The sequence below is a fragment of the Nyctereutes procyonoides genome, unplaced genomic scaffold, assembly GCF_905146905.1.
Source record: "Nyctereutes procyonoides isolate TBG_1078 unplaced genomic scaffold, NYPRO_anot_genome, whole genome shotgun sequence".
Lineage (NCBI taxonomy): Eukaryota > Metazoa > Chordata > Mammalia > Carnivora > Canidae > Nyctereutes > Nyctereutes procyonoides.
The window spans coordinates 40,081,940-40,183,332 of NW_026575133.1; the positions used below are offsets into that span (position 1 = coordinate 40,081,940).

Consider the following 101,393-nt stretch of genomic DNA (forward strand, 5'->3'; position numbering starts at 1 on the left):
AATAAAATCTGAAAAAAAAAGGCCACAGATTTTTATGGATTGACTAAAAAGATGTTCATTATTTATAAGTAAGTGAAAAAAGCAAGGTAAAGAACATTAAGCACAATCAATTACTAGATTTTATTTTAATAAAACATGTGAGAGAATATACATTAGATGTATGCATATAGAAAAAATAATTTCAGAAAAATGGGAGAACTACCATACGAAACTTCTAAGGGCCTTTTCCTAAAAGGATGGCATTAGTTTTTTTAAAAGGTGAAATTTCAGTTTTAGTGTGTTTTTCAGTAATTTCCAAAGGATAGTACTACAAAACCAGCCTAGAAATTATATACGATTATATCAATTGTGTACATATACGTATCAAACAGAGCAGCTTTATAATTTGCTACAGCATGAATCAATGAATTGGCACAAAAGAATTCTTTCTACCAGGAAAAATTTCCAAATGTGAGAAATGTAAAAGTCAAATCTGGAGTTTAGTAGGAATGTTTTTTTTTTCATTTCCTCTGTGTGTGTGTGTGTCCAAAGCCAGGTTATTTCTACTAGGCAAAAAAGAGGTAACTTACCTTTGGCAATGGCTTTCCCTCCTGGCAGTTGATGCCTCCAATGAAGACCATGTTGGGCATCACAGGTTTGGGATAGTCAAAAACAAAGTCAGTTCTTAACAGACAAATCGACATATGGCTGTAGAGATCATAAGGTGTGACAGCCTTTTGGAGAATCTCAGATGCAACTTCCAAAGCAGTTTTTAAAAAATAGTGGCAATATAAATGTTCCTCCAGGTGGAAGATATGATTCCTCACTCTCTCTCTGAAACTCATGACATCTGACAATATGGAGAAAGGTCTAGGAACATAAGAAGGAGAACTGGGGCACTGTGTGGCTTCTTCAAGATAATGGCAATACAATCTCCTTGTGAAGCCCACAGATGGGAGTGAAAAATACTTGGCTACAATTAAGCCACACACATCAAAAGGATCCAGAAACACTGCATCAAAAGAACTCTCCTTTATGTATTCTACTAATTTTGGATCACTAAACAAATTCTTACAATGTAAAAAAAGGTGTTGAAGACTGTCTTTTAATGAACTTAAGACGAAAAAAAGTGAGCTTCGCTGCGGAGTTTTCCACTGAGAATAAGAGAAAGTCTTGAACATCTGATTCAACTCCTCCAGATTGTAAGTTGTGGAATAAATCTTCACCGTAAAATTGGAGGATTTTCCCAGTTGCCAACTCACCTCTGGTATGATTAAAACCACCTCATGCCCTCTTTGGATGAGTTGCTCCACAACCAAACGCATGGTAAACCAGTGGCTCCCATCCATGGGTACTACCAGCAGCTTGCCTGCCTCAGCAAAGCCAGATGTCAGCAGGAGACACACACACAACAGAGGAAAGCCGGTCAAAATTGTGGCAGCCATTGGAAAACTGCAGCCCAGGGCAATCCAGCTGCTTGGGTTCTGAGCTGGTGTAATAGAGTCAGTCCGTGGAAGATGTACAGGCACAAAGCCCGCCCCAGCAGAGGGCGTGTATTTACACAGTCATGAAAAAACAAAACAAAACAAAACTACACTCATTGCCAGTGATGCACTCCTAAGAACAATCATGAATGAGTAGCATTTGCTGACAAACATGTAAACTTTCCAGACAGCAATACCATTTGATCTTTGCCTTGGACAAAGATCATGCACTGTATGGCATGACAATGCTCTTTTGGAAACAGAATTATTAGGCAATGTTTTGAGAACTCAGAGTGATAAAAAGGAAAATAAATATCAATTAAAGTGATTTTTTCCAATTTGTTCCAAGGAAAGCTTGGGTTATCCTCAGGATACATAAGACAATTTTGCCAGCAAGAGATTGGCATCCCAGTTTCCAAGGAGGACATGAAGTCACTTACCACTAGCTTCCTCATGGACAATGGAACTGTATTCACAAGAGCCTCTAAAGAGCCTGGCATTGCCACCGGTTTTTCCACTTCCAAATCCTTTGTGGGCTACAAAAGGTTAAGAGTGCCAAATCCTGCCTCAATGGACCATACTAGGGATTGACAGATGGAATAGGACTGTCCTCTATATTCAGTCACTTTCCCTACACACATCACAGGCAGTGGATGGTCACTTGTCTGAAGCTTGCCAGAAGCACTCTGCTAGGCATCCTCTCTCTTTCCTCTGGGCTTCTGCATTCCTCTGTCTAGACCTCTCTGCTGTGGGCTCACCTCAGTGGGCCTGCTACCCACCTTCAGAAATCTCTTTATCTGTCTCCCAAACTCTACCACGCACTTGTTGAGGCCAGAAGATATATTTTCTCCATAGTTTCACTTTCCTTCTACAGGATCCATGCTATGCCTCACACAGAGAAAGCACACAAGGACCCTTTGATGCATTGGACTGAATTGCACTACACAAGTTTTATTGACGCCTTTATGGGTGAGCTCAGTTGTGCAGTCAGATAACACCTAAGAAACATTTAGTGAGGGATTCTATAGCCACCTTGGGGCATAATCTTTGTTAGGAACCTACATGGCTCCTTCTGAGACATCTGAACTATTACTAGACATTTGCATCATCATCATTTACCTCAGTGACTGAGAGATATTCAGATGAATGTGTAAAAAATAAAATGGTGGCAAATGATCTACCTTTCCAGGAGGATCCTTCAGAATAGATATCAATAAAATAGAAAGTAAAAGAACAATAGAGAAAATCAATGAACCCAAAAGCTGGTTCCTTGAAAAGATTAATTAACCTTATAAACTCTAACCAATCTGATCAGAAAAAAAAAAAAAAAACAGAGAGAGAGAGAAAGAGAAGAGGGGACCTGGGTGGCTCAATGGTTGAGCATCTGCCTTTGGCTCAGGTCATAATCCCAGGGTCCTGGGATCAAGTGCCACATCAGGCTCCCTGTGGGAAGCTGGCTTCTCCCTATGCCTACGTCTCTGCCTCTCTCTCTGGGTCTATTATGAATAAATAAATAAAATATTTTTAAAAAAGAGAGAGAGACAAGAAAAAAATACCAATGTCAGGAATAAGAAAGGTGGCATCACTACAGACTCCACAGATGATAAAGGGATAATAAAGAATATCAAGAACGAATGTATGCCAATATATTCTACAACTTAGATGAAATGGACAAATTCCTCAAAAGATGCAGACTACTAGAGTGTAACAGTAAAGAAATATACATTGAATAAAAATACCTTGTATGTTTTAAGTTGAATGAAGTTTGAATTCAGCTTTCTCACAAACAAAACTTTAAACCCAGATGACGTCACTGATACAAGCTACCAAACATTGGAGGAAATAAAACCAATTATTATTCCAGTATATATCCTGAAACGAGGAAATGTCATTTCCAGAGAACAGAATAACAGAGAAATTCCTAATCTTCCAATGAGACCACTGAATTTGTCTATGAGACCAGCATTGCCACATACCGAAACTAGATAAAGACATCATAAGAGAGAAAGAAAAATTTATAGACCAATACCCCCCATAAATATAATGCAAAAATTCTATATAGAATTTTAGCAAATCAAATTCAGTAATATAAATGTATGTAAAAATATAAAAGGTATATAATAATAATAATAATCATAATAATCAAAAAGATAGTGGAACTTATCCCACAAATACAAGGATGATTTAATATTAGAAAATCAATCAAGGGATCCCTGGGTGGCGCAGTGGTTTAGCGCCTGCCTTTGGCCCGGGGCGCGATCCTGAAGACCCGGGATCGAATCCCACGTCGGGCTCACGGTGCATGGAGCCTGCTTCTCCCCCTGCCTGTGTCTCTGCTTCTCTCTCTCTCTCTGTGACTATCATAAATAAATAAATAAAAATTTTAAAAAAACATTAAAAAAAAGAAAAGAAAATAAAATCAATCAAGGGCATTCACCATAAAAATAAACTGAAAAAGTACAACCCTATAATCATCTCCATAGGCAAAAAAAGTATTTCACAAAATCCAACATCCATTCCTGATCAAAATTGTCAGAAAACAAGGTAAGAAGGGAACACTCTCTACCTAATAAAAGTATCTATGAAAACCCATAACTAACAACATACTTAACGAGGAATGACTGAATGCCTTACTCCTAATCACATACAAGTCAAGGATGACCATCCTACCACTTCTATTCATAGAAGTTCTGGAAATTCTAACCAATGCAGTCAGTCAGAAAAAATAAAAGGCATCCAGTTTGGAAAGAAAACTCTAACTGCCTTATTCATAAATAACGTGATCATCTCTGTAGAAACCCCAATGAAAGAAAGAAAGAAAGAAAGAAAGAAAGAAAGAAAGAAAGAGAAAGAAGAATGTACAGACTGGGAGGAAATATTTCTGCAGCATATACCTGATAAAGAACTTATGCACAGAATATTTAAAGAACTCTTGAATCTCAATAATAAGGGAAAAAAATTCTTAAGTACTAAAGACTTGAACAGACATTTCACCTCAAGATAAGAGAGATGGGAAACAGGCACATGGAAAGGTGCAAGGTGCTCCACATCATTGCTCCATAGAGATGTCAAGTTAAAACCACAATTTAATTAGCACACATCTTAGAATGGCTGATTGTGAAAGACAGACCACACCCATTGTGGGTGACTCTCTGGAAGGGCTGGGCACTCATTTGCTGCTGGTGAGACCCTACAGTCGTTTGGCAGTTCCTTACAAACATAAACCTACACCTGCCATACAGCCCAAGGCTTCCCATTCCTAGGTATTCACCCAGGAGAAAAGAAACTGTACTTCCTCACTTTCTGGTGAGGTTTTTACTGCTTACATCTATTACTGCATCTGTGAAGTCTCTGGCTCATGTCGCCCCCTGAGTGTGGGGTCATCAACAGGTGTCATTCTGCATGACAGGAGGCCCTCCTGAAGAGTCCCTGTGGGCAGCACCCAAAAGGAAGAGAAACATCCACCCAAACACAGAATCAGGAATCTTGGGGTTGGACAGTAAATCAATCAAACTATTTCACAGTTCCCCGATCTGTGAAATAAAAATTAGAAATGGGCCCCTGCCTGTCCCTTCCCTAACAACACCAGTTAAGGATCAGAACTATCACCATATAAGTAGGTTCTATGCAAAAGCCCTGGGTACGACCATCTATCCAGCATTGTCTTCTAGATATACAACAGGAGTTACATACATAGTTTAAAATTTTTTAGCAGCCACATGTAAAAAACAAAAGAAACAGGTATAATTAACTTAATAGTATATTTTATTTAACCCAATCTATGCAATACGTGATCATTTCAACATGAGATCAAATAGAAATGGGATGTTTCACGTTCCTTTTTTCATACTAAGTCTTCCAAACGCGGTCTGAATTTTACACTACAGTGCATCTCAGGACGAGCCACATTTCAAGTGCCCATAACCACAAGCACCTACCCAGTGGCTGCTGCCCTGGAGAAAGCACAGGCCCAGCGCATGGCAACTCAGAGGGCTCCTGAGACTGGCAGTGTAGGCATAACCTGAGGTTTTGTCAGGAATGCAAAATGTAGAGTCCCAGACCAAACCCCCTGATTCAGAGTCTGCATGAGAATAAGCTCCCCAGGTGATGCATTGATGTGTGAGAGGTCTGTGCCCCTCTCCCCCAGACTGAGCCTCTGGGAGCAGCAGCAAGGAGTGATCAGTCCTAAGTGGATGGATTTTCATTTCCCAATCTCCCGTTTGCTCTCTTCTAGAACCCATGGCCTGAGAAAGCATTTGAGGGGAAGTGTCCCCTTGCCCAATCCAATTGCCCTTCCTCCCACTTTACCAAAGACAAGCATCTCTCTCTCTTTTTTATTCTAGGGCATGCATGGAAACATAAAACCCTTTCAATGAATCACAATCTGAGTCAAGGTACCCACTATTCACCTTACTCATTAAAAGTTGCAGTTGCAATAAAAATGTTTAATAATTATATATCAAAATTTGAGATGTATTAACATATATTTATTTTTTCAATGCTTGCATATGTATGTACACACAGAGCAGAGTGAACTGAAATTTAGTATATCTGAAACGCAACTCTTGATTTGCCTCCAGGGTTCTTCTTTCTCTTCCAGGCTCTCCATCTCAGTAATGATATTTCCATCCACCTAGCATTTCAAATCAAGGAGTGTACAAGGCATCACTCTCCCACAGCCCCACCACTCACCATTCAGGGTTCAATCAGAGACGTGAAGCCACCAAAGGTTCATATAGTCAAGGAGTTGTTACTGGGATTTGATCCAACACTATGTGGGAACCAATTGCAGGATTTCTGTATCACTCTGATGCTGGAGCTTAAGGACAGCAAGGTGTGTCTCCAGAAAGCATGGGTGGGTGTGAAGTGGGGGAGAGCAAGGACAAGCTGGGACCCACAAGGATGAGCTAAAACCCATGAGAAGGGACTAGAACCCTGCAGTGTGCTCAGTGCCTCCAACCTTGATGATGTGAGTGTCCTGCAGGAGAAGCTGGTGCTCTTCCTCTCAGAGCTAAACACACCTGTCGCAGGTGTGGAAAAAGCAAAAGGAGGAGCCAGGGAAGGGCAGAGCAGTTGAAGGTCCAGATGTTCCTTCAGCAAATGAAGTGAGCCCGCAGATAGATGGCAAGCTGTGAGAGCCACTAAAGCATTTGTCCTGAGCATCTGCATGTAGGAAAACGCTAAAGGCTTGTGCTTCACTTCTACGCTGTATATACGTATATATATAAGTCTGTACATCCTACAGGCCAACAGATTCCTTGGTTCTCATTTGCTTGCAGTCATGCTAAATAAACCCATCATTATCATCTTAAATTTCATATTTAGGTGTGTGTATGTACTTAACCTGAGCACAATTTCCTCAGCTATGTGAAGATCCTGGTGCCTGTAGTAGGTGAGACAGGTCAGCAGAGATCCCTTACAAAATGCTGTCCTCGCTACACATGGTTCAGGCTGTGAGTAGCCTGAGTTATATAAGCAGCATGTCCACAACACAGACTTCTCGAGGGAGTGATCCATTCCTAGCCACTCCTTAGTTCAAAGGGGAAAATCGGGAGTCCCACGATATGATAAGACTTAACAAAATGTACTGAGCCTTGTAAGCAGCCAGATCAGTAGATAAAATATATAATTTATCCCTAATAAAATAATATTTAACTGAAACATGCCACCAGGTGCGTCACCCGGATTTAGATGCAAGGTATTCACCAGAAATTTACTCTTGAATTTTTCAAGACCTCATCAATTGCAGTGACTGAACCTCAAATCAAACGGGCCGGACGAACTATTTAACATTATTCAGAACTATTGAATAATTGTTTTGAACTAATTGTTCAACAACGCTTTGAAGGTACATGCTCCAATAACTCAAAATAAGAAGCGAGGATTCAGGGAAGGATTACTACCGGCAGATGATATTCTATACCAAAGAGTCTTACAAATTAATAAGAGAAATTTGGAATATGGCCAAATAGAATATAAATGTGCAAAAACCACAGGTATATATTAATTACTAAAAATCACTTCAGAATACCAATGAAAAATACTCTGTTCACAATAGTTTCAAAAGTAATGATATGCGTAGGAATAAATTTTAATAAGAAAAGTGAAAGATATATGAAGCAAAATGCAAATGTTAATCAAAGGACATAAAGTAAAATTTGAATAAAGAAAGAGAAATATTACACCCTAAATGGGAAAACTTCAAAGCAATCTTTCTCAAATTAATAAAAGTATTTTATGTCATATAACAGAACCCTAATATTTTATTTTTACTTTTGGAAATAGACAAAACATTTTTCAATTTTGTGAAGGAGGGTAAATTACAAAAGTCACCAAGAAAACTTAGAAAAATAGTGAGTAAGACGCTTACCTTACTACATATTAAAACTTGCACTAAAGCTACTACAACCAAAATATGATACTGGCACATGAGTAAATAAATAAATTGATGGAACAAAACTGAGAGTTCAAAGTAGGTGCAAACATATGAAAATTTAAAATACAATAAAGACGCATTTCAATTCCACACATAAAGAATGGATATTTTTATTACATGATATTGGGACAATGACTAACCATTTAGAAAAGTAACAAAGTTAGATCATTACACCATGTAAATTCTTCACTGTAAAAAAGTATAACTCTTAACAATGGAGGAATTAAAAATACTAAGAAATAGCATGGAAAAAATATTTGTATATTTCTGGCTTGGAAAGACCTGAACAAGTTGAAACCCAGAAACCACCAGGAAAAACATTAACAAGTTTGACTAACCAAAAATGAAAACCATATATGACAAAATATGAAAAAGAGCCAATGAGAAAATATTTACACTTCATAAAGAGTGTAATATTAATAGCCCTACTACTCAAGAGACTTAAAATCATCAGCTGTAAAAAAGACAAATGGCCCTGGAAAAACAATTAAGGATGTGAATACATAATTCCCAAAAGTTGAAATTAAGTGGACAATCTTTGAAAATTGAAGCAGCTATATAGAATTCTTTTTGCCAAAGAATTTTAAAAATCTGACACCATCTGAAGCTGGAGAGGGTATGGAAAAACTAGAGCCTCAGTTATAGTTGACCAAAGTGTCAGATTGTTCAATCTTTTGAAAGCAATTTGTCGAAGTAATTAAAAGGTAATATGCGTGTACCATTTGGCCCAGCAACCCCTACGCCTAAGGACATTCAGCCTACAGAGAGAAGAGCAAGAATGCGGAAATGTGAGAATGCAAACAAATTATTTAAGAATGTTTAGTGCAGTCTTGCTCATAAAGGACACAGTGGGGAAAAAGCTTCAATGTCAGTATGGCTTGGTTGAGTGAATTGTGTTGCATCCCAAGTAAAGAATTTATGCGCTATTAGAAAGAATGCGAAAGGGTCGCCTGGATGTCTCAGTCAGTTAAGTGTCTGTCTTGGGCTCAGGTCATGATCCCAGGGTCCTGGGATCTAGCCCTGCATTGAGCTCCCTGCTGAGTGAAGAGTCTTCTCACTCTCCCTCTGCTGTGCCCCCTGCTTGTGCTTCCACGCGCTCTCTCTCTCTCGAATGAATGAATGAAAAATGAATGAAAATAAATAAATAAATAAATAAATAAATAAATAAATAAATAAATAAATAAAATCTTCAATAAAAGGAATGCGACAGATTTCTATGGATTGACTTTAAAGATGTTCATAATTTTTTAGTAAGTGGAAAACCCAAGATAAAGAACAATAGGTCCAATCCATTATTAGATTTTATTTTAATAAAACAGGCATGAGACTTTGCATTAGATATATGCTTATATATAAAATAATTTCAGAAAAATGGGACAAGTACCCTACTAAACTTCTAAGGGCATTTTCCTACAAAGGATGGCATTAGATTAACAAAGAGGGAAATTTCATTTCTTACTGTGTTCTTTGGTAGTTTCACAAGGATAGTACTACAAAACGTAGGCTGGAAATTATGCGCAATTATACAATTGTTTACATGTGCATATCAAAGAGCACAGCTTTATAAGATTTGTTGACACATGATGCTATTAATTGGCAAAAATAATTCATTTACCTAGAGAAAGATTTCCAAATGTGATGATTGTAAATGACAAAAGACAGTTCAATAAGGAATCTTTTTTTTTAATGTCCAAAGCCAGATTATTCTTACTACACAAGAGAGGAGGTAGCTTACCTTTGGCAATGGCTTTCCCTCCTGGCAGTTGATGCCTCCAATGAAGACCATGTTGGGCATCACAGGTTTGGGATAGTCCAAAACAAAGTCAGTTCTTAACAACCAAATTGACGTATGGCTGTAGAGATCATAAGGTGTGACAGCCGTTTGGAGAATCTCAGATGCAACTTCCAAAGGAGTTTTTAAAAAATAGTGGCAAAATAAATGTTCCTCCAAGTGGGAGATGTGATTCCACACTCTCTCTCTGAAATTCATGGCATCTGGAAACCCTAAAAAAATTCTGGGAACATAAGAAGGAGGACTGGGGCACTGTGTGCTTTCTTCAAGAAAATGGCAAAATAATCCCCTGGTGAAGACCACAGATGGGAGTGAAAAATACTTGGCTACAATTAAGCCACACACATCAAAAGGATCCAGAAACACTGCATCAAAAGAACTCTCCTTTATGTATTCTACTAATTTTGGATCACTAAACAAATTCTTACAATGTAAAAACAGGTGTTCAAAAATATCACTGGATGAATCTAAGAGCATAGAAAGTATACTTTGTGGTCGAACATTCCACTGAGAATCGGAGAAAGTCTTGAACTTCTGATTCAACTCCTCCAGATTGTAAGTTGTGGAATAAGTCTTCACCGTAAAATTGGAGGATTTTCCCAGTTGCCAACTCACCTCTGGTATGATTAAAACCACCTCATGCCCTCTTTGGATGAGTTGCTCCACAACCAAACGCATGGTAAACCAGTGGCTCCCATCCATGGGTACTACCAGCAGCTTGCCTGCCTCGCCAAAGCCAGATGTCAGCAGGAGACACACACACAACAGAGGAAAGCCGGTCAAAATTGTGGCAGCCATTGGAAAACTGCAGCCCAGGGCAATCCAGCTGCTTGGGTTCTGAGCTGGTGTAATAGAGTCAGTCCGTGGAAGAAGTACAGGCACAAAGCCCGCCCCAGCAGAGGGCGTGTATTTACACAGTCAAGGAAAAAAAAAACTACACTTATTGCCAGTGATGCACTCCTAAGAACAATCATGAATGAATAGCATTTGCTGACACACGTGCTTATACATTTTCCAGATAGCAATACCATTTGACCTTTGCCTTGGACAAAGATCATACACTGTGTGGCACGCAATGTTCATTTGGAAGCGGAATTGGTAAGCAATGTTTTTGAGTACTCAGAGTAATAAAAAGGAAAGTAATCATCAATAAAAGTGATATTTTTGCAATTTATTCCTAGGTATCCTTTCTCTTTCCTCTGGGCTTCTGCATTCCTCTGTCTAGACCTCTCTGCTGTGGGCTTACCCCAGTCAGCCTCCTACCCACCTTCAGGAATCTTTGTATCTGCTTCCCACCCTTTACCTAGCACTTGTTGAGGCCAAGGGATATATCTTCTTCATATTTGCACCCTCTTCTCACAGGATCCATGCAACGCCTGACACAAAGAAAGCCCACAAAGACCCTTTGTTGCCTTGGACTGAATTGCAGTATGTGAGTTTTCTAGACACCTTTATGGGTGACTTAGGTGGTGTATGTCAGATAAGACCCTGAGAAACATTTACTGAGGGATTCTAGAGCTAACCTGGGGGCATAATCTTTGTTCAGAACCAACATGGCTCCTTCTGAGATGCCCGAACTATTACTAAACACTTGCTTAGTCTTCATTTACCTTGGTTACTGAAGGACTCTCAGGTGAACGTCTGAAAAATAAAAATTGTGTCAAATGATCTACCTTCCCAGGAGGCTTACTTCAGAGTTGATATCAATAAATTAGAAAATAGAACAATAGAGAAAATCAATGAACCCAAAAGCTGGTTCTTTGAGAAGATGAATTAACCTGATGAAGCTCTAGCCAAACTGATCAGAAAAAAAGAGAGAAGAAAAAATTACCAGTATCAGGAATAAGAAAGGTGGCATCACTACAGATTCCCCAGATATTACAAGGATAATAAGAAAGAATATCAAGAACAAATTTATGCCAATATATTCTACAATTTAGATTAAATGGACAAATTCCTCCAAAGATACAAACAACTAGAGTTTAACAGAGAAATAATACATAAGTTGAGTAAAAATAACTTGCATGTTTTAAGTGGAATTAAGTTTGAATTCACGGAGAGGAGGGGCAAGATGGGGGAAGAGCAGGGTCCCCAAATCACCTGTCCCCACCAAATTACCTAGATAACCTTCAAACCATCCTGAAAGTCTACGAATTCGGCCTGAGATGTAAAGAGAGACCAGCTGGAACGCTACAGTGAGAAGAGTTCGCGCTTCTATCAAGGTAGGAAGACGGGGAAAAAGAAATAAAGGAACAAAAGGCCTCCGAGGGGGAGGGGCCCCGCGAGGAGCCGGGCTGAGGCCGGGGCGAGCGTCCCCAGGACAGGAGAGCCCCGTCCCGGAGGAGCAGGAGCTGCACCAACCTTCCCGGGCGGAAAGGGGCCCGCAGGGAGTTAGAGCAGGACCCAGGAGGGTGAGGATGCCCTCGGGCTCCCGGGGACACTAACAGACACCTGCGCCCCGGGGGTGCGCCCCGGGGGAGCGCCCCGAGCTCCCTAAGGGCTGCAGCGCACACGGCGGGGCCCGGAGCAGCTCGGAGGGGCTCGGGCGGCGGCTCCGCGGAGGGGGCTGCGGGGCGGGAGCGCGAATCCACCAGCGCAGGCCCCGGAGCACAGGGCGCTGGGACACAGCCCAGGATCCAGCCTCACCCGGGGACAGGCAGAGGCCGGGAGGGCCCAGGACAGCAAGGACGCTCCTGCCCCGAGCTGAGCAGATCAGCGGCCCCGCCCCGGAGCCTCCAGGCCCTGCGGACGGAGAGCTCCGGAGTTACTGCGGGGCTGACTCCAGGGCTCCAGAGCTGCCGCTGCCACTGGGGCTGTTCCTCCTGGGGCCTCACGGGGTAAACAACCCCCACTGAGCCCTGCAGCAGGCAGGGGCAGAGCAGCTCCCCCAAGTGCTAACACCTGAAAATCAGCACAGCAGGCCCCTCCCCCAGAAGACCAGCTGGACGGACCAGTTCCAGGGGAAGTCAAGGGACTTAAAGTACACAGAATCAGAAGATGCTCCCCCGGGTTTTTGTTTTTTTTCTTTGTTTGTTTATTTCTTTTTGATTTCTGATTGCTTCCCCCACCCCCTTTTTTTTGACCTTTCTTTCTTTTTCTTTCTCTTTTTCTTCTCTTTTTTTCTTCCTTTTTTCTTTTTCTCTTTTCTTTCCTTCTCTCTCTCTCTTTTTCTCCTTTTCCCAATACAACTTGTTTTTGGCCACTCTGCACTGAGCAAAATGACTAGAAGGAAAACCTCACCTCAAAAGAAAGAATCAGAAACAGCCCTCTCTCCCACAGAGTTACAAAATCTGGATTACAATTCAATGTCAGAAAGCCAATTCAGAAGCACTATTATACAGCTACTGGTGGCTCTAGAAAAAAGCATAAAGGACTCACGAGACTTCATGACTGCAGAATTTAGATCTAATCAGGCAGAAATTAAAAATCAATTGAATGAGATGCAATCCAAACTAGAAGTCCTAACGACGAGGGTTAACGAGGTGGAAGAACGAGTGAGTGACATAGAAAACAAATTGATGGCAAAGAGGGAAACTGAGGAAAAAAGAGACAGACAATTAAAAGACCATGAAGACAGATTAAGGGAAATAAAAGACAGCCTGAGGAAGAAAAACCTACGTTTAATTGGGGTTCCCGAGGGCGCCGAAAGGGACAGAGGGCCAGAATATGTATTTGAACAAATCCTAGCTGAAAACTTTCCTAATCTGGGAAGGGACACAGGCATTCAGATCCAGGAAATAGAGAGATCCCCCCTAAAATCAATAAAAACCGTTCAACACCTCGACATTTAATAGTGAAGCTTGCAAATTCCAAAGATAAAGAGAAGATCCTTAAAGCAGCAAGAGACAAGAAGTCCCTGACTTTTATGGGGAGGAATATTAGGGTAACAGCAGACCTCTCCACAGAGACCTGGCAGGCCAGAAAGGGCTGGCAGGATATATTCAGGGTCCTAGATGAGAAGAACATGCAACCAAGAATACTTTATCCAGCAAGGCTCTCATTCAAAATGGAAGGAGAGATAAAGAGCTTCCAAGACAGTCAGGAACTGAAAGAATATGTGACCTCCAAACCAGCTCTGCAAGAAATTTTAAGGGGGACTCTTAAAATTCCCCTTTAAGAAGAATTTCAGTGGAACAATCCACAAAAACAAGGACTGAATAGATATCATGATGACACTAAACTCATATCTGTCAATAGTAACTCTGAACGTGAACGGGCTTAATGACCCCATCAAAAGGCGCAGGGTTTCAGACTGGATAAAAAAGCAGGACCCATCTATTTGCTGTCTACAAGAGACTCATTTTAGACAGAAGGACACCTACAACCTGAAAATAAATGGTTGGAGAACCATTTACCTTTCAAATGGTTCTCAAAAGAAAGCAGGGGTAGCCATCCTTATATCAGATAAACTAAAATTTACCCTGAAGACAGTAGTGAGAGACGAAGAGGGACACTATATCATACTTAAAGGATCTATCCAACAAGAGGACTTAACAATCCTCAATATATATGCCCCGAATGTGGGAGCTGCCAAATATTTAAACCAATTAATAACCAAAGTGAAGAAATACTTAGATAATAATACACTTATACTTGGTGACTTCAATCTAGCTCTTTCTACCCTCGATAGGTCTTCTAAGCACAACATCTCCAAAGAAACGAGAGCTTTAAATGATACACTGGACCAGATGGATTTCACAGATATCTACAGAACTTTACATCCAAACTCAACTGAATACACATTCTTCTCAAGTGCACATGGAACTTTCTCCAGAATAGACCACATACTGGGTCACAAATCGGGTCTGAACCGATACCAAAAGATTGGGATCATCCCCTGCATATTCTCAGACCATAATGCCTTGAAATTAGAACTAAATCACAACAGAAGTTTGGAAGGACCTCAAACACGTGGAGGTTAAGGACCATCCTGCTAAAAGATGAAAAGGGTCAACCAGGAAATTAAGGAAGAATTAAAAAGATTCATGGAAACTAATGAGAATGAAGATACAACCGTTCAAAATCTTTGGGATGCAGCAAAAGCAGTCCTGAGGGGGATATACATCGCAATACAAGCATCCATTCAAAAACTGGAAAGAATTCAAATACAAAAGCTAACCTTACACATAAAGGAGCTAGAGAAAAAGCAGCAGATGGACCCTACGCCCAGCAGAAGAAGAGAGTTAATTAAAATTCGAGCAGAACTCAACGAAATCGAGACCAGAAGAACTGTGGAACAGATCAACAGAACCAGGAGTTGGTTCTTTGAAAGAATTAATAAGATAGATAAACCATTAGCCAACCTTATTAAAAAGAAGAGAGAGAAGACTCAAATTAATAAAATCATGAATGAGAAAGGAGAGATCACTACCAACACCAAGGAAATACAAACGATTTTAAAAACATATTATGAACAGCTCTACGCCAATAAATTAGGCAATCTAGAAGAAATGGACGCATTCCTGGAAAGCCACAAACTACCAAAACTGGAACAGGAAGAAATAGAAAACCTGAACAGGCCAATAACCAGGGAGGAAATTGAAGCAGTCATCAAAAACCTCCCAAGACACAAGAGTCCAGGGCCAGATGGCTTCCCAGGGGAATTCTATCAAACGTTTAAAGAAGAAATCATACCTATTCTACTAAAGCTGTTTGGAAAGATAGAAAGAGATGGAGTACTTCCAAATTCATTCTATGAGGCCAGCATCACCTTAATTCCAAAACCAGACAAAGACCCCACCAAAAAGGAGAATTACAGACCAATATCCCTGATGAACATGGATGCAAAAATTCTCAACAAGATACTAGCCAATAGGATCCAACAACACATTAAGAAAATTATTCACCATGACCAAGTAGGATTTATCCCCGGGACACAAGGCTGGTTCAACACTCGTAAAACAATCAATGTGATTCATCATATCAGCAAGAGAAAAACCAAGAACCATATGATCCTCTCATTAGATGCAGAGAAAGCATTTGACAAAATACAGCATCCATTCCTGATCAAAACTCTTCAGAGTGTAGGGATAGAGGGAACTTTCCTCGACATCTTAAAAGCCATCTACGAAAAGCCCACAGCAAATATCATTCTCAATGGGGAAGCACTGGGAGCCTTTCCCCTAAGATCAGGAACAAGACAGGGATGTCCACTCTCACCACTGCTATTCAACATAGTATTGGAAGTCCTAGCCTCAGCAATCAGACAACAAAAAGACATTAAAGGCATTCAAATTGGCAAAGAAGAAGTCAAACTCTCCCTCTTCGCCGATGACATGATACTCTACATAGAAAACCCAAAAGCCTCCACCCCAAGATTGCTAGAACTCATACAGCAATTTGGTAGCGTGGCAGGATACAAAATCAATGCCCAGAAGTCAGTGGCATTTCTATACACTAACAATGAGACTGAAGAAAGAGAAATTAAGGAGTCAATCCCATTTACAATTGCACCCAAAAGCATAAGATACCTAGGAATAAACCTAACCAAAGAGGTAAAGGATCTATACCCTAAAAACTATAGAACACTTCTGAAAGAAATTGAGGAAGACACAAAGAGATGGAAAAATATTCCATGCTCATGGATTGGCAGAATTAATATTGTGAAAATGTCAATGTTACCCAGGGCAATTTACACGTTTAATGCAATCCCTATCAAAATACCATGGACTTTCTTCAGAGAGTTAGAACAAATTATTTTAAGATTTGTGTGGAATCAGAAAAGACCCCGAATAGCCAGGGGAATTTTAAAAAAGAAAACCATATCTGGGGGCATCACAATGCCAGATTTCAGGTTGTACTACAAAGCTGTGGTCATCAAGACAGTGTGGTACTGGCACAAAAACAGACACATAGATCAATGGAACAGAATAGAGAACCCAGAAGTGGACCCTGAACTTTATGGTCAACTAATATTCGATAAAGGAGGAAAGACTATCCACTGGAAGAAAGACAGTCTCTTCAATAAATGGTGCTGGGAAAATTGGACATCCACATGCAGAAGAATGAAACTAGACCACTCTCTTGCACCATACACAAAGATAAACTCAAAATGGATGAAAGATCTAAATGTGAGACAAGATTCCATCAAAATCCTAGAGGAGAACACAGGCAACACCCTTTTTGAACTTGGCCACAGTAACTTCTTGCAAGATACATCCACGAAGGCAAAAGAAACAAAAGCAAAAATGAACTATTGGGACTTCATCAAGATAAGAAGCTTTTGCACAGCAAAGGATACAGTCAACAAAACTCAAAGACAACCTACAGAATGGGAGAAGATATTTGCAAATGACGTATCAGATAAAGGGCTAGTTTCCAAGATCTATAAAGAACTTATTAAACTCAACACCAAAGAAACAAACAATCCAATCATGAAATGGGCAAAAGACATGAACAGAAATCTCACAGAGGAAGACATAGACATGGCCAACATGCACATGAGAAAATGCTCTGCATCACTTGCCATCAGGGAAATACAAATCAAAACCACAATGAGATACCACCTCACACCAGTGAGAATGGGGAAAATTAACAAGGCAGGAAACCACAAATGTTGGAGAGGATGCGGAGAAAAGGGAACCCTCTTGCACTGTTGGTGGGAATGTGAACTGGTGCAGCCACTCTGGAAAACTGTGTGGAGGTTCCTCAAAGAGTTAAAAATAGACCTGCCCTACGACCCAGCAATTGCACTGTTAGGGATTTACCCCGAAGATTCAGATGCAATGAAACGCCGGGACACCTGCACCCCGATGTTTCTAGCAGCCATGTCCACAATAGCCAAACTGTGGAAGGAGCCTCGGTGCCCATCGAAAGATGAATGGATAAAGAAGATGTGGTTTATGTATACAATGGAATATTCCTCAGCCATTAGAAACGACAAATACCCACCATTTGCTTCAACGTGGATGGAACTGGAGGGTATTATGCTGAGTGAAGTAAGTCAATCGGAGAAGGACAAACTGTGTATGTCCTCATTCATTTGGGGAATATGAATAATAGTGAAAGGGAATATAAGGGAAGGGAGAAGAAATGTGTGGGAAATATCAGAAAGGGACACAGAACATAAAGACTTCTAACTCTGGGAAATGAACTAGGGGTGGTGGAAGGGGAGGAGGGCGGGGGGTGGGGGTGAATGGGTGACGGGCACTGAGGGGGACACTTGACGGGATGAGCACTGGGTGTTATTCTGTATGTTGGTAAATTGAACACCAATAAAAATTATTTATTAAATAATAATAAATAATAAATAAATAATAAAAATAAATAAAAATAAAAAATAAAAATAAAATAAAATAAAATAAAATAAATAAAATAAAATAAAATAAAATAAAATAAAAATAAATAAAATAAAAATAAAATAAATAAATAATATGTAAAATAAAATGAATAAATAAAATAAATAAATAAAATAAAATAAAATAATAAATAAAATATGAATGCGTGTGTCGCCGGCTGTCCGGGGGACCCGCACCGAGCCCTCCCTTCCCTGGACTCCTGAACTCTGCGGGCGAAAGAACTACATTTCCCATAAGGCCCCGCGCGGCGGGCCGGCGCTCCCGCCGGGCATCCTGGGAAACGTAGTGCGCGCCTTCCATAAATGGCCCCCGCCGGCATGGCTGCGCCCAGTTGGGGCGCGTTTGTTTGTTTCGAACGTGGGGTTGGGCCGGCTCGTGGGGCTGGGCTGGAGGCAGTAAGTGGGGCTCGGCAGTCGGGGCTCTCGGGGTGGGGCCGCGGGAGGCGCGGGGGCGCGGGGGGCGGCACGCCTGAGGACGGCGGGGCGAGGGGCTGCCTCGGGGGGTCGGGTCAGCTGTCCCCGGCCCGCGGACCCTGCGCCTCCTCGCGCCCCTGGGCCCCGTGGCGGCCTGCAGGGCTGCGGGGCTGGAGGGCCTGGGACGGGGGGAAACCGCAATCCAGACCACGAACTCGAGGCCGGACTTCCAACCAACTTCCATTTTTTGTGCCTCCCCCCCTCCCCCGAGGAACGGGTTGCAAAGGAATATATTGCATTTCAGCATTCCTGTCCCTTAGGACCTGTGCAGGGCGCTTTGCATTTGCCATCTCCCCGTGGCCCTCCTGCACACGGGAGGGGGGCGTGAGCGGGCGCCGTTGGCATCACCCCAGGCGTCACCCCAGGCCAGGCGGAGGCCCTTGAGGCTCCTGGGTTGTCACGGCATCCCCCCACCACCCCCACCACCACCCCGGGAACTTCTCCTTAGGGCTCTCCAGCTTCGGGATGCCGTACTCAGCTGCTGTAAAGATGAGTTTGTTCCATTTCATCCCTTTGAGTGCCATAATCTGGTGCAAGAAGTGAGAAGCTGAGATTTCAGGATCTGATTGATGGTCCCCAAGCCCTTGTCAGCAACCCTCAAGAGTCTAGGGTTTGGCTTTGCCACCCCGGCGGGACAGGACAGGAGGTGTAAAGAGGGGTTTTTCTTTCTTTTTTTTTTTCACCAGGGATATATATCAATAAGCCTTTTTTTTTTTTTTTTGTTGTAAAAGCAGCTGTTTATTATTATTATTATTGTGAGCCAAACCCTGCGCGCCAAGTGCCTTTCTTAAAAAAAAAAAAAAAAAAGTCTCTTGTTGGGTTTAAATGACCCTGCATGGTAGGTCATTTAAACCCATTTGACCTATAAGAACAAAGGTTTAAGTGACTTGCCTGAGGTCACGCAGGGAGTGTGGAGCACAGATGAGAAAAATCGAGGTCTTGCGGTGTCCAAAGCCCAGACCTGATGAACTTTCTAACGGATGCTCCCAAATATAAGATCAGGAGATGTGTGGAATGTTTGTAGGATGAGTGGATAGAGAAGATGTGGTCTATGTACACAGTGGAACCTGACGCAGCCATTAGAAACGACAAATACCCACCATTTGCTTCGACGTGGGTGGAACTTGAGAGTATGATGCTGAGTGAGATAAGTCAGTCAGAGAAGGATAAATGTTATATGGTCTCATTTGGGGAATATAAAATAGTGAAAGGGGGGCAGGCTGGGTGGCTCAGCGGTTTAGCGCCACCTTCAACCCAGGGCGTGATCCTGGAGACTTGGGATTGAGTCCCACGTCGGCCTCCCTGCATGGATCCTGCCTCTCCCTCTGCCTCTGTCTTTGCCTCTCTCTCTGTGTGTCTCTCATGAATAAATAAATAAATAAAAATGTTTTAAAAAAATAGTGAAAGGGAATAAAGGGAAAGGAGAGAAAATGAGTGAAAATATCAGAAAGGGAGACAGAACATGAGAGACACCTAACTCTGGGAAACGAACAAGGGGTGATGGAAGGGGAGGTGGGCGGGGGGGTGGAGTGACTGGGTGACCGGCACTGAGGGGGCACTTGATGGGATGAGCATTGGGTGTTATGCTAAATGTTGGCAAATTGAACTCCAATAAAAAAAATTTTTTTAAGCATTTAAATAACATGCCCTATTTTTTTTTTAAGGGCACTGCTTAGTGTCACAATGTTTGGGGATCTGTTTGAAGAAGATTATTCCACTGTGTCAGATTATCAGTATGGAAGGGAGAAGAAATTAAAGACCAAAGGGCTGGAGCCACCGGCTCCTAGAGAATTCACCAATTTAAGCGGAATTAGGAATCAGGGTGGAACCTGTTACCTTAATTCCCTTCTTCAGACTCTTCATTTCACACCTGAATTCAGAGGTATGCTGTGTTACATGCTTTTGATTAGTAATATGTACCCTTCTCTCTCCAAGTAATCAATTATGCAAAGTTATAAATTATGTTAAAGGTGTGTCCCACGGTATGTGTTCATTGTTGATAATGTAAGAAATAAATTGGTAATTCTCTCTGTAAGGGAATGTGAAGCTTACATTACCTTAAATATATTTTGTGCAATCACAGTAATTTGTAGTAACAAATAAGGCAATGGATTTCTAATGCCTATAATTTCACAAACAGCATAAAGAGTTTTGCCTGCCTTCGTTATCGTTACGCTATTTGTATTTCTGAGTTTTAAAATTTCTCTAAAGTAGTAAACGCTCCAGCCGGAGTTACCCAAAAGAATTCTATCCCGCCTTTTGGAGTGGGGATGGGGTGTCATCATTGATCTGCAATTCTGAAATCCAGGCATTGCAACATCCTGATCTGAACTTGTTTGGTGTTGGAACCTGACCTGATGTGAGGTTGTTTATCTCACTTAGGTGGATATTCATATGTTTATAATAGGGATATTAACTCTTTGATTAATGGATACTGTTTATCCCAGTCTCTGCTAGGATGTAATGTTAACCTGTATGACCCCTTCTTCATATTACCTTTCTAAAATCTTGAAATTCCAGGGACCAAGATGTTAGATGAGGGACTGTGCATAAGGAACAGAAACACACTCATATTAGCTCAATTGAAAGGGGGATTTACTGTAAGAATATAGGGCAATCTCCTTGAAATCACCTATAGGAAGCCAGCCTGACCTCATGGGACCCTTGATTTCTTGCCCCTGTTTTTCTCTATATGTTTGTCTAATGCCCATCTCTGCAGACTAGCTTCCTCCACAAGGATCTTAGTCTCCGTGAGCCCTTGATTTCACTGTGAACATTATCTGCATATGGCCCTGACTGGGGCCTTCAGCCACTAAGCTGCATGACTGGCTCAGCTCTCCACAGCGTCTCCATATACTAAGGACAGACAATCTGGCTCATCCTGCATCAGTATCTCATCCCTCTTCCCATCACTACCAAATTCAGCAAGTTTTTTGACATTTTCTTTTGCTTCTAAGGTTAGAAAGACTTCTTGCCTCCAGAGATTTAGTAAATATTTACCATTGTCTCCTTCCCAGGGCCAATCTAATGGATTAAACTGCATGTGGGATTTCATAATGGTGCTATTTGTCTAGGACCTCATCCTCTCTGTAAAAATACTCAGTTATTCCACCATTAGAAATTTTCAACATAAATTTCAAAAGATTCCTAGGGAGTGTAAAAGTTGTCCAAGTTTTCATATAGTAGAAAAGTAGCCTTAAAAAGAGACTGAGAGGGGTACCTGGGTGGGTCAGTCGGTTAAGCATCTGCCTTTCGGCTCAGGTCATGATCCCCATGTCCTGGGATTAAGCCCCAAGTCGGGCTCTCTGCTCCGTGGGAAGCCTGCTTCTCCCTCTCCCTCTCCCTGCCGCTTTGTCTACTTGTGCTCTCTCTCCTGCTTTTTGTCTCTCTGTCAAATAAGTAAATAAAATTTTTAAAAAGAGTAAAGAGAGACTGAGAAAGGTGTTTGGTGGACAAGCAGTTCAGGTCACAGAGAGGGCCACTGAGTGAGGATAGGGCTGAGTAGAGAGGTCACTGAGCAAGAGCCCAGGCCGTCTTACTCTCAGCAAAGGAGATCGTTGGCCAGACATACGGGCTTGTATCTTAGTGTGGCCTGTGCATTCCATGTGAGGCTACACATGAATCCTGATGCTTACTAAAGTGGAGATATAATTTAGAAAGGGTAAAAATTAGCAGATACTGGTGGGAAGAATCCTGGAACTTTTTTGGAAGGTATCTTGAGTTGGTAGGGCTGGATTGGGTTCCCCTGTACTGGTTCAGGATGGGTAAGAGTAGTGGGAAATGATTATAAAAGTCCTTGTATGGTTTTATGCTTTAACCTTTATGTTTGTAGCTCATTTCTTCCCGGTTCCTGCCAGGAGCTCTAGGAGGAATATAACATTTACAGCAGTAATCATCAGGGTAGCAGTGGTTTTCAAAGGGAGACAGTACCCATCCCATCCCTTCTCTCCCTGGAGTAGGTCAAAGTTTCCTAGTAGGAGTTCCCATCTAGTTTGAGTACAAACTTCCCATAAGATTCACATATGTCCCAGTGGGCAGCATGCTCAGATTTGGAAGTATAAAACAATTGTGGAGACTGGCCCTGGGTTACCAACTTATTTTTCCAGGTAAGGTCACTACCATCTGTTATTACCTTAACACAGAAATTCTTTTACCAAAAAAAAGGAAGGACGTGGGCTCAGGTTAAAGATGACCTTTTCTCTTGAAAGGAGGGTTGGAAACCTCACATGTGGCTTATAAATGATCACATGTAATACTGTTATATATTGTGTATTTCCTCGTGTGGCTTTTGGGACCCACTGCCATAGACAATGGGAAGCCATCAAAGATTTCTGATGTTTTTATTTTTATAAGCATAGTTTTCCATTTATAGATCTTTGCTGAAAACTTAGCGTGCTACATTATGGATTCAGTGGTTAAAAGTAATGTTATCAGGAAGTAAAATGTGTAGAGTAACTGTTTACTGCCACAATCATACTTCTGAATATTTAACAGATTTTATTTACTGGAGGCTTTGGCTTTCTAGAACAGTTTTTAAAAATGAAATAACGTTATTTATATCTCTGATTCTATGTTTTGTTTAGAAGCTTTATTTTCCCTTGGCCCAGAAGAGCTTGGTTCATTCGAGGATAAGGATAAACCTGATGCAAAGGTATTAAATCTATGATTCACAAGGTCTTTTTTGGGGGGTATTAAAGAAATGTGTTTTTTTTTAAGGAAGGAATTAAGTTCCTTAATCATAGAAATTCATAATTTTATCATAATTTTAGTAATTACCAAATATTAATCTTTATTTTCAAAAAGTCACGTGGCCTGTATACCTGACTAGTAATGGAATCTTCCTTCCAAAAAAGAATTACTTCAAGTATAGTGCTGCTGCTGCTTTATGGACCTACGTTGGTCAAGAAGATATTTGCAACTGACCCAACACTAGCCTACCAGAAAATCTTCATGCACGTATTTGTAACCAGAAAAAGTAGAAACTAGTGTTTGGTATTCTGGAAATAAGCTGAGTGAGCAATTCATATTATAAGAACATCTCTAATCTTGTTCCTCCTGGCTTTGAATACCGTTAAGTTTATTGCTTTCAGGCTAAAATCTGCACTTCTTAATAGAAGTCTTCTGTAGTCCGGCCCAGCTCTTCTCAAACCACGTGTGTTGCAAAGAGCCAGTTTTTGAGTATTTCCTTTTGTTCCCAATCTCTTGCAGATCATACTCTGCAAGATACGATAAAGAATGTGGTGGCAATGTCAAATTGCCGTAAAAGTATCTAAAGTCTTATTCTCACTTTAGCTACAAAAGTCCAGTCTGCCCACCAGGCTCTGAGCATCCTTCTCTGCCTGCCCTAACCCTGCCCCTCCCCACATCAAGTAAGGCAGGAAGATGGTGAGGCAGGTGCAGCCAGCCCCGTCGCCCTGTGAGGTATCCAGACTCCACAGTGAGTGGAAGTCGTGACCAGGAGATTCCTCACGGGGGTGTGTCTCTGAGAAGTTTCAGAGGAGAAGTGAACTGGGAGAGACTGAAATGACTGGCAGTAATGGATCATGGAGTCTCTTAGGGCCTGTGTGGGTGCTCATATTGATCTGTACTGTGTCAAGGCAGAAAAATCCAGATCACTAAAGCTTTTTTAGATTGAATTAGAATTTTTAAAAGAAAAGTGAGTCTTACTTCACCCTGTGTAATAGTTACAAACCGTTTCCTGATTGAACTGAATGAAGAGAAGAGAAAACTCTCTTGCAGTTCTTTTGAAACATCCCAGGCAACACCAACATTTCATATAGAAATGCATTTACCTTTTGTTCAGGTTCGGATCATACCTTTACAGTTACAACGGTTGTTTGCCCAGCTTCTGCTCTTAGACCAGGATGCAGCATCCACAGCCGACCTCACAGACAGCTTCGGGTGGACCAGCAATGAGGTATGAAGGTCGGCTTCTCCAAGGAGCAAAGTTCTCAGCAATAGAGAGTAAACACTGGCTTAATAACATTATCTAACCTCCTTTAATTTTTGTCTTAGGATCTCAAGAAATAGTTGAAATAGTTACTTCCCATGTTAAGTAACTACAAGCCAGAACTTGCTCTGTGCAGGATTTTATGGACGGGTATGATTTGGCATGGGAGAGAGGGTTGTGGGTGCAGGGAGAAGTAACAAGAGCTGACTTTTACAGCTTCAGCCCTTGATAAAGCCTAGTTGGGATACAACATCTGCTACAGAGAAACTGGAATGTATATAACAAACTGCTAATCAGCTCAAAAAGCTGACCGGCAATAATTCTGTCTGCCTTTATGACGTGCTTTTGTGTTTGTGTCTGGGTATCCTCACTGGAACACTCGCTTCAAGCGAAAGGTGCAAACGTTCTTGGCAGGTCTTTTCATTTTCCCTGTCCTGCTCCTCTCTGGACTCTCTTCACTTTCTTCCTGTATCCTCCTGTGTATGGATGCTCTCTCATTTTCCATTGGATGTTTATAAAGGGTGCTTCACTCTATGCAAACACTGAACATGTCAGCAGTGAGTAAAGGTGCTTGTCAATACTGATAGGCTGCGATTTTTTTCATGGAACCGATGTGTTCTTGCAAAAGAGAGGTGTGGGAGACTGTCACAGATTTTAAAGAGGCAATGGCAAGAATAAATGTTATATTGCCTTCAAAAATAAAGTTTACACTCCGGTCTCCCTGCAGGGAAGACTCCTAAACCAGATGATGCTGTGGGCTTTGAAGAAAATGGGGTATCACACAGTTAAGTTTCTGGTGTGGAGGTGCTAAGGGTTAATTCTTCCCTTTAAAACAAGAAAGTGTTAAAAATGGCCACTCTGTTGAGATATGATTCACATACAAGAAGATTCACCCTTCAGGTTATAAGTCAGCAGTTTGGTATATTCACAGAGTTGTTACAACCACCACAGAAATCGATTTTAGAACATTTCACACACCCCTCGAAAGAAGCCCCATACTCTTGGTAGTCACCGACCCCCAGACTCTGGCAACCACTCACCCCCTTTCTACCTTGACGGGTTTGCCTGTTCTGGACATTTCGCAGAAATGGAATCATGGGATATGAGATCTTTTGAAACTGACTTCTTTCACTTGAAATCCTGTTTTCACGATTCAAGCCCCTTATATAGTATATGTCAGACTCCATTTTATTGTCAAGTAGTATCTTACTGGAGTGATGGCCACATTGTTTTTTTTAATCTTGTCATCAGCAGAAGGATTTGCCTTTTTGATCCTGAGCTTCCTTTGAGTCACTCATTTCATACTCTTAGAGCAGTGAAAACCTTACTTATTTATTAATTCCTAAATAAAATCTCTCCAGAAACCTGCTAGGACTGGTAGAGAGGGACTCAGAAGCACCTTTTCCAAACTTAGAATTGTTCAGAAACAGCTTGAAAACTTGCACAAGTTCCCTCCAGAGCCAGTTATATTGGAGAAATTCACATCTTCCAGTGACTTGTATGTTAACAAACAAGATCCTGAGGCCCACTTTTGCTCCAGATGTCATCCACTTCATCAGCTATTTTTTCTGTGAAAGTTTTCATTAAAATTGTCCTCCCTCGTGGTCTGTACTTCACCTTTCATTGCTACTCTACCTCTTTTCTACCTTTCCTGTCAGAGTTACTCATGACCACATTCCGGGTTCCTAGAGACACCTCTCTGCTCACCATGGGCTCTCAGGAGCACTCATCCCCCACTCAAAGCAGCAGCTCCCACCAGTTCCCATGACCTCGTCTCCTGGTTCCCCCCCTCTCCCTCCCACTGCTCTCCTAGCTCAGCTCTGCTTCTGAGTGTTGGTGGCCTCCCCCGGCTCCCATTTATCTGTCGTTCTGAAGGCGATCAGTCTCTTCTTCACACATAGTTGTGTGACTCATGATGGAGTGAAGCAGGTGCCATCAGAATTTTTCTCAGCTTTCTGTTAGTGGGTCTTTAATGTGCAAGCAAAATTCTGGTTCTTCTCAAATGCTGCTCATTCAGATCCCCTGATGTGAGACTTCACCTACGCTGCCAGCTCTTAGAGACTACTCTGTGCCCATCCCCCGTCCCCTGTGGCATGGCCACGTGCGTGGTGTCCCACATGCATAAAAGCACTTTCCTGTTTTCAGGCGAGTTCAGTTATATGTACACCCTGAATGCCACCTATTCATATTTTCATTTTGGAGTGAAAATCAGAGTGGCAGTGATCTCTTAACATGGTCTCAGTTCATGTAGCTTAGTCATCCTTATTATTTGATCGAAGCTTGACCTTTGGATTTCTAGATAAGTCTTGTGTTGTTTTGTTTTTTGTTTTTTTTTAACTAATACCACTTTAAAAATCTGTTTTTAAAAATCTGAAGCACCAAATTACATTTAAAAGTTACCTGTTTTATAGGAAATGAGGCAACATGATGTGCAGGAACTGAATCGAATTCTCTTTAGTGCTTTGGAAACCTCTTTAGTCGGGACCTCCGGCCATGACCTCATCAATCGTCTGTATCATGGAACCGTTGTTAACCAGGTTGTTTGTAAAGAGTGTAAGAATGTCAGTGAAAAGCAGGTGAATATGCAAGCGTGTTGTAGTAATAAGTTTTATTGTAAGTTGTAACACACGTACTTAAACCTTTGATCTGTAATACCACATAAGGAGCGAAGTGTTTGTTACTAGAAATAACCTTTTTAAGTTTTTTTATTTTACTGTAATTACACCTCAATCTTCACCTTACAGTCCAGCTTTCTTCATATAAACTGAAAGAAGCAAAGTACTCTGATATTAGAAAATATATTTGGGGCACGTTTATAGGTAGAGATCTATGCCCACATGAGAAAAGCCAAGATCATAGTTGGTGGGGTATTATAACAAAAGTTAATTAAGGAAGTAATAGAGAATACTAAGGGATGTAAACGTCTATAATTAAATATTGGGTTTCATTAATTAACATCCCTCAGAAAGTTTATCTGTACGTATGAGTTTATGTTGTCCATTTAATCTCATCGGAAATTAGATATTGGAAATTTGCTCATGACCTAAAATAATCTCTGCTTGCTCTATAAATCTTGTACAGCGTCTGTTTGCATCACTTAACAGTTGTCCCTCAATAAAAATCTCTGTTTGTTATGGCAAGAGTTAGAGAAAATTGCTGTGTTTGACTGAGTAAAAACTTATATGCCATTTTCTAAATTTTGCATTAATTGCTTTTTTGAGTATGTATACTTTTTCTATTTTCTATGAAAGATTTGGGGATAAAAAATGCTTTCTGGTCCTTTTTGGTCCTTTTTGCCTATTCTACTAGAAGGTTTGGTCAGCCTAGTTTGGAAATATTAAGATGTGTGTTTTTGGGTTACCACATGATTGACTTAACTATAATAATTAACAAAGAAACTTCAAGAAATCATGTATATGAAGACACATATTTTCAACATTAATTTTTCATACATGCATATTATACATTACATATAAGTGTTGCTTGTATTACTTTAGATTTTCACCATGAACTAGATAGAGTTTTATTATTTTACAATCCCTGTAATAACCCCTTAGGAGGAATGCTAAGCACACACATAAAACTGTGAATGATTTAAGCTTGTCAGATTTTAAGTGTGTATTACTATAAGTAAGCTGTAATTCAAATGTAGTTATAGTAGTGTCGCTAGACTCCTGTTTACAAAATACTCTCCTCTTAATTTTCATAAAAATACCTTTTTATCCTGGCTCAGAATAATTTTTTTCTTAGAACTTCCTTGGTATATCTTAAACCAGCTCTAGCAGAAGAGGAGGAAGTGGGGTTTACATTAATCCGCCCTGCCCATGCTGCTCTAGTCTAGAGACAACTAATAAGCACTGCACACTTGGGTCAGATGTGTGCCCAGTGGTTTGTTTTATTTCCCACTAAAATAGCTTTTATTATAGCTACAGTGAACTTAGGAACTAGTTCCTGACCTATTTTAAGCCAAATTGTAATTAGATTTAAGGTAATTTTGTGTGATGAATTTCGCAGTATCTTTATCTTTAAACATACAGTGTTTTATGGAAAAGTTATCCGTTATTCCCAATATATGTAGGAGTTGGTGATATGTTTGTGAACTGCTATGAGATTGCTTTTCCAATATTATATTCATTTGTATTTCAGGAAGACTTCCTAGATCTAACCGTAGCAGTCAAAAATGTGTCAAGTTTGGAAGATGCCCTCTGGAACATGTATGTAGAAGAGGAAGTTTTTGACTGTGACAACTTATACCACTGTGGGACTTGTGACAAGCTGGTTAAAGCTGCAAAGGTAAGGATAGATACCTGCCGCCTTTCAGGGGGCGCACACAGTCCTTGGTAGCATGAAGTGTTGTCTCGTGAAGTCAGCTTGTATGAAAAAGTCTGGAAGATACACATGAAGCTCTTAATTGCAACTAAGGATTGAAAAGACATTTACATAGTACATATCTGTATTTTAATTTTGTACTATCAAGAATTCTTTTAAGCTTTCAATCTAATAATTCTCTCAACTTATTTTTCTCCAGGAAAAATTTATTTGTACCTCAGTGTTTCTTAAATATAGCTTTTTAAAATAAACTCCCCGTATCCTTGCTTTTGGCAAAGTACCATTAGGAAGAAGGCGATACGTTTTTATTTCTCCCAAGAAACTCGTTGAGCTTTCCTTTCTTTGCTTACTACTGCAAAAAAAATGGCTTCATTTTCTGCACATGAGATTATTTTACAATATTGATAGATACACCCTCCCTGACTTGCAAATCTAATATGCCCCAATCCCTTCCCCTAGTGGGAAATGCTCATCTTGCCAGTTAAAGGGCTAGACAGGGTACCTCTGGGTTTCTTACCATAAGGATGAAAGGAGGACAAGCCTTACTATTTCACTGCTGCCAGATGATGTGATGGGCTTTCTAGTCAGTGGTTATTGGGCACTGGCATATAGAGCTATCACAAAAGATGGGTTTTTGCACTTACCTGCATGGCAGAGAGCACCATTCCTAGAGCTGACACTTACTGAATTTTCCGTGAAACAAAATGAGGACTGATTCAGATAACACACAATATTGATTTAGATCCTGGAGGTTGTGAGAATGTTTAAAAAAAAAAAAAAAAAAAAAAAAAAAATCCCTCCATGCCGGTAGCTTTCCCAATAGGATTTGAAACCACAGGGTAAATTTTACATTGTTTAATATGTATTTCCATTCAGCCTTTGCCTATTTGTGACACACAAATAAAGAAGTTTATTTTTTGCTTATTTATTTTGTATTTCACCTTTGGTGTTACAATTGTGATCTAACAAATCTAAAACTCAGCAGATGAAAATTCTTGGAAGGATACTTAAACACGTTCTTAGTTTTATTGAACTTAATTTGCACATTAGTAAAACAACCTTTAGCTCAACAAAAGCAGTTCTTGCATGTACTTTTTATGTTTTGGTTTAATTTAATTCTTTTTCAGTGGAAATTTTTTCATCTCAGTACTTTTAAAATTGCACTCTAAATTTACATATGGTTGTGCTACCTAAATTAACATAGATTTTCTTATTCTGAGCAGTCTTTTCTCAGCCATAGTATAGATGAGATACTCAGAATTTTTAGATGTATTTTTTTTTAACTTGTTGGAAAATCTGCCTTGTTATAATAGCTGTTTTTTCACTTAACTTTTTTTAACCCCCAATTTGTGGAATCATTTTAAATACATTTTTATGAACATTAGATATATATATGTAAAGATAATATAATTCAGGACAACTTTACAGATGGAAAGGATTTTTTTGGCCACCCCTCCTACCCAGCATACCATTAGTGCTAAGAAGTTGGGGAAAGCTGATGACTTTTGAATAAAAAGCAGCTTAATTTAGTGTTTTATTTTAAAGGAAGGAAATAAAAAATAACTTTTACTTGCTTTTAAGGACAGTCATTGTAAAACCCCAATCAATGGATCTTAACGTTTGGGGAGTGAGAGCCCTTTGAAAGTCTAATGAAAGCTGTGGATCTTCTCCCCACAAAAACACATTTGTACAGACCATATAATATCAAAGGTTCAGATCAGCTGAAACCAGTCCATAGGTCCCAGGTGAAGAGCTGCAGTCCTTTGTGAATAAAGGGCATGCTGGGCAAAGTGGAGGCACCATGGAGGTAGGTGAAAGGCCAGAACTCACAGGGAAGGAGCTGTGTTAGCAGAGCGAGCACCGGTGACACATGCTCATCGGACACCTTTGATTTTAGGGTATTAACACTACAAACATAAATTTGGGTTGTAAGTTTTTAGTTGTTAACATAAATGAGCAGTATCACCCTTAGTCCCATGAAATAGATGAATTCATATTAAGAGCTGACTTCAGTCCAAGGAGATGAATTTATATGATTGAAGGACACATTTCTCTTAAAACTGCATCACAGGTTGCTTTTTCATATCTTAAGAGCATTATGTATTCTTTTCTCTAACTCTGCTTTTAAAAAAAAAACTTTAAAATTTTTTCTTTCAACAGTCGGCCAAATTACGTAAGCTGCCTCCCTTTCTTACTGTTTCATTATTAAGATTTAATTTTGATTTTGTGAAGCGTGAACGATACAAGGAAACTAGCTGTTACACATTCCCTCTCCGGATCAATTTCAAGCCTTTCTGTGAACAGGTTTGAACAATTTTATTGTGAAATTCTTTCTTTTCTCCTCTCAAGATTGAATCTTTAATTGACCTGGTTTCTGGTTGACTTATTGCAGAATATTTCCACCTGGCACTGTTAATATTTTGAGTTGGGTAATTCTTTGCTGTGGGGGCTGTATTCCATACATTGTAGGATTTTAAGCTACATTCCTGGCCTCTGCCCACTGAATGACAGTAGCATCCCACCCTGCCACACCACCCTCAGTAGTAACAAAAATATCCAGACCATGCCAAATGTCCATGTCTCCTGGGGGAGGATATGGGTAAAAATCAGTGTCGGCTGAGAACTACTGGTTTATTACAGTCCTTTTGAATTTCCAAAGTATGAATTTTTTTCAGTTCTTTTTATTAAGCTCCCCTTGAAAAAAATCTTTGAAAGGAAAAATTAAGAACAAAATAAGAAATAACCCTACATTAAGGAAAAATTACCATTAATTACTTTGCTATTTGGATTTAGATTACATGAGATGCAATAATGAATTACACATCTAGAAAGTGAATAGATCATTGGAATTTCACTAGAATTTATAATCCTTGAATCACAGGAAAGTTTTGAAAACAAATTAATGATACAATCAACATATGATTTTAAAATATTTAAAATGCCATTTTAAAGTATTTTCTATATAATTGCAATAAATGCCAAGATCAGAGCCATGAGACTGTTGTATTTATTATAAATCATTATTTATGTTTATCAAGACCAGAAAGAATATTTATTAACTAGCTATTGAGTTTCTGTGTATAAAAGTTATATTTCCTTTATTCTTAAATGGATGGGCCTTCCTCTTCTTCAAGCCTGATATCTGAGCTTTTTGGAGTTTTATTGGCACATACAGAATGAACAGTTTTTCCAGAGCAAGTTATTATACTTGCCTCACCTACTTTTACTGCCTGAATAAAACAGTTTTGGGGGGCACCTGGGTGGCTCGGTTGGTTAAACATCTGACTCTTGATCTCAGCTCAGCCTTAATCTCAGGGTCATGAGTTTAAGCCCCATGTTGGGCTCCATGCTGGGCATGAAGCCTACTTAAAAGTAATAATAATAATTTTTCAGGATAATTGAATTAATTCTTTTATAATTTTCCAATTTTATTATGAAATAATTGACATCACTGAGTACATTTAAGGTAGACGGGATGATGGTTTGACTTACATGTATTACAAAATGACCACACTATATTTAGTTAACATTGCATCATCTCATATAGAAAAAATTTAGCCCTTTTAAAACAGTTTGTCACATTATTTTAACAAACTTGGAGATTACAAAATTGAAATAGGTAAAACATTGAGTACTAGCTAAGAAATTGACCATAATTTTACATTTTGATTTCTGTATCAATGAAAAAAATTGCCACTTTACATCGTTGTTTATATCTCTCATCTTTTGCCTGAACCAGACATTGAAAAAATTAGTTTGCTTTACAATGTTTCAAGCAAATAAGTTTCTCAGATAACTGGCACCCCTTCAAGTAGCATATTCACATGCAAAGGATCTTTTAACCTAAAGTAGATTTTTTTTTTTAATGTCAGTGTAAGTGTTCACTGATCAAGTCAGTCATAATTATAGAGCACATTAATTATAAAAAAGATGGATCATAAAAGAAAGAACCCTTTCCTCCTACTAAACTGCCTCTGAACAAACAGCTAGTATTGATAATTGCTTAATTTCCTGTGGTGCAGAGGGTGATCATAGGTATGGCTCTGATTCGGAGGTGCATGACCATCTAGTTGGGTTACAGTACCAATTCCACAGCTGCAGAACACATTTCTAAAGCAACATACTGTAGATATGACACAAAAATAGTGTTCTCTTGCTAAAACTATCACAGACACATAGGGGAGCATTTTTTTTTTAAAGATTTATTTATTTATTATTTATTTATTTATTTATTTATTTATTTTATTTGATAGACATAGAGAGAGGCAGAGACACAGGAGGAGGGAGAAGCAGACTCCATGCTGGGAACCCGATGTGGGACTCGATCCCGGGACTCCAGGATCGCGCCCTGGGCCAAAGGCAGGCACCAAACCGCTGAGCCACCCAGGGATCCCCCGGGAGCATGTTTTAATAGCATCTTGGTGCATGTGATCTTAGGCAAAGAACATAAAAATAATATTTTCTGTGTTTTTGTGCTTAAGAGACAGAATTTGCTTAGTTGTCATGTGAAGTGTTAGATGAATGATTGTTTTCAGTCTAAGAATTAAAAATTTTTAAATTTAAAGCCAATTGTTCAAATTAATACTAATTTACCCTTAAATAATAATAAACAAGTTTTTTATTTTAAGAGTGAATTCTTTCTTCTTTCTGGTAATGTATCTTCCCATTTTACTTAAACCATCACCGTTTATGCTCTTTTTTTCTCATAGAGTGACACGGATGACTTGGAGTATGTATATGAGCTCTTCTCAGTCATAATACACAAAGGTGGCTGCTACGGAGGACATTACCACGTGTATATTAAAGATGTCGATCATCTGGGAAACTGGCAATTTCAAGTAAGCAAAGGGATTAGTTCTAGTCTTACTATTTTGGTGAGGATTATCTTTTGTCATTTGTTATAGATATTTACCCTAGAAAATCTTCATAGGCATAGAAAGTAAATACAGCTAGAAGTTTTAGATTATTTCTGAATAGTTTCATATTTAAAACAACCAGCGTAGTAGAAACACCTTCTGTATATACTCTTCACCTGTGTCCTTCAGTTGTTAACAATTTGTGTAAACAGATACACACAGTTCACATTATCTTATGAGGGCTGAGCCATCTTAAGGCAAGCTGAAGACCCCAGGCTCCTTTCCTCCTAAATCCTTCAGCGTTTATCTCCTGAGAGCAAGGGTGTTCCCTTCCATAAGCATAGATCAAAATCAGAAACTTTAACGTTGAAATGATACTACTCTCTAATAGAGAGTTTATCTTCAGATTCTAACTGTTGACTCATCCAGATCCCTTACAGCATTTACATCCAGATCCTTTACAGCATTTTCTTCCCCGCTCTAGTGTCAAGTGCAGGGCCCTGCATTATATTGAGTTAGCATCTCTCTTAGGGCTCCTGTAATTAGTAACTGTTCCTCAGCCTCTCTTTGTCTTTCATGGCACCAGCCAAAGATGGTAACAATTTTCCTCCTATATGGTCTTCTAAAAGTTTTATAGTTTTGCCTTTTACATTAAAACTTCTCAGTCTTTCTGGAATGGTTTCCTATGAATGGTGTGTAATTTTTTTTTTAACTCGGTTGCCCATTACCATTTATTGAATAGTTCTTTCTTTCCCCACCAATCCACAGTGCCAGTTCTATCAGATGTTTATGTATGACTCTTTTTTCTATTCCTAGGCCAATACCACATTGTTAATCTCTTGAGGCATCGTAATAAGTCATGATACCTGTTAGGGCAAGTCTCCCTATATGGTGTTATTCTTCAGGAATGTCTTGGCCTTTTATTCTTCTGTGAACATTTCTAGAATTAGCTTGTCACACACACGCAACACCCATTCTCAGAAGTAGGAGAGTTTTGAACCTGCATATGTAAGCCAGATATATCTTTTCATATTTTAGAGCTTACTATAAAAAAAATTTTTGATATTTTTCTTAAGAATTTGCCGATGTTCTGAGGGAGAGTGTTACCTGGAAGTCTAGTTCCAGTTATTTGCAATGGGAAGAATCAAAGTGTGTCACTCAACAAATCCGAGCTCTCAGTCAGTTTTCTAACATGTAACTAAAACTCAGTGAAATGTCCCAGTGAAATGTACGTTATAAACCATTGTGGTAGGATGTAGAATTTACAACATCTTCCTGATTGTCAGACAGTTGGTATTGTTAATGAATAGTTGCACCACATGTAGTAATACAGCCTCTCTTGGTGCCAGCAGTGTTCTAGATGCACTTTCTCTTTGTTGGCATCATCTGCTTTTCAGAACATCTGTCTGCATTTCTGATGCTCCATCCATTGTACTTTGATATTAAAAAGCATTTGGATAATAAAGAAGTCAGACTTGGTTTGTATATGTGCTGCCGAAGCGAGCACAAAGTCAGACTTGGTTTGATATTTATCAGGGAGATGTTGACCAGGGAGATGTTCTGTGGGGTTGTGTCTGAACTTTGTATTTTTTGGGCTATTTGTGGCTAGTCTATGAAATGTAGTTACCACTAGTTTATTGATTTTTATCAACCAACCATCTTGCTAAACCCTCTTATGTTGCAGACATCTTTGGAGAAAGACTTGTTTCACTCTTTCCAACCCTTTACCTTCCATTTCGTTCAGCTGAGAATGCCATACAAGCAACACTTTCAGATGCTTGTGCCACGTTTGCCAAGACAGTAGTTTGTGGGACACATTCTCAGTCAGATAAAGGGAAGATCTGCCCGCAGGGTTTCTGTGCCTAGTTGGAGCTGATTCCTATCGTGCTGCCTTTCTTCGCTGCTTGCTTAGTTGCCAGGATCCTGTAGTAGAGAGCTCAGGTTCTCTAGAGCAGCCTCCTCGCCCCTCCTGCCCACCCTTAAACAATTATATTACTTTAATTTCATTCTTTATATGAGATGATGTTGAAGGCTTTTTTTAGATTCTGATATAAGCTTGTGAACAGGTCTAATAAATATTTATTATGTGGTCCATTCCTTTTCTTTACCTGGCCCACTATAGTCCTGGCTTCTTTTTTCCAGGTGTGCCTTCATCTGTGTAACCTTTCTTCCCAATGTTGCCCTGTCTCTTTAGTCTGGGAAAGTGCTCCCACTTTCTGCCCTGGTTTGCTTCCAGCTCGAGGAGTGTGCCTCTGCTCTCCTAAGCACTTGCTGCTTTTGTTCAGCCACTGTACGATTTCCAGCACTTTTATAGTTAGATTTATCGTCAGTCTTTGATGCATAAAATAGTTATTTGCAGTTTCATTTTCCAGGTTATCCAGGTTATCATGCACAGAGGAAGCCTTATACAGCAGTGAGGTCGTGTGTCTCAAGCGATGATCCTCCCTTCCGTGTCTTTGTTCTGGCTGGTGTTTCCTTGGACGTCTTTGCCCTTTCGTGTCCATTTCCTCAGAATCGATTCACTCTTTTCTGGCATCATCAGGCTCTTTTGGTTCTGGTATGTGACTCAGGAGGGCAAACAGGCACTCTTTCATTGGTTTTACTCTCCACACTGCTCTACTCTCGAAGCTCTGTTATATCAGCAAGGTCCTCCTCAGGGCTTAAATAATGATCAAAGGATAGCTTTCCATTGGTGTTTAGTATATTTTAATATTTTGCCTTCATGCCTTCTATGAAGCATCCTGTTTGTTACATTTTTTTTTCTGTTTGTTACATTTTTTTTTCCTTATTCTTCCACAATCACTACTTTTTCATCCAGAGTTCTATGGTGTTCAAATAATGAGTAGTGCTTTACAGATTTCAGCTTTAGTATGTATACCTGCTGGACCCTGCTTGTCTTTTTATTACCATTATCCTGAGAGATTTCTTGTGTCTAGAGACCTGGGATTCCAAATATTCTAAGCATAGCCAGATAGTGTTCTTTCTGCTTATAGTTTGGCAATTTCTTCTTCCCTTTCAAGGAGCTGTTCCCTGCATTCATGAAGTTCTTTAGTAGATACCATCTGCAAAGAAACAATTTTCGTGACCAATCAGGGATCATTTTCCCTGGTTTAAAGGCAGCGTTCCAGGGCACCTGGCTGGCTTAGTTGGTAGAACATGCAACTCTTGATCTCAGGGTCTAAGTTTGAGCCCCATGTTAGGGGTAGAGTTTACTTAATAAAGGCAACATTTCAGTCTCTCTTTGTCTAGAAGAAGATGCCTTTCTTCTAGTATGGTGGCCTTTAACTATTCAAAATGTGACTCTAAATCTGGCTGTGAAAAGGAGACTGATCTTTGCTTTCTGCTCCTGAGAACCCTTTTACTTCATTGATGGTTGGTATCACTTTGAACATTATCTTGCACATTTGAAGAAGTGGGTGAGAGAAGGCTCCACAGCAACTCACAATAGGCAGCCCGGAACTAGTTCCTACTCACCCAATAAAGCCAAGGTTGGGCACTGGCAGAGTGGAGGAGGACTGGGTCTAGCCTGTTTGTCTTCTGTACCAGCCTGTCAGATAAGGGGCAGTACTGGCATGCCTCTGCCCTTGTACCATTTTTTAAATCTCTTATTCCTTAGTCGTGTCTTTAAACATATTAAACATGCTATTTTATTAATCTTATAATCACAGTATCTGAAGACTTTATAGGTCTTATTTGGATATCTGTTGATTTTATTTCCTTGTGATTTTGTTATTTTAGACTATAGCCTTGGTTGGTTGGTTTTTGTTTTTTAAGATTCTGTTTAGGGGCACCTGGGTAGCTCAGTGGTTGAGCATCTGCCTTTGGCTCAGGTCATGATCCCGTGATCCTGGGATCAAGTTCCACATTGGGCTCCCCACAAGAAGCCTGCTTCTCTCTCTGCCTATGTCTCTGCCTCTCTCTGTGTGTCTCTCATGAATAAATTAAAGTCTTTTTTAAGAAAAATATTTTATTTATTTGACAGCACAAGCAAGGGGAGTTGCAGGCAGAAGGAGAGGGGGAAGCAGTCACCCTGCTGAGCAAGGATTCCAATGTGGGGCTTTATTCCAAGATCCTGAGTTCGAGACTTAAGCCGAAGGCAGATGCTTAACCAACTGAGCCACCCAGGCACCCCAGCTGGTTGGTTTTTTAAGAACATGATTTACTAGAGTAATTTGAGGGCTGAGTTGAAAGTGCCTTCCTCCAAGAAAGGCAAGTGTTTGTCTCTACCACATGCCTGGAGTCACTTCAGACCCTTAACTTGAAAATCAGATCTTAGGACTTAGTGGTTTTAGAGCCATGCATCTAGTATGAATTTGGACCACAAACACACATGGGCACACGAGGACCTACTTGTGAGTACAAATTATTAGAGATGGGTTTTTTTGGTTGTTTTTTTTTTTTCAATTATTGATTTATTCATGAGAGACACAGAGAGAGAGAGAGAGGCAGAGACACAGGCAGAGGGAGAAGCAGGCTCCATGCAGGGAGCCCGATGTGGGACTCGATCCTGGGTCTCCAGGATCATGCCCTGGGCTGAAGGCAGCGCTAAACCGCTGACCACGCGGGCTGCCCCAAGAGATGTTTTTCTACCTTCATCCAGTATCAAGGTCAAAGCAAGCCAGTTCCTCATTGTTCTTTATTGTGGCATAGATTTTTTTCTGTGTCGAGTTTATACAGATAGTATAGCTCATTCTTTCTAGTTGTCTGCTGAAGTCTATTTTTGTGGTATAATTAAAAAGTATATACTTAGCACCTGGATGGCTCAGTCAGTTAAGTGTCCAACTCATTATTTCAGCTCAAGCCATGATGTCATGAGTCATAATAGTGAGCCAGTCATTGGCCTCCACGCTCAGCAGGGAGTCTGCTTGAGATTCTCCCCCCCCCCCCTGCCACTCCTGACCCCACTCTCTCTCTCTCTCTCTAAAATAAATACATCTTAAAAAAAAAAAAAAGTAAATACTTGGTCTTTGTCCCAAGTTCCTGGAATAGAGGTCCTTGAGGTTTCGTAAGTGATAAGCATGTCTTTTGTTGTTCATAATGAACCCCTTTCAAGCATATTGAATTCATGCTAATGGATGACTTGATGGTGACCTAGATATCTTCAGAATGAGGGCTGGTCACCAAAGGAAACAACCATGTACAGAGGGTTGGTGATGTTAGCCCCAGCTCCTGACCTGAGGAAGGAAGAGGGGCTGATGATCGAATTTAGTTAATCAGTCATGCCTGCATGTTGAAACTTTGATTAAAACTCTGAAACGAAAAAAATAAAAATAAAAAAAAATAAAACTCTGAAACGAGGAGATTAAGGGAGTTTCTGGGCTGGCGAACACATCCACCTGCAGGGATGGTGGTCACCCTGGCTCCACAGGGACAGAGGCTCCTCTTGGGGCCTTTCTTGACCTCGGCCTATGTACGTCTTCATCTGGGTATTCATTTATATCCTTTGTGCTAAACTATAGACATGTATATAAATTCCTGAGTTCTCTAAGCATTACAGGAAATTACCAAACCTGAAATAGAGGTTGTAGGAACCATAAAATTTGTAACCACCCAGGCAGAAGTATAGATGGCTTGGGACCCCATTTGTGGCTGTTGTCTGAAGTGGGAGCAGTTTTGCAGGACTGTGTGAAGTTAGTATCAGAACTGAACCAAATTGTGACACCCAGATGGGTCAGAGGACTGGAGAACTGGTTGTTAGGAAAACCGATCATTTAACTCTATACTTTGGGATGTCCTTGGGTTTTTGTCTCCCAAAACTCATCCTGTATGACCATCAAAGTGGAAACTGTCAGCAGGTTTCGGTGTCAGCTGTGATAGCTGGTGGACTTAACTCTGGATTTTCTCCTTGAATTCCCATTTCCCTTGTTCTCTGAGGATTTCCCTGATACTCTCTTGCTAATTTAATGTGTATTTTAAAAAGATGCCTTTTTGTTTTGTTGTGTTTACTTTACCCAGCATTTTTGGTAATTGTTCAGTAGAATGGTTATATTTAGTCTACCATTTTCTTTTGCTATTTATTATTTTTGTCTTGTGTTATTAGGTCTATTGTATTTATGGCTGTAAGCCAAATTAAAACACGTTTGCAAGATGAGATGTAAAAAAAAAAATCAATAAAAATACCTTATTTTGACATGTTCCCAAGTAACTTCATACAGTAGGGTGCAGAGTTGGATGATAGGAAATAGAATCAAGCACTAAGCTGCACCTGCCAGGGACATATGTCAGAATTCGTAGGGTGCAGCGCAAGTAACACTTACCAGCAACCTGTCAGGACCTACTGTGTGTGTGTTGCCCTGGATGTTTATCTTACAGTCCCATTCACAGATAATGCCAAAGAAGTTAAATATTTTGTCCAGGATTAGTCGCAGAGCTGGAATTCAAACCTGGTCTGCTGGACTGCAAAGTATACATAACTTAATTACAATGTTTTCATCATTTCTCTATCTTGAAACTTCCATGGCACAAACATTTCTATTTTATTGATTACCTTTTAAGGAGTTAATGATAAAAACCTTTTATTGTTTTCCTTTCTAGGAGGAAAAAAGCAAACCAGGTATGAATTTAAAAGATCTCCAGAATGAAGAAGAGATTGATGATGATCCCTTGATAATTCTAAAAGCAATCTTACTACAGGTAAAGAAAGAGTTTATATTTATGTATGTTTGTTTCAGACATGCATGTAAAGTGTGAAAGTTCATTGATAGAACTGGGACTATTCATAGTCTTTTTTCTTTGGGACATTCTCTGTGTCTGTTTTTACATTTTGTTTATTGGAGACCTTCTGGTTATAAAAAGAATTCATATTTGTAGTAGGAAATTTTGAGAAAAAATTAGGAAATATATAAAAAATATAAAAGAATAAAAATATAAGTAAACCAAGTACCCAGTCACTGTTAACACTTTGATGTATATATAGTCTTTGCATTCTGTCTTTTGTTTATGTGCATATATTGGGATTGAGATATGGGGTTTTGGTATTACTATCCTTTTAAATAGAATTGGGATTTACCATACGTATTGTTTTGACATTTGCTATTTCCCCATGTTTTCCTTCTACTGTCTGCTGTTCCTGAAGTTATGTCCCCTTTTTCATTCCTTATATTCATGTACTGATAATGCCTCAAGTGTATGACTTTCAATGTTTGCTTAGTGCTGTGTTGTAAAGGTGGTAGGTCTCCTTTCATGTGTTTATCCATTCTTTTTTTTTTAATTTTTATTTATTTATGATATTCACACAGAGAGGGAGAGAGAGAGAGAGAGAGAGAGAGAGGCAGAGACACAGGCAGAGGGAGAAGCAGGCTCCATGCACCAGGAGCCCAACGTGGGATTCGATCCGGGGTCTCCAGGATCGCGCCCTGGGCCAAAGGCAGGCGCTAAATCGCTGCGCCACCCAGGGATCCCTGTTTATCCATTCTTACAAAGAATTTTTCTTAACTCTTTCTGATGAACCTAGCCTGGTCTGTGGCCACTGTATCTGTGTGCTGGGGCTGTTGTCACTAAGGACCAAAGACTGGGGGGCTTAAGCTACAGAAATTTATTTTCTCATAGTTGTGGAGGCTGGAAGTCGAAAATGAAGGTGCCAGCAGGTTTGTTCTCTCCTGAGGCCTCTCCTGGGCTGGCAGATGGCTACCTTCTCGCTTTGTGCTCATGTGGCCTTTCCTCTGTGCCTCTGCACCCCTTGCATCTGTGTGTCTATATTCCTAGTCTGTATAAGGACACCAGTCAAAATGGACTGGGACCCACCCTGATGACCTCATTTTTAATGTAATCAATTCTTTAAAGGCCCAATCCAAAATAGATTCAAAGTTGAAACCTTGAGGGTCAAAGAGTCAACATATAAATTTGGGGAGAGGGGGACAGACACATTTCAGCCCAAAACAGTCACTTCTTACTCCCTTTTAGAACTTGTTTACATTTAGAATCATTCAGAAGAGATATTGATAATCCTTTTTTTGTACTTAAATGTTTCTTGTAAAAATCCCACAAAATATTAGGAATTTACCAAACCTCAGAATACTCTTTGGGTATTGCTCTTTAAATGTTTAAACTTGAGGCGTTTAAGTGGCTCAGTAGTTGAATGTCCAACTTTTGATTTTGGCTCAGGTCATGAGATCAAGCCCTGCCTTAGGCGCACTCAGCGGGAGTCTGCTTGAGATTCTTTCTCTCCTTTTCCCTCTGCCCCTCCTGTTCATGCATGCACTCTCTAAAATAAATAAATAAATGTTTTAACTTTGGTACAGGAAAGCACAATTCAAGTTTAAATCTACCTTTTTAAAAAAAAAAAGATTTTATATTTATTTATCTATTTACTTAACACAGGGAAAGAGAGGGGAGGGGAGAACACAAGCAGTGGGGGCGGCAGGCAGGAGAGGGAGAAGCAGACTCCCCCTGAGCAGGGAGCCCGATGTGGGGCTTGATCCCAGGACCCTAAGATCATGACCTGTGCCGAAGGCAGATGCTCAACCCACTGAGCCACCTCTGCTCCCCTTAATCTACTTTTTTGAAATTTATCTTGAAACAATTATGGTTAATCCACTTGCATGAATGCTGTCTTAGGCACATTTAATTAGATGTAATTCTGTTGGTCCCTTGAACTCATAAATGTTATGGTTTCATCTCCTCTCATTTTCTTAAATGACTGTTTTGTTTTGTTTTTTTTTTTCACAAGGAGGAGAGTAATCTAATTCCTGTTGATCAGCTGGGCCAGAAACTCTTGAAAAAAATAGGAATGTCTTGGAACAAGAAGTACAGAAAACAGTATGGACCACTGAGAAAGGTAACGCATGACATCTGTATGGGAGCTCCTGTCCAGGAAATTTTATTATGTGATCCCTTTGCAACGAAAATTAAGGTGAAAATAAAATCAGTATTTTTATTTAATGGTTGAAGTTAAGTTACTTATTAAGTGTTATTAAATAACTTATCGTAGAATCAAGAAGTAAGCCTGAAAAGGAAAAAGACTTGTAATATAAAGCAAAAAATGTCAAGATGTTCATACTCTGAAGCTCATCATTTTACTTCAGAAATGCCTTAGGGTGTTCCCACAATTTTCCCATGGTCTTTCTTTTACACATAATCCTGTTAAACTTGGTGTTTCGGAGGCTGTGAAATTAGATGCAAAAACTGAACACAAGTCAATAACTTGACTGAAAAACACAGTAACACTTAGTAAATATTTTGGAGCTATTTCTTAGAGGAGCAAAGAGCTCACACACTTCATTAAGTGTTTAAGTGCATCTTTTAATTAGACCACACTTCAGAAATGAATGTTTGGCTTAATGATTCTGAGACCATAGGTTTTAAGGTTTCATTTAAAGTGATTGGGTCACTCTCTCTATATTGTACTCTTAAATGTGATATTAGTTATGCAGGTTTTTAAAAAATATATATATGCCTTTTATTATAAGTTTGAAGGAGTTAGCTTTTATTCATAGTTGATGGCTAGTTATCTTGAGTAGAGGTTGGGTTTTATCAAATGCTGACTGGTTTTTATTGTATACCTTTTATTATGTTAATGCAGTGAATTCCATTGACCTTTTCAATCTTGAGCAAATCTTAGACTTCTGAGACAAACTCCACTTGGTCAAGAAATTTTATGTATTGCTATATTCATTTGGCTCATATTTAGAATTTTTGTTTCTACATTTTTGAGAGGTCTTAGTCTGGCTCTTTTTTTGTGGTTGTCAGATTTTAGCATCCGGGTTTTATAGGACTCATAGGAGAAGTTGGGAAACACTCCCTTTTTTTATATCCTTGGGAAGAATTTAAGATTTTTTTTTCTTAAATGTTTGGTGAAGCTGTTGAGACTTGAAATTTTTTTTATTTTTAATTCCAGTGTAGTTAACATGCAGTGTTATTAGTTTCAGTTGTAAAATGTAGAGACTCAGCAGTTCTGTATATTACTCAGTGCTAAGTGTCCTCTTAATCCCCTTCACCTACCTTCCCCATTTCCGCCCCCCACCCCCAACCCCGTAACCATCAGTTTGTTCTCTCTTGTTAAGAGTATGTTACTTGGTCTGTCTCTTTTTTCCCCTTTGTTCATTTGTTTCTTTTTTAAATTCCACATATGAGTGAAATCACATGGTATTTGTGTTTCTCTGACTGGCTTATCCTAGCATAATACACTCCATCTCCATCCATGTTGTTGCAAATGGCAAGAGATCATTTTTGTTTTGTTTTGTTTTTTTATGGCTGAGTAATATCCATTATATATAAATACCATATCTTCTTTATTCATCTATCGAGGGACACTAGGGCTGCTTCCATGGTTGGGCTGTTATAAATAATGCTGCAATAAACACAGGGTTGCATGTATCCCTTCAAATTAGTGTTTTTGTATTCTTTGGATAAATTCGGTAGTGTGATTACTGGATCATAGGGTAGTTCTATTTTTAACTTTTTGAGGACCCTCCATACTGTTTTCCACAGTGGCTGAACTGCACCAACAGTACGAGGTTTCCTTTTTCTCCATCTTTGCCAACACTTGTTTCTTCTGTTTTTATTTTAGCCATTCTGACAGATTTGAGGTGATATTTTTTGAGGTTTTGATTTGCATTTCCCTGGTGCTGAGTGATGTTGAGCATCTTTTCATGAATCTCTTGGCCATCTGGGTGTCTTTTTGGGGGAAAATGTCTGTTCATGTCTTCTGTCCATTTTATAATTGGATTATTTTATTTTAGTGTTGCATTGTAGAGTTCTTTATATATTTTGGATACTAACCTTTTATTGGGTATATCATTTGCAAATATCTTCTCCCATTCAGTAGGTTGTCTTTTAGTTTTGTTGTTTCCTTCACTGGCCAGAAGTTTTTTATTTTTAGGTTCCCTTCCCTCAGGAGACATATCGAGAAGGATGTTGCTACAACTAGTGTCAGAGAAATTTCTGCCTGTGGTCTCTCTTCTAGGGTTTTTAAGATTTCAGGTCTCACATTTAGGTCTTTAATCCATTTTGAATTTATTTTTGTGGTATGGTGTAAGAAAGTGGCCCAGTTTACCTCCTTTTCATGTAGCTGTCCAGTTTTCTCAGTACCATTTATTGAAGAGACCCTCTTTATCCCATGGCATGTTCTTGCCTCCTTTGTCAAAGATTAGTTGATCGTGTAATTGTGGGTTTATTTCTGGGCTTTCTGTTCTATTGAGACCTGAAATTTTTTTGGAGTAAGGTTTTTTTAATTATAGTTTAAATTTCTTTGATTGTAGTATTATTTAGATTTTCTCTTCTTGGGTTATTTTGGAAAATTGTGGGTTTTTTAAAGGAATTTGTTATTTTCTCTGTGATGTCAAATTTATTGGCATAAAGTTATTCACAATACTCCATATTCTCTGGTGTCTATAGTACCTGAAGTTATTTCCTGTTTCATTCTTAGTAATTCGTATTTTCTCACTTTTTTTTTTTCATCAGTCTTTCTTGGTATTTATCAAGTTTATTAAGCTTTTAAAAAACAAACTTTTGCCTCTGTTGATTTTCTGTATTGCTCATCTATTTTCTTTTATTTTTATTTTTATTTTTATTTTACTTATTTATTTATTTATTTTTTTAATGATAGTCACACAGAGAGAGAGAGAGGCAGAGACACAGGCAGAGGGAGAAGCAGGCTCCATGCACCGGGAGCCCGACGTGGGATTCGATCCCGGGTCTCCAGGATCGTGCCCTGGGCCAAAGGCAGGCGCCAAACTGCTGCACCACCCAGGGATCCCTGTTTTCTATCTCACTGATTTTTGCTCTTGTTTTTAATTATTTCCTTCCTTTTTCTTTCAGGGATTTAATTTGATCAACTTTTTTCTAGCTTCCTGAGTTGATGTTTCAATTGTTTTTGAATCTTTTTTTTTTTTTTAAGATTTTATTTATTCATGAGAGACACAGAGAGAGACAGAGACACACGCAGAGGGAGAAGCAGGCCCCGTGCAGGGAGCCTGATGTGGGACTCAGTCCCAAGTCTCCAGGATCACGCGCTGGGCTGAAGGTGGCGCCAAACCGCTGAGCCACCTTGGCTGCCCTTGAACATTTTTACTTTTATTTTTATTTATTTTTTAAAGATTTTACTTATTTATTCATAGAGACAGAGAGAGAGGAAGAGACACAGGCAGAAGGAGAAGCAGGCATCATACAGAGAGCCTGACGTGGGACTCGATCCAAGGTCTCCAGGATCACGCTGAGCCACCTGGGCTGCCCTTGAACCTTTTTTTTTTTTTTTTTAAAGGAAATTGGGATTTCTTTCTTTCTTTCTTTTTTTTTTTTTTTTTTATGATAGTCACACAGGGAGAGAGAGAGAGAGGCAGAGACATAGGCAGAGGGAGAAGCAGGCTCCATGCACCGGGAGCCCGACGTGGAATTCGATCCCGGGTCTCCAGGATCGCGCCCTGGGCCAAAGGCAGGCGCCAAACCGCTGCGCCACCCAGGGATCCTGCCCTTGAACCTTTTTAATACGAGCTTTTAAAGCTATAAATTTCCTTCTAAGTACTAACTTAGCTGCAGCCCAATTTGGCATGTTTTCATTATCATTCCACTCAAAATATTTTGTAATTTCCTTTGTGATTTTTTTTTGGAATTGTGTTGCTTAATTTCCAAATATTTTAGGATTTCTTTTTCTCCTTTTTCTTATGTCTGTAAGTCGATCTCTAGTTAATTTCATTGTACTCTGAGAACATACTGTCTGTGATTTTAGTTCTTTTGAATTTATTGAGACTTATTTCACACTTCAGAATATGATCTGTGTGGCTGTGTATTGTGTATTCACTGGAAAACTTATTTTCTGCAGTTGTTGGGTATATTGCTTTGTAAATGTCAACTATGTCTAGTTGGTTAATGGTGTTTGTATTTCTTCTCTGTCCTTACTAATTTTTCTTTTTTTTTTTTGGCTTTATCAATTACTAGGAGAGTGGTTTAAATCTCCAACTATAATTGTGGATTTGTCCCTCCCTTTACTTTGGATAATTTTGCTTCATGTGCAAAAAAGTTATATTATTAGAAGTTATATTATTAGAATCATACACATTTTTTTATTTTTATGGCCTCCTGACATACAGTGCCCTCCTTTATCTCTGCTAGTATTCCTTGCCTTAAAAATTTACCTTGTCTGCTACTAATGTAACCCTGCAAGCTTTTGTATACAATTGTGTCTCTTGCAAACAGTATAGAGTTGGTTCTTAATTATTTTAGAAAATTGTGATTTTTAAGTAAATTGTTCTTTTATTTAAAGTAAAATTTGGGGCATCCCCGGTGGCTCAGTGGTTTAGTGCCGCCTTCAGCCCAGGGCCTGATCCTGGAGACCCAGGATTGAGTCCCACGTTGGGCTCCCTGCATGGAGCCTGCTTCTCCCTCTGCCTGTGTCTCTGCCTCTCTCTCTCTCTCTCTCTCTCTCTGTCATGAATAAATGAATAAAATCTCCAAAAAAAAAATAAAGTAAAATTTGTTAGCAGGGCAGCCCTGGTGGCGCAGCGGTTTAGCGCCGCCTGCAGCCTGGGGTGTGATCCTGGAGACCCGGGATCGAGTCCCACGTCGGGCTTCCTGCCTGGAGCCTGCTTCTCCCTCTGCCTGTGTCTCTGCCTCTCTTTCTGTGTCTCTATGAATAAACAAAATTAAAAAAAAAATTGTTAGCATATAGTTGTTTGAAATATCACCATATTACCATTATAAAGTCCATAGGAACAGATGTTATGTTCCTTCTTTCATTTTTGATATTGATCATTTATGTGTTTTAGCTTTCTTTTTCATCAGTCTTGCTAGAGGTTTATCACATCTATTAAACTCTTCAAAAAAGCAGCTTTGTATTTGTTGATTCTTCTCTACTGTTCATCTGTTTTCTGTGAGATAATAGTTTGATAGCTTCTTTAGGTTAAGATGTGTAGCCCACTTTTTTTTTTAAAGATTTTATTTATTAATGAGAGACCGAGAGAGAAAGAGGCAGAGACATAGGCAGAGAAAGAAGCAGGCTCCATGCAGGGAGCCCGATGTGGGACTCAATCCCAGGACACCAGGATCACGCTCTGGGCTGAAGGCAGGCTCTCAACCTCTGAGCCACCCAGGTGTCCCAGTCCATTTGTTTTTTTTTTTTTTTTTTAAAGATTTTATTTATTTATTCATGAGAAACACAGAGAGAGAGAGACAGACAGACAGACAGACACAGGCAGAGGGAGAAGCAGGCTCCGTGCAGGGAGCCCGACGTGGGACTTGATCCCGGGTCTCCAGGATCACACCCTGGGCCAAAGGCAGGCGCTTAACTGCTGAGCCACCCAGGGATTCCCTCCATTTGGTTTTAATGCAATAATTAATATGGTTGATTTTGTTTTTTTGTTTTTTTTTTTGTTTTTTTTTAATATTTTTAATTTTTTTTCAACTTATTTATTTATGGTAGTCACAGAGAGAGAGAGAGAGGCAGAGACACAGGCAGAGGGAGAAGCAGGCTCCATGCACCGGAAGCCCGATGTGGGATTCGATCCCAGGTCTCCAGGATCGCGCCCTGGGCCAATGGCAGGCGCCAAACCGCTGCGCCACCCAGGGATCCCAATATGGTTGATTTTGAATTTACTATTGAGGTATTTATTTTTTATTTGCCACCTGTTTTTTGCTCCTTCATTCTTCCTTGCCATTTTGACTAACCAAGTGAGTTTTAGTCTTTCATCTTAATCTCCTCTGTTGGCTAATATATTGCTATATTTCTTTAATATTTTTATTCCGGAAGTTATACTGTACATAAATCAATCTTACCACCTACAAATTAATAGTATACCACTTCCTGAATAGTGTAAGATGCTCACAGTGGTAGGACTACATTTTCCTACTCTCATCCTATCTGCTGTTGCCTTATATTGTTCCATTACATGTAAATTCCACTCTGTGTTATTTTTATTATTATTTTTTTTACTTTAAGCACTTCAGCAACTTTTAAAGAAATTAATGAAAAAATAATGTTTTCTATTTATATATTCTGGTATTCATTGCTGCTTCTCACACATTCACCTGTGCATCTAGTTGCATTTCCCTGCAGCCTAACAGAGCTTCAAGTCTTTACAGAATGACCATCTTAGAGTCTTGGTGAAAATATTCTCAGCTCTTGCTAGTTTGATTGAGATCTTTATTTTGGGGACTCCTGGGTGGCTCAGCGGTTGAGTGTCTGCCTTTGGCTCAGGTCATGATCCTGGGATCCTGGATCGAGTCCTACATCGGACTCCCTGCATGGAACATGCTTCTCCCTCTGCCTGTGTCTCTGCCTGTTTCTCATGAATAAATAAATTTAAAAATCTTTAAAATAAATAAATAAAAGTTTTTTTTAATAAATTAATTTTTATTGGTGTTCAATTTACCAACATACAGAATACATACAGAATAACACTTGCTCATCCCGTCAAGTGTCCCCCTCAGTGCCCGTCACCCATTCACCCCCACCCCCCGCCTTCCTCCCCCTCCACCACCCCCAGTTCATTTCCCAGGGTTAGGAGTCTTTATGTTCTGTCTCCCTTTCTGATATTTCCCACACATTTCTTCTCCCTTCCCTTGTATTCCCTTTCACTATTATAAATAAAAGTTTTTATTGTTTCCCTTTCAGCACCTTAAAGGTGTGTCCTTCCATTATGTTTTGTCTTACATTATTTTGTCTCAGAAGTGTAGTTTCACTTGTACATAATGTGTCTTTTTCTCTGCCTGCTTTTAAGATTTTTTCTTTTTCTTTGTTTTTTAACAGTTTTACAATAATACGTCTCAGTATGTGTTTATTTGCTTTGTATTTGCTAAGTTTTATATATTTATAGCTTGAAGTCTCTCTTCAGTTTTGACTATCATATTTTCAGTTTGGTTGTCTGACCCATTTTCTCTTTTCTTCTCTTTCTAGGACTACAGTTACATATAAATTAGACCATTCAGGATTTCCTCACAGATTATAAGTAACTGGGTTTTTTGTTTTGTTTTGTTTTTTGTTTTTGTTTTTTTCTGATTTTTCCCTCTCCTTCAACTTGGATAGTTTACTTTTTTTTTTTTTTTTTTTTTTTTAGTTTACATTCTTTATCTTCAAGTTCATTGGTTCTTTCTTTGGATATAGCCAATCTTCCATTAAGTCCTGCTATAACTTCTTGTTTAGATGCTGTAGTTTTTGGCTATAGATTTCCATTTAGCTCTAATTGAGAGTATCCATTTCTCTGCTGAAATTTCCTGTGTGAACCCACTGTGTTCATGAACTTTCCTGTAAATTAATTTTTGAAGATTAATTGCCTTTATTAAGTTATATAAATTAAATATTTTTAATAGCTGTTGACTATCATTTAGATTATTTCTGGGTCTCTTATTAACTCTTATTTCCTTTATGAATTGACTATATCCTTTTTTTATTATAAATCACACTGACCTGTTTGTGTGTCATTTAATTTTATATTGCCTACCAGACATTGTGGATTATATCATTGTTCTTTAAGGAGTTTTGCATTTTACTCTAACAGGATGTTGAATCTCCTTGATCCCACGGAAGCTTCATTTTGGGCTTTGTAGAGTGGGTCTGTTGTAGTAGCAAATGGTGGCCTGTGGGCAGAATATGGCCTGCTGCCTGTTTTTTTTTTTTTGTTTGTTTTGTTTTGTTTTGTTTTGTTTTACAGCCCTGAGCTCTAAGAACTGTCTTTACATTTTTAAATGGTTATCTTTTTAAAAGTTACATAGGCACCTACATAATATCCTCAAGTTTGCCTCTTAAACACACAAAGCCTAAAATAGTTACTGTCTGGCCCTTTATAAACTTGCCAGTGATGGCCCTTCTAGGATTTCAGTAGAAAGCCTGAAATGTTTATCTATGCCTCTGTCTTGTCAGGACTTCAATTCCAAGTTCTTTCTACCCAGAAATCTCTGCTCAAATCATGAATCTACCAGCTGTTTCTCTCCCTGGAGTTTCTTGGGTTTCGGGCTGTCCATGTACCCATCAGGAGTTAGCCAAGGATTTGAGGGTGATTTGATATAGATTCAGGGTTCCTTAATGTGGCTCTTTCAATTTCTAGTCTCGCTGGAATTTTCAAATTGTTTCCTCAGCTCAGTAAGACTACTGCCCTTTGGGGCGCCTGGGTGGTTCAGTTAAGCATCTACCTTCAGCTCAGGTCACGATCTCGGGGTCCTGGGATCAAGCCTCACATTGGGCTCTCTGCTCAGCGAGGAGTCTGTTTTCTCCCTCTCCCTCCGCAGCTCCTTCTGCACCTGCTGCCTCTAGCTTTCTCTCAAATAAATAAATAAAATCTTTAAAAAAAAATTTTTAAAAAGACTGCTGCCCTTTGCTTGAACTCTTCCACCATGCACCACTATAAAGTGGGAAGCAGTTTTAATGTAAAACTCACCTAGTTCACTTCCCTCTTGAAGGATTATATCCCCTCTGCCTTATGCCTGTTTTTGGTTATTCTCCAAACATTTGTTTTCATTATTTTGTCTAGAGTTTGTCATTTTTTATTAGAAAAGTTAGTACAATAAAAGTTCTCTGCCATTACTGGGACCAGGCTATGGTAAATTTTGAGACTGAAAATTAATACTCATTTCTCAAAGAACAGAAAAAAGGGCTAGTAGAGAGTTCATTAAAGTTTTCAAATCATTATTTGTACCTAAACAAATTAGCTATGAAACTGTTTTACCACCTTTTACACACAGTATTGTCTTTGAGGCATATACCTGTTTCCTGATACAGGTATAGGTGATAAAATAATAACTTTGATTAGAGAGTTGGTACTTTCCAAGTGAAAAATAAGAAAGTCACCTTTCCATATTGATTGATGGGCTAAGCAGATGTTGCATATGCCTCCCAAGTGATTTTCCAAATAAACTAAGTTTGTGCTGAGAGAAAAGTTGTTGCAGGGCCACTTAGCAATCAGAGAGTGAGAGGAACGTAGGGATGGAAAGGGAGGGTAGGCAGTGAGGAAGAATGCTTTTTTCTTCCCAATCCTTTAGCTAGAACTTAAGAAATCGTTTTTGGGATTAAGACATTAGCTTTCTGTGCTTTGATTTCCTGAGCTAACCTGCCAGCTTCCTGGACAGACAACATACGGTTTAGTTAATGTTACATGACATTGGAGGCTTATAATTATTACTTTATTCCAACAGAGTTTGTCTGAGTCACTAGTTTTAAAATTCTCTTATGTAGTGCTTCACTCTGTGACTGCTTTTGTTTTGTGCTCTGTATGTTTAGGTTGCTTAAACATCTTGGAAGTGTTTGTTCTAATCTGTTTTAGTAAAGTACTTTTTAAAAATGGTGTTAGTAGAGTATAATTAAAATATTCTTTAGACTGTGGCATGGCAGCTTTCTCCCTTGATCTGACTGTTACACTGTTAAACAGAAAGCACTGTTTTCATTAAATGTTTTATCATGACTCAAATGGATTTTTTTCCCCTCTTAGCTTGCTAGGCCAAAAATAAAGGTAAAGTACAAATATCTAGTCACAGAGAGGAAGGTCTAGTTTTTTTATTGTGTCCAATTAAAAAAAAAAGTTATTAACGTCGTATTTGTTCTTTGTTTCTGTATAGTTCTTACAGCTTCATTCCCAAATATTTCTACTCAGTCCAGATGAAAGTACAGTTAGTCTATTGAAGAACGGTTCTCTCCAGGCTGAGTCTCATTTCCCAAGGAGTGATCAACACATTTTCAAGACACTAACTTCAGAATCCCCAGGACTAAATGATGGAACCTCCTGTCCCCACTGGTTTGATATAAATGATTCCAAAGTCCAACCAATCAAGGAAAAGGATATTGAACGGCAGTTTCAGGGTAAAGAAAGTGCCTACATGTTGTTTTATCGGAAATCTCAGTTGCAGAGACCCGCTGAAGGTATGGAAAGAGAAATGTGCCTATTCATGATGTTAGAAGATAAATATTGAATACTATTTGAATTTTTGCCCTTTTAAAAGAAAGTTTACTCTTGGAACATTTTTAAGTATTTTCAGGCTAACAGTAAGAAATACATTATGCCAAAAGAAATCCAACAACCTGTTGTTTTATAATTATATATTTATTTTTTCCCTCTCTGATGATACGAGGCCATAGTTGGTGTTTCAGAATTGGTTTTTCTTGGATTGCATAATGGTTTCTTGTTGTGTGGACCAACTTGCATACAATTGCCCTGTGCTTGACTTGGCTCTACCATTTGGGCATGTACTTGTTGCCTTTGAATTGTAAGTGGCCTTGGTCTTGTTTTTGTATGTTTTCTTTTATTGCCCTCCTTTTTCCTTTCCCTCAAGATAATTAGTGTGTTTTATGAGCAATTGAAATATCTTCTTTGCTAAATCTTCTAAGATGGCTTATACTAAACACTGAGACAATGATTATTTTTTTTAATGAAACCACTAATATGAATCAGTATGTAAGACTTTGGCCACTCCCCAAAGTCCACTCAAATAAAAAAATCCTCGGAGACATATCTGTAGTTATAAACAAGGGTGCTGTTCTTAGGGAATGAGAATAGTAATCATTTTTATAAAGGATAAGAAGAGGAATACCTGGGTGGCTCAGTTACTAAGCATCTGCCTTGGGCTCAAGTCATGATCCTGGGATCCTGGGATTGAGTCCTGCATCAAGCTCCCCATAGGGAGCCTGCTTCTCCCTCTGCCTGTGTCTCTGCCTCTCCCTCTCTGTCTCTCATAAATAAATAAAATCTTTAAAAAAATAAAACCATAAGAAGAAAGCAGTTACTAATTTGCATGTGAGTCAAAGGAAATTAACTTTCTGGTTTTAAGACAGTTACATAATTACTCAGTTTAACCAGGAATTCTAGGCTTTATTTTTCTGAGGGGGAAGAAACATATAGTCATACAAATATTCTGAAGCAGAATGCACAGTTATAGAAATACATATCAACAAAAAAAGAATATGTTCAGATGGAGTCTTGCCTTTTTGTCTGAATTGGGATTTTAGTATGTGTATGACTTGACTATGTACTGAATGATAGTTTTCCGCTTAGTTTAGGATTGAATAAAAGTTGGCGGATAAAGAGATGGAACTGGCAAAATGATTCTAAAATTCATCTAGAGAGGTAAACATTAATGAAAAGTAGAAAAAGACTCACCGAACGGGATTCACTCCATCATTAAAAACCTATTTGTAGAATTCCAGCAGTTCAGACAGTGCAGTGTTTGTGCGGAGAGGTGGACAGGTCACTGGAGGAGAGCCAGCCCAGAAATCTGTCCAAGTATTTTTAAGATTTTAATCCATTGTAAGGTGACTTTTCAGATAAATGGGAGGAGAGTGACTTATTCAAATAGAGCTGGGAAGTTGGTTAGCTGCCAATCACTTGAATTAGCAGTGTAACTAAGTGACTATAATCATCACTTAAATGAAATTCTAGTTTCTTTAATATTTATGTTAAAAGAGAACCTTAAAATGTATAAAATATATTTTCTGATACTAAAGTAGAGTAGACTTCTTTAAGCTTAAATGCAAAGAAAGAAAAATTAAGGAAAAATGTTATAAACCTTAATATAAAAAGCAAATGACAAGTCTAATGGGAAACAGCAAAGTAGATGACAAATTTATTTCCCATCTACAGCGTGCTTTTACATATATTCCATTGTTCTTAGTAGAAAACTGGGAAAAGAACATAAATAGGCAATGTACAAAAGAAGAAATAGGAACAACCAGCAAACTAGGAAAAAAAAAAAATCAAGCGCACCTGTGTGGCTCAGTCAGTAAAGTATCTGCCTTCAACTCAAGTCATAATCCCGGGGGTCTTGGGATTGAGCCCTGTGTGGGGCTCCCTGCTGTCAGTGGGGGAGTCTGCTTGTTCTTCTTCCTCTGCTAGTTGCCCTGCTCATGCTCTTGTCTCAAAAAAAAAAAAAAAAAAAAACTTTATAAAAACAAAAAATTCAACCTAATTCATAATAAAAAAAAAATAGGAATTGAAACAGCAATGAGATGCCACTTTTTTTCCTACCAAGTTAAACGTCTCTGTTAATCTTGCTCTCAACAGTTGGCACCTCCTCTACAGTTGGTAGGTAAATGAAATCTTATAACCAGTTTGATTATATGTATTTAAAAACCCTAAACCAGTAATTCTACTTTTACAAATTTGTTTTGAAATAATCAGAGCTGTGTATAAATATTCATGTTCAAAGATGTTTTATATTATTTTTAATTAATTTTTATAATGACTAGAAATCACCTAAATACCTAACAGACACAGATTGGTTAGATTAATTATGCTGTTTATAAGAATGGGCTACTATGCAATCATTTAAAACTTTCACAAATATGAAATGAAAATCATGTTATGGATTTATTAAATAGAATCCCAGTTGCTTTAAATAAGTGTGCGTGTGTGTGTGTGCATGCATGTGCATGTGTGTGGGCACATGTGCATATACACATTGTGTAGGTATAGAGGAAAGACCAGAAGTACATATAACAGATTTGAGCTTGGGAATGGGATTACAGATAATAGCTATAAAAATATCTTCTATATTGTAAAAATAATTTCCAGAATTTTTATAGTGGCAATTACTGTATTTGTTACCAGGAAGAAAATAGTGGGTGTTCTTTTTAAAAAGTATATTTAAAGAAAATTAAAGAGATGGAATCCTTCTAGCTTGGCATAAAGAACTGTTTATCTTTCATTTGTTCTAATGTTCTCATTTTTCAAATGGGAAAATTGAGATGCTACAGGAAGTTAGCATACACAGATAGTAAAGGCTTCCTAGCTCCCAGCGCGTCCTTGCCAGATTCCCAGCAGCCAGATTCCATTTAGTCAGCCCAACTTAATGAAATGTTTTGTTCACAGCTCGAGCTAATCCAAGATACAGGGTTCCGTGTCATTTGCTGAATGAAATGGACGCAGCCAACATTGAACTGCAAACAAAAAGGTAATTTTAACTTACTTCTAGAGTTGGAATGGTTTTTTTCCGGAGAACAAGGATCTCATTTAGGTCTTAAGTATTCAGTCAGGAAAATTAAAAAGGAAAAAAGCCAATTAATCTATGCCAGTGTCTGTGTAGCTGCTGAATTTTTGTAGGGAGAGTATCTTACTTTGAAACCTGTGAGAGTGAATGAAACAGTGTCACATACTTGGCCATTGCTAAGTAGAGATGAAGCCTACAAAGCCTCTCGAAATCGGTGAACATGTAGAGTGTTAAGTGAATTGCATCCTGGCCCGTCAGGTGATTCCCTAGGTGCAGGGAGAGCCTGCGTGAAAGTCACCCCTTAGTAGTTAGGTAGTTGTGTAGAACCAGAACGCAGTGACTGAAGGCTCGAGGTACGTATAAGGAAGGAAGGAAAGGGTTCTGCAAATTCCCGGCCTTACTGCCAGTCCCAGCAGAAACCTCTCTCAGGTAATCACAGGCATAGTTTGTGAGAACTCGATGATCTCACGTACTCCTTTGAGGTCTCACCGTGGACCCTGAAGAACTGTATCTTTATTTGCTCTCTGACAGGGTCAGTGGGACACTGGGTTAGGGTAGTGGATGTTCTCGTGGCCTCCTTGTGGACCACCATGGCTGATTGATTATGTAGCCAGGATGTATTCAACATTTGTATCATTGGCTTCAAAGTGGGGGAAGAAAGAACAGGTACACTGAATGGCAAACCAAGAAAGGACATCAGGACACTAGAAATAGAAGAACTAGGGTAAAATATCTTAAACAGGAAAAATAACCTGCCTGAGTGGGTGCAGACCAGCAGTGGGTGTTCACAACGACAGCAGCAGCAGCCGAGGGGCTTTTGCCAGCCAACAGTAAACTTTTTTATGTGGCCATCAGAAAAGCTAGTACTGTCTTCGATCGCATTAACAGAATTGGGTCTGGAGTATCGGGGCAGGGGCAGGGCCCTCGTCCAGCCCTCCACGGGCCGGACTGCCCGCAGTGGAGTGTTGGCCACTGGCTGCAAGGTGGCCCAGCGGATGCAGAGGAGAGCCGCCAGCTCTGGGCCACTGCTGAGGATGTTCCACCTCGTAGAGTTGACTGGAGGACCACGAGATTCATTTTAAATATTTACAGAGTGTCCAGAGGGTCTAGTGGAAGTGAGAATGAAAAAGAAGTTTGTAAATCTGGCAGTTAACACAATTACAGGAAGAGGTTTCCCCCTTATTTGTAACTGTAATCTCAGGGTTGTAAGATTAATCAGAGTAGCCCTGCACGGTGTGGATTAAAATTCGTTTTCCTTGGAATTTGTGCTGGCAGAGCTGAGATTTTGCTGTTCGTTGAAAAACTAAAAAGAGTAAATTTTGGAGCATGGAAGAGAAGGACATTAATAATAATGTAGTTACTTAGGATAGAGAACTTATTTATATTGTAAATCAAGTATTTTTGGTTTGGGATGAAACTGTTATAAAAGCATAGCATTTACATATTTTTTTATGACTCTTTAAAGGGCAGAATGTGATTCTATAGACAATAATTTTGACTTGCATCTCCACCTGGGCCCTCATTATCATTTCCTCAATGGGGCTCTGCACCCAGTCGTCTCTCAAGCAGAAAGCACATGGGATTTAACCTTTGATAAAAGAAAAACTTTAGGAGATCTTCGACAATCAATATTTCAGGTAATTTAGCCTTGCTTCCTCTTAATTTAGACGTTAAGGTCCATCTCAAGCCGGAGTCTCCCTTTCAGAAATCCTATTTAGGATACAACTATTTATTTTCAAAGCACTTAAAATCCTGCATCTGCCTCTTGTCCTAAGAGTTGACCCAGATGTTCTCTTCTTACTTACACATCTTTTAGAGAGGCTTTTCTGCACAGGTGAGACCCCCACTGTCCTGCCAGCAGGCTTTCAGGGGAGACTCAAGCCTGGCATATCTTATTTTGGAGAGTATAAAAAGAGTGTAAGACTGTCTCTTTTTTGGAGAATAAAGAATAAAAGAAAATTATTTTTTGAAAGGAGTAAAAAGATAAAGATAAGCATGTTGCTGTGGCACCTAGGCGGCTAAGTAAGTGTCTGCCTTTGGCTCAGGTCATGATCTCAGGGTCCTGGGATCGAGCCCCAGTCAGGCTCCCTGCTCAGCGTGTGTACACGAGTGTGTACACGTGTGTACTGCGTGTGTACACGGGTGCTCACTCACAAATAAAATCATTTATTAAAAAAGCATGTTGCCTAAATCCAAGAGCTAAATGAACAAAAGCAACTAATATTTCTCCCTTTCCTAAGTATAGAATAGCATGTATTACTAAGATATTTCAGGGAAGGAAAATACTTTCTGTTGTGCAGCAAAAACAAGCATTATTATAAATCCTTGCCTCAGAGTAATTGATCCGAGTGTGTTTTAATGGCAGCAATGGTACTGTTCTTTTACTTCTAGTGCCTTCATATAAATTTTGTCCTTTGGTTCTTTAATCTCAGGGCAACCTAAAGGCAAGCTAGCTAATTTTAAAGGTGAAAAACTTGTGATTTAGAGAGATCTAGTGGCTTACCCACAGTCAGACTTCTGGTTGTGGTAGGACTAGGCCTCAGCCCTGTCTCCTTACTCTTTCCTTCCTTTTGATCACACTTCTTCACCTGTCACTACTTCTTCCTCTTCAAGGAAAAGGAAAAATAGAAGATGCAGGCTTTGGAGCCCTGGGTGGCTCAGTTAAGCATCCAACTCTTGATTTCAGCTCAGGTCATGATCTCAGGATCATGAGATCAAGCCCTGAGTCAGACTCCAAGCTCAACGGGGAGTCTGGTTGAGATTCTCTTTCTCTCTTTGCACGTACCCCTAGTGCATGCATGCTTGCTCATGCTCGCTCATACTCTTTCTCTCTTTTTCTCTATCTCTCTCTCTCTCAAATAAATAAATCTTAGAAAATGTAAGCTTTTGTTTTTTCAGAAATAAATTAATTTTCTGGAAAATTCATATCAAGCCCCGAAATTAATAGCTTTATTTTTCTCTTGTACAAAGAAAAGCAAGCCAGTTTCTTTTTTTTAATTTATTTTTATTTATTTATTTATTTTTTTTAGCAAGCCAGTTTCTTTTTTGACTTGAATATTTCAGTGTTTATATTAGTATCAGGATTTCTAAAATTTCCTAATGTTTCTGAATTTTTGCACTTTTAAAGTTCATTGCTGAGCAGGTCCCGCAGTGTTGGGATAGGTGGGCTTGGGGAACTGACCCTGTCTAGAGAACCTTTCAAATGGAAGAGACCTATTCATCTTTGTAAGTTTTAGATTTGCTGCAGTCTGCTTTCTGGGGTTTGAAGTGCATATCTCTATTATCTTAGAAGTGAGCCGCTAGTGGGAGGCTATAAGATTGGTGTTGCTAACAAACCACTTATAAATAGGAAATTTCTTATTAAGAGAACTATCTTGTGCTGTTACGGAGAGAAATGTAATAGGACTGACTTTATGGGGGATGTTATTCTGGTGTGATAACCAGTCCCCAGAGTCTTGGATCTAGAAATTTAAAAAACAAATCCATGGTCACATACAAACTGGTAATGCCACTTTTTGAATTTATGGCATGAAACATTCAAGTTCATGAGAATTTTGATGTGTGCTAGAGTCAATGCTGCTTTTCCCTGAAAAGTGCTAATTAAACAAATAATTTTTGCTCTTTTGGAAAAGATTTCTGGGCTGCCACGTGGATCAGTTCACCTTCTGATAAAAGTGTGATCTTTCCATAAATTAAGTACAATTGTTCTGGTGGTCATCATGTTTGTTGTGTATGCCAGCATTCTCCAGTCACTAACGGATGACATTAACCATTTTAGGATTTGGCTAATTTAGCAACAAGTGAAGTCTTCTTGCCATAGTTTGGTGTTGGGTGAGATGGGCGTACTCATTTGCCAGCTCCCTGTATCATCTAAACATATGGAAAATAGTACAGTGTTTTTCTTTCACCTGGAAATGTGACATTCATGTTACTTCTAATTGTTCTCTTTTCTTCCATTAATAATCTGTAGCTGTTAGAATTTTGGGAAGGAGATATGGTTCTTAGTGTGGCAAAACTTGTACCAGCAGGACTTCACGTTTACCAGATGCTTGATGGTAAGATAAATATTAAAACACTGCAACTCATTTCCTATATTTATATTTTATGGGGCTCATCAGTGATTTTCTGCTCTTAGCCAGTCTTTTCCCCTAACTACTACCTTTTTAACTAGGCTATCATCACATGGTCTATTTTCAAATAATTTATCTGATTTCTGTAATATGTAGACTTTGCTAACAAATATTTTATATTTTTTGAAATTAAGGCTACCTCTCCACGAAAACAATTTTTTTAAAGGCTGTAGGGGTGCTTGAGTGGCACAGTCCATTAAGCATCCTACTCTTAGTTTCAGCTCCGGTCATAATCTCAGGATTGTGAAATCAAGCCCCATGTCAGGCTTTGAGCTCAGGGAGGAATCTGCTTAAGACTCTCTCTCTCTCTCTCTCTCCCTCTCTCCTGCCCTCCTGCTCACACACACACACTCTCTCTCTCTCTCTCAAGTAAATAAATCTTTTTTGAAAATAATAAAAGTGAAGATCCCTGGGTGGCACAGCAGTTTAGCACCTGCCTTTGGCCCAGTGTGTGATCCTGGAGTCCCGGGATCGAGTCCCGCATCAGGCTCCCTGTGTGGAGCCTGCTTCTCCCTCTGCCTGTGTCTCTGCCTCTCTCTCTCTGTCTCTTTCTCTTTTTCTTTCTCTCTCTCTCTGTCTCTCATGAATACATAAAATCTTTAAAAATAATAATAATAAAAGCCTGTGGAATTTTGTTTATTTATTTATTTGTTTGTTTAACCCAACTCTCAGCTTCAGGTTTTGTAGCAAAATGAAAGTACTTGGAGAGCTTAAAAGTATTTACTACCCGTGAATAACAGCAAAACAATAATAATAGTAGCAGCTCCCATAACATTTATTTTGCACTTCACTGCACCAAGTACAGAGATAAGTTTTATATAATTATCTCATTTGATCTTCACAAAATTCTTTTACCTGATTTCCTAAACAAGAAAACTGAAGCTTGGTGATGAAGTACACAGGACAGACAGCTCATTCGTGCTGGGTCTGGGGCCACGTGCTGCCTGAGCCTGGCTCCTGCCTGCAGTGTCCAGGACAGTCAGTGCCTCCCCTGCTCTCATGCTCGTGGAGCTTATGTAACAAACACGGGGAGATGCTTACATAAGGTGGAAAAGGAAAAAAACCTAAAGAGTGTGATGAGAACAATAAAGATAAAAATAATCTTAATACCAACATAATAAATATAATTACGCCTTTTTCTTTGCCTTTTTCTTAATTTTCCTTGATGAAAATGCTTTTTCAAACAAATATTTAAGTGTCTTGGCTCTGTCTTTAGTTCAGTTGTTTTTGGTGACCATGACACCTGGTCTCACTGATGGCCTCATCTTCTAGGAGATGACCTGACGCTGTGTGAACTGGAGATTGCAGACGGGGAAGACCTCTTTGTGTGGAATGGGGTGGAGGTAAGAACGGATTGAAGAAATATTCACGATGGTTTTTGAGTTTTTTTAAGTGTCATTGTAAGAAAACTTAATTCAGCATATGGAAAGGCAGCTAGATGCTAGAAAACATCTGAAACATCTGACAAATTTTAAGTACAATCAGTGTTAGTCGTATGCAAAGGAGATGTTTATCAAGTGCATTGGCCGGGCCAGAGGCTCCATACGAAGGAACATGCAGTCCGCCCTTCAGGTGATCCAGGTGTAAGTAATCACACTAACACAGGTGCTGCAGGTAGGGTTCTGCACATGTTCCCTGAGGGAGTTCAGAAGGGGGCAGGTGGCTGCCCTGAGTCAGGGGTGTGACCTACAGGAGCAGATACAGGGTTCTCCAAGTAAGGCAAGGAGCATCTCACCCACTCTGTGGTCTGTCCTTGGTCTGTCTCATATATTCCCAAGGCTTTTTTTCTTTCTTCCTTTCCTTCCTCTCTCCGCCCTGCAAGGCTTTAATACCACTGCTCAGGACTTGTACATATCTGTCTCCATTCCACATTGCTCTCCTAGAAAATAAAAGATGGATAAAATAAGGTTTCAAAGGAAAAAGTCTCAAGTTTTGATGCATACAAGACATTTGTGAAAACTTTATTTCGCTTGAAAAGGAAAAAAATAAGAATTCTGTAAGAGTAATCTCCTACATGAATATGTTGACTTAATTTTGCCAAATAGAAACTATACTAATGGTTGTCTTACTATTATCATAGGTTGGTGGCATCCAGATTCCAACTGGTAGTGACTGTGAACCTCTGCTCTTAAATGTTCTTCATCTAGCAACAAGCAGCGAGGGGGAAAAGTGTCAGCAGTTGGTAGAATCACCACATGTCTTTCCGTCCAATGCGGAAGTGGGCGCTGTGCTCGCAGCTCTGGCGGTCCCCGTGGGTGTCCTCTTCATCAACACCACTGACCCTGCCGGGGAAGAGAACTGGGTTGCCATTCCCAAGGAGGACCTGAAGAAGACGTTCAGAGAGCAGGGCCTCAGAAACCGGAGCTCGGTTCTCGTGCAGGATTCTAGTGATGATAACAGGTACCCTGCTGAAACATAAGAGAATTCCTAGTTTAAGTTACTTTAATGATAGTTCTGTCCCTTAGAACTCTAAAGTTTTATTTTTAATAATGATAGGAGTTCAGTATTTTTCTTTGTTCCCAAACTTTGTATCCTGTATATCGTAAAGAAGAGTGTTCTGTGTTTGGCAGCTTGGAGGAAGGTGATATTATAACGTGATTTTTTTTAAATTTTTATTTATTGGTAAATGTGGTAACTAAATAATATAGGGATAGATGAGTTACAGTCTAGATTAGTTGTTTATAAAGCAGAATCCTGTCAGATGAATTCTGATTAGCACTCAATACAAAACTGTAGGTACATTCTCACAAAGAAAGTTCCTGAATCTTTTCAGGAGGAGGAGATTAGGATGTAGCTAAATATATGTTTTGTCATAAGACTCCCAAAAGGGAATTCAGGTTTTCACTGTAAGTAATCCTTTTCCGGACTCTTGGGACTCTCCTAGCTGCCCACATAGGGCAGTTACGTAGGGAATCATTCTCTTGGTTCCCGCGAGTCCCACTGGAAGCTCAGAAGTGCTGCCCATCCGCATTCGGTCATCCGCGTCTGTTATGATACATTTCTGTCGTCAGTCTCTCCTACCCTGTAACCCCTCGGTTTCCATATATTGAGGACTTGAGGTTGCAAGCCACAGACCCGTTCCCTGCTTGATCGGTGCTGTGAATATACTTAGGTTACAGAGTCTCCACGTTATCACTAATAGGGGCTGTGACACGGAGGCAGAGCACTTGAAACAGTCTTTATTTGGTATTTATCACTGTTGCTCTTCAGGACAAGTGTTTTCCAGGCACTTATTTCTGCACTTTGTTTAATTTAAAAGTTTATTATATGTCCCTTTATAAAAAGTAATACACGTGAGGCGCCTGGGTGGCTCAGTCAGTTGAGCATCCAACTCTTCCGGGTCAGGTCGTGATCTCGGGGTTGCGGGATTGAGCTCCATATCGGCTCCACGCTCGCAGTGTAGCCTACTTAAGATTCTCTCCCTCTGCCTCTGCTCCTCCCTGTCAAAACTTAAATATAAAAACAAAGTAGTATAACACGTATTAGGACTTGGGAAATACAGAAATGAAGACAGGAGGCCCAAAACAGTGTCCCTGTCATACCTGGGCAGTGGCAGTCACTGTTAGCTTTCCTGTTGCCCTGAGCTCAAATAATGGGCTTTTTGTTTTGAAGGTTTTTTTTCCTTTTTCAATTTAATAATGATTATTTCATGGACAGTTATATCCTGCTCCCCACCACGCCCCCGTCTCTGTAGACATTTCATAAACCTCGTGGTGTGGCTCTGTCGCAATCTCTGTTGCTGTAGTTTACCTAAACCGTGTTCCCGGGCTAGGCAGTCTGTGCAGGGGTGAGGACGAGGACCCGACCCAGCCCCCCGTGCTTGTTTACAGCTTTATCACTTCCTGACAAAGTGACTGTGTGCAGGTCACCTCATCATCCTCCACTCAGTTTCTTCAGCAAAATGAGGATAAAAATTAGCAGCAGCTTCCTAGAACCGTAGGGTTCAGGAGTTCAGTGCTTATAGCATGTCTGAACGTGGTAAAAGGTAGTGGTGTCATCACTGTCCTCATCCAGTCGTTCACCATTTCAGGATAGTCTTCAGGGAACATCTTTGTGCTTAAAATTTTGCTATGTTTAGGATTGCTGACTTAAGGGGTACTCCCAGGGTGGAAGAGCTGAAATAAAGAGTAGAATTGTGTTTGGGGCTCTGAGACACAGGCCCGAGAGGACTTCTGCCCCCCTTACAGGGTCTCTGTGTGAATTAGGAAGTCTCTCCTTCTTCAAGACCCTTTGCTACTATGTGTAGGAAAATTTTGTTAGAACAAGACACCCTACTTGTTCTCTTAGGCCATCTGCTGTCGTAAAATAACACTGTAATAAAAATACACAACATGTTTGATGGAAATGATACCCCTTATATGTGGCACTTTTAAGCAGTGTCTGTCTACACAACTGTGCATGGCTGTCCTGTTATTAAACTGAATTTAAATCCTGTGGTTGGACTTCTGGCATCAATACTCTAAAAGCTCGCCCAGTAATTCCAGTGTGCAGGCGAAAAGTCCAATACAACACTTCTCTTTGAAAAGTGTGGCAACACAAAAAACAAAAAAAGTAAAAAAAAAAAAAAAAAAAAGTGACAACAAATTATTTGTATAAGTCAAAGAATACTTGGAGTCCTAAATATAGACTCCATGCACAACGGCCTAAAACTGCCCTAAAAAGATAGCTTTCTTAAAACCAACTCAGGAGACCTTGGTCACCTTTCATTAGTCACATCAAAGGACACGTACAGGATTTTGGAAGTGGTGCCTAAGGAAAAGTGTTAATTTTCTGATCCCTTCTGAAAATCCATAGAAGCACTGTGTAAAGACATGTTTTTAAAATGTCTTTATTCCTACAGTCTGTTGCTCAAACAAGGGAAATGGTTCACTGGTATGAAGGAGGTCAACTGGCTCCAAGTTCAAAATTTATGCAAATTAGGATCCGATGAGAAGCAAGTTAAAATATCAGCAACTGTGAACACAGTGAGTAGATCATAGTTTTAAGTGTGGTGGACAGTTTTCCAGTTTACCAGAGTTTGATTTAGAAAGCAGTTCCTGAAATCTTCCAGAACGCTTGTCTCAGTGGGCTTCTAGATCTTAAGAAATCCACTTCTTGGGTCGCCTGGACTGGCTCAATCCATAGAGCATGTGATCTCAAGGTCATGGGTTCAAGCCCCACATGGGGTGTAGAGCTTATTTTTTATGGGGGAGGGAATCATTTTATTGTTAATATTTGGTTACTGCTTGTTTACCTGGATTAGCCCTCAGTGTATTTTAAGAAAATATATGCCTTTTTTCTACCCAAAGCCTACAATTAGAATGTAGGGTTTGCCTATTGAATTAGTTAATGGGATCCGCTAGCTTTGATAAATATAAAATACTATTTTCCCACAATATTTTCTCTTTTTTTTTTAATTTTTTTTTATTTAATTTATTTATTTATGATAGTCCTACAGAGAGAGAGAGAGAGGCAGAGACACAGGCAGAGGGAGAAGCAGGCTCCATGCACCGGGAGCCCGATATGGGATTCGATCCCGGGTCTCCAGGATCGCGCCCTGGGCCAAAGGCAGGCGCCAAACCGCTGCGCCACCCAGGGATCCCTATTTTCTCTATTTTTTTAAACCAGGCATATATGTTTTGTTTTTGTGTTGTTTTTTGGTGGTGGGTTTTTTTTTTTTTTAAAGCTTATCTTAAATTGCTCTACATGGTACTCTGTTCTATATAAAGCCAACTGCTCTTAAAGGGAGTCCTTCAGTTCTCCACTTGAAGACTATGACCCTGGTCTCCTTAAACATCATTCTGGGAAACATCTTTTCATATTTATGTAGTCTCAATTCATTAAGGTTTTTTTTTTTCTATAACATCAAAAGAAACCTGTTAAAATGTTTTCTATCAATATTATAATCTCCTAAGGTGCATGAGTATTTGTTTGTACAATAGAGGGCACAGTATTAAGCCAGTGCTCTGGAGCTCAGGCAACTTGCCACCCTGACCCTAAGTGGGAGGCTCTGGTGAAGTCCTGGTTACTTCAGTCCTGTGTAGGACACTGCTGGGAGGGTCCAATCTGTGGTCGCTGACATTACCTTTACCCCCAAATTTCCACAGTTTTACAGCCTAGAGGCAGTCTAAACTAAAAAGAAAGAAAACAGTCTAAAAAGTGATTTAAACAAAAATTTTAAATAGTGCCCTTGGATTAGTGTTGTACATTTTTGTATTTTTTTAAATCCTCATTGGCCCTAAATTCATCATTCTTAACATAAAGAAATAGGATTAACTGCATCTTCTCTTGTTTGCTCTCATTAGAAATGTTAGTGTGGGTTTTCAGCTTTTTGCCTCTGTAGCTAGAACTGTTTCTTCAGCTTTGTGTCTTTCTGTCCTAGTTACCATCAGTTTGGTAAAGCCTTAGCTATTAAGATCCCAGTTTTTGTTGTTAACTGAGTAGAAGGTAGAAAATGAATGTCAGAGGTGGAAAAAAAATATTTTTTTCAAGTAGGCAGAAACTCTATCCAGTAGTTGGTAAGTCAGCTGAGCTGTGGATGCGCCCACTGATGACCCTCGTGTTCCTCCTCTCCCATTGTTCTCGCACACACAGAGTCACAAATTTATTTCTCTGTTTTAGGTGGTGTTTGATATTCGAATTAAAGCCATAAAGGAATTAAAATTAATGAAGGAACTAGGTAATCATTTATGTTTGCTCTCGTTTTTTTTTGTTTGTTTTGTTTTTTTGTTTTTTTGTTTAATTCAGTTGTGTTTTGATTTTTGGTTAAAAAATATATATATGGGAGTACAAAAAATATTCGGGAAAATTCATGCACTCTGCCACCCAAAATGGACAAATGTTAACATTTTGTCATGTTTTTATTGTTTAAAGCATTGCGAATGAAGTTAAATTTCTCTACATTCTCCTCCTCAGACCTAGTCTCCCTCCCCAGATGCAACCAGTAGATCTGATTTGGGTGTGTATCTACTGTATGTGTTCATGTTGTTCCATTCACATTATGCTTCCATATATAGGTGTATGTCTCTATTGTATTTTCACATTTAAATCTGTCATACTGAGTATAACGTTCTGAAACTCGCTTTTCACTCAGCACTAGGTTTTCTTTAACAGCTCTATTGAGATATAATTTACCCACTCTCCATCCACACAGTCCAGTTTTAGAATATTCCGTTGCTCCAAAAAGATTCCTCATGCCCCTGTTGCATTCCCAGCCCCACCAGCCACTCATCTACTTTCTCTGTCTCTAGACTGACTTTTCTGGACATTTTAAGTAAATGGAACCTTATAGTATATACTCCCTTGCATCTAACTTCTTTCACTTAACATACTGTTTTTGAGGTTCATCCATGATTTAGGGTGTGTCAGGAATGTGTTCCTTCTTATTGCTGACTAGTATTCCATTGTATGGATGAATCACATTTTATTTCCCCACGACTTGATAGACATTTGGATTGTTTCTGCTTTGGGGATTTTATGAATAACGCTGCTATACACATTTGCATGTTAGTCTGTGTGTGGACATGTTTTCAGTTCTCTCAGATAGTTATGCAGGATTGTAATTGCTGGCTTGTATGGCAGGTTTGCATTTAACTTTATAAGAAACTGCCGTTCTACTTTCCAAAGTGGTTTGGCTGAATCATTTACGTCCCCACTGGCAGTGTGCGGGCAGTGTGCTTTCTCCACTGCCAGTATTTGTATCTGTCTTCTTGACTATAGCCAAGGTAGTGGGTATGAGTGACTATCATTGGGTGTTTGATTGGCTTTCAAAAGCAGTGGTAGTGACCACTGTTGATGTGCCTACTGTCTATATATCTAAAGGATTCTATTAAAAAGCTACCAGAACTAGTGAGTTTAATAAGTCAAAATCAATACACAAAAATCCATTGTATGTTTACTAACAATAAAAAAAAATGGGAAATGAAATTAGAACATTTATAATAGCATAAGATACGAAATACTTGGGGATAAATTTAATGAAGTATGTGCAAGATTTATGCACTGACAACAAGAAAATAACCCTGTGAAAAGACAGAGAACATGTATGAATTTTTTTTTTTAAGATTTTATTTATTTATTCATGACAGACACAGAAAGAGAGAGAGATTGAGAGAGGCAGAGACACAGGCAGAGGGAGAAGCAAGCTCCATGCAGGGAGCCTGACCTGGGACTCGATCCCGGGACTCCAAGATCACACCCTGGGCTGAAGGCGGCGGTAAACCTCTGGGCCACCGGGGCTGCCCGAGAACATGTAAATAAGGGGAATAATGCACCATGTTCTTGGATTGGAAAACATGACATTGGTAAAGAGTGGATTCCCCCAAAATCAATTTGTAACTCAGTGCATCATCCTCACTCAGAATCCTAGCACTGTGTGTGCGTGTGTCTGTGTGAAAGAGAGAAATTGATGAGGTGATTCACTCTACACAGAAATGCAAAGAACCTACAGTATCCCACCAGTCTGAGGGGAGAGGGAACAAAGTTGGAAGAGTTACACTACCTGATTTCAAGACTTACTCTAAAGTTTTAGGCGTCAAGACGCTAGGTCCTGGGACAGGAGCTGATGTAAAGCAGGGGTCAGCAAGCTGTCTGGGCCTATGGGGAGGACACTTTACAAAAAGAACACCTACCTTCAGCATTTACCTGTGGAAGACCAACAAGTTCAGGGAAAGATGCTTAGTGTCATTAACTATCAAACTGAATCCATGATGATATACCACTACACACCAGTGGAATGGTTAAAATTGAAGGACCAGCGAAACCAGTGTTAGTGAAGATGTGGAGCAGTTCCACATGTTGGTAGTAGGAGTGCAAAATGGTAGTCACTTTGGTAAAGGGTTAGCTTATTTCTTATGAATTTAAACATTCACTTAGCAATCCGAGGTGCTTACCCAAGAAAAACTAAACTATATTCTTACAAATACTGTATGTAAATGTTCATAATGAAAAAGTGGATACAATCCAAAAGTCCATGAGTCCACAAATGGGTGAACAGATTGTGTTGTATCCTTACAACAGGATGCTGTTCATCAACACAAGCTGCGAACTTCCACCACTTGCAAAACCCAGATGACTCTCAAGTGTGTGCAAAGCAGAAGAAGCTGGACACAAACGAGTACATACTCTTATGACTCCACTGGCATGAGATTTTCAAAACAGAACACCTGTGCTTTAGTTACAGGGGCAGAAAATTGGACTGGGGGGAGGTTGACTCCAGAGTGACATGAAGGAGTTTTTGGGGGTGATGCGAATCCTATCTCGGTTTGCTGGCTTTTGCTCAGTGTTTAGATCAGACTCCATATACTTAAGCGGGATGGGTTTTATTGTAACTTACACCTCAAATTGATTGAAAGCGTATAGATTATCAGAATGAACAGTTCATCATCTTCCTGTGAAACAGCCTCCCTTTCACTCTTGCCATCCTCCAAACCATTCTTAAGGCAAGTGATCTTCTTCCAGCTTAAATGGATGCGAATCAGATCAGTGTCCTCGCACGCTGGCTCCTTCCTCACCCCAGCCTTCAAGGTCTGGCCTCATCTGACCACAGCCTTGCCACCTCCATGTGGTCCCCTCTCCTGCTTATTCACAACACACTTCCCACACTGGCTTTCAGAGGTTCTAGTGCACCAGCTCTCCCACCACACCCCTCCATGCCCAACTTCTCAGGGCTGTCATCTCCCTAAACTCTGTCCCCTTCCCTCCTCTCTGCTAACTTCAGTCACTCAGTTGTCTGAGCTAAAATGTTACTTGCCATCATCCCTAAGCACTCAATCTCAGCTAACATCTGTTTTATTCTCCCAAAAACCTGTACTTTTCCTTCATCGTGCTTGCACCTAACTCCCCATGCTTCACGTGGGGAAGAAACACTTCCTCCATCAAACAAGGCTGTTTCAGGGCAGAGTCTGTGGCTGTTCTGCTTACTGCTGTGCTGTCCGCTTCTAGTGCAGTGCCTGGCACATAGAAGATACACAGTTTGTGAACTGAAAGGATACTTTAAGGAGGCATTATTTAAAATGCCTTTTTTTTTTTTTTTTTTTAATTTTTTTTTTTATTAATTTTTTATTTATTTATGATAGTCACACAGAGAGAGAGAGAGAGAGGCAGAGACACAGGCAGAGGGAGAAGCAGGCTCCATGCACCGGGAGCCCGACGTGGGATTCGATCCCGGGTCTCCAGGATCGCGCCCTGGGCCAAAGGCAGGCGCCAAACTGCTGCGCCACCCAGGGATCCCTGCCTTTTTTTTTTTTAATTGAAGAACTCTTCATAAACTGTTTCAGTGGTCAAGATATGTGTATTGGAATGGTTTGCTAGCTTCACAGGACTGCAGTGTAACATGTAGAACTCCAGAATCTCAGAGATTTGCTGTGGTCTGATAGAGTGCAGACCCAGAAGGGCCATGCCATTCTTGTCCTCCTAGAAGGCTTCACCCCTCGCCCAAACCCTCACTCATACCTGCCTTTGTAAGGATTCCATTTTGACTCAAAACCTGGCATGCTCCTTCCTACAAAGCAGGAAGGAATCTTCGTATCTGCAAAAATGGGGCCCATGGGCCCCCATCCATTTAATAAGCATAAAAATCACCTAACATATTTTACATATAGGCAGTCTGCACGAAATTTCAGTTACATGACGCCGGCCACCCAACAACGTGGTTCCAATGTCCTCTATACAGGATGTGAACTGAGCAGTTGCATAAAATACAAACTATGCTACTATTTCCTCGTTCCACAAATCACTACTTACAGATAGCAGATGTGCATCAGGGTGAGTGCAGATTACCTCACCCTAAAGTGTTGTAACCATTTCTGTCTGTCGTCCCCTTACTCCCATGGTAAGCCCACGTGACCTTTTGCAATAATGGTTCAGGTTCATCAAATGGTTTCACAAAGATAAGGTGCAGCAGAGAAAGCACATGGAGGGATAGGAAAAACAGCTGATCATGGGAATGTTGACACTGCTGTCACTTGAAAGACTAGACATGCAGCCAGGGAACATTTAACGAACGTGAGGAAAGTGGTTGCGACACAAAGAATGATGATATCCCAGAGGAGGTGATGCTGGCAAAAACCCTCACGTTAAAGGAGCTCCTGGAGGTCCTTTGTGAGGTTAGAAGCACAAAATAGGAAATTTTGGAAGTAGATCCAACTTAGTGATGGTTTGCTCAGGGATAGGAAAGATGCTCATTCCATATTGTAAGCTCTCCAACAAGAAGCGAGCTCTGTGTAACCTAATCTTGATTTTTACCAAAAAAAAAAATTCAGTGTTCCTTGTGTTCTAAATTACAGTGTAAATATTGATTTTACTGTTTTGTGAATTTCACTCTACCTGTATAACCGACAGAGATTTAAATGTTTTAAATGTTTGAACAACAGTGTCGAGAGGTGTTGAGACACTGTGGTGTCCTCACGGTGACTAAGCCCGCCTCGGTGGTGTGGGTGTGGCAGGGCTTCACGCGGCCCCGCACTCCTCTGACAACTGAGGGCTGCCTGTACTTGGGGTTTTTGTTTTTGTTTTTGTTTTATTGATGGGGATTTTTTGTTTTGTAGCTCATTGTAGCTTTCTGCAAATAACACGGGAGAGCATCTCTCTAGTTTTTTTGGTGCACTAACCAGCTTCTTTTTCTTTGTAGCTGAGAACAGCTGTTTGAGGCCTATTGATAGAAATGGGAAGCTGCTTTGTCCAGGTAAATCTTCACAGTAGCTTTCAAAAACTGACACACTCACGCCATCTATCTTTCTTATTAACGCTTTTGCTTTAAATGATGGCTTCAGTACCTAATATCCTCAAATTACCTTTTGCAAACTAATTTTATTGTCACAGTGCTGTCTTCACGTATTACCAGAAATTCAAATACTTCTGTTTTCTGAAGGAAAGCACTGGTCTTTCTGATGAGCTGATCCTCATTTTTGGCAATTTTTTTAAAAATTTTATTTATTTATTATTCATGAGAGACACAGAGGCAGAGGGAGAAGCAGGCTCCACACAGGGAACCCAATGTGGGACTCGATCCCGGGTCTCCAGGATCGCACCCTGGGCTGAAGGCGGTACTAAACCGCTGAGCCACGTGGCCTGCCCTAGCAATTGTTTTTGATCGAGTAGTATCTTTTTAGATTCATTGTCAAAGCATTTGTATTGCTCATGTTATTGCGATAACAGTTGTGGGACAGTCTTTGTTCTTACCTTTGTAACACATCCTGTCATTAGACTTCATTAACTAATGGTCATCACAGCAGCTTTGAATGTGGAAGAGGCTCATCCATCATTCATAAATCAATTTGGAGTATCTAGCTTTTGATCTATGTAAACAGCAGCTCTGTGATTTTTACTAAGTATGAATCCAGAACATTTGTAGCTGCCTCTATTTCTTAGCATTGTTGTACAGCTAAGAATATATTTTAGAGTGTAGAAATTGAAAATTAAACATAACTGTAATATAGGTCATCTTTTTGCATGGAATGCACCTCATATTTTTTTCTTTCTTGATATTCTTGATTTTCAAAGAAAGGCTGATTCCAATATGCCCAGGGAGGTAGGAATTAATAACATTCATCATGTTATCCCATGTTCTTTGTAGTGCCAGACAGTTACACCTTGAAGGAAGCAGAACTGAAGATGGGGAGTTCACTGGGACTATGTCCTGGGAAAGCACCAACTTCCTCCCAGGTAATATGGGGTCACCTGCTGGAACAAAATCAACCTCCCCAGAATTAGAGGTTCTTAACTACTGCACCGATAATCATTTTTCTTAGAAGTTTTTTTCTCAAACAATAACTTTCATGTTAGGCATACAAAGACCCATCTGGTTCTTTGTGTTTAAATAAAAAATATTAATGTCAGAGGATATTCATAAAGTTCTTTGTGAAAATTTTGTGGCTAAGGGGGACCTTTAAAGTTGAGTGGCCACCTGTTTGAACCACCATGTTTCATAAATTCTAAAAAGCACCCTTTTCTCCACATTTTGCCATCTATGAGGTTAGGATCCACCTTACGATCTGTGGCATCTGTGATTGCAGCTGGCAGCGTTTTTCTTTCTTAGCACAGAAAGTGATGAGGAACAACCAGTGATCTCTTAGGTTTAATGAAATAGAGCGTATTGATTTTGGACTGAATCACTCTCTGCGGTAATATAATCGTCTCATAGCAGCTTTGTTTTTAATCAGTACTCATATTCTATCTGAAGTATGAGATCGACCTCTGCCAGGAACCCTACCTATTTAATAAACTTTCATTACAGTCCAAGAGTCACCATGTCCTTATCGGTAAAACTTTGTATCACAGGAAGCTGGACTACTGGCAGGGTCCCTGTGGTTCCTGGATCCACTTCATTAGTTTCCCAAATACCTCCTCTTTAATTTGTTCTTCCCCTGAACTTGAAAACGTAGGAGTGCATGACAGTGTGGTAGGAGGAAAATGCGACAGGTGAGATTGAGTTAGAAAGGAAAAGGAGGGCTGTAAGGAGCTGAACTGACAAGTGATCAGATTCCCTGTACAGAAAATAAGATCACAACCAAGTGACACAGAGAAAAAAAACCCAGTTTATGCTTACAGCGTGTAGCACATTGCTTTGAGGAATGACCAAGAAAGAAATGAAGATCATAGTGGAATAAATAATATCTGTGAGAGAAAAACAATGACGTCACACCTGTGGGAATAAAAACACTGGCATGAAGCATCTTACACTTCTGGGTAGTTGAGATTATTGCTCGAATTGCAACAGTAAATTACCCAGCGTCCTTGTTTTTATATGATATGAGATTTTTATTAAAATTTCATGGACCACTGGCTTTTCTTTTTTGGAAGCAGGTAATACATTTGTAAAATTTTAAAATGTAGATTAAATTGCATTCATTTATCTGTTGAATTATTATTCATTTATCTGTTTAGCTGTTCCTGTTTTTCACTGTGGGGAGTGATGTTCAGCCCGGTACAGAGATGGAGATCATAGTAGAAGAAACGATGTCTGTGAGAGATGTAAGTAATTTTACTTTTTCTGGTGTGGGGAGAGGTCTGTGGGCATTTGGCATGGGGAACCATGGTAACCCACGTTCAGATTTTGAGTCTTAAAGCTAGTGTTCACATAATATACTTTAAAGAATTCTGTACATTCACTAAAAGAGTAGTTTGGGGGATCCCTGGGTGGCGCAGCGGTTTGGCGCCTGTCTTTGGCCCAGGGCGCGATCCTGGAGACCCGGGATCGAATCCCATATCGGGCTCCCGGTGCATGGAGCCTGCTTCTCCCTCTGCCTGTGTCTCTGCCTCTCTCTCTCTCTCTCTCTGTGACTATCATAAATAAATAAATTAAAAAAAAAAAGTAGTTTGGGAAACTTGAAAATTGGTGAACCAACCCAAATTTTTAAAATGAGATTATTGTCTTTTTCTTTTCTGATTATCAGTCATACTTGTTTATTATAGGAATTTGGGCTATGTAGAAATGGATTAAGACAAAATTTAAACCCCTCATTATCCTTTATCCCATTGTTATTAACATTCCAGCATATCTCCTACTGGTGTTTTTAGTTTGTATACATACATAATCACACACATGGGCATGAGTGTGTGTGTGTGTGGTAACAATTATGTTACTAGTGTCACTGAGAACTAGGACTTCAAGAGAGACACATAACATGGGTGTAGTTGAGTAGAGCCTGTACTCCTGAATTTGAATCAGAAGAGGCAGAATGAACTTGGTGTTTGTTTTTAAAAATTTTTTTCTAGCTATGTCCCCTGAAACAGGCATAGTGACCAACCCGGTGGGAGTGAGCACCCCAGCACCCAGATTGTGGTTGCTAAATACCATTTCCTATTAGGAGGAATCAGGGCTTCTTGGAGTAGCGGCTGGTTCCGTATCCAGGTCAGGAACATGTCAGGTGAGCCTGGAGCATCTTGTCCTGACAGAAGCAGTAAAGCCAGCAGAGATCTGGGATCTGCAGAGAAACTCAGGAGCCAACTTAAGAGGCTCCTGCTGGTCACAGATGAGATAGTTTGAACCTTTGTAGGAAGAGTAATAAAACTGACTAGTAAGCATGCATACTTAAAATCCATGAGTTCGTAAGTGATCCTAAAAAGACATCTTCCTTGTTAATGCAGAGTGGATCCTAGGGAACCTTCATGAGGAGAAGGGTCGATCATTTATCGTGTTTTTCTTTTGGAAAGTATACCACAGGGTAAACAAATAGATAATGAGGGGTTTTTTTATAGACATATCTCAGCTAATAAATAACATGAAGAAAGAATTTTAGATTATCACAGTTTTTTCACTCCTAATGAATTAATGGGTCTAAACAATTAACCTGAAAGACCACGAACAACCCAAGAAGAGTAACACTGAGACATTATAGAAGTTCAAAATGCTTTTCTTGGCCATAAAACAAACAAACCCGGAAGTGGACCTGAGCTTCTAGATCTGTACTCTCTGAGAAGTACAGGAGAGCGGGATGCGTTACCGCAGCAGGGGACCACCATCCACGCAGAAGGGACTTAGGAGGAGCAGGTACAGCATGTGTACTTTATCTGGCTCTTGACACAAACCAGGAAAACTTTAGTAACAGTGTAAGAAAACTAAGGGAATGTGGGGGCGCCCGGCTGGCTCAGTGGGTGGAGCTTGCAACTCTTGATCTCAGGGTTGAGTTCAAGCCCCTACGTTTGGGCATAAAGATTACTTAAAAAAAAAAAAGGTGAATGTGGATACCAACTGGGCATTTGTTATTAAGGAGTTCTTAAGTTTTTCAGATGTCGTAATTGTTTTAAGCTTATGTTTTTTAAAAGAATTTTTATTTTTTTGAAATGAATACTAAATATTAATAAGTAACATGTTAGCTGACACTCTTGCATCAAAGACCCTGGGAGGCGAGACAGGAGGTCGGTGGGAGTGCTGACGGGCAGGATGGGTCACAGCAGTCACTGAGATCGATCAGGTGATGGTACCGGACAGTTCACGTGTACCACCCTCTGCATGGTCCGAAACTGGCCATGACAAAACATTTTTAAAATGATTTTTTTTAGTTTTAATTTTTTTTTTTAACTTTCTGTTACCTGATGTAAATATTTTCCTAGCTTTTCACTTGGCTTTGAGCTTTCTGGTGCTCTTCAATTTCAAAGAAAGGAGGGCGCAGAACTTAGCAGAGGAGCGGCATGTCTGGCTGCCGTTCTGCTTCTCTCTCAAACCCACAGCAGGCAGACTCGCTCTGCTCCACGTTGCTGTGTCCGGTGAGCGGTTCCCGGTTGTCCTCTTCCCACCCTCCGTGGCATCCGACGCAATCGATGCCTCTCTGTGCCTTAAAATGCTTTGGTCACTCGCCTCAGGAAGACCACGGCTCTTCCCAGTGTCCTCTTCCCTCACAGGCCCGGCCCTCCGCAATTTGCTCTGTGCTCTCCTCTCTCCCTTGTGAGCACCCCAGGGCTCCCTTCTTAGACGGGACCTCGCCCCGGCCTTCTGTGCTTGCGTGTCCAGCTGCCACCCGGTTGTCTGATACCCCCCCCCCCCCCCCCCCCCGTGTACCCTCTTCCTCCCTCGCACGCACCTCTCATTTCCCTCTTCGTCAGTCCGTCGTGGAAGCGCTATGTTCCTGCTTGCTCGGACCAGGACACCTTAGGGTCATCCTTGATTGTTTTCTGTGTCTCATATCAGGTTTTCAGAAAATCCTTTTGGTTCTACCATCAAGGTCCATGTAGGATCTGCCCACAGCTCATTCTCGCTGCTGCTTCACCCTGGTCACCTCTCATCTGGATTATTCCAGCAGCTTCCCAACTGATCTTTTTCTTTCCAGCCTGGCATTTCCCAGGGTCTATTCTTACAGAGACGTCGAGTGGTCCTTTCCCTGCTCTCACAGCCCTGCCCTGCTTCGCCGTCTCTGAGCCCCAGCCAGAGGGCCCGAGTCCGAGAGCTCACTCCACTGGGCCCCCGTGGCCTCCATGCACTTCCTCCCTAGAACACAGCTGAGGTGAATGCCCAACTGTTCGTTTTTCTTAAATCATAGAAGTTGTCTATGGTTGCAGCCTTTCTCCCTTTCCCTGTGTTTTAATATTTTGTACTCATTGCCATCCTTTCCTAAAGGATCTTTAGGTATATTTTAAAGTCTTTTTTTATTTTTAATCATGCAACTATGGACTTATTTTTTAAACTCCAGGGAAGGGGTGTAGCTAAAAATCCTCCTTGGTCACCAGCCTACCCTAGTCTCTCAGCCAGATTGGGGTGGCGTGACCTGACCACACCTGTGAGTGTGTGTCCTTCCAGAGCTTTCATGAGGGGGATGTGTCTATGGGTACAAATGAGGAGCTTGCCTCATTCGTATGGGATCACACTGCATGTATTATACTAGAACTTTGTTTCACCTCAAATATTTGAAAGATCCTTTAAGATTAGTATGTAATCTATTATCCTTTAATTGTTTTAAGACTGTTCATAGTTAAGCTCCCCTGCTAATGGATATTCTGATCCTTTGTTCTTTTTCTTCTTCCAAGCAGTACAGTAGTGCTCTTCCCTACTCTTGTTTCCTTCTGGGCTAGTGTAGTAATTCAAGTTTTATTTACTCTTTTGCCATAGATTTATAGGTAGGCAAAAGAATAGGTCTTCCCCTCAGGAAGTTGGGAGTTTCTGATTTTTATTATTGTTATTTAAGTTTCTGTTAATCGTGTCTCACTTGTTGCACTGTGCCATGGGGTTGCTGTCTGCACAGATCTTTCCTCGGGTGTTTATACATGACCAGTTGTATCTCTTGGCTGCTACATATAGGCTAATCCCTTTTATAGGATTTAGAGTGTAATGTGTATCTCTGAAATCAGCCTAATCAGTCCTATCCAGTCAGAACTACACTGTTGGCCCTGACAAGCAGAAAGTCATGCTGCAGACTTGGAAGTGGATGAGCCAAGTCTAAGTCTCGGATGCAAACACCAGAAACTTCTTTTCCCCCCTCCTGGGTTGGCCCCACCCACCTCTTGGGAGGCAGAGCTTCTTTAAATCATTTTCTTAATTGGGTCCATTTTTATCACTTCAGGAATTATTAAACATAATAAGACAAATAGGTCCAGAGTCCAAAAGGGGCGTCTGTCCCAATACTGTGACTCAGAAGCGGAGAACTAATGAACTAACGAACGTGGTCTTTCTTTCTTTTCTTTCTTTTCTTTCTTTCCTTCTTTCCTTCCTTCCTTCTTTCTTTTTCTTTTCAACAGTGTTTACAGCTCATGCTGGGGAAGTCTGGCCTACCGGGTAAGTTACAGACCATGACGATGCCATCTTACCTCTGACCTTACAATAAAGCATCTGTAAACCTAAGGAAAGCTCTTCAAATGTTTTTTCCTCCAGGTCTGTCAGTTACGCCTCTCACTTCTGCACGTACATAGGGAATTCTCTTGGTTCTTTACCAGCTAACAGCTAGTTATGGGTTAGCTGCTGTGAGTACAGAGAACCTAGACAGAGTCCAGCACGGGCACAGAAAGGGCAGTGCTAAGACATATGGCCTCCCAAACTACACAGGCCCTGTGCGGATTTTTTTCTTTTAAACCTCATTGAGAATTTCAGCGCTTTGTGTTTTGTGCCAGTATTTTTGTGGTGTACATTAGGGAATGTAATATGGCCAGAAAAAAAATCCAAGTTATCTTAGAAGTAGCTCCCCGGGTGGGATCAGGTGAGTGGGCCCCCAGGGGTGTCATGCCGCTCTCATTAGAGGCATTGGCTGTCCTCAGACTTCGCTGAGGTGGAACCTGTGGCTCCATTAGCCAGAAGGGAGGTTAGAGGCCTGGCAGGCAGGGCTTTTCTAGGAGCTGACAGGCCTCCTGTGCAGGGGTCAGCACCCATCCCCATCTCATGGATGACGAAGACAGGCTGAGGATGGTTACGGGTTTACCCAGAGTCCTACAGCGAGTAGCTAAGTCTCTCGTTTCAGAACCCGCCTTTTTCCTTCCACGCTGTGCTTTGAAGGAATGGTGTTCACGTCTGACTTATTGGTGGGGTTTGGTGGTTTTGTGTTTTTGTTTTTTTTAATACGCTTAGAGGGGCGCATGTTTGGCTCAGTCAATTAAGTGTCTGCCCTGGGCTCAGGTCATGATCTTGGGGTCCTGGGATCGAGTGCCAAGTCAGGCCTCCTGCTCAGCGGAGAGTCTGCTTCTCCCTCTGCCCCTCCCCCCCGATTTGTGTTCTCTCTCTCTCTCAAATCAATCAATCTTTTAAAAACACACTCTTAGATTAAGTTAAATATTAATACAGTTCTTAATGTACTTAAAACTAGAACTAATGGCAAGAGAGAGTCTACAAAGAACAGTATTCTAAAGGCTCAAAACCTGTGGCCTGTGCAGGTTCAGTATTAGAACTGTGTTTACTCCTTCGGCTGTAGCTTCTCTTTGTGGGTGGGGTGGCTGTTTTATAAGACATTGCTTTTTTTTTTTTTTTTTTTTTTTTTTTTACTTTTTTTAATAACCAGAATTCCCAACTTTCACTCTGTTCAGCTTCCCTCTCTTCAAAAAACTTCCCATTTCATCAGTAAAGCAAGCAAATTGAGAGAAATCTAATCAAAGACTATTTAACATTCATAAATGTTCATTTATACCAAATTCATTAAAATGCTATTTCAAAAACACTGTTTTTTGTTAGATTAACTGATAATTGGATAGGAACAGTTTAGTTGTACATGTTATCAGTTGCTAAGAGATATTAGCATATACTTTCAACTAAGACCATGAGATAAAACAACTTCATGATGATTTTATTTTTTTTAAAGATTTTAGTTATTCATGAGAGACACAGAGAAAGAGAGAGAGGCAGAGACACAGGCAGAGGGAGAAGCGGGCTCCACGCAGGTCCTGGGACTCCAAGATCATGCCCTGGGCGGAGGCAGATGCTAAAGTGCTGAGCCACCTGGGCTGCCCTCATAATGATTTTAGAAGGGGTTTTATACCTATATGTACAAATATCTGTACTCCTGTGGGATGTGTGTGCACATGTAAATAATAAAGGTAGAACATAAATATTGTGTAATAGCAAGTGTTATTTGTTTGCAGGTGTGCAGATCTTGGTGGACTAGAGGGGAAATTAACCACATTGGAGGAACCATTTCATTTTTTTTTCATGCTTGGAAGAGAGAATTTACTTTAAAAATTAGTTAAAAGTTATTTGATCAAATCCCACTTGATATTTGTTCATCCAAAAGGGTCATTACTGACCAACTCTTTAATACATTCTTAATTTTTTTTCATCCTGATTTTAATTCCTTCACAGGAGACAGGTGGCATTTACGAAAAATGGATTGGTGTTATGAAGCTGGAGAGCCTTTATGTGAAGAGGTAAGATTACTTTTATACATTCTGTTCTTAGAAATGATTGTGTTTATTTTGTGTCTCATATGGGATACCCACCCCACTTGTGAATAAATTCTAGAGAAAACTTTAATGTTTTTTAGGATACAAAAATCTGTGCATGGTCTACTTCCACTTCCTTACTGTACGTCTTTGAAAAAGTCAGAGGGAAAGTCTCTGCCTGGTGGGAACGTTTCTAACATCTGTGTTAAGTCTTCTTGACTTATGGGGCACCTGGGTGGCTCAGCGGTTGAGCATCTGCCTTCAGCCCAGGGTGTGATCCCGGGGTCCCGGGATCGAGTCCCACATCGGGCTCCCTGTATGGAGCCTGCTTCTCCCTCTGCCTGTGTCTCTGCCTCTCTCTCTCTGTCTCTCAAGAATAAATAAATAAAGTCTTTAAAAAAAAAAAAAAAGTCTTCTTGACTTAAGAAAGTATGTCCCTAGAAATAGTTCCTCACGAGGAGGCAGAGAACCTCAGAGAACAAAAGACCTTTGGACCAGGGAAAGAATGTGGAAATATACTCTGAATTTTGAAACCAATATTTTAATCTCCATTTCTCTGTGAGTTAATGATGGCAGAGTTCATCTTCCCAGCCCATCACGTAGGCTCTGATTGAAACTGCATCTTAGATCCAATGAAACTCTTCGGGTCGCCTTAGGAGCCATTTTACCCCAGGACAGTCGGAATCTGGTTAAGCATCTTATTGATTCAGATAGCGTCAGACCTGCTGGTCCACACCCATGGCCTTAGAAGTCCCAAGAGGAAGCCCATTGAGAAGGCTTCCCTCAACCTTTCTACGTCTGCCAGCCAGTAGTAGCCCGTGGCATTGAGCCTCAGCCGAAAGCTGGTCTGGGCGGGTGGCCTGGGGCCTTCTCCCAGAATGTTCTGCTGTATGGGGCTGAGAGAGTCGGCGCAGAGAGGCGGCCTGAGTCTTGGCCAGGACTCTGACTGCCCGGGTAGGAAGTAGACCGCAGACAACCCACAGGACATACGGTTTGGAGGTCAGAGAGTGTAGAGTCAGGTCATACGGCTTCTGTGTCTTCTCCATTAATTCCCGAATCAGTATCAGACAATTCACCTCAAAGCACACTTATTACCCTCAGGACTTCCTACCCTCTTTGCAGATACTCTCTGTTTCCCGGCCTGGTGTTTGCAGCTCGCAGTGCTGCTTCCCCTGCTCACCGGCGGCCTGCGTGTTTGCTCTCGTCTTTTCTCTTTTTTGGCCTCTTTCCTAAATTAAACCAACTGGCCTCCCCAAGTCAGGTGCCCCCCGACTTCAGTATACGGTGCGTGGAGCAGCCAGACTGGTCTTCAAAAACCTCTTCTCAGAAAAATTGAGTGGCTTTTGTTCAAAGCAGCTAAAAATTCCTTTATTTCTCGTTCACAGCCTTCCCATCTGTGACCCCCGTCTGACTGGCACTCTAGTCTGTCTCGTCTCCTTCCCCTTATTCCGGATTTGACCTTAACCCTGCTCTTCGTGAGAACTCCTTCCCTGTTGCCTCTAGCTTTCCAAATGCGACATTTCATCCTCTGAGGCTCAGTCCTGCGTTTCTCAGCCCATCCGTCTCCCTCTCCCCAGAGCCTTTATGATACTCCCAGTTCATACCCCATAATTCAAACCAGAATGAGATACCAGTATTTTAGTTTACTTCCTGTCTCCCCGAGACCTGCTTTATTGTTTGTTTCTTTCTTTCTCGAAAGGAAATAGAGGTATAAGATTTAAAGAAAAGGTCCAGGGTCTGTTTGCTCCTGTCAGAAGTCATAAAGGAATTTCTGTTTCCCCAGGATGCAACCCTGAGAGAACTTATGATATGTTCTGGAGATACTTTACTTTTAATTGAAGGAAAACTTCCTCCTCCGGTAAGATTTTGCTTCTGAATTGAGTTTCTGTAAATAACAGTTATTGCTTTCTGATGACAAAGATGATATATTGTCATTGTGGGGAAGTACAGCCAGGCGTGAAGAGGGTGCCAGGACCTGGGGTAAGTGGTCTAATCAGACAGCTGCCGTCTTTTAGGTCTTTGTAGATTTCCTTCTGATAAAATCAGTTGTGTGCACCATATTGTTTCCTACTTTTCTTATTTCATTTTTTAACCTGATTTGCAGAATCCAAAACCAATCATCGTATCCAGTGTGCGACTTACCACAGTTTAATTCACATACTCCCAGTTTGAAATTTAAATTTTTTGTTCTTATACATGATACTTAAATACAGATCCTCCTCAAGACTTCCGTAGTCAAAATTAATAGGTCAGAAGGTATGACCATTTCAAAGACTAGATGCTGATCCTGTATTGCCACGTTGTTTTCCCAGGAAGCCGCACCAGACCAATAGCCCTATCAGCTGCCTATGAGAGCACTCACTTTACTGCTCTTAAATAAACTCTGTGGGCTACCACTTCTTAAGACCATTATGTATTTATTAGGTTTTTTTCAATGTGGACAAACGTAAAGATGAAAGTCTAAAAAATGACCCCAGATTCCAGCACTTAGATTAACCATTGGCTTATGATTTGGAAATTCAAAAGACATGGCAGGCTATAAAATGAAAAAAGTTTTTCCCATTTTTTTCTCTCTAAAGAGTCACAATTAACTTTCCCTTGTATATCCTCCCAAGAAAACAATTAGTCCTGTTTGTACAGGATGTTAGTGCAGAATGTATTTTTTTTAATTTTTTTTTTTTTTTATTTACTCATGATAGTCACACAGAGAGAGAGAGGCAGAGACACAGGCAGAGGGAGAATCAGGCTCCATGCACCGGGAGCCCGACGTGGGATTCGATCCCGGGTCTCCAGGATCGCGCCCTGGGCCAAAGGCAGGCGCTAAACCGCTGCGCCACCCAGGGATCCCCGTTAGTGCAGAATGTAAATGTGTGCATATCCCTTTGAAAGTTTACCTAAAGGGCATCGTAGTCCATATGTTCTTTTATACTTGTTGGCTGTTTATTTTTATTCACTTAATATATCTTGATCTCATATCTGCACACAAAGGCCTCATATTCTTTTATATCACTTTATAGAATTGTATTTTATTCCATGATCCTTCAAGTTAACTTTTTAATTGGTAATATTTATAATACAAAATTTTAAGTGTATAAAAAGCTGGGTCAGGAAAAGTAAGTATCCCTCCTGCCCTCCGGCCACTCAGTGTCCTCCCGCTATAAGCAGCCACTTTCCACTATACCCTTCCACAAGTATATACTTTTTAATGCACATGTATACATGGTTGTACATATACACATTTTTTCTATACAGAGAAGATCAGATGCTAGACATCCTATTCTCACTTTTTTCATTAATATTTTATTCCCATATGTATATTATGTTAGAACACATATAGCTCTTTGATTCTATTTGATGGTTATTGAATATTCCATTGTGTGGAGGTACCGTGATTTATCCAACTAGTCTCCTCAAGGATTTAGATGGTTTCCAGCCTTTTGTTGATACAAATAATACTGCAAAAAATACATGTGTGCCATTTTGCACGTATATATCCTAGAACTGAAATCACTTTGTCAGAAGTTGTGGCCTACATAATATAACCCGTCTTCTAAAGAGGGGCCTTGAGGTTGGTTCATCGTCTTGGCTACCATAAACCGTGTGCATCTGTGGCTGTGGGTGTAGGGGGGCTAGTCGGTCAGGTTTATTTCATGTAGTTTGTGTATAGGAATCCAACTTAGAGCAATGGCTTCTTCTTTATAAAGTTCTGTTAGGAATTTTAATGTGTGAAAACCGCTTCTCACTGGCGCATTGTGCTAGAGGTGCCCTTACCAGGCCTGAAAATATCGTGTTTTGATATTTTGTTTATATTTTTCATTGATTGTCATAAGATACTACAACTAAGTATATTGACTAAGCTCCTTCTAAGCAAAGAACACGGAGTCCTAGTCAATCCCAAAGGCTAACTTTTATAACCTTAAACTTTTGGTTGTAAAAACAATAAATAGGGGCACCGGGTGGCTCAGTGAGTGAAACGTCTGCCTCCAGTTCAGGTTATGATCTTGGAGTCCCGGGATCGAGTCCTGCATCGGGCTCCCTGCAGGGAGCCTGCTTCTCCCTCTGCCTGTGTCTCTGCCTCTCCCTGTGTCTCATGAATAAATAAATAAAATCTTTAAAAAAATAAATAGCTATAGTGTATGGCAGTTAATAAGTCTAAAAAGAAAAATAACTTCAGGAACATTTGTTGTAACGAAGCTCTTTCTCCGTGTGGAAGTAGAAATTCACTTACTCCGTGTACCTCACAGTGGTTAGAAGTGCTCTCTTCTTCAGGGTTTCCTGAAGGTGCCCCTCTGGTGGTACCAGCCTGGGGATTCCCCGGATCACTGGAAGAATCATCAGGACCAGAGGAACGGTGCCCCTTCTCCAGGTGGGGTCTGGAGAGCTGCTGCCACCCAAGGTGAGGACAGAACAGAATTGTAGCAGCCACCATGTCCTAAGGGGAGTAGAATGACCGCCTTTGCTCTGAGAGGCAAATGAAGCACGTATCTGAAACGTAAGGTTGAAATCAAAACCTGTTCATTCCATAAGAGCAGCCCCTATTTTCCTCCAGGGCTCTGTAAGCTCTGTTGAGGGCTGTCTCTGTCTTTATTATTACACAACATACTAGAGTTTTTACATGTCATCTTGCAAGATCCCCGTGCGGCGTGCCCCACTTCCCATGATGGACTCGGAGACCGAGCCCTCCGTGCATCGCAGGGGCTCCACTGAGGCAGGCCCGAGAGGCGGGCTGCAGTCCACACTGTGTGCCCCCCTCTCTCCACCACCACGACCCCAGGGCCTGCAGCCTGTGGGCTGCTTCACCTCGTCTCTGACTTCTGAGGAGATACACAGCATACAGACCTACTGTTTGACTCTCGGTTTCCTCCTCCACATTCAGATCCACACACATACACCTCAGGATGAGCAAGAAGTCTCTAGCAGTGAGTCTGAATTACCATTTGTAAAAAGTAGATTTTCACTTCATTATAAAAAAAACACAAAGTAATTTACTTTGTAACTAAATAGAACTCTTCGTATATTTTTCCCATTTATTATGTTTTACTTAACTATTCAGCTATATCTAGCTTTTAGGTAAGAGAACATTTTGTTTTCACCTTTTAGTCAGTAACCATCTGCTGGCCATTTAGTGTGTGGCAGCCACTGTCCCAGGCACTGGGAGAGAAATAAGATAGATGGGCTGCCCTCTCTGGAAAAGAACACTGTTTTGGGGGAGACAGATTAGGAAAACTATACGTGCACACCTACACAGGAAAACAGCTAAAAGACTAACATGCTGGGATAAGTGTTAGGAGAGAAAGAAACAAGAGGGTAAAATAAAGAGCCAGGAGAGAGTCCTAGAGAGTCCTACCAGCATAGTCCTCTCTGGGGAAGGAGAAAATGTGAAGAGTATTCTGGGCGGAGAGCACAAGCGTGCAACTCCTCGAACCCACTACAGTGAGAAACCAGCGCATCGTGCCCATGGCGTGCTGCCTGCCTGCTGACGTGCCAGGCATGGCTTCCTCCCCTCTGAGGTCACAAGGGACCCAATTTGAGGAACTCACGCCCCCAGTTTCTCGCATGGAGCTCTATAATTTATGACCCGGTATGTATTTCAGAAATAGAAAGGAGATAGAAAGTTCCTTCCTGACATCTGGCTCTGTTCGTGTAGGTGCTCCTGGTGACCTGCACGGGGAGGTGTCCCTCCGCTACTTGGGGGACCTTGAGATCTCAGAAGAGGCCACCGTGGCAGAGCTGAAGTCCCAGGTCAGACTTCTTCGTGTGGCGCATGGTAGTGGTGGCCTGGCTTCTTCCAGTGAGATATTAATACCTTCTTCTATTTCCTTTCCCTCACTTACAGTCTGTTCTGATAAGGCATGTGTTACATGCCATGTTCGGTGGTAAGTACCCACCAGGCACCCCCGCGCCCGGCTCCGACGGCGCTGGTGTTTGTTTCTGCCACTTGCCCTGTGGCTTTCATGTCTCCCCACTCTGACGGGCATGCTGTGTGCTTTCATTTGAATTGATCCTCAGTGACTTGCAGCTTATGTTCATTTTGATTTCTTAGGGAAACATGATTTATTGAAACATCTGTCAAGCATTCACTCTACCCCTTTATTTACATCGTTTTTGTCCCATTGTGATCCATGTGTTAAATGTTGTCAGGGTGCTCCGAGGTGGGATGTGTAACTAGATGCTGTATCCTTTTCTTACCTATTAACATTCATAAAGCGAGTGTTGGGTCCAGGTGGAAAGGCTGGGTTGAGTAGAACACGAAACGCTTAGGCATCTTCACTGTTGCCGGGCATCCCTTCATCCTCCTAAAGGAAAAACTTCGGGACGCGCAACAGAAGTACCAGCCATCCATACTGGATTTTCCTGTGTGCACTCAGCGTTTGGGGAAAAAAGCAGCAAATGGTCTTATTGCCATGAAAACGAGAGACTTTTTTTTTTTCTTGGATTGGATTGACAAATAGAAAATTGCTGTTTTCATATCTAAAACAGCTAGTGTTCATTTTTCATATTACAACCCAAATCTATAAATATCTGCCCTGCAGAATTAGTACGGAAGGTTAGGCCTAGCATTTGCATCCACAGATTCTGGAACATTTCAAATAAAGTTCTTTCACTGACAGAGCAAACTTTGAAGAATTAGCGCTCAAGAAAGCAGAAGGTGAACCCCTGGTTTCATGAGTGCTCTTGCGAATTATACTCACAGAAATTAACTTCTGAGTTTCACTTTCTGAAACATGATTTAAAAGGAGCTTTGGCTCATCGGCAGATTCACTTATCCCTCAAGCTGGCTTCCCTAGAGAGGAAGACAGAAGTGACTGGACTGACGTCACTGGGGAGATGCCCCGGGCTTGCCCTCCTCGACGTGCTCTTCCCTCCGGTGTCACTGTGTAGGCCCACTGCCTTCCTACAGCAGCGTGTCTGCTAACAGTACTTGTTCAAACCATTGGAGAACTATTTCTTTTCTAGGCCATGACCTTGTCCTCCTCCTCGGGGTTTGTCATCCCGTCCCCAGCCTTCCTCAGAGCCTGGACCGTGGAGAGGAAGCGCCTGGGCAGGCTTTTACGAATCAACCGGCAGCAGCTCAGGTGGGTCCCTCGTCGGGAGCCTGGTCTTCTCCTCCTCCTCCTCCTCCTCCTCCTCCTCCTCCTCCTCCACCACCACCACCACCACCACCACCGTCTTCCCTCTCCTCCTCCTCCACCGCCGCCCGCCACCACTACCACCACCACCGCTGGGCCGTGAGCGCCGGGGCAGGTCAGACAGCATGTTGTCAGCTGGGTGGCACTTCCAGTCAGAAACTCTGCGACTTTGTCTGTATTCAGCATAAAGGCAGCTCCACGTGTTTTTATGCTTCAGACACCATGAACAGAATTTTGAGCTTTTCTTCAAGCTTTAACTAAGATCTAATTGACATACAACCCTCCGTAAGTCTGAAATGATTGCCACCTTGGCACTGGCCAGCACCAACACCCGCAGCGCGTCACATCATCACTGTTTCTTTTTCGTGGTAAGAACATTGAAGATCTAGCCTCTTAGCAACTTTCAAATCTGTGGTACGGTATTGTTGTTAACTGTACGCACTGTGCTGGACTTCAGAGGCGCCAGACTTACCTTAAAACTGGAAGTTTGGCCTCTCTGACCAGCAGCTCCTCTTTCCCTCCACCTCGCAGCCTCACCATCGCAGCCACGATTGTACTCTCTCTTTCTGTGAGTCTGGATATTTTAGATTCCATGGGTAGTGCTACCTCACAGGATTGGTCCTTCACTGTCACATTTCACTGTTAGCATCATACCCTCATGGTCATCCACGTTGTCACAAGTGACAGGATGTCCTCCTTTCTCGTGGCTGAATGATACTCTGTTGCATACATATGGGGACGCCTCCCTGACGTCCATCCATCCATCCACAGGCCCCTGGCTTGTTGCCGTGCCTTGGCTGCTGTGAACATGGGAGTGTAGATGTCTCTTGAGGTTCTGTTTTCATTTCCTTCGGATACAGACCCAGAAATGCTAGATCATGCTGTTAGTTCTATTTTTAATTTTTTGAGGAACTTCCAAAAAATTGGCTTCACCAATTTACATCTCCACCAGCAGTGCACAAGGGTTCCCCTTTCCTCCACGTCCCCGCCAGCACTGATTGCGTCTTTTTGATGCTAGCCATTCTGACGTGTGGAACAAGGTATCTTACTGCGGGTGTGGTTTGCACTTTCTTGATGATGAGTAAGGGTCAGCACCTTCTCAGGTACCTGGTGACCATCTGTAGATCTTTGGAAAAATGTCAGTTCCTCTGCCCTTTCTTGATTGTGGACTGTTTGGGGTTTTTTTGCTCTTGAGCTAGATGGGTTCTTTATTAATCCTCTATCACATGCATGATTTGCAGATTTATTCACCCATTTCATTGGTCATTTTTTCATTTCATTTTTCATTTCATTAATGGTTTCCTTTGCTATACAAGATCTTTTTAATATGATATAGTCTCACTTGCTTATTTTTGCTTTTGTCTTTCCCTTTGGTATCAAATCCAAAAAAAGTCATTGCCAAGGACAGTGTCAGGGAGCTTATTATATACCTCCTGTGTTCTCTAGGAGTTTTGTAGTTTGGGGCCTTATGGTCAAGGCTTTAATCTGTTTGAATTGATTTTGGGGTACGGTAGAAGGTAGCTGTCCAGCTTCATTCTGTTGCACATGGCTGACCAGTTTTCCAGCACCATCTATGGAAAAGACTGTCCTTTTCCCTTGTGTGCTCCTTCATTATAAATCCCTTGGGTTTATTTCTGAGGTCCATTGATCTTTGTGTCGGTTTTTATGCCAATACCATAGTTTTTGTTTTAAGATTCAAATTATTTATTCATGAAAGACACAGAGAGAGGCAGAGACACAGGCAGAGGGAGAAGCAGGCTCCCCTCAGGGATCCTAATGGGGGACTCAATCCTGGGACCCCAGAGCCGAAGGCAGACGCTCAACCACCCGGGTGTCCCTGCCATACTGTTTTGAATACTAGAGTCTGAAATCAAGAAGGGGGATGCCTCCAAGTTTGTTCTACTTTCTCAAGGTTGCTGTGGCTCTTTGGGAGCTTTTGTGGTTCCATACAAATTTTAGGATTGGTTTTGTACTTCAGTGAAAGATGTTGAAGTTTTGATAGAGATTACACAGAATCCGTAGCTCACTGTGGGTAACATAGACATTCTGACAGCATTCTTCCAGTTCCTGAACATGGAATATCTGTCACTTCTTTGTGTCTTCAGTTTCTTTCATCAGTGTCTTACAGTGTATAGATCTTCACCTCCTGTGTTAAGTTTATTTCTGCGTATTTTATCCTTTTTGATGGTCTTGTCAGTGGGACTGTTTTCTTAATTTGTCTTCCTGATAGTTCACTGTTAGTGTATAAAAACATCAAGCGATTTTTGTATCTTGATTTCGTATCCTGCAACTTCACCGAATTGATTTATTCTCACAGTTATTTGGTGTTTAGGGTTTTCTACATATAATGGCACGTCACCTATAGGGAGAGGCAGTTTTACCTCCTTTCTGATTTGATGCCTCTTATTTTCTTTTCCTTGTCTGATTGCTCTGGGTAGGGCTTCCAGTACCACACGGAGTGAGAGTGGGCATCCTTTTCTCCTTGATGGTGGGGGACATGAGCTGCCAGCTACTCATGTGTGGCCTTTACTGGGTTGAGTTAGGTTTCTTATCAACCCACTTTTTTGAGCAGAGTTATCATGAAAGGATGTAGAATTTTGTCATTTTTCCTTCATCTACTGAGATGATGATTTGATTTTTTATCCTTCACTTTGTTAGTGTATCACATTGACTGATTTGCAAGTATTGGTCCAGCCTCACATCCCTGGAATAGATCCTACTTGATGGTGTAAGATTCTTTTAATGTACATATTTTGCATTTTTTGCCTCTGTTCAGCAGGGATGTTGGTCTGAACTTTTGTAGTATCCTCGTCTGGTTTTAGTATTGGGGTGATACTGGCCTTGTAATAGCTCTTCTGCTTTCTGGAAGAGCTGGAGGAGAATAATTATTAAATCTTGAAATCTTTGTTAGAATTTACCAGTAAAGCCATCTGGTCCTGGACTTTTCTTTTTTGGGAGATGTTTGATTATTTACTCCATTCCCTTATGAGTAATTGATCTGTTCAGATTCTCTGTTTATGATTTAATGCATCCCGAGGTCTATACATATCAGCTCGTCCAGCTTGTTGGCATCCCCTTGTTCCTACTAGGTCTCTCAAATACTGAGTGTTCTTACTCTGTGTAATTTTTTGCTTAAGAAAAAAAGCTTAGAATGTTTCCCCCCAAAAAAATCTTTAAAAATTAAAAAATATATCACTCAGTGTTATTTTTTTTCTTTTATCAGGGACTACAAACTGGGACGGAAAACTGAGATCTGCTTAGAGCCCCTTCAGGAAGAAGAAAACTTGGGGTAAGTCATCCTGTCCCATGTACATGTCTCTTCATGGTGGCTAATTTCCTGAAAACCTAACGGTGGGATCAGTAGTAAAGGGTTTTTCCCCACTGCTTGAGTAGCATGGCAACTTAAACCAGATTGTGTCCTACAGGTGTGTTTGCATGCCTAGTGTCTGGAACTTGGAACTCATTTTGCCATGAAAACAGTGAGTCACAGATGCATATTGAATCCCTAACGATCTCAAAGTGTAAGCAGGACGCTCATTCCCAGCCCTATCAGTTGTCAGACTGACTTGCACAGCACCTGTCACTGCCCCCCTTCGCCTACTTTTTCATCCTCACCCCACCTGACGTAGTAGATACTTACTGAATTGTGTGTTACTTGTCTCCTACAACAGGTGTAAGTTTTGGGAGAACAAGTACTTTGGTCACTGCTCTGTCCCCAGTACCTAGAACAGTGCCTGTATCCTAATCGATAATTCATTAGTGACTAAAGAAACACCCCACAGGGGTCTGTAATCAAAACTTCCTGGTTCTGTTTTCATTATAAGAAAATCTTTTCTAGGGATCCCTGGGTGGCGCAGCGGTTTGGCGCCTGCCTTTGGCCCAGGGCGCGATCCTGGAGACCCGGGATCGAATCCCACGTCGGGCTCCCGGTGCATGGAGCCTGCTTCTCCCTCTGCCTGTGTCTCTGCCTCTCTCTCATTCTATGTGACTATCATAAATAAATAAAAATTTAAAAAAAAAATAAAAAAAAAAAAAAAAGAAAATCTTTTCTAAGACCTCCTGTGAGTATCACCAGCAGTAGGGTTGGTGATCGTCTTCCCGAGGAGAATACCATTCCTGCTGCCATCCTGCTGCGTAGTAACGGGAGCTCCCCCTCAGCTGTGTCTACCCTTCATGCACCCCACCCCCACTGCTTTTATAAAAGTGCATTCTTACTGCAAACCGTAATACCAAGCGTGGTGTCCCGGAGGGGGATTTCTGGGTCAAATGGTATGAACGTTTTAAACGTCTTACAGCAGTTAAATTCCTTTCCAGGCAAGTTATGCCAGTTTTTGGTCCCACAAGCAGTGGTGATGAGTATTACTTCACCCTCAAACCAACATTGAATATTTTCATTGTTTAAACGTTTGCTAAATTGATCGCGGAGAAATGGTTATCTTGTCTCATTTGCTTCGGTGCTTTGATTGCTAGTAAGATTGGGCATTTTTCTCAAAGTCGTTTTTTTTCCCCCCAAAGTCTTATCATTTACAAGCCCTTTGCCTTTTGTGGGTGTGTGAATTCATTCATATATTGGGCAGGTTTTAGCAATGGGGTCTTAGGAAAAGTCTGATTTGTGAGAGCTCTTTCTTAAATACCGACACGGGCCCTTGGCACATTTGTTGTGAGTGGCGTCCATGTGACCGTGCTGGGCACCAGGTGGCCTGTCCCAGCGGTTGCGTCCCTGACCAGCCTCCAGGGCTCTCCCCTCTCCTCAGAGAGCCCTGTCACTCCTTGGCATCCACGCCTGCCAAGAGGTTCCGTCTCCTGTCCAACTGGGCCTGCCCTCTCCCTGCACCTCCAGGTCCTTTGCTCCCATAGCGTCACCTTTCTTTTTGGTAAAAGCTCCCATACAACCAAAATCATCTGGTGCGGTCACAGGGCCTCACTGGCCTAGACACGGTTTCCCTCCCCCCACCTTCCGGCGGGCTCCACATCTGACTTTCTCCCCCGCCCCCTCCCAGCGCTCAGCCCCTGCTTCTCCGGCTGCCCCACTGCGACTTCACGCGCCTGTAGAGGAGCTTTTCCTGCCAACCTCTGGTTCTGAAATCAGCCCCTCCCGGGGCGCAGCTGCAGCCCTTGTCACACTGCCCCCGGAAGACGACACTGGGGCCCAGGATGGGAGAAAATCAAAGTAGAGAAGAGGACTAGAGGGTTTGGGGATCAGTCTGTCCTCCTAAAAACCAGAAGAGAGGAGGGGAAGCCTTGCCCATCACGCTTCGCCATGGTTCCTGCGAACTTCTCATTCTTCTTATTTGTTTTCCGGTGCAGCCCTCAGGACGTGGTACTGAGGACACGGATGCGCCTCCCGGGTGAGAGGGCGTACGCGCCGTGCGTGGACTTGGTGTGGGACACCGCCCGAGGCTGGACTGCTGGCTCCCTGAGACAACGAGTTGCCCACTTCTGCTCTCTTCCCGTGGAGAAAATTGAAATTGCCAAGTACTTCCCCGAAAAGTTTGAGTGGCTTCCGATATCTAGCTGGGTAAAGTTCCAGGGCTTTCCCGGAGAGACTGGGCCTTCCTGGTGTAGTAAATAGGTTAACTGCTGTTTTTCACAGATAGGGAACTTAGTAAGAATTTGAGTTTTCTGTATTCAGGATGCTTGATTTTTCTATAGAACCAGCAATTTACCAAGAGGAAAAAGAAGAAAAAGCAAGATAATTTGCAGGGGGCGCCTTATTACTTGAAAGATGGAGACACTATTGGTATTAAGGTAAGTTATTTATCAGCAAATTTACCACTTTAGTAAAACACCGGGATCAATGATTTTTTTTTTTGTAAGATTTTATTTATTCATAAGAGACAGAGGCAGAGACACAGGGAGAAGTGGGCTCCCTGCAGGGAGCCTGATGTGGGAGCAGATCCTGGGATCACACCCGGAGCCCAAGTTAGACACTCAGCTGCTGAGCCACCCAGGTGTCCCAGGAGCAGTGATTTTTATAGAGAAATTGTATCAGATCTTCAAGGCTCTGAGAATCCTATGATGATCCTCTCTTACATACATTGGAAAATAGGAGGGAAGGCCAGGCCACTTATATCATGAGGCCAGAAGGACCTTAGTATCAAAACCTTAATCCTGGGTTGGATTTGCGTGAAAATGCTTCTGAAGTTTTATCATTAAGTGCATTGCTGCAGGTTTGGAATAGGTTCCTGCATCAGGGGGAGATGTTTCCTTCCATTCCTAGTCCTTGTGAGCAATGTCCTATTAAATTCCCACTGTTTCTGCGCCTGTTGAATAATCTGGTGTCGGGCAGCCCGGGTGGCTCAGCAGTTTTAGCATTTGCCTTTGGCCCAGGGTGTGATCCTGGAGTCTCAGGATCAAGTCCCATGTCAGGCTCCCTGCATGGAGCCTGCTTCTCCCTCTCTCTCTCTCTGTCTCTCATGAATAAATAATAATCTTAAAAAAAAAAAAAAAGAATAATCTGGTATCAGTAAATGACAGAGCTATCCTCACCTGCCCTAGACAAATTTACTTTATCACAAAGTGATATTTTAAGAATAACATTAATCCTTGATTTAAGAATTTATTTGTGGATATCAAAATAAGGATTAAATTGCTAATCAATATTTTCACATCAAGGAATAAGCATTCCCTTAACCACCACTTCCGCTCAGCATTGTGCTAACCAGGGTGGTATGAGCCTCCTTCTCCCCAAAGTTGAGAGAGAAATAAAGGAACTTCTAAAATGAAAGCATAAAACCATTCTTCATATGCAGTTCACCTAAAGGAAGATTCAAGAGACCTGGTAAGAGAGTTCAGAGGTTACAGGATCAGAATACAACTACAAGATACCTAGGAATACATCCAGCAAAGAGATTTACAAGACCTTTCCAGAGAATATTCCCAAAATACTGAGTGGTATTAAAGCTTCAGTTAGATACAGAGCAACGTCGTGCTCTTGGAAGGAAGCCTCACACGAAAGACCAGGAAACAAACATAAAAATTCACATGGAGAAGCAACGGGCAGGGAGGAGATTTTTAAACACCATGATGGGCGCTCCCTGGCCTGGTGCCAAGAGCGACCGGGCAGCTGTGTCAGCAGAGTAGCTTCAGGGGGGGCGGATGGATGTCACGCCAGGAAACTTGACGGGTACTCGAGGCGACATTAAAAATGGATTATTCAGTAAACGGTGCTGGGGAAACTGGTTATTCGTGTAGGGGAAATTAGTTTCCAAGTTTATGTGCGCCTCAGGCCCCAGGAAGTCTGCATCCAGTCTGCCCACACCGTGTACATCAATATGAAAACTTAAAGGTGAAAGGCAGTGATTTCCAGCCTTCAGATTTCAGAGGTCCTTCTTAAACAAAAAGCACAGACCGTAAAAGGATGGTAAACGTGACCGCATTAGGAGTAAACACGTGGTTCGTCAGAGGAAGGGATACCAAGTGTAAAGACAAGCCACAAACTCACAAGGATGGTCACCGGGTGTAGGTGTGGTCCTTACATCAGTGCCAGGAGGACCCCCTGATGGGAGGCGGGCCAAGACGAACACCCCGTCAGTTCTCAGGAGAAAAGTGGGGAGCCGGGAAGCAGGGGCCTGTGGGGGAGCAGTGGCTGGCACTGCCACCCCCCCACCCCGCGGCCCTGGACACCATGTGGTGATGGTGATGGCGCTTGTGTGCAGCAGTGCTTGCGACTTTGCTCCTGGACAGCGCCTGGCACAGCTCGTGCGTTCACGTGAGGGGGTGTGCAGAATGTTCGCTGAAGGACTGGTTGTAACAGCGTAAACTGCAAAGGACAGTGACCCTCAGGAAGAGGACAGATGAAAAAAAGTGTGGATATGGTGGCGTAGAGCACAGCAGTGAATACACCGGAGCTCCGTGGGTCAACGTGGAAAACGGTCACAGTGGTCATCACCGGGAATGTGAAGCCCGTAAAATGCTGTGGATCAGTCGGTCACACACCTGGGGAGCCGTCCAGTCAGAGGGAAAGCGGGAACAATGTCTGGGGACATTGTCTCCAGCGGGCTGAGGGCCAGCGACTGAATCTGTGTTTTCCTTGAAAAATGATCCAAATATGGTCAGAGCTTACGACGGTTAACCGCTGGCTGGCGCTGAGCACTTTTCTTCTCCACCAGCACCATCCACGCGTGCATCGAGCTCTGGTTTTCCCAGGACAAGGGTAGGAGCAGGTGCCGCCTTGGGATGAGCCGGTCACGTCACTGGGGCACCTGGGCCCCCAGCCACTCGCCGGCAGCCCTGAGGACGTGGCTGTCGGCCCTGTTACCCCTGTATTTCCTCTTTGTAGCGTTTGACAGTTTTTGAAAAAGCCCATCACGCACGCTCGCTGGAATCCCACGTGTCCGCTTGCTGGAGTAGAGAGCCGCACGTTTCTTACAGTTTTCTCCCCCGAGAGCAGCGTGTAGACCGAGCAGGACCCTCCTGCGGCTCCTCGCTGACCACCGTGGTCCTCAAGGGCGATGGCGGCGCTGGTTACCTCTCCCCGATGCCTGGCGGTGGTGAGGGGCCGGGGGGCGCTCACCGAGGCAGCCCGAGGCCCCGCTCTGACCCCTTCTCCTGTAGCGCTGCTCGGGGTCAGCGACCGGATCAGTCGCGCTCACCGAGGCAGCCCGGGGCGGCCAGGGTTCGGGTTCGGGGGAATGACCCGCTGCGACCCCCGGGGCACCGTCGGGGCAGGGGGGCAGCCTGGGTCGGCAGAGCTGCGCCCACAGCATCCGGGGAAGGGAGCTGAGGGGCCAGGCGCACGGCGTCCCCGGGCTCGCTGGCAGCCGAGGAGGCAGCGGGTGGACGCGGCGACGGGCTCGGACAGCGGCTGCGCTCCCAGGGGCAGGGGCAGGGGCAGCTCCGCGGGGCCCGGGCGCGGGGCATCCGGGCCGGGCCCCCCTCAGTCGTTTGGCTCGAGCCTCTTCAGTGGAGGCGAACCCCCTGGTCGTTATCTTGAAACGCAGAACGTCCTGCTGGAGGACGACGGGGACTTCAGTACCGACGCGGACGACCTGGGGAGAGGGACGCCGAGGCGGCCGAGCAGGTATGGTGCGGCCGGGGCTCCCCCGCGAGCCGCGCTGGGCCCCCGATCGATCGGGGCTCCGGGGGCAGGGCCTGCCCCGGGGCCGCCTCCCTGCCCCCTCCGCCCCTCGCTGGGTCTTCCCCCAGGCCTCGGTCACCCCAACAGGTGAGCACGGTGAGCACGCGGCGGGCTCCGCAGGGCCCCGCAGGGCCCCGCAGGGCCCCGCACCTGCCCCTCCTCCCTCCTCTCCCCTGGCCGCGGGCCTCCTGCCCCTACCACGATCTACTGGAACATTCCACCTCCCCCTGTACCCACACCCCCTGCAGGCCACACGGGGCGCCTCCGCCCTCCTTACCTGCCCCCCCATCTTAGTCCTCAGCTCCTGGCTGAGGGGGCCGGTGGTGCTCCCTGATGCCCCTGCCGGCGCGGCCCCTCCGCCCCTCTGCTGCGGCGGTCGCGTCCCTCACCCGCGCCCAGCAGCAGCGACGAGGCGCCGGACACGGAGGCGCCGTCCGTGCACGTGCCGTTAGGTCCCAGGGCCCCGGGCTCGCTCCTGGGGCGCAGCCGGATAAACGCCGACCCGGGGTTTCCGCTCAGATCATGATCTCGGGGTCGTGAGATCAAATACCAGGGCGGCCCGCTCAGCCTGGGGGCCCTGCCGGCGACCCTAACCATGCCCCCCTGCCCCCCCCCCCCCCCGCGCTCTCAAAACATCACCCTGCGGGGAGACGCGGCCACCGGCAGGTTGGAGGGTCCCCGGGTCAGGCCTGCCGCGGGGACTGCGGGGCCGCCGGGGCCGGCGGTGTAGACTGAGGTCCTCCGACTCCGCAGTCTGGGAGTCCGTGTGCCGAGGGCACGCACGTCCCCGGGGCCTGCCGGCTGCGGCCGTGACCGCCCCCGTGTCTCCCGCAGCCAAGACGCCCTTCGGGAGCCGAGCCGCGACCTGGGCTGCAGGGCCACGACGCCCGGCCGGCCGCGCGCACCAGAAGCTTCTCTTTGCATCCACGTGCGGAGCTTCAGGTAGCGCCTGCGCCCGGCGGGACCCAGCAGGGCCGCGCCTCCTGCCCCGCGCCCTGGACGCCGCGGGTCGGGTCGTGTCGTGTCGTGCCGCGGCCGCAGCAGGGGCCTCGCTCGGAGCCCGCCCCCGCCCCGCCCCCCCCCCGGAAGGACGTCGAGGGCCGCGCCGCAGACCCGTCCGCCAAGCCGCCCGCTGAGGCCCCGGACGCTCACGCCCCGAGCCCGAGCGGGTCCGAAGCAGGATTCCCGGGACCGCAGGCGCCCCCCCCCCCCCTCCCGCAGATGAGGCTGCGGAGCAGGAAGCAGGAAGCCGGGCGGGCGGGCGGCGAGGCCGGGGCGGGGCAGGGGCCGGGCTCTCCGGGGCGAGGCGGAGGCCGCCCCCTTCCTGCGCCCTAAGGGCCGGAGCCGCTAACCTGACAACCGGGAGGTTTGCTTTGGAGAAACCGGAGGCCTCCGGGGAAGAGACCCGCGGGGGGGGGGGGCTCCCCGGGGGGGCCTCCCCGAGCCTGCGGGCCCCGCTCCCCTGCGCTGAAGCGCGCTTCGCCTGCTCAGTAAACGTTTATGTTGAGAAATCCCTGTCCGGGTGATCCGGGGCTGCCCCGCAAGTCACACGGAGCTTCCTTAGACGGGGGTGGGGGGTGGATTGTTCTGGAAGGAACTGCAAGTGGTGGGGTTTTCTTTCCTCCAGGGAAAGAGGAGGCGGTTGCATTACAGCAAACAGGGCTTCCCTGGGATATTTTTCGGGGGGTGGGGGGGGCGTGCACGAGAATTTCCTGATGACCCAGAGTCACGGGGCAGCCCCGAGGGACCCGGGAAGGCCGGCGGCCCCCCTCCCCCCCCCGCCCGCAACGGCGCCTCGTCCCCACGCACCGCGGGTCAGCAGCAGGCACCGCGGGCTTCCTGGGGGGTTCGAGCCCCGCCCCGGCAAAGGGCTCCCAGGGGGCGGAGGGCTCTGGCTCCCCACGGTCACCCCATCTCCCTCTGCACCCCCCTCGCACCCCTACGGCACCCACTCCCCGCGGTCGCCCCATCTCCCTCTGCACCCCCCCCCCGCACCCCGACGGCACCCACTCCCGGCGGTCGCCCCATCTCCCTCTGCACCCCCCCCCACTTACCCCATGAGCGCAGCCACTCACCACGGTCGCCCTGTGTCGCGGGCTGCAGAGCATGGCAGCCAGGGGACTGAAGCCAGGCCCTCAGGGGGCTCCACGCACCCCAGGGGGGAGGGTACCGCCGGCTGTGGCCCAGGAGAGCTCCAGCACATCGCCCCTACACCTCAGCACCTCTGCCCCACAAAGGGGGCTCTGAGGGACGGGGTCCACCGCCAAGAGGGCGTCCCAGCTCAGCAGCCAGTGCCTGAAAGACAGATGTCGTCAGGGCAGCCTGGTGGCTCAGCGGTTTAGCACCGCCCTTGACCCAGGGCGTGATCCTGGAGACCCGGGATCGAGTCCCACGTCGAGCTGCCTGCATGGAGCCTGCTTCTCTCTATGCCTCTCTCTCTCTCCCTGTGTTTCTCATGAATAAATAAAATCTTAAAAAAAAAAAAAAGAGCCATCGTGCACGGGCTGGGCTGGCAGGTCACAGCACCCCCCCCCGCCCCTGGGTGAGCAGCTCCTCCGTCCAGGCCCACCGTGGAGCTCTCGGACCGCGGCTTCCCAGAGGCCTCCAGCACCAACACCTGCCCCACAGGTGCACTGCTCTTCTGCCCTGAAGTGTTCTTTGTGCCGGCTCACCCCCCCCCCCCGGGGGTCCTGGCCTCTTTCTTCGGCCTCACACCTGTGTAATACGTAGAACTCGTGACTCCATTTGCTTTAGCTCTTGCCTTCCCAAATACAAAATTTTCTGGAAGGTTTGCTACGAGGATTAGGGTCAACTCAGAGACAAGACACATGTAGTTCTCACTCATAAAAGAAGTGTGGTGGGAGGAGGCGGGGAGGTGTCAGGAAAATTCGTGGAGACCACAGAGATGCCAAGGAGTGGGCTTCTGTCTCTGCCACCCTGACTACATGCCTGCATTCTCCCTGCCACCCCATGGCCCAGGCTGGCTCCTGGAGCGCCACCCATCACGTCCACCCTCCTCGCTAGCAGCAGGAGGAAAAAGAAAGGTATCCCCATGTTTTAAAGGAAACTTTCTGAAAATCTCAGTTAATGCTTATGTTCCTTTGTCCAAAAGCTGGTGGCATCCCTAAGGTTGACCGCAGAGGCCACTGGAGGATGTGGTCACATTTGCAGGGGACTTGCTTGGGCAGGCCGCCTTGCCCATGTGATGTGGGGATCTACAAGGGAGCAGGAGACAGAAGCCTCATGTTCACAGGCCTCAGGCGGTGGCCTCCACAAACGCCAGTCTGAGCCTCTAACGTTCCAAAGCAGACCGTGCAGCGGAGGCTGGGCCTCGGGTAAGCAGAGGCCGTGGGCACAAAACTGGAAGGTGCCCCAAAACCTCAGCCATCAAGACAGATCAGTTTTGAATGATAGCTTTTTTTAGAAATGAAAATCAATGCAGAAAAATCCACGATGAATGAAATTCTAAGATTTTTAAACACGGGATCGGTACAAGTTAAGAAGTCCTGCCCGCCCAGGGGTTCTGCGTCTGGCTCCTGAGTTCGGCTCCAGTCACGGTCTCGGGGTCGTGAGATGGGGCCGCGCTGGGCATGGGACCTGAGGCTCCCTCGCTCTCCCTTTGCCCCCCCCCCCCCCCACACACACACACGCTCTTAAAAAGCCCCGGCAGCCTAGAGACGATCTTTGGGAAGAAACCTCAGTCCTCCCCGCACCCGGTGCTCAGGCCTGCGGGTGCCCCCAGCAAGCCCCGGGCGCTGGGCTCGGGGCCACGATGCCCGCGTGTTGGTCCAGGCCCGATTCTCTCACCTGTCGTGTGGGTGGAGCTTGGTGGCAGGCCCGGGACACAGGACAGGTCTGGTCCCACCTTTGCCCCATTCTGTGTGCCGTGCGGCCAGCCGGGAACCTCTCAGCCTGTTCCTCGTCTGTGGGATGCAGGGCTGTTAGGAGCGATGACGGCGCTCACACGGCGAAGCACGCGGGCCGGCGGCAGGGCAGGGCATGCTGCGAGTGTGTGTGAGCATCAGAGTCCTGCACGGCCCGCTCCTGTCACTGCCTGGCACAGTCGTGGGCTTGTCACGCAGTTCTGGACGAGACGTGACCAGGGAAGTCAGCAGCACCCAGGGCTCCTGAAGAGATTCCTTTTATTTTAGAAAGAAACACAGAAGAACCACCACGTGCTCACACACACCTTACCCTGGGCTTGGGTGACACGTGGGTGTGATGGGAGTGGTGGCCGCCACCTTGTACCATGAAGCGTGATCCCGGGTAAGCCGGTGGGGGCAGGGGGGAGCACACCACAGTAGGACTGGGGGTGAACGAGGAGGGCGGGACGGAGAGCTGCAGGGGCACCCAACACGTGCAAGGCCCACGCAGCACTCTGGCCCCCCGGCCCTCCCCGCGGACAACGGGGAGATGACAGAGGGACCTTGAGCTCGGAGAGCTCCTGGCCTACAGCGTCGTGGGGCAGATGTGGGAGGATGAGAGGCCCTGCCCCCTGCCCCTCCCTCAGCAGGCGGTGCAGGCTGCGTGGGATGGAGTCTGACCCCCTGCCCCCGCCCCCCCCCGCCCCCCGCGGCCCGACCTCCTTGCTGAGTCTTTAATTCAGCAGACCGGAAGCCTGCGCCCTAACAAGGACAGTGGCTTTCCGTGTGCTCTCCTGCCAATTCACCCTGCTTTTAGAGTGGCTGAAAACCATAATCCTAAATCCAGTTTGGAAAGATCTGGGCAGCTTTTACACGAAAGCACGAAGGACGACGACAAGGAATGTGACAATGGAAGATTTTATTTATACACAGAACCACCTATTTACAGCCCAGGTCGGGTATGTACACGGCAACACGGGAGGCGTTTGCTTCCACGGCGGGCACTGTATAAATTAAGATCATAAATATGAGGGGTCAGCCCCACCCGAGGGCACAAAACCTTTTCTCCGAGACTCCCCAGGGCCCTCCCGCCCCCCTGCACCGAGGCCGGGGTCCCAGCGGGAGGAGTCGGGGCAGGCAGGGCAGCGGCCCGCGGCAGCCGCAGCGCCAGCCCACACCGATGCACTTTCATGCGACACCACAGTCACGCCACTCACCTCTGACTTACTAGAATGGGGTTTACGTAAACAGTGTTGTTTTAATCACTGACAACATACTAATTTTAAACACCATGCTTGTCCCAACCCTCAGCTTTCCTGAGGGGTGGCCCCGCGGCTCCAGCACCAGCCGCCGCCCCCTCGCCGCCACTGCGCTTGTCCCGAGGACCGAGGACCCGGGGCCACAGACGTGACCACACAGACGCGCTTCTGGTACCACGGGCTCGGGTCCCCAGCCTCCTTCGTCAGCCTGTTCTACCTCAAAAGCCAGTG

The 101,393-nt window shown here is 42.4% G+C and overlaps 3 protein-coding genes across 6 annotated transcripts; 1 reads left to right on the forward strand and 2 right to left on the reverse strand.

Annotated features, from left to right (window-relative positions):
• Positions 1–545: 545 nt before the first annotated feature.
• Positions 546–1,461, reverse strand: LOC129493754 (UDP-glucuronosyltransferase 1A9-like). Its single transcript, XM_055300230.1, has one exon. It carries the CDS (start codon positions 1,422–1,424, stop codon positions 546–548), a length of 879 nt encoding a protein of 292 aa, XP_055156205.1. The 5' UTR covers positions 1,425–1,461.
• Positions 1,462–9,562: 8,101 nt separating this feature from the next.
• On the reverse strand, positions 9,563–18,645 carry LOC129523180 (UDP-glucuronosyltransferase 1A8-like). The gene is given in 3 exon segments (XM_055345798.1): positions 9,563–10,420; positions 10,422–10,528; positions 18,165–18,645. Coding segments are annotated over 3 exon segments (1,446 nt in total).
• USP40 (ubiquitin specific peptidase 40) lies at positions 18,299–98,507 on the forward strand. Of its 4 annotated transcripts, XM_055346378.1 has the most exons (32): positions 18,299–18,383; positions 20,126–20,343; positions 23,045–23,112; positions 24,265–24,378; positions 26,823–26,987; positions 28,558–28,704; positions 30,901–31,044; positions 33,450–33,578; positions 40,131–40,229; positions 42,265–42,372; positions 52,074–52,374; positions 55,316–55,397; positions 56,899–57,070; positions 59,404–59,488; positions 60,836–60,906; positions 61,644–61,963; positions 64,404–64,527; positions 66,164–66,221; positions 71,172–71,225; positions 72,117–72,205; positions 73,427–73,513; positions 77,711–77,747; positions 79,752–79,816; positions 81,615–81,689; positions 84,101–84,227; positions 85,479–85,573; positions 86,789–86,907; positions 90,185–90,250; positions 92,269–92,479; positions 92,614–92,709; positions 95,904–95,983; positions 96,875–98,507. In XM_055346378.1, exons 2-32 carry the CDS (start codon positions 20,145–20,147, stop codon positions 96,984–96,986), a joined length of 3,699 nt encoding a protein of 1,232 aa, XP_055202353.1. In that variant the 5' UTR covers positions 18,299–18,383; positions 20,126–20,144; the 3' UTR covers positions 96,987–98,507. The 4 variants fall into 4 exon arrangements, with proteins under 4 accessions (XP_055202353.1, XP_055202352.1, XP_055202354.1 ...); XM_055346377.1 differs by having other exon boundaries at positions 95,904–98,507; XM_055346379.1 differs by lacking the exons at positions 95,904–95,983; positions 96,875–98,507 and adding an exon at positions 93,714–95,897.
• Positions 98,508–101,393: the final 2,886 nt, after the last annotated feature.

Bases quoted from the DNA above. Each gene is read 5' to 3' on its own strand.
- LOC129493754 (XM_055300230.1), bottom strand. From the start codon at position 1,424: ATGGCTGCCACAATTTTGACCGGCTTTCCTCTGTTGTGTGTGTGTCTC.
- USP40 (XM_055346377.1), top strand. From the start codon at position 20,145: ATGTTTGGGGATCTGTTTGAAGAAGATTATTCCACTGTGTCAGATTAT. The intron at 73,514-77,710 runs GTAAGTAATTTT...TCTTTTCAACAG, and splicing joins AAACGATGTCTGTGAGAGAT to TGTTTACAGCTCATGCTGGG. The intron at 79,817-81,614 runs GTAAGATTACTT...CTGTTTCCCCAG, and splicing joins GAGAGCCTTTATGTGAAGAG to GATGCAACCCTGAGAGAACT.